Raw genomic sequence first — 121896 nt, forward strand, 5'->3', positions numbered from 1 at the left:
GTATATACCCCAAGGAATACAAATTGTTCTGCCATAAAGACACATGCACACATATGTTCACTGTAGCACTCTTCACATGTAGCAAAGATATGGAATCAACCTAAATGCCCATCAATGGTAGACTGAATAAAGAAAATGTGGTACATATACACCATAGAACACTCTGCAGCCATAAAAAGGAACAAGATCATGTCTTTTGCAGCAACATGGATGAGGCTGGGGGCCATTATCCTAAGCGAACTAATGCAGGAACAGAAAACCAAATACTGCATGTTCTCACTTAGAAATGGGAGCTTAACACTGAGTATACATGGACACAAAGAAAGAAACAAAAGACACTTGACCCTACTCTGGAGGGTGGAAGTGGGGAGGAGGGTGATCAAAAAACTACCTACTGGGTTATCTACTATGCTTATTAGCTGGGTAATGAAATAATCTATACACCACACCCCCGTGACATGCAATTTACCTATATAACGTGTGTACATGTGTAGCCCTGAAACTAAAATAAAAGCTAAAAAAGAAGAAATGCAGACGTGAATATGAGACATTTAAATTACGCATTCTCTGAGGTCACATCCTATGTCTCTCATGTAATCCTACCACAAGTCTAAGCACACAGTAAAGGCGTATTTTTTATTTATATATTTTTATTTATTTATTTTTTGAGACAGAGTGTCACTCTGTTGCCCAGGTTGGAGTGTAGTGGTGCAATCTTGGCTCACTGCAACCTCCATCTCCCGGGTTCCAGCAATTCTCCTGCCTCAGACTCCCAAGTAGCTGGGACTACAGGCACTGGCCACCATGCAGGCTAATTTTTTGTATTTTTAATAGAAACAGGGTTTCACTGTGTTAGCCAGGATGGTCTCTATCTCCTGACTTCATGATCCACCTGCCTTGGCCTCCCAAAGTGCTGGAATTACAGGCGTGAGCCACTGCACCCAGCCACAACTTTTTAAATGAGCAAAAACTTAATAAAAACCAACATTGAGTAATATTATATGATTCCACTAATATGAAGTACCTATAGTGGGCAAATTCATAATAACACAAAGTTACCAGGGCTAGCGGAGAGAACAAGGAGTTATCCTATGTGTACAAAGCTTCTATTTGGAATGATAGAAAATGTTCTGGAAATAGTTAGTGGTGATGGGTGCACAACATTGTGTATGTACTTAACACCTCTGAATTGTACCCCTAACAATGGCTAAGATGGTAAATTTTGTTACGTATATTTTACTACAATAAAAATTTAAATAAAAATGATAAATACTGAACTCTAGTTAATAATATGCATTCTGAAATATTTAAGGGGCTATGTACTGATATACATATGCAATTTAAAGTATATATAAAACAACTCAAGATGGATTGGTGGATGGATAAATGGATAGGTATGTGATAAATGAATTAAAGTATTAATGATAGAATCTGTACAAGTACTTATGATAAAAAATTTTTTAACTTTTTGTATGTCCAAAACTTTTTCTTGTAACATATTAGAAAGAAACTAAAATCATATTAGCAAACTTTAACAGAGAAATATTTTTAAAAGAATGAGTGGGAAGATAACTATATATCTAGTTGAAAAGATTGTATATTGCCAGGATTTTAATTAGTCCCATATTAATTCATACATTTTACACAGTTTGGAATTTTGATTTTAAAAGTGATTCTGAATTTCATTCGAGAAATCAAGCATTGCCCCCAACACAACAGAAGTATGCCATTATAATGTATTTGACATATATAGTACTATAGTTAAAACATTATGGCATTATGTAGCAATTAAAATATAATGGAATAGAAGACATAATCTTAATTTACATGCTAGAATACCTATGAGCTTAATAGAAGATAAAAGAAATGCTAATTCTTTGGGAAAGGATGGCTTTTTAAATGAATGTTAGAATAAAATCAAATAAGAACTTTACCTCAAATTAAATTATAAATGGGTTAAAGAGTTTATTTTTTAAAATAGAGGCCGTTACTGCTTTAGGCAGTTATGATATACACAGATATTACTTAACACAGCATTGTGAAAAGTTAAAAATGCCAGTATGAAAAACTAGAATAACGTATAATAAATAGTTAATTTATTTTCAGATGACGAAAACCATTCTACTAAGAGCAATCAAAGAAATCTAAAGGATAAGAATAGTATATTTGGCCACTGGAAAAAAAGCGAATTTCTATGTCTTCAAAAATGTTATGAACAACAGAAAAGAAAAATGTCAAAATTTGAAAAACACAATATATCTGGCAGAAGAGTCACTATCCTTAATAGAGGCAGAGATCTTTCAAATCAGAAAACCAAAGCAAAAGACCCTAAGACTTACACATATAAGTTGTCAAAGCATCAAAAGATAATAAACTCATAAAAATCTCTCTCTCATTACTATAGAAAACGTTACACTAAAAATGAGATGCGGCTGGGGGTGGTGGCTCACATCTATAATTCCAGCACTTGGAGAGACCAAGGTGGGCAGATCACTTGAGCCCAGGAGTTTGAGACCAGCCTGGGCAACATGGCGAAACCACATCACTACAAAAAATACAAAAACAGCAGGGCGTGGTGGCCTGCACCTGTGGTCCCAGCTACTCGGAAGCCTGAGGTGGGAGGCTCACTTGAACATGGGAGATCAAGGCTGCATTGAGCCATGATGGTGCCATTGTACTCCGACCTGGGCGATGGAATGAGATCCCATCTCAAAAGAAAAAAAAACTTACTTTTTTATACTTTTTTTGTTTATATTCACACAGATTTTTAAAAACACCTTTTCTGAGATAGTTTTGTTAAATATGTTTCTCTTGTTTTGCCATTAAGGGTGATGCTGTGGTGAGCATCCTCATACATCTTGCATATCCTCTGATTATTTTCTCAGGATAATTACTCACATTGACGGTATTTTCTTCTATTGATGATGTTTTATTCCTTACGTTGGTGGGTAAACGTGTAACAGTTTGCTACATAAATATCTTCTAAGATGTCAAAATCATATTGAAAACATTAAAAGTTTTCTGAATGCAAGAAAAAAAACAGAGAAAATGCATGAAAAATATACATAGTGACTATCAACAGCATGATATGATTATAGATGATGTCTCTTTTCTTCCTTATAGTTTTTCTTAATTTTCTAAGAGTTGAAGGATCATTTACAAAACAAGAGACACTAGGTTTACAGATTTGACCTGGATTTTATGTCAGCACCTGCTATAGTGTCCGGCATATATTTGATACTCATACACTTATTAAAACAACTTCATTGAGATATAATTCATACATCATACAATTCATGCATTTAAAATGTATAATTAAGTGGCTTTTAGTATATTCACAGATAAACTATGTTCACAATTGATTTTAGAACATATTCTTCACCTCATAAGGAAACTCTGTCCCCTTTGGCTATCACTCCCCTATCTCCCCATCTTCCCCAGCCCTAAGTAAACACTAATCTACTTTCTGTCTCTACAGATTTAACTATTCTGGTCATTACATTTAAATAGAATTATATAATATGTGATATTTTGTGGCTGGCTTCTTTCACTTACCTTAATGTTTTCAACATTCATCCATGTTGTAGCATATATCAATATTTCATTCTTTTTTGTGGCTGAATTTTATTCCATTGTATGAATATACCACATATTATCTATTTATCATCAGATGATTTATGTTTGAATCTTTTTTATCTTTTGTATACTATGAACAATTCTGCATAAACATTTGTGTAAAAGTTAAAAATAAAAATATATAAAAATAAAAGCTTATATTAAATCATTTCTTTCGCTGATGTTGTCATATAAGGAATTATATCTGTCATTTAAACCATGAAGTTAACATAGATTATTAGCCTGGTTGTTTAACTTTAGAAGTAGTAGTTGGAGCCCCAATGTATTAGTTAGACATAATATTATGATATAATAAAGTTATTTATTTCAATCACGTTATTATTAGAGACCATATTTTAGAGATTAGTTTCAGTTATTTTGAAAAAACAAAAATGATTGTGTACATCTTTCAAGAAGGGTGAAGGAATTAAATTACTTTTGCCTGGAAGGAAAAAACCTGAAAGGTGACCTGGATATGAATCTGTAAGGATAGAAGAGTTAACATAAAGAGGATAGTGGCCTCATTTTACCTATAGTCACATAACAAATCAGTAGAGGTTTTGGTGGACTCTGTATTGGCAGTTTTGAAAGAGCCAGGGTACTGCAGCTGCATTTGCTGCCAAACTGGAATTCAGACACACTCTACTTCTGCCAGACTACCAGAACAGAGACATCAGATAAGTCCTTCCAACTTCCACAGAAATGGAGATAGGACAGAATGAGCCAAAGAGAAGGGACTGGTATCCATCCTAATCTGATGCGAAAACTTCCATTTCTCAGCCCCTTAGAAGAGCCTTCTTATCCCCCAATTCCCTTTGGGAGGAGAAACCCTAGATTCCCCACACCTTGGAGTTATTCTCTCTCCAACCTAGTTCTCTCCCCATTTCTATCGGGGTAAAAGACTTACTTACACCATCGTTTTGAAAACGCAATTTTTATTTTTAGTCATCTGTCTTACTTTAAGCCTGGCAACACACATGCTATTTATTTCCCATATTCACTAAGAAAGCAGAGTGAAATTGCTCCAAGGAGAAATTTGAAATATATATAAATAAGAATGTCCTGACTTGTTGGATGTTAGAACAGTTTATTGAGATGAATTGTAGAACGTTCTTTCAGAACCAACCTCAGAAAAAACACAAACTCCCTATCAGAAGGCTCTGAATTTCCCTCATCACCCTCTGATGCATCAGAATTTCAAAAATTAGATAGAAAACTCAAGAGTTCTAATGCCTCAATCCCCAATGCCAGCTGATGGTGTTATTTTGTAGCCCTTTGTTTGTTCAAATGATTATTTTATTAACGTATCCTAAGGACATAGACACTTTAGACCTAGATTTTATTATCAGTATTAAACTGAGACCAACAGCAATGAATTCCTGTTAGGGTCTTCTGAGAAGACTGTCCACAACTCCTCATTTGCAAAAAAAAATCAGTAAACTTCCATTCATTTGTACATTGGACCAGTTCTTTCTTCTATCTGCTGACATTGTTTTTCTATCATTATGCCTTATTAAAGCAATGTCTATCTTTGCTTATCTACTGGTCCCTTCCTTTTTTTTTAAACATGTCCTTTTGCACACACCAATCAGAACCTGCCATTCTGTGGGTATCACTCTGTCTCCTTGCCCTTGTACTTGTGATCTCCAGCTGCTTCTTCCACTTTGCATCCTCATTGCTCACTTCTAATTTGGGTTTAGCTTCTTTTATTATTATAAATACACAACTTTCCACAATGACCTCTTCTTGGCAAAAGATATTTTTCTAAATCTTCTTCTCCTTGACAGCTCTGGGGCAAATACAGCTCACTCCTTGAAAGTGACTCTGCCCTTTGCTTCTGGGTCGCTGTATTCAGTGGATTCTTCCTGTCTTTCTCAGGCAGTCCCCTCTCCGTCTCCACTGACTCATTATGGCATTCCACGTTTTATCTGTTGAAATGCCTCAGGAACTAATCCTTACCCTCTGCCTTTTCTCCTCTCTGTACTACTCCTTTCTGAAAACACATTTATGCTCAAGACGTCATGGAACACTTTTTGTTTCTGACTTCACAATTTACGTCTCCAGACCCAACCTGTCAGCTAGTCTAATATTTTCAGTTGTCCAATTCTGTCAGGGAAAGATCCATTTTTATAATTTCTCAGATTAGGAAATTCAAATTCATCTTTTACTCTTTTATCTCATCCCTATTCTGTCTATATTTCCTAATTGGTGCAATTTATAAACCCACTCTTTCAGAGGTGGACTGCATCCACTCAAGGCTACTGATGTGAGTAGGAGTTTGAGAGTCATAGTGGGTGGGAGGGTAGCATATGAGTGTGGGGAGTAGGGTGAGGGGGATGAATGGAAGCATTACCAAGTGTAATTCCATAGAGATTCTCTGCAAAATCAAAATCAGAGAAAGCCTGTGAAGAGGAACTAGAAGGCTGAGCGATGAGAACATAGCATTGAAATAAAAAAAAAATCAAGTTGGACCAAATTCAAAAGCTTAATGATGTTAAACTGCTCTTTCAGCTGACCAGTATGTGGGGAAACAGGCACTTTCATAAACAGTCAGCATGAATGTAATTTGATACAACCATATTGGAAAGAAATTTCAGAATATCTCGTAAAAATGTAAATGCACATACTCTATGACCCAGCAATTTCACTTCTTTATATATACCTATGAAATATTGTATATACTCATATGAAGAAAAGATAATGCTTAAGTATTTCATTGCAGTCCTGTTAATAATATTAAAACATTGAAAATCTAAATTTCCCAACTGGGGAATGGTTTAGTAAGCTATGATACATCTATTATTCTAGAATATTATGCAGAAGTACAAGATTGAGGTAGCTGTCTATTAATATAGAAGCCTCTCCAAAGACTTAGTGTTAAGTAGAAAGAAACAATGTCCAGTGGCTGTGTGTCTGGGTCACACCTGTAATCCAGCACTTTGGGAGACTGAGGCAGGCAGATCTCTTGAGCTCAGGAGTTTGAGACCAGCTTGGGCAACATGGTGAAACCCCATCTCTACTAAAAATACAAAAAATTAGCCAAGCATGGTGGCAAGCACCATGGTCCCAGCTACTCAAAAGGCTGAGGTGGGAGAATCGCTTGAGCCCAGGAGATGAAGGTTGTGGTGAGCCATGATCATGCCACTGCATTCCAGCCTGGGTGACAGAGTGAGACTCTGTCTCAAAGGAAAAAAAAAAAAAAAAAAGCATATTGTAATATTGTAGAATGACATACAATGTATACTTTCTATAAAAAACATACACATAAATAAACAATACAAAAACACTACATGTTTTTTCAGGAAGATATTAAGTATACAATTATGTAACAGAAAATCTACACACAAAACCTTCCAGAAAGATTATTGTGGGGGAGCCAGGAGAGTACTGAGGCTGGAATCGTGCTCAGAAAGGACTTTATCCTTATCTGCAATTCAGTTGTTTTAAAATAAGGAAAATATATATATATATATGTATTAATTGTGTGGTTATTAGAGAGAGAGAGAGAGAGGAATCACAAAGAGGACTCAGATAATGAAGCAAAGGTAGAAAATGGAAGGCCAGAAATGAGCCAGGGCACAGATGGGTCAAAGGACAGTTAAGGAACTGGTTCTGCAGACACATCCTGTCCACTGCAGTGTTCCTTCAACGTGTGTTTCAGCATACTTGGCAGGCCCAGAAGTGTCCTTAAAGGAACCAAGTTTTATTGGAAGAGTAACCACTGCAGACAGAGTTGGTGAGGCCAGCAGAAACAAACAGGATAAGCAAAGCAGGGGCTGACTAGTGCCTGGATATAGTGTAGTACAGGTTAGATTTAGGCCAGAGCTGTGGTTGGCTAGAAAGAGGTCTACTCAAATGGGTAAGAGGTCTCAGTAGAATTCATAGACAAAGTAGGCTGGAGGGCTTGGCTAACAGGTGTATGTCCTGGGTACATATCAGGTAGGAAGGACTCAATAGAGTAAGGGCTAAATGCAAATTTCAGAGACAAGTGTCAATGAGTTTTGTTATTTCCATGGGAAATTAAAATACTTGTTGCCTTTTACCTTAGATAGTTCAGATTTTTTTTTCTAGTCAGTCCTGTGTTGAGGTAATGCTCTGACCCTAAAACCCTCTGAAATTTCTCCCTGGTTCTGACTCTCCTCCCAGCAGTCACATTCCTCTTCCACTCGAATTATTATAATAGCTCAGTAGATGGATTCACTCTCTCTTCATTCCAATGAATTCTATGTATCACTGCCAAATCAGTTTTCTTAAAACATCACATGCCTCATTAGTTCACTTAAGAAATGGCAGTGGTCCTCTTTTGCCAATGGTCTATCCCAAACCAGTATCAGAATCAAACTCCTCTGTTTTACTCTAAAGGCTCTAAGTAATGTTAACCATGCCATTCTTAGTTACCATTAACTTCCACCCTACCCATAACTTGCATCAACATTTTCTCAAAACACTGAAGTTCAGCCTCCAGGTTCAATTCTGCAAAGCTGTAGGAAGTCAATAGTAGACATGAGATAAGCCCCTTGGGTGTATCTATTCCCAATCAGCCACAAATTATGGACATTATTGTCATCCAAAGAAAATTGTTAGGTTTTCTCTGCTGCTAATGTACTGTCCTTCTGCCTTTCCTAAACCAAAACCAGATCATTTGTCCTGCTTTTGTGACCTCACCCACAACACTTTCACAAAGGCCTCTCCTCTTTATCTTCAATTGAGGTCCGACTCTTGATGTCCTCCATTCTTTACTCCCTTACTCCTGCTCTTAGTCAACCATTGAAAAGCTGTCCCACACTCCTTCATCTATCCCACACTCCTTCATCTATCCCACACTCCTTCATCTATCCCAATCCTGCGTACATACACATTAATACCTATTTCAGGTTCCATCTCTTTCATGTAGCCTTTTCTAGTAACCTCAGCATACAGAGATTGATCCCATCTCTAAATTCCTGCAGTATTTATATGTAGCAGAAAGTAACACTATTACATATTTTAATGTTATTAGTGGTTTCTTGTCTGTATATTTTATCTCCCAAGTGTAAGTGCCTTAAAAAGAAGAATTATATTTTTACTCTTATTATATCTTCTCTTGTCATTAATGTAGTATCTTGCTCATAGTAAACATTCATATACACCATGGAATACTATGCAGCCATAAAAAAGGATGAGTTTGCGTCCTTTGTAGGGACATGGATGCAGCTGGAAACCATCATTCTTAGCAAACTATCACAAGAACAGAAAATCAAACACCGCATGTTCTCACTTATAGGTGGGAACTGAACAATGAGATCACTTGGACTCGGGAAGAGGAACATCACACACCGGGGCCTATCATGGGGAGTGGGGAGAGGGGAGGGATTGCATTGGGAGTTATACCTGATATAAACGATGAATTGATGGGTGCTGACGAGTTGATGGGTGCAGCACACCAACATGGAAAAAATAAAATAAAATAAAAATAAAAATAAATAAATAAATAAAAAGAAAAAAAAGAAGGAAAAAAAATTCAATAAGTATTAGATGGATTGATTTGATGTATCCTAAACTTTTTCACAATTATTCTTCACATATTATATTAATCAGGACACTTTTGGTAGCAAGTGGTAGTAATCCAAATAAAACTGACTTAATTTGAAAGGAAATTTTTTGGTTCACCTAACTGAAATTGCAGGTATAGTTTGACTTAAGGCAGAGATGGATCTACAAACTCAAATAATATAATTAAGAATCAATATCTCTCCATCTCTCCATTCAGATCTTCTGGGTTAGATCTCAGGCAGTCTGTTGACCATGAATGACAAAAATGGCCACCAGAAATTCCAGCTTTCATCTTACCAGTTTACCAACCCAATGGAAGGAAAAAAAACTATATATTAGGTTGAAATATACAAAATTGCTATTAATATAGGTCAAAATGGTTGAATAATGGCAATTTCATATCTTTCAACCTAATAGTTCCAGAAAAATCCCAATGCTAAAGTTCATTGGTCCAACTTACATTTCATAACCATTATTAAACCAGTCATTGTGGCCACTGCGATGCAGTATTCGTATTGGTCAGTGCTGAATCATATGCCCACGCACAGAGCCATGTGGACAAAAAGTGAGAGAGCACTGACTTCTCATAGGAAATTTAAGGTGCTATCATCAGAAAAGGGAGAATAAAAATTGAGCAAGCAAAACACGAGATGTCCATTATGCATACAAGAAACACTCCAAGGTTGAAATTTACCGTGAATTTAATGAAGCCTAAACTTCAGGGAACCTCACTTGCATAAGCTCCTTCTAAAGCAATGTATTTCATCTTGTATTTAAATTTTTGAGTTCTTTTCCTTAAAGAGGGGCTCCCAAATTGTATAAGCTTCAAGACCAACAAAATCTGGATCTGCCCCATAAGAATACTCAAAACTATTTGTGAAATTAATAAATAAATGTTCCCAACATACTGCACCCACTTCTGCTTTTAGCAGAAAGAAACCATCTGTTAGATAGTTTATTCACTAAGTTCTTCACAATAAGTTAACTTATCTTTTGACACTAACAAAAAAATAACTTGATCATATCTTTCAGATCTCCCTAGTTTCTGGAATTCAGAATCTTAATGTATTTTTCTCTGCCCCATCACAGACCCACCCATATAAGCACCCCACCTCCCCCTTTTTTTTCACTTCTCTGAACTTTATTCCCAGATGAAACCTGCCTCCTACTATCACCTCTCATGAGAGGCCAATCCATTATGAAGTGTTCATTTCTGGGTCCCACTATGGTTCCCTTTGAACCAATTTGAAGAAACTCAGCAATTGCTCATATTCATTCTACACTGATGTTCTCTGATATTCTTTAAAATTTCAAACCAAAATGAATTCTCAAAACTATCACAGAGAGAACACAAAATGTAAGGTATATCTTATATTGAAGTGAATCTAGGATGTGACTCTTGTCAAAGTCACATACCTATAGGGGACCACTGATCAAAGATATGCCAAAATCAGGTCTGGGTAACCAAAAAATGTGCCTGTTGTTGAGATTTCCAACTACACTTTACCCTTCTACTTGGCAGTCAGACAGCCTCAGGAATGTAAATTCATGCAGTTTTGAATGTGGGGGAAGGTTAGGAAACTAAGCCTGCCTGCTGCTATTCTGATTACAGCATTTGTCGCTGGCTGGGAGAGACAGCTCTGAGATTGATGCTATTTTTCTCCCTTCTCAGGAAAATGGCTTGGGCTGTGTATCAGGGAAGGCCAAGGGGCACCTACGAATGAAATTTCTGCTTAATCCCTCAGCAGGTTCCCAAGTCAGTAGTCCTTCCGATGTGGCATTGCATTTGACCTATTTATTCCATCCCCCGCCCCTGCCCCCCAGCTCCTGCCAGAAATATGGCATAGAAACAGGGCAGTGCAATTATATTGCCTTTTTTTCTTTTAATTTGTTGAAATTGTCTCCAGGCAGAAGAAGGGAGGTGGGGGTTAGAAACCAGATGGTTGTAACTGGAGTAGAAACCTACTACTGAGTAGCTTTGAGATGCTTAAATCTGGTAGAAGTGGCTATTTCCTCATAGGAAAAGGGGAATGAAGCAACAGAGCCATGGAAAAAGATTTGCAGCAGACTGATCTCCAGTGTCCCATCCTCTCCAACCCATGTGCACACACATGTAAAAGGTATCCCATTTTCCCTTGGTTCTCCAAAGCACCACCAACAATGGGTTATAGCAGACTTTTCCTGAAAGTTGGGTGGAGGGTGCAGGGGTAAGCTAGTGACAGTGAAAGGGGTTTATAACACAGGACTTAAACCGTCTACAAATGAATATTATCCATCCTTCTTTAAAGCCCCTCAGTCTCTCTATTATCTTCCTCCTCATCATCATCCCCAGCATCCTCACCCCTCACAAAACCCCAGGCACCTGATGCATTTCTTTGCTTCTCTCTTTACACACGTGAAGTAGAAAGAAAATTGGGGCTGGGCACAGAGCCTCATGCCTGTAATCCCAGCACTTTGGGAAGCTGAAGCAGGCAGATCACCTGAGGTCAGGAGTTTGAGACCAGCCTGGCCAACATTGTGAAACTCTGTCTCTACTAAAAATACAAAAGTTAACTGGGCGTGGTGGCACATGCCTGTGGTCCACTCAGCTCAGATTTGGTAATTCACTAGAATGACACAGCACTCAGGAAAGAGCTTTTCTTACTATTACCAGTCTATTCTAAAGAATACAACTTAGGAGCAGCCAACTCAGGCATGACTGTGGAACTACTCAGAAGTCTGCACTCCAGCCTGGGAAACTGAGTGAGATGCCATAGAATGAACAAATGAGCAAAAGAATGAAAGAAAGAGAGAGAGAAGGAAGAGAGAGAGGGGAGGGAAGGAAGGAAGGAAGGAAGGAAGGAAGGAAGGAAGGAAGGAAGGAAGGAAGGAAGGAAGGAAGGAAGGAAGGAAGGAAGGAAGGGGAAGAAAGAGAGGGGAGGTAATTGAGACTGCAGGAAAGAGAAAGGGTCAGGGAGCTGACTAAGCATTAACCTGTTATCTTTTTATATTTGGGGAGATTCAGCCAGCAGAAGAGTCCTTTCTCTCAGTCTCTGGGCCGTCTAAACACCTGGAGGATAGCAGCACACCAAGGTCTGGGCATAAGGGCTAACGCCTCCTTCCTCTGGTCTTTGATAGGGAAAACCGACTCTCAAGCTTGTGTGAAGTTCTGGTCAGGCACAGTGGCTCACACCTGTAATCCCAGCGCTTTGGCAGGTGAAGGTGTGTGGATCACTTGAGCTCAGGAGTTCAAGACCAGCCTGGGCAACATGGCAAAACTCTGTCTTTACAAAATATTAGCTGGGTGTGGTGACATGTGCCTGTAGTCTCAACCACCTGTGAGGCCGAAGTGGGAGGATCACCTGAGCCTGGGAAGTTGAGGCTGCAGTGAGCTCTGATAGTGCCACTAAATTCCAACCTTGGTGATGGAGCGAGAACCTGACTCAGAAAAAAAAAAAAAATGCAGCCAAATATCCACCCAGTTATCCACCTGTTAGGTTTTGTTTTTCCTTCCCACCCAAATACATGATATCTTTTCCAACAGCACTTCTCCAACTCTCTGACCCCAATTAGGTGGCCTACAATTCATTTCTGGCACTAACTACCCAGGGTTAACATCAGATTTATAGGTTTAACGGCTCAGTCCCACAAGACTGCCCTCATCTCAGAGGCCAGTCACAAGTATGGGATCCACAGGTTACTAACTCTTCTGTCCATGTTGGCTACAAATTTAGGTGTTCCTACAACCTCCTTCTCAGATTTGGTAATTCACTAGAATGACTCACAGTGCTCAGGAAAGAGCTTTACTTACTAAAGGATACAACTCAGGAGCAGCCAACTGGAAGAGAAACATAGGGCAAGGTATGGGAAAGGGACATGGAATTTCCACGCTCCTTCCTGGTGTACCACCCTTCCAGCACCTAGATGTCTTCCACAACCCAGAAGCTCCCCAGACTCTATTGTTGTTTAGGGATTTTACAGAGGTTTCTTTATGTAGGCATGATTGATTAAGTAATTGGCCATAGGTGATGAACTCAGTCACTAGCTCCTCTTCTTTCCCTTGAGATTGGGGGATGAGGTTGAAAGTTGCAAGCATCTAATCAAGGCTTGGTCTTTCTGGTGACAAGATGCCTTATCATAATAACTCAGGCAATTTCCAAGCATTTTAGGAGTTCTGCACCAGGAACTGGGGACAAAGACCAAATAACTCTCTTATTATAGTACCTCATTATGTTTACTTGTCTTGTAAAAAAAAAATGTAAAGTCACCCTCCTTAGGATATTAACCTTCCTGGCTATTTCTGGCTTTCTCTTTCTATGTACTCTCCATATCCCTTTAACAGACTGACCAGGAACTTCTGATCTGTTCTCATTAGGATTACTACGACATAACTAGCTTTCCTGTGGCAGACCCCTTTATCTCTCTCTGCAAACAAATCATTCAAGAGAACAAGCATCCTTAGAGCCTTAGAGTTGAATGCCCACAACCCTAGCTCTTCCTCCCAGAAGAACCTTAGGAAGATGTCAGTGGGAAGGGTGAACTTAAATGGCTGAGGGCCTCACCCCCACTCCTTTTCACGCAGGCATCATCCCCACTTTTCTAGGCCACCTCTGTTGGCCTCTGGGTTACTGAGAAGGTCATTTTGAGTGTCCAGGGAGATCTTTTGGCTCTTATTTGTTCAAGTCTCCGGAAGGGAACTCTAGGAGCTGGGCCCTGAAACCCTGGAATGCAAGACCGAGAACTTTACTAGTTGAAATGGGATGGGGATGAGGCCCAATCTGAGCGAAGGCCTCTGTGCATTCTGCCTCACTAGCTCTCCTCCTTCCCCCTCCATTAACAAAAACAAAATAAAAACAAAACAACTCGGGGAAACAAAGCTTTCCTTTTAGGTTATCAAGAGGTCTTCCGTTTGGAGCAAAACCGCACTCCCTCCTGTGGCACCAGTCTCAGTCTCAGATGGTGAGGGCCTCAAGCCCACACTGGCTTATTTGAAATCCATGTTTAGGTCCCAGCATGTGGCATGTGCTCCACTCTGATGACACTTTTCGTTTCTAATAATAGAGCAGATGAAGTAATATTGCAATTGATGTTCCCGGGGATTTGATTGGATAAGTGCATAAAGTGTGGAGGGGGAAGGGGGTTGCATGGACAGATCACATTAGTATTCCCGTCCTATCAATGTGCGGGCCCGCGAACAACGTCAGCCGGACCGATTCTCTGCGTCTGCCAGTCCCGCCACAGATTCATCTGGGATCTTCAAACAGACGAGCCCTTAGAGACGAGGGATCAAGGCAGCCGATTAGAACCAATTGCTTGCCTTGGGGACGGCCAGTCCTTCCAGGCCTGGCGACAGTGGAGGGAGGGGAAAGACAACCGAGTGCCGCTGCGGGAAGACACTGAAGCAAGAGCGACACCCCTTTCCGCCCCCCACCTTGCAGCGCAGGCTTTGAAAGCTGCTCCCCCACCTGAATGGAAACTCGGAACCGCCGGGCGGCGCGTTCCTTCTCGCCCAGCCTTGCAATCCATGCCGAGAGGAAGGCAGTGCGAGCCCGCGCCAGCGCCCAGCTCCCGGGACAGGGTCGGCAATGCTGCTGAGCAGAACTTGATCGCGCCCCTTCCTCGCTGCTAGTGGAAGCGATGCTGCACGGCACAGCCAGCGCTTCCTCGGCTCTCCTTCAAGCTGAAGGTTACCGACCCGTGCAGCCAGCCCCAGCCCTGTGAGCTGCGCGCCTCAGGTTCAGGCTCCGGCTGCTTGGCTGCTGCGCCCAGGGCAACAACCCGGCCGCCCGCGCCGGGGCGCACTGCACCAGCGGCTTCGGCTTGGTGGATGTGTATGCATGAGTTCTGCACCGAATGGGCGCAAAAAGCGCCCCAGCCGGTCCACCCGCTCCTCGATCTTCCAGATCAGCAAGCCCCCGCTGCAGAGCGGAGATTGGGAGCGCAGGGGCAGCGGCTCCGAGAGCGCCCACAAAACCCAACGAGCCCTGGACGACTGCAAGATGGTGGGTGAAAACTGCGCCTTTTTTTTTTTTTTTTTTTAAATTGAGAGGGGGTGGGGGGAGTCATGTATGTTAATCATTTGCCTGAGTGCCAGCCACTCCCCCACCCTCAGCGCCTCAATGCCGATCACGTGGCGCATGCACTATTTTTAAATCTGCAGTCCCCCAAATTCAGGGTGACACCCCGGTCGTAATGGCCCTGCAGAGAGAAGTGTCACAGCAAGGGTCTTGTGGATCAGTGACTGTAGGTTGTGCCTCTACCCCCTCGAAGAATGGTGGATGCGAAAGACACAGTGAACTGGCTCGCTCACCGGGGAGGGAGAGATGAGGAGGTGGGGATGTTGCTTTCTGGGGAGAGAGTAGCAAACAAACCCAAATACAGCGCACGGGGCGCTGCCGAGGGGTCGAAGGTTCCAGCGCAGAGGCTGTAGCTGGTCTTCCCGTCAGGCCGTCAGGCCGAGAGGTTCAGTGGCCCAGCAAGAGGTGAACGGTTTGCCTATTACACCCTACCTGTGGCCTCCCCCGCCCCTCCCGCCATGCAACTTAAAAGCCATGTCCTAACAGTAGCAGAGGGGAGCGTCTGTGTAGGAGTCCCCAGCATCATTCTCTGTTGGCCTGGGAGTGGCATGGTAGCCCTCCAAATATGCTTTCTTGCTCTTCAGAAACTGAGTCTGAAAGGGTGAGGGGAAGTAGATCTGGAATTAGAGCTTCCATGGCCAGGCTTGCCTATGAAAATAAACACTTGCCTTGGACAAAGAGACTTACCATTTTGGTGCTTCTGCTTTAAACCATTCCTAGGTTCCTTAGCTGGAGATCTGGGGAGCTGACTCAGGGGTCAGTGAAGGCCCCTGTTTATGTACTCCAAAATAGGAAACTTTCTGATGAGAAATGTTTGGTAAAGAAAAACAAAACAAAACAAAACTCACTTCTTTTCCAGCTTGTCCAAGAGTTCAACACACAAGTGGCCCTGTACCGAGAGCTGGTCATTTCTATTGGGGATGTCTCGGTCAGCTGCCCCTCACTCCGGGCGGAAATGCACAAGACAAGAACCAAAGGCTGTGAAATGGCCCGTCAGGCACACCAAAAATTGGCTGCCATCTCAGGGTAGGAGACTCGGCATTATTTGGTCATTCATATACATGATGCATGGATGCTGACAGAATTTTATGGTAGCCAAGGCCTCAGAGATGATCTCCACATATTTGAGATTTTAATCTTGAGATCGAAATTCTCTTAGAGAGCTATACACAAACTATAGGCCAAACCATAATTTGAAGGCTATGTCATTCTTGTATATATGTATATATATTTAGAAGATTTGGATCAAGTGACTTTTTTAAAACTTAATTTTCAGTACTCTGGCCACATACTGGAATTTGGAGCATAAGATTTGGGGTGGATGGTTGGGCATCAAACTGAAGTTAAATCATCATGCCTCAAAATTATTTTGTCATCTGCTGCTGAACAAAAGGCCTGTGCTATAGAGAAAAATCTTTCCCAAATCCCAGATTTACTAAACTATTTATACCATGAGATAAATTCCTATGATACCGCCTAAAATAAAATCCCTAAAATAAGGTCTTAGATATAAATTACTCTTCACTGTGGTGATATGAAGGGGTGAGTTTTAGCATAAGAACAGTTTTTAAAGATTGGGGACATTCACAATCTCAGTAAAACGAAGATGACTTTGTCCCCCAAATTTTTATTTATTTTCATCAGATTTATGGTTTTTCAAGCCTGTATTAGGAGATAACTCGGTATGTGAAAACTTCTCTCTTTGGATCCTACCTACTCCTTCTTTCATCTCTTAATACTGGGAAAAAAGTTAGCCATGGATTTTGTTAACAGTTCCTATTTTCAAGATAAGTACTTAGAGCAAGGAAACATAGGAATCTTTATACAAATACATCGATACATTAATTTAAGTGCTTGGTTCAAACTGGATATAGCATTTATCTGTTTATCTATGTGAGTATATCTTTATCACAGCAGTTCAAATTGGTCAGACTCACCTGATAATGTTACAAATTGATCACTTGTAGGAATTATATCTAATTTACTTATTTGAAAGAATCACTGTTTGCCATCTTTAATTCCAATAATATATATAGTGACTAATACTAGTTTATAAAGACTGGAAAGCCATATATTGCCTCTCTTAATAATTAGTTTACATTTGACCACAGGCATTTTATATCATGAAAAATGATATGCTGTACTCATCTCCTTGAAGAGAGGAATAAACAAAATATGCTATAACCCTATTTTATTTAGTAAAAATATTGAGAAGCCTTATCCTTTTCTGTTTTACCTCTTATACTATTCTTAACAAGAAGTAAATCTAGGTAATGGAGGGGAATTAAGTGGTTCGGGAGTTTGGGGAAGAAATGCAGCTGTGATAAATCCCAGACAAGGAGAGAGAGAAAAAAAATCAGAAATGTGAAGGAGCACTGGTAAATTTAAAGGCACAGATAAACAATAATTCCAAAGGAAAAGCAGATTTAGGACAGGAAATTTTCTCTCAGAGCTAAGGAGTAGCAACTGTGTAAACTTTGTGTCCTAGATTACAGGATGGGATTGCATTTAGGATCCCTTTGAATTGGAACTCAAATTGAGAACATGCTCTAATCAGAGAAGGTGGGCTGGAGGAGTGAACAAGGAGTTTGACTCAATCTATTTTGCTACACACACGAAATTCAGGGTCTTCTAAATGTTCAGGAAAGAAAAGGTCTGAAACTATTGGCTAAAAGTTGAGTTTGGAGGATTTCAGATGGATTTTTTTTCTTTCAGAGGTATTCTAGTTACGTTACCCCGGCTGGTCTTAAACTCCTGCACTCAATCCTCCCGCCTTAGCCCCCAGAGTAGCTGGGACTATAAGAATGCACCATGGCACCTGGCATGAGGTGGATTTTATTTACTCTGGTGTTTTTAGCTCTTTGCTACTTGCTTGCATGTTATCTCAGTGTTGATGTTAATGGGCGCAGTTTTATAAGAATTCATAGTAAATTAAGGTTCTTAGAGCCTTGCCAAAGGAAAACTAACTCCATAAAATATTCTAGGATAGAATTTGACACATTTCCCCCCTTACAATAATAATTAAATGCAATTTGATGTTCGTTATAAAAAATGACAGCAATATAATTGAAGGAAATCCCTTTAGTTCCTCACCATCTGGGCTCCATTAATGAAGGATGTGATTCCCTTTGGCGGAATTCCGTTTCTGATATCACTTGTTATGTGGGTTCTTGTTTCAAGCTTGATGTGAAGGCTGGTAGGGAGGCTGTAGGAGTCACTTTAAAGTTTGAAGCAGGGATGAGAAAAGCTAAGGTTTTTGGTGAAATTTAGAGAGAAGAACTGGATTTCTTGAGCGCCCACTATTTGTCATCACAACCCAGCTATTTCCTTTCAGCTGAGGGAGGGATTATTATTCTTATTCTACAAATAGGTCTAGAGAGATTGAGGAACTTGCCCAAAGTTACACAGTTAAGAAGTGACACAGCTTTGATTCTGCCCCATGTTGCATGCTTCTGATATTCATGCTTTTTCCTCTATATAATGCTGCCATTCAAAAAGGTGCTATGTGTAAAGGATACATGATAAAACATAAATGAATCTTAAAAAGAGTATGCTAACTGAAAAAGCAAGTCACAAAATACCACATATCATATGATTCCATTCATGTGAAATGCCCAGGAAAAGCAAATCTATAGAGACAGAAAGGAGATTAGTGGTTACCTAGAACTGGAGGCGAGAGCAGGTAGAGACTACAGATGTGCTCGAGGAATCTTTTTGGGATGACGGAAATGTTCCAGAATTGGACTATGGAGATGGTTGTACAATACTGCATATTTACTAAAAGTCATTGAATTGTAACTAATAACGAGTGAATTTTATGGCATACAAAGTATACCTCAATAATTGTTTTTTAGAAAGATATTATCATCATCACCATCATTAACACTTGTTTTTTTTTTTTGTCAACTTTATTATTTTCTACATATGTAACTTTTAATGAAGGGGTATGAGCTATAGGGTGGAGGAAAAGTAACGCTTGGCTCCCCACGCATTTCTCAAGACACCTGCCCCATGGCTATTGTTTAAGCACCAATGCTTTGCTCTGTGTAGGAATACAAGTGTGGGAAAGGCAGGACTTGAAGGAGTAAGTGAATTTATTCATTTTCTACCAATACAGACCCCCACTTCCTGGTCTGCCAGCTGGCTTTGGGGCCACAGGAGGTAGACAGGATTGAAGGTGGACAGGGTAAAAAGAAGATGAGGCAAGATAGAGAGGAAGAGGGAAAACAAGGAGTTAGCGTTAAACAAGCCACTAATGCTACATACCTTTCATCCCTGACCAACTGAAACCCTCAAGGAATGGTCAAGCTCACAGGAGAAGAAAACTCAGACTCTGTTTTTTGTAACTGGCCCTGTATAAGAAGGCCATCTTCACAAATACAATCAACACAGTTTCTCAAATTGTGTTTAGATCAGCAGAGTTCAGACACAGCCTTTTCTTTCAAATGTGTCAGATACCTGCATTCTTGACAGACCTAGCCAGGTGAATACAAAGTCTCCTCTGACTGTCTTGATTTACTAAAGTTACGATATCTTTACAACTCTGACCCTTTCCCAGACATTAAAGCTAAGAGGGGCCTTAAAGATCAATTGCAAGAATGGGCCTCAAACTTTTTTAGCAGTAAATCCTCCCTTCAATCTAAATGTAGAAAGCCACATTTATAAAGACAGTCATAGCGGCATTACTCTGCACTGCTTGGGGTGTGTGTGTGTGTCCATGTGCATATCAGGAGTAGGCCAGGTCCTGCCTTTTGGACTTCCTACCCAAAGTGACTTCTAGACACTTCATAGAATCCCTAGGGCTCCATGGCACTTTATATTTGAGGAGTCTAAGATTCAGAGGATTTAAGTGACTTTTGAGGCAACTTGACAAAGAATACGTGAAGACTTTGAAGTCAGGCAGACCTGGACTGAGTATCATCTTTTATGACCTTGATGGAATGCTTAACTCTCTGAGTCACAATTCCTTCATCTGTAAACTAGTGTCATGCCCGCTCGTGGGGTACTTGAGAGAGTTAAGTGAGCTAGGTATGTGAAGCAGGGACCACATGTCCAGCCTGTCAATGGCACTGCCAGTCAGAGGCTGCTCTAAGACTGGGACCTGGATCTCCTGCTCCCTGGTCTAGTACCTATTGCATTAACCACACCTGAGAATGAGGAGAGATGAACACAGCATACAAGGTATGAGTGGCCCCAGGAGCCAACATCCTCCAGCACACCTCGGGAGTTACTGCTATGGCTGGGGCGCTGGTGGTCAGGATTCTCTTTGTGCTGCTGTGCTTCTGCAGTGTCTGTGTTGGACTAAATCTTTCTCACACTGCTGCTTTTGATTAATGGTTCTCAAGAGAATCTAAATGTAGAAGGATTTACTCCAGATCTTAAGTTTAAGTATGACAACATGAGAGACAGTAGAGTGTGATGGGAAAGAGCACTGATTCTAAATCAGATTAGACAAGGCTTTACCACTTGCTAAGGACATGTGTGAATTTGTATGCAGATTGATTCACAGAGTGGTTAGTGGTAGTCTGGTACCATGGTTAAGTACACAGACTTTGGGGCCAGACTCGCAGTCTGGCTGTGCTGCTATTCACACGTAGTATGAAGTCAGGCAAAGATATTGTCTCTCCCTCTCTGCTTCGGTTTCCTCAACAGCAAAATGGAGTTAATGAATAATGGGACCAGAGTATGTGGCATTGTGAAGATCAAGAAGTTAGGAGACTACAAGCATATAGTAAATGCTATTCAGTGCAAGTTAGTGGCAATATAATATGACATTTAAAAATTCAGATTGTCAAGATATATTTATATACAAAGTGTTAATCCATCAAATATTTTCCAAATGAATACTTTGGCTGGAATAAATCTTTGCTTACCTTGGTTTCTTATATTCTGAGACATTTTCTTGGTTGAAGTTTCCCAGATGGCTATCAAAAAGCCTGTTCTGGGATACCATAAAAATTATATGGAGATGTGAAGATTCATAAGTAGTTAAGTTTAGAAATTTTTTATATAAATCAGCCTAGATTCTTCATATATCAAATAATATTTACAAAATCTTTTGGACTAGTTCTAGTATAGGCTATATGACATTGGACAAGTCTGTTAAATTTCCTGCATGCCAAAATGAGAGTGTTACATTGAATGACTTCTGAATCTCCTGGCTTCCTCATCCCATTATTCTACGTTAATTCATAGAGAATCACATGGACCTTGTTTGTAGAACTGAGCTATGAAAAAATAAATATCATGCAAGAAGTTTGATGATTGAATTCCAGAAATAATTTGTTGAGATCCAAACATAGTACATTCACAAGAAGAATCTTAATTTCCTATTTCAGGTTTTTCCCTCCAGCAATGATTTTCCTGACCAACCAGACCTATGTTTCTCTCCTTTTCTCCTTCTCTTTCCTCATGTTCTTTCCTTCTCTTCCTTCTCCTCCTCCTGCCTTTTTTTGGGGGGTTGGGGTGGGCCGTTTTGGTTTTGATTTGCATTTAATTTTTTGCCCTGATTTTTTCAGCCCCACTTATAGTTAGTTTCCTGTTCCTACCCTTGTTCTGTTTGTTAGGAAGTTAGGAAATGAGAGAGTGAGATAAGGGTGAATAAAGTATTGCAGCTTAGCAATAGTCCTTTCAACACTTTGGCTGAGCCAGCAGCAATGATGTGTGGTGACAGAGTATGGAAGAAGAGCTTGGTGACCATGGAAGCAGTTCTCAGCCTTCTTTGATCCACACAGCGGAGGAGGCCTTATGTGGGCAGTGACAGCCTCTGCCGTTAGTAAAAGGGACCTGTGGTTGGCAGGCATGCCAGGCCACCCACTCTGTCTTTTTGTGAGATGCATCTAGACAAGTGTTCCCCCATTGCCTATTGAAGTTTAGCCGTTTTATGTTTTGAACAGATTTAATGACTTTCACCTTGTTAGAGTCTTCTTAATAGATGTTTCAATTAGAGAGAAAATTAAATCTAAAACTAACTTTGGAAAAATTCACCGTCACTTTATTATGTGTACTCTGAAGTGCAAGAGAGCAAGGCTGTTTCACTCATCTTTGCACCCTGAGTGGTAAGCTCAGTGATGATATATTTGTCTTCTCTGTTCATTAAGTTTACTTGGTATTTTAAAATCTATTCTTAAAAGAAGCCGGGTCTTGATACAGACTTCAGTAAGAATTGAGAGATTACATTAGTTTACATCTTATTACATTTAACTATTTTTTTATATAATTCTAAAACCAATATGTTGGTTTTTAAATAACAGAGGACTCGAAGAGCATACCTAAGAGCCATTTCTGAGGCATAGGTGTTCATTATTATCACAAATCAGCGGGCATTGTGTATTTTAGAATTACTCATAAAGTAATTACATTTAATTTATGTTATTTGATAAAATATTACCATAACATCTCTCTGCTTAGTGGACACTTTATATTGAATAGTTAATTAATCAGTTACCATTGAGATCACCTTTTTGAACTGTTCTTTAAAATTCTAGGCCCTGAGAGTTTAGCTGTGTCTTATCCCAGAACAACACCTATAGAAAGCACAGCTCCAGAGCAGTATTTATACTGCCTGTTTATTTCCTTTGCTTTACAAAACATGACTTTAAAAAAGGTAAAACTTCATGAAAAACATGTAATTACTTGCCTATATGCATACATACACACACACACAAACATATATATATATACACACACACACATACACATATATAATACACATACACAGAGTAAACTTATTTGTGAGATTGATTCTGGTTAGGATCAAGTATCTGAGCCTTTAAATAGAACTAATTTAGCGAATAATAATTATTATTATTATTTATTTTTAGAGATGGGGTCTCACTCTGTTGCCTAGGCTGATCTTGAACTCCTAGGCTCAAGCAATCCTTGTGCATCAGCCTCCTGAGTAGCTGGAACTACAGGCATGCACCACGAGACACAGCTAATTTTTTAAAAACTTATTACAGAGACTGGGGTCTTGCTATGTTGCCAAAGCTTGTCCTGAACTTCAGGCCTCAAGCAACACTCCCAGCTCAGCCTCCCAAAGTGCCAGGATTATAAGTGTGACTCACTACTCTCGACCTAAATATATGTTTTCAACCTAATAGAAGACTCTAGATACAATCAGGTTAACAAAAGTCAATTTAACATTTGCAGCTGCAGATATATAGAAAACTAATAAATTACACCAATCTAAGTTTGAGCACAAGGGGAAATATATACTAACCCGGAAGAAGCCAAAGCCCTCATGTATTCTTCAGTCACTGAGAATATCTTGAAGTGCCCCCACCCTTATCCCATAAGGTACCAAGTCCTGTAGTGTTTTATCTTTTTCAGTGTCTATTGTGTGCCTTCTTTTTTTTCCCCCATTTCTGTGGCCACCTCTTAGTTCACAAATGTATCCCCTCTGTCCATCAGCTGTTGTAGTACCTCCCAATTGGTCTCCTTGAGTTCAATCTCTCACCTCTTCTCTTCAATTTATTCACTAGATCCAGGCTAATCCTCCTCCTAAAATGCTCCTCTGATCTTGTCACTTCTTTGCTTTAAAACTTCTAAAGATTTTCTATTGCCTAAAGCAGTGTTTCTTCAAATTTGAAACTAGATTTCCTGTATCAGAATCACGTGGGTGGCATGTCCTCAGACCTGAAGAACCAAAACCTCTGGGTAGGTAAGGATAGGAAATCCAAATTTTTAATAAACACCACTGCATCTCCCAGGAGATTGTTGAACATGCAACATATGAGGCCTATCTGCCTAGAACAGCGATTATCAACCTGGGCTGCACATAGGAATCACCTGGGAAGCTTTAAAAATTTGCTCATGCTTTAGTGCCATCCCTAGAGTTTCTGATTTAATTGGTCTGGGATGCTGCCTGGGCATTGGGGTATTTTTAAAAGCTTCCCAAGTGTGCATCTGTATCAAAAAAGATTATACTTGGCTATATTTAACAGAAAATTCAAAGTAGCAATTGCTAAAGACACCAGGGTTTATTCTTGCCCCGAAAAAAAAAAAAAAGTCCTAGGTTGGGCAATTCGGAACTGGTACAGTGGTTCCATGAAACCAGATGGTTCTGCGCCCATTCTTTGTTTATGGTTTCTATCCTCAACCTTGCTTTATGAGGCAAGATGAGCACAGAAGTTCAGCCATTCGTCCATGTTCCAGCACAGAAGGAGGAAGGAAAGAGGAAGGGCAAAAGGCCACCATGTCCAGATGGGTCAGCACTCCCTAATCAGTTTCAAACAAAACTTCCAGAACTGTACCATATGGTCACACCTAATTGCAAGCAAGAATGGGGAATACAGTCTTTTTTCATTGCCACCTTAAATAAAAAGGATTTCATTACTAAGGAAAACGGAAAGAATGGGTATTGGGAAACAACTAACGACCTCTGTCACAGTACCCAACCTATATTCCTGGATGTTTTACCACTTAACTTTTAAACACTCCACTTCCTCATACTGGTCTAGTTTTTATTCCTTAAGTGTGTGTAACAGAGTGACCCTATTCTATTCATCTACATATATAGTTTCTGTACATAAATCCATACTCGTTAGCCAGTAAAAGAAAAACTTCACTCCCCTGCATGTCAAGGTCTTACCTGCACTCTCATGAGAGTCTGCCATGCTCCTCACACTGAAAAGCAGAACAGGGGAAAGGGTCCAGAAAGGACTGAAAAAAATATTTTGCTACTTTTAAATGAACTCATAGAAAAGATATGCAGTTTAGAAACCACTGGGAGGGCAGGAAGTTAGGCGAGTTGGCTTTGAAAGGACTTAAGTATAATTTTCACAAGACAGGATGTGAAATGGGATAGAGCCTGCAAGGAGTATAGGTAGTGACACTCAAGAAACCAATTTTTTTAAAACATCTACAAGAGATTGAGACTCTTTTAAAAAAATTTTTAAACCTCCATAAATAAATCAAAGAAAAAAATTTCATCAAGGAGTTAAAATCTGATAAACTGTTATGAATAAAAGGTGGGAAGCAGCTAGAAAACTCAAGGAAGCAGGAAGGGTTTTCTAGAGATGGGGATAAACTACAAGATGATCTATGGTCAAGATCATAATGAGCTCATTAAGGGAAATTGGACTTGGAACTCATTAGCCCATATAAACAATGTTATACATAGTACTTAGGTCATAAACAGTATTTAACCCATAATTTCCTAAATTATAACCCTTTTCATCATATATAACTGTATTTTCTATGGGAAAATAGATTCATGCCCAACTCCAGAAGTCATCTTTCTTTCTGGGAACCTATTCATAGTGCTCTTCTAGGTGCGGTAGATACAACAGCTTTGAACAAAATAAAGTCCTTGTATTCATGGTGTGTGTGGTGGTGGCGGTGGGGGTGGGGCTGGCGATTGAGAAGAAACAAACAAAAGAGAGCATTTCGGATAGTGATACATGCAATGAGGAAAAGAAAACAAGATGATATGGTGAAGGAATGATATATGCAGTGTGGGTAGTTATCTTCTGATAGGGTGGTCAAAAAGGTGCCTCTGAGAAGGTAACATTCAAACTGAATATCTGACTTTGAGAAGGGACCAGTCCTACGATAATTGTAGAGAAAAGCATTTGAGGCAGCAGCCAACAGCAAGGTAAAGGTCCTTGAAGGCTGCATTATCGGTTTGGAATTATCTTCAGCTGCTAGTAACATAGGCCAGACATCAATGACTTAAACATATAAAGGTGGCTTTTTCTCACATAATTAAACACATAAAGGGGTATGGATCGCAAACATTGGTTCATGATTGAAGAACATCATGACTGAGATTTCTGTAGTTCTCTGGGGCTTTTCCTTAAGGTCCCAAGATTGATGTTGCAGCTTCAGAAATTGTATCCATGTTCCAGGCAAGTAGAAAGGGCAGAGAGCACAGACATAAGTCTATTAAATGTGGCCCTTCTTAAAAGAGTTTCTCAGAAGCCTCACACAGCAACTTCCTGAATGTCCCAGCAGCCAGGGCGGTGTCATGTAATTTCCCTGACTGCGAGTTTCATGATCTGATTTGCATACATCTCTCTCCATACCAGCTGTCTGCTGAGAACACAAAGTTCCTAATCTATAAGCCAAAGTCATGCTTCCTGAGGCCTAGGGCAGGATCTCTAGCAAGACTGGGGAGACTGGAAGAGTATGGAGCTTGGATGTGAGGAGTGAGGAAAAGGGGTGCTGGAGTGGGAGCAAGAAGTAAAGGTAGATCCATCAGCATTAACCTCTCCTTCCTGCTCATTTTCCTCTTAGTGCATTTGTTCCTTTCATTAAACATTGAACACGTATTATGGGCCAGACATTGTGAGAGCCTCCAGAAGCATAAAGATGAATCAACATGGCCCTTGCCCCTGAGGAGCTTATCACCCAGCCTCTGTATAGAGATAGACATTAAACAAATCATTGCAGAACAATGGAATCAACTCTGCAACAGAAATAGGCAGAGGATACAGCAGAGGAAGAGTAATCAGCTCTGCCTGACTGGGTGTAGCCAGGGAAAACAACTTCATAAAGGGAATGATGTCACTTGGGCTGAACTTTGAAGAGCAAATAGCAATGTCCTCTCTCTTTTAGTTATGCAGTCATAGGCCTCCTGCAATAGGTAAGCCTCAGGAGACACTATTTGTCTGTTTTGAACCATGGGGAAACAGAACTAGGAGTTTAAATGTGCTAAGAGCCTACTATGTGCTGTTCCCTTTGCACATATAATTCATGATTAAATCATATTCATAATGAAATGAATATGATTCATCTGAAATAACGTTTACCTACAACCTGGGAAGATACTGTTTTTAAAGGCTGGTATGTTGATTGGGAAGCACATTTACCTGCAAATAACAGAGACCAACCTGTTCACAGATTGGCCTCATCATAGAGCCAGCAGTGTATTTGGGTGGGAGCTGAGATTATTTCACCAGCTCAAGAATGTCAGGACTGAGATCCTCATGATTCTTTTGCCTGTTCCCTATGGTTCCAAGATGTTGGTCCCGTCCAGAGCAAATAGATTCCAGAGCTGTCTCTGGATTTTAGGTGAAGCTCACTTGGAAACTTTCTAGAGAACTCAAAATGTTAGGTGTTTTTTAAATCTCCATTTTTTAGTGAACTGGGGTTCTGAAAAGTTGAGATATTTGGTCAAGATGTTTGGTGGAGCTGGAGTTTGAACACTGGTCTCTCTGGTGCCAGAGTCTTTATTCTTGCCACCATATTGTGCTGTTTCCTGACAGACCCTTCTTTCCTGGACTGGCCACAGGATTGCTTTCCTTCTTTTCTACTGCCGCAAACTATTATTTCCACTCAGAGCCTCTCTTCCCCCGGACACACTTCAGAACAAGGATCTCTTCAGCCAGCACACGGCCAATTTGAGGGTTTTTAAGATTTCCTCAGCTACTACGAGGAGGAAAACAGGCAGGAAGGAAAAAAATAACAAAATTATGGCCTTACTGAAGCCGCCATTGGAATGTTAATGGATCTTGGCTCTGCATTCTTGAGGCCTCAGCACTTTTCTCTGGACCCCTAATTTTTCAGTCTTTCTTTTCCTATACCATATTTACTCACATTGCTTCATTTGGGTGCACCTTCTTTTCTGGTTGTTTGACTATGCAAGTCCTAGACATGACCCTATGGGATCAGACTCTGACCCAGGTCTGGGTGGGCTGAATTCTGGGTGTTTCAAGAATCGACCTACTTTTTCCCAGGGGAGGACATGTTAGCAGGGGCAGGACTCCCCATCACAACAATGGCATTGGCCACCACCTCCACTCCAGGACATCACTGAGCATGGGGGGTGAGGGTGGGGCATGGTAGGAAGTGCTGGAAGGGTTTGAAGGAGAGACAGCCACCCCCTGGGGTGACAGGGACACTCCTAAGAAAGTAACACTGAGGCTGGGAGAAAAGATGGGAAGAAGTCATAGGAAATGAGATCTGGAAGAGATTATCAGACCAATCTCAAAAACACTACTTCTTAAAATACTGAAATCCCTTGTCAATAAATCCACAAGAGCTCCTATTCTCCCACAAATGGCGTTAAAATCATCACGGTAATTATCTAAATTGCCTCCCTCATGAGATTTCTAGTTTCCAGCCAAAATGACTGATTGTTAGGGCTTCAGGCTCTGTGTTTTAGACTCTTTTATTCCCTTAGTGGGTCTCATTTTGAAGTGTTCCATTTTGGCATGGAATTCTTATTTCCAGTCTTGCCATCCACTCATTAAGCTAAGGAAATCTGGGAACCTGATGGGGTTTTTAAATTCTTTTTTATTTATTTTTTGAGACAGAGTCTTGCTCTCTCACCCAGTCTGGAGTGCAGTGCCACAGCCTTGGCTCACTGCAACCTCTGTCTCCCAGGTTCAAGGATTCTCCTGCCTCAGCCTCCTGAATAGCTGGGACTACAGGCATGAGCCACCACGCTCAGCTAATTTTTGTATTCTTAGTAGAGATAGGGTTCCACCATGTTGGCCAGGCTGGTCTCAAATTCCTGACCTCGGGTGATCTTCCCACCTCGGCCTCCCAAAGTGCTGGGATTACAGGCGTGAGCCACTGCACCTGGCCTTTTGTCTCTTTTACATATTGTCAGTAAACAGACATTTTCTGAGTTTTTATCTTTTATATCATATTCCTATTTTTCATTACCATGAACAGTCCTATTTATCTTAGAATTAAAGAATAAATCATTTTCCCTTATCCTCACCAAAATATTGCTGAGGTAGGAAAAATTTAGGTAGCAATACAAATTTATTGCTAAAATGGTCCCTGATATATAATGAATCGTGCATCAGAAACATTTTGGGTTTGTGTAATTTTTTTTCTAATAAATGATTCTACTCCATTCTGTCCTATCCTGCTGTAACAAAATGTGGGTGGGAGGAAATGGATACATTTCCACAGAGTAAAAAGTAACTGGAAAGCAAGTCAAAGATCAATCACCTTCAGACTCTTGTTCCTGTTCTTGCAAGCACTTTATTAACTTTTACAAAAATCTATTTGGTGTTGTAATAATACTTAGCTGGGTCCTGCTCAAAAATAGTGGCCAGTGTAGAAAGATCTTCCCTGTGAGGACTACAACAGATTCTCTGTCCTCAAGTGAGCTAGGTGAGGCCAATATAAATGGTCAGAATCTTTTTGTGACCATAATTTGGTAATGTCCAGTTCCAATGAATACAGCTGTCCTCTGCCTGGAAGAGAGAAATACTCACCCTACTGAAGGCTGAATGGAAGGTCTCTCCCCAGCTGGGTCATTTCCCTTGACTATAGCAGATGGCCAAAGACCCCAGTTGTCATCATTTTGAAAGAGTGTAGCTGTGGGGTAGTCACCTGTGGACATTTGAGAAGCCTTATCTGTGTGCACAGAGAGATGACCCCTGCCAGTCAGCACACAGTCAGGAACCAGAACATGATTCAGCCCTCACTGAAGACTCTCTACATAGGGAAGAACACGATTTGAAGGAGATTGCTGTCTCTTCCAAACTGGGTGACTCCCATGCATGTCTTTCCACCATAAGTCACATTTTCTTACTATCTGAAGTTTGAGCTCGAATGGTTGCATCTGTTTGAGTACTGTACCATCATTGAATAATGAGGATTATTTTAGGCCACAGCATGCACCATAATGCAAAATCACTTGGCAAATGTTCCTTCCATAAAACAAGCCATATCAACTGTTTCTATATTCATAGATTCAATCTTTTGTTTTCTGAGGATGAAATATGTTTTAAGCTACCAAATCTGTTCAATCTCAGAGTGGTTTAAATTCTTCTCTAAATTTTAGTATTAGGTTATTACACAGCGCCATTGTAGATCTAATGAAAATGTGAAGCGAGTTCAGATATCTATTTAGGTGTAATCTTTCCAAAAGATATATGTGATCACACAGTTCATTCCGGGAAAGTCTTGCTTCACGTGTCAGCATTATAAAGGCATTCTCCATCTTCTGAGAAGGAAATTCTGTGGGATGTGAGGGGGAAAGAGGCAGGGAAGGAGAATGATTCAGCTGGAAAAGAAAAGAGAAAATGGGGAAGGAGGGCCGAACCAGTTCTTTGGGAACTATGCTGACTAAGGAGTAGGTACTGCCAGGAGATAAAGGAATGTAGTTGAAGGCAAATAAAAGGGACTCTCCAGTCACAGAGCTGGTGATTGGAGGGAGTGTGCAATTCAAGGTCTCCAAACCCAGGTCCAGCAGGACCCTGGGTAGGTGAAGAGAAAAAGTGGATACAGTGGGGCAGTGCTGTCGGGGCGAGCACATGCCCCTGGATCTGAAGCAGGCAGCTGCCACCCAGGCTTCACTGTTTGCTGAGTCCCATGGGGAAATATTGGCCAAATGTGCCATTTTGTGTGTGTGACTTTTTCTTAAGAGAACTGATGAATTCAAGTTTACGTGTGAAATATCACGATTTTTATATGTTGTTGGCACATAGAAAAAGTCTGCTGACTAAAAGTGGCTCTCAGCCATTAGTGTCTACCTCTGTTAATTATCACCTGCTTGTTTGTTCAGAATATTTGTGGATTGTTGGGTGTGAACAATTAAAGAAATGCCTGAGTGTTTTGTCACTTGGAGTTTATATTAGTAACTGTGACCTTTATCACCTTCTTTCTTTGCTGCTTTCAGAATGGCACATTGTTGAGTGTTAAAACTTGTCAATACCTGTTACATAATTAAAATAAAAATAATACGCCAAATATTGAGAAAAAAGGAAATATATTTGGCTTTGAATTATTAATGAAGACCAAATCTTTTTAATTAGCCTTAGGAACATGTTAAACCTTTCTGGAATTGAACATAAAGAAATTATCATATTTCTTAATTTGTTCTGAAGTCAAATTGCTTTAAAGACCCTCTCTTTTGCCGAGAAGACAAATGCAAATTATCATATGGCTCACATAGTACTCTCTTACATCAAACAGGAACCATCAATCTTATTATAATTAAGATCAAGACAAACAGCCTGTCAGGTATATAACAGAGTCTGAGGTCTGCATGCATGCTAAATATTCGGCATACATATTTAACTTTACCTAAATGAGACCCTAAAGGGAAAAAAACTTCTTTACCTACTTTCTTGTTATTTATATGATTTAGTAGCTGGTAGGATTTAACTCCAAGGGAACACTGTATGTGAAATATTGACAGATGTCAATCTACACAAAAGAATTATGGCCATTTCTAGACAACTATTTCTGAATTCCCAGCACAGTGTTCATTCTATGATCAGCATTTTTTGCTTACAAGTGTGGAACCTACATCAAACATTTCCTTTTCAAAACTTAATTTGTCCTTATTCTAAGACTTGAGATTTAATGTAGCCCATCCATTTTTCTCCTGCTCTTTCCTCTCCCTCCTCCAACAAAGTAGCCGAGTGAAAGGGAACTGAAGTGAAGGAGATTAGGCATCGAGAAACATAGGTATTACCTGCGGAGTGATGTCTAGGGAAGAAATTTGTACATTTGAAGGGAAACTGGATCATATGACTAACACAGAAGTTCATTAAAACTCTGAGATCTGGGATTTCTATAATTTAATTTTTTCCTCAATAATTTATTCTAATTAGATTCAACATCAACATTTTAAATATCACTATTATATTGCTAATGCAATTGCATTTTTCTGGGGCTTTTGAGGACAATTGAATCCCTAACTCCAAAACTTTCATGTTCTTTAAAAATTTTATACTAAAAATACAAAAAACTAGCCGGGCGACATGGCGGGCGCCTGTGGTCCCAGCTACTCGGGAGGCTGAGGCAGGAGAATGGCGTGAACCCGGGAGGCGGAGCTTGCAGTGAGCTGAGATCCGGCCACTGCACTCCAGCCTGGGCGGCAGAGTGAGACTCCGTCTCAAAAAAAAAAAAAATTTTATATTTTTGTATTAGTCCCCAAAGAGATAGTGCACATGAGCCCACCAATCAGTCTGCAACCACAGGCATCACACATCAGTTTCAACCCTCCTCTCCCTCTCCTGCTTCAGCTATCCCTTGTCCATGCCCACTGCCCACGAGGCCCCTTAGCACAACTTCCTTGCCATCACTCTGAAAAATCCAGGTAAGGAGGTTGTCTTGAGATGCTCTGAAAGCTTGCAGTCCCCAGAGTGAGTGGGTTATATACTGAAATGTGAGTTGGCCTCTCCACCAATTCTATGCCATAATCGGTGGCCTGGGGCTTGAGAAAGTGCCACTCATAAACTGTTCATGTATTTCTACCTCACTCCATCTCATCAAGGTTTGAGTTTATTCTAGGGTCCAAGTGGTAAACATACCACTCAACCCGCCATCAAGGTGGTAAATGTACCACTCAACCTGCCATCATCCTTTGCCTTTTTCTAGGTCTATTTCCCACCCATTTCAACTTCCACCCTCCTCTAGGGATAAAAGAGATGCCCCCAAGCAGATCAGCATATTCAAATACTGGTGATGGAGGTAGAGATGGGAACAGAGCAAGTGATAAGGGAGGTGTTCTTGATGTGGGAGCATCTCCACCCTAGCTCAGCAATCTAAGCCAAGGAGTAACAGAAAGAACAGCTATTGGGACTGTATTCCTTCCTAGGTGTCTTGTGAAGTCCCTTACAGGGCTTTTGTTGTTGTTGATGATGATGTTGTTGTTTTAGACTTCAACTTTAGAGCTAAAGGAGTGCTGCATCCTACTCCTTGATATCTTGACGCCTGAGAGGCTCCCAAGAGGCACACTTACCCTTTACTGAATGGGTGGACCCCACTCTGACTGTAGATATTCTAGTGATTTACAAGATGTAACGTGCTTCCACTACAATTATGACATTTAATCCTTTCTGCACCTCTATGTGCTGGGAATTATTTATCCCTGTTTTACATATGAGGAAACCGAAGCCCTGAGAGGTGAGGTGACTTGCCTCAGTCACACAGCATGTGAGCTACTGAGTTGGAATGAGCAGCCAGATCTCCTGACCTCTAGCCCACGATCTTGCCCACTACCCCACAGGTGCCCCTCTCCAGCCATCTTGTTATTTATTGTGAAGGAATTTCTGAGTAACCAGAGCTAGGATCAAGCAGCTTCTTCTATCACTTGTAAATGGACACCCATCTCCTCCATTTTTATTTCATCATTTATCTTCAATTGGTGTTCTGATGTATTAGACAGACCTGAAGCATGCAGATCACAGGAAGGGCAGCAGGAAGCCCCCAGGAGCAAATCCACCATAAGGGAGAAGGGAATCTAGCACTTTGCTGTAGTTTCTAATGTTCCTGAACACCAGGGTCCAGGCTAGGTCCTGTTGCTCACTGCACAAAAAGCCAATCACTGAGATGATGAGTATTGACACGGGAAGAAGACTTTATTATATTGCCGGTAACATCAGCCAGAGACACAAGAGCGAGATCTCAAATCCATTCCTTCTTCCTGACTAAAGTTACAGGTTTATATAGCCAGAAAGGAAAACAGGAGGGGCAAGGAAAAGGAGTTGGTCAGCAGGCAGCAGGTGTGTTTCATTGTACAAATGTAAATTTGCTTCAATTCTATTGGCATCTGGCTTGTTGGAAAATTGGGCCAGTTTCACTGAGAGAATGGTGCTCTGGGTATGGTATATCATGGCCCCATACTCCTCAGCTCAGGCCCTGGAGTGGGAACCTGTGGGTATGAATTGAACTGCTGAATCACTAAATCCCAGAGCTTTGTGGGCCAATTAACTTTCCCTCCAGACACTTGTCTAAATAACTGGAAAACACAGAAGGCAGTCTTCTCCTAATTTGCAGTCTCTGGTCTGAAAACATGGTGGGTGAGCACCATTTTCCCTAGCCTCAGCTTGCAAGCTATTTCCAACTTCCCTGCAACCAAAAAGGCACAATGAATGGTAGTGATGGACAAGTTCTAGTCTGATTGATACGTCTGTAGGACAGTTAGGGCCTGAGGCTGCAGATGCTCAGGCCAGCTTACCACGACAGTGAGCAACTAATGGAACCATTTAGACACCTACCACTATTTTACAGAAATTCAACCCTGGAGTTCCTGGAGATGCTTAAAGAGGCTGGCTGCAGCCAAGCAGGAGGGACTCAGAGCCACGGAGATCTGTGTGCTAGTAATGCTAACAGGCTCTGTGGCTGTGAGTACAAATGGGAAAAGCCTGAGATACTCAAGCTGCAGCTCCTCATTTGCTCTCCAGCCCTTCCCCTGTACCACCTGTAAAGTAGACGCTCAAAGCTCTCTTAAAACCTGAGCAGTTACATGAAGAAGCACTTCTCCTCCAATGTATTCTCCTGAATACACACTTGAAATTTCTCTTTCAAGACCAAAGACCCCACGAAAATGGACCAAGAAGTTACCAGAGTAACATACTCGGGTCCAGTTAGCTCGAGAAAGAATAATTATAGGATGTTTTGAGAGACTCTATTATACCATTCCCTGTTTAACTTGCAGAAGCTAATGCTGAGAGGGTTCCAGGACAGCTCTCGGTGAAGTCTTGATTCCAGCAGCTGCCTGGTATAGAGCAGTGGCTCCTAATCCTGCAGCACATTAGAGCCCCCAGGGGAGTTTTTTAAAAATACTGCTACCTGGGCTTCACCCCAGATAAATTTATTCAAAATGTCTGGAGGTGAAGCGAGGACATGATATATTTTTAAATCTCAGCAGGTGATTTGAGAATCTGCAGTAGGGATTGAGAACTACTGGTATGGAGGTAAGAGGCCAGGATTGATAATCAGAAGACCCCACTTAGTTTCTGCCAAGATTTCAGCTGGGTAATTTTGGTCAATTCCCTGACCACTCTTGGTTGTGGTTTTCATATCATTTCTAAGTTTCTTTTAGGCACAAAAAATTTTATGTACATTACAGCATTGCTTATAACAGTAAAAAAAAAAAAAAAAAAAAAAAAAAAAAAAGGAATGTTCTAAATATCCAATAGAGGATTAATTAAATAAATCACGCATACCCAGGGGCTAGAATACAGTGCAAACATATAAAACGACATTAAGTGAAACAGCAGATTATAAAATAGTTTTACTCTATGACCTCATTTTTGAAACCAAATGAAAAAATTATATAGATATGTATATGGTTGCAAGGATATACAGCAAAATCTTTAGTTTTTCCTTTCCTGATGAATGACTTCCATTTTGTTCTTTTTACATGTCTGTTTTCTAAATATTCTGTGGTAAATACTAAGAGAAAAAATCTATCCACACATGTCAAACCTTGAATATCAGTCAAATATAGTTGTAGAAAATCTCAAAAATAATTATATCTCTATAGGTAGTGCCTTAGCTTTTATATTTATTAGGAAGATATATGCAAAAACTGGCTGCTTTGCTCATCCTCTAGGTTACCTACAAAAATGTACTAACCTTAGACTTGTTCATCTTCCTGATTTGAAGACCGAAGATCTAGGGAGAAGATGGAGAAGGCATTTCTCCTGCAGTATTTGTTCTGGGTCCTGGCGGGGCTGCCCTCATTTCATTGGAGAGAATAATGAGAGAGGAAGCAGAAGTGAGAAAGTCAGGAGACCAGGGAGCCAGGAGAGAAGGCTCTTGATCTGTTTTTCTTCCCTAGAGCATCCTGTGATATTTTTTGCCTGGTGTATTGGTGGTTATGAAGATAAAATAAGAGACATCAGTGAAAAATATTAGGTCACATTTAAGCACACAATTGTTCAATAAATTTTCATTCACTCACACATGCCTTAACGGCTACTTAACAAACATGTAACTTCAGATAATTATCCCTTCTGAGCCTGAGTTTCCAACCCTAAAAAGGGGAGGATAGGCTGGGTGTGGTGGCTCAGGCCTGTAATCCCAGCACTTTGGGAGGCCGAGGTGGGCAGATCACCTGAGGTCAGGTGTTCGAGACCAGCCTGGCCAACATGGTGAAACCCCGTCTTAACTAAAAATACAAAAATTAGCTGGCTGTGGTGACGTGAGCCTGTAATCCCAGCTACTCAGGAGGCTGCAGCAGGAGAATTGCTTGAACCTGGGAGGCGGAAGTTGCAGTGAGCTGAGATCACACCATTGCACTCCAGCCTGGGCGACAGAACAAGACTATATCTCAAAAAAAAAAAAAAAAAGTGGGAGGGAGGATAATAATGGCACCAATTTCACTGGATTGCCATGAGAATTAAATGATGTGATATAGATAAAGCACAAAGCAAAACATAGAGCACATAAGAAGTATTTAATACAGGCCAGCTATTATTATTATCACAACATATTCCAGTATTCCTTAATGAAAAATACTTGCGGCATTGATAACACTGTTATTGTAATCCAGAGAAAGAGAATTATAAAAACTTAAGATTACAGCTTTAACATTCTGGCATGGAATGATAAAAATAGTTTGGGAGGTTATATTTTGATTAGAAAAATGTACTTTTTGCCATTTTAATACCAAAAAAAAAAAAAGAATTATTTCAAGTGTTTAAAAATAGTCCCTCTAAGGTCTGACACCAAAAATAGAATATTTCATTTCAGAAAGAATGCCTTAGAGAAATGATGTGCTGCCGATAAAGGAAATTACACTAGAAATGACTTTTGGTTTAAGGCAAGTATTTTTCTGTTATAAAAGTGATTAGGCCTTTAGAAATGTTTTCAAAATGATATAGTATACTCACCTCATATAATGAATGTATCTTGACTTTTTGTCAGGCTCAAGATTCAAGAGAACCAGGACTGGGTACAGGAATGGGGGAAAAGAAACTCTAAGATATTGTTGGTTTCAGATCACAGGCTTTACTGAATTAAATAGGCTATGAGAACAATATAAACCAGTGGTTACCAAGCTTGTGATGCCCATTGGAAACGCCTTGGGGAGCCTAAAAAAATGCCAGTGTCTGTGTCCCACCCTCAGAGATTCTGATTTACTTGGTCTGGAGCATGGCCTGGGTTCCAGAATTTTTAAAATACCTCCAGGTGTTTCTGATATGCAGACAAGTTTGAGAACCACAGGCATAGACAAGGGATCTATTTGAACAAGTATAGCCCCCAAGAAGGGCTGTCTCCCTTCCTCTTTCACCAAGGCAAGTGACCAGATTCTGGATCCTTGCTGTTCTAGCGTCATGTCATCTCCCATTCTCTGCATCTCTGCTTCAGTTTTCACAGCCTTCCTTTAGTTGTGTTTCTGTATCACATGGCCAGAAAACTTCCATTTATGGCTACTTAAGAACCTCCATGGGCAGGTCTTTTATACCAATTCTATACTTCTATACTTCAGGACTTCTATACCATTTCTATGCCAGGTGACATAAATAAACCAGGAAAATATGTTTCAACCACATTAATTTTTGGTAGAAGCCAAAGTGTTCAGATGGTGTCTTTGAAGGATCACCAGGCCAGGAGCTGCGGTCTGAACTGTTCTGTGTGCATGCACCTGTCATTAGGAGAGTGAGATAGTCGGGTCAGATGTAAACTTAGCTTTCAAATTGAGAAGAAAAAAAAAGTATCTACTCATCTTTACAATATACTTTTACTGTATTGCTCACATTGGAAGTGATATAGGGGGCCTTTTAAAAACTAGAATTTGAAGCCAGAAGTATTTCATCTCCCAGGTTTATCTGAAAAAGAAACTAGGAAATATGTAATGAATGTAGATTGCATTCAAAATGAGATTATATAGAAGGTATATTATTGGCCTAGAATGACAAAAATAGCTTCAAGATTTAAAAGTGCTTTCATGATAAAAATAATCTCACATTGTCCTTGGAACATACCTGTGCGATATTTTTATTCTTGTGTAATAGACTGAGGAAATGAAGGCTCACAAAGATTAAGTGTCTTGCTCAAGGTCACATAGGCAATAAATGCTAGTGTCAGTGCTTGAACTTACATCCCCCTGATTCAAAGGCCACTATACTTTTCACTGTGCCATGACTGGAAGTACAAATCGTGTCTAAATGTGGTTCAAATTTATGAGGTTATTTATAATTTTTGCTTTTCATTTCATTTTACTTATAACTGCCAAGAATAGACTTAGCTCTGTTATTAATCAGTAATTGAGGAGATGTGTCAATAGAGTTTTTTATTTTTTTGCAAGCAAGAGCAGGTGGCTTTAGATATATTTATTAGGTAGAATAATTTATTGGAATCATTATTACAAACAATGCAAAGGGAATCATTGCAATCATATGGGGAAATGAGAGAAAAGGGATTGGAAAATGGACACGAACCAAGGAGAATGCACAGGCTACATAGCTGAGACAAGCTGGCCAGGATGTTTTGCCCTAGCCAACACCACTGATGGATGCTGCTGCCCTAAATGAATCCTAACTATCCCTTCCTCTTGGGTCAAACACTCCAGCTTCAAAGCTCTGGTACAAACACCCAGTTGGTCATGTGCAGCATCCTGGTTGCAGGGAATAGGAGAGGAAAGACTGTCCCATGGAAGGAAACTTCTATAGTGGACATTGTACACCCTCAAACCATCAATAATGGGGAGTCCCTCAATAGGAAGAAGGATTGAATGTAAGACAACCAAAACAATGTCTCCTGCAGGACAGTAGTTCAAAACTATATGTCCATATCCTTCTATTTTTCTGCAGTATTAGAAAATCTTGTAAGAGAGGCTTCCAAGGAAAATTACAAGCTATTTTAAAAAGAATACTTTTTTCACTCTTAATTTTAAAAATCTGTGGTAGATAACAAAGTCATTGGAGACACAATCAATTTGCACACTGAGAAAAAGAAATACAAAACTTGAACCTGGGGAGTTTGTTATTCGACATCTTCCAAATTAGGAGGTCTGTGGGATTACACTCATTCATTTTCTAATCCAGCTCCAGTCTGTGAAGAAGTCACCCCATGCAATAAGGTCACAGCCATTCTAGGGCAGAGTGTGGAAACTTGTTCCTTATTCATTTATTCATTCATTCATTTGTTCAGCCTACATTTATTATGCACTTTTCTGTGTCCTAGGCACTGAGGTTTCCAGCACCTGCTTCTGAGAAAATGAAGATAAAAATTCATAGATCCTGAGAAAAAAATCTTGTTTGTGTATATGTATGGTAGGCTTGTTCTCACATGATTTGGAGTGTATGTTGCTATGCAAGAATTAGAGATAATTTAATTTTTCAAACAACATAGGGTATTTAGGTAATCTAGAGAACTCCTTTATTAATAACATTGGAGTAGCCTATTTACTAATATGTTTAAGTTTTTTTTTTTTTTTTTTTTTTTTTTGAGACGGAGTCTCGCTCAGTCGCCCAGGCTGGAGTGCAGTGGCCGGATCTCAGCTCACTGCAAGCTCCGCCTCCTGGGTTCACGCTATTCTCCTGCCTCAGCCTCCGGAGTAGCTGGGACTACAGGCGCCCACCACCTCGCCCGGCTAGTTTTTTTGTATTTTTTAGTAGAGACGGGGTTTCACCGTGTTAGCCAGGATGGTCTCGATCTCCTGACCTCGTGATTCGCCCGTCTCGGCCTCCCAAAGTGCTGGGATTACAGGCTTGAGCCACCGCACCCGGCCTGTTTAAGTATTGTTAAAATTTTTCATCATCTTGGAAATTCCCCTTCTGCTCTATCCTTTAGTTTCCTACCTGCTAGGGTTTTTTTCCCCCTCTCTCTCTTTTGCTATATGCATACAAGCACAAGTAAAGAATAAAAATTGTTCATTGCTTATTGGGAAGTGCTATTTTTAGACAGAATCTTAGGTCTTGAAAGATTTCATTTCATAAGCCTTTTTGGCATGCTTACTGTCTTTCAGAAAATGAAAAAGAAGGAGCTCACCAAAGACAGATTTATACTTAAAGTTGGACTAATTTGGATGATAAAAACTGAACTGGAGCTGTATATGGGAAGAGCTAAACAATGACTTGATGTTATCATTGTTTAAATATTTTTCTAAATAGTGCAAGCACCACCACAATTTGTTGTAATATCTTTTTTTTTTTTTTTTCCCCGGAGCCAAACCTGGGTTGTATCAGTCCAGTGTCTGTTTTCATAAACCCAAACAGAAGAGCCCCGTAGAACAATGAGGCTTAATCTGCAAAGCGTAGAGAGGTAGAATGGGCTTTAGAAAGAGCATTTATTCTTAGAAGAAATTGTGTAAATACCATTTCAAGTGTCAAAATAATAACCGTTTGTTTCTGAAAGTTGAAGGTACGAGCACCTATGTTTGCTTTTTTAGGTATTTGGAAAGCCATTTCCATTTAAAAACAATAAGTAAAAAGAATGATGTCTAGTTTTCTACTTCCCGGTGAAAGTAAGAGCATCAGCTGCTAAAAACCTCTATAAATAATGAAACAAAAGTTTTTCTAAATTCTTCAGTTCTCGGAAGCTACCCTTATATTTAGTACCCAAGTAAAATGACTTGAGCCCTCCTCTCATCTTATTTGTGAAGTCTGTTGCCCCCACACACTCCCAACCGCCTTTTCAGGCCATTCTTCTCTAGTGTATTTGGGTAACGGAGGGCCCGTCCCACATTCACTGCTGAGTCAGCCCATGCTGCAGCCTGAATCCCTAGTGTTACCACACTGCCCCTTCAATATTGTTTGCAGCTCTGTGTCTCTGGCCCACTTACCTCACAGCCTCATCAATATACACACACTGATTGGAATCTGGGCTGCCACTCTTGTGCCTTCATTTCCCAGGGCATTGCTCACACCAGGCTGTTGTTACCAGTCCATGTGCCTTTCTGCCAAACAGCTTCTGGATGCCATCCCTGAGAACTCTTTCCTCTTGCTATGGCCCAGGTGATGACCATACCAGCTTCTCAATTGCACCACTTAGGTAGTCCCTTCATTTCTTTCCTCTTGAATGGACCTTCATCCTCCACGTGCATTCAGAAATTCTCTTCTCATTGCTCCTGAAACATCTAGAGCTGAGAGAGACTGATGTGGTTGGTGATACTCAAACTCAGCCAGAATGAGTTAGGCCCTGTCAACCCGGTCTATATTAATGAATAAGAAGCTTTGGAAACTCTAATACTAGATTTTCAGGTAAATGGCTCTATTTCCCAGACTCCATGAGCTTTGGAAAGCATATTTCATGAGTTCCATAAATATCTTCTAGAACAGAAGTTCTTCAGTTGGGCTGCATATTAAAATCACCTGTAAAGCTTTAAAACGCCTAATGCTCAGGCCACCACCCACATCAATGGGGATCACCTGGGGGATGAGACCCAAGTCCTGCCCCTGAGGTGATCCCAATGGACAAAAAAAGTTGAGAACCCCTGCCCTAGAAAGTGTCAGGATGAGGAATTAAACATAAAGATCATCAACTCATATTTTTCTTCCATAAATAAAGTATGTGCAAGAGACCCAGATTTTAACAACAATTTCACATACATTCAAAGCTTTATGCCTCTTTGTATTTTGACACAGTGAAGTAAAACTCTGTTAGAAGTTTAAACGTTACACCAACCTTCTCCCTCCCCACCTCATGTCTATTTCTAAGCTACAACTATTTATTCTACAATTATTCATTCAACAAAGATGTATTGAGCACCTACTATGTACCAGGCACTGGGGATACCCCAGGAAATAAAGCAGACATGACTTACACTTGTGAAATTTATATCTGCCAGAGGGCACATATGATAAATAAGAAAGCAAATCAATAAACAAGATTATTACAAAAGTGGGATGTGGATAAGGACAGTAATAGAAAAAGGATAATATGAGAACAAGTGTGCTGCATCTGTGGGTGGAGGAAAAGAGTAGCTGATTCAGGTACCCAGGAAAGTCCTTTTTGGGAAGATGACATTTGAGGTGAGATCTGAATGGTAAAGGAGCCAGTCATGCGAAGATCTGGGGCAGAGCATGCCAGGCATAAGGAGGAGTGAATGTGAAGACCCTGAGGCAGGAACAAACTTGGCTAGTTCCAGAACCTGACAGACTGGAGTGTGGTGAGAGGCAGGAAAGCAGGACAAGACAAGGTCAGGAAGGAGTTAGCAACCAGCCTGGCAGGACCTCGCTAGGTCACAAGAAAGAGTGGATTTGATTTAAAATGCAGTGAAAAGCCACTGGAGGATGAGATTTATGTTTTTAAAATGTGTAAGAATAGACTGTGCAGGGCAACAGAGGAATTCGTCCCTCGGGTAATAGTTGCTTATTTTAGAGGTAAGCAACTGTTTAGAGGTAAGACCAGCAGAATTTGCAGAAGTGTTGCAGGTTGGAGGGGGAGTGATGAGAATGAGGGAAAGGGGAGAATCAGAAACAAGCGTTTGGTCTGAGTAATGGATTTGATGGTGGTGCTATGCCATGAAACAGGGAGGTCTAGGTGAGGTGCCCTTTGGCAGATGAGAGAGCAAAAAACCAAAAGCTGTGTTTGAAGATAATAACTTGGTGATTCCTTTCAGCATCCATTAATATCCATTAAAAGATAATGTCCATTAGGATAAATCTGGAGCTCAAAAGAAAGGTCAGGGTTGTAGATTTAAATTTGGAAGACACTGGCATGGAGGTGGTATTTAAAACTTTGGAACTGGATGAGTTCACGTAGTGAGATGATGTAGAAAGAAAACAAAGGAGAGCTAGGGGCTGGGCACTGAGGTACTCTTAAAGCCTAGGAAGAAAAGGAAGATCCAGCAAAGGCAACTGAGTAGGGTCCAGGTATTTAGGGTGATAGGGCCCTGGATGTCAAGAGAAAAACTGTCTCAGATGGAAGGTGTGACAGTTTTACCAATGCTGCTGAAATTTCCAATAAGATGAGGACAGAGGGACCAGTGGATTTTGTGAGAGAGGTTCTTGGTGTCCTTGACATGAGCAGCCAGAGGAGCACTGGGAACAGAAGTCTGGATTTGAGGGCTGAAGAGAAAGTGAGATGTGAGGAAATGGAGGCGGCGGCTATTGGCCCATCTACCAAGAAGTTCTGCTCTTCATGGAAACAAGTGCTTATTCCCTATCCTGATCTAGACCTCTGAATATACAGATCTATTAAAGTGTGCACATTTTTCTTGTTAAAGAACAAGTGTGTACACTAGATGCCTGATCTCAGCTTAAATATACTCAGTGCATCCCCTGTTTGACATAATGGCTACAAGAACTTGAAACTTGAATGAATGCTGAGGAGAGGATTAGCTCTGCTCTCACACCACGCAGGAATAACTTCTGGAAAGATGCTCCCTCCCAGCCCCACCGCTTCAACTAACCATCATAATCAAAGAGCAAAATATATGATCCCCTTAAAATGCCTAGAAAGAAAGAAAGAAAGGTTGATTATTAAATGACAGGAAAGGTTATCCAACATAGAGAGCTTCAATTTTAAATAGCACAAAGTAAGACTTTCTCACATTCCTATTCATTTCAACTTAAAACCTGAATAAATTCACATAGCTTTTAGCTGAACGAGATTTTCACTCTCCTTCCATAGCAGAGAGGAAGACATACATCCTCCTTTATGGAGATTAAATGGTCCTGCCAATATCTTTTAGATTATGACCTCAAGAAGCAACAGAATGTTTGGCCAGTTATTGTCAAAGGTGCAGCTTAATATCAGCTTTGAAAAAGGCAAAAATCTACTTTATTGGAAGAGAGTCTTGGGATTCAAAATGGGTAACACAAAAAGTCTTGAAAATACTTAGTTGTCTGGGGTGTCTATGTAGACAAGCCCTTGGGGGTACAATTGTGATGGAAATAAATTACTCTACAGGTGCCAATTTAAGTCTGTATTTTGCAGAGAAGGATAATTTGTAACTCTCAAAGTCAAAATACAGTAGTCTTACCCTGTGTAGCAGGGCTTTCAGAACTGAAGTCCAGAAGTGTCTTTGGGTAGGTAATATCCTCATTAAACATCAAGGAACAGCCAAAAAGTAGCTCATGATATTGGGACAGGGCTGAGTTTGAAGACAGAAGCCCATAGCCGTAGCAGTAAAGGGAAGATATTTCTGATTTCTGCAGACAAACTTCAATTGGGAGCAAGAGCTTGTGAGTACAGTGAGGAAGTGGAGAGCATATAGGAAATTCTGAGAGGGACTATGTGAGAAATCCAACGAGCATCAGATATCTCAGTTTGGGAAGCATGGGCAAAAAGAAATTATGTTAACTAGGGTGATTATGTTCCTTATGGTGTTTATTACCACAGACATTCACAATAAAAAAATCCAAATACCTTTATTAACAGTAGTAGTTGTTCTTATAGGATGAAAATCTTCATCCTATTTACATGTATCCTTGCAATTCAGTGCAAGTCACAGACTTTACTTTCAAAACAGAATGTATCAATAACATAGAATACCTACATTTCAGGTGCTATAGGTATTCTTTTAACTGACCTTCACTTACCTAAGTCACCAGATTAAGGGAAACTTTCTATTCCCTCTGTGAAACCTATTGACTAATGCCCTGGTTATCAAGCTACTTCTAGTACCAGATATGGACTTCTGACCCACCCATTGAGTTGTATGCTTATCAAGAGTCAGTTATGCTGGTTTCCAAACCTGTTTTTGCCATATTTTGATTAGGTGATTTGATGAAACAGGAGGGCAAAAAGAGCTGTTAACATAAAAATTAATTTGATGAGCTAGTAAGAAAAAAATGCTATCAAATTTGGTGTGGCCAAGATAACTATAAAAGACTGTAACAAATAATCATAACATTCCAGAAGGATTCTGCACTGGGTGTGCATCACAAGTATCTTCAAGTTTCTTCTAGACTTTAAAGAAATTGAAACTGGAAATTGGAGATGATGTTTTATGTGTCACTTCTCAGCCTTTTGGCTAAGATCAAGTGGAGATAATGTATAATGAGTATGGTTCTTGCCAGACTCCAATCAATGGATTCATACTCAAAAAGAAGACCTTAGTCCAGGGGTGTCCAATATTTTGGCTTCCCTGGTCTACGTTGGAAGAAGAATTGTCTTGGGCCACACACAAAATACTAACACTAACGATAGCTGATGAGCTCAAAATAAAAATCACAAAAATAAATCTCATAATGTTTTAAGAAAATTTACAAATTTGTGTTGGGCCACATTCAAAGCCATCCTGGGCCACATGTAGCCCTTGGGCCACGGGTTACAAGCTTGCTTTAGGCTGTCACCAGAAGACTGGTTGGTCAATGTACACTTATGCGTCTCAATCTAAAATAAGTTTAAGATATATAGTTAGAGTTGACTTTTTAACCACCCAATTACCAGTCTTGGTAAACTGGGTAGGAGAGTTTTTACTGTACCTGCTAGGGATGTTCATTTTGGGCTCTCCAAGCTTTACCTCTCCCCAGAAGCTTGGCTAAAATCATGATATTCGAGAGAAAGAGCCTAGGAATATGAGTTTCCCTAAGTTCTGTTCCTGGGTCAAGACAGAGCCCCAGAAAGCTACATCATGGACCATTTTGCTTTAGATTATGTTAGAAATTCCTTCACAAATACATGATTTTAGTGTTAGACTCTTGACTTTCACTGATGATCCAGGAAAGAGTCTGTCATATGAAGAATATCTTTGCCTGCTCTGCTATGCTGCTAAAAGCATTCCATTACGCTATTCAAAGCCTGATACTTGAAGATCCACATGACAAACTTCTCTCAGTGCTAAAAATCTGCAGGCAGCCATATGGGAACACTGGGAAGAGTGGAAAGACAGGAAAGAAAGAGGAGAGAACTCATAACCCTGGACAGAACTAATGTTTCAACCAAGTAAATAGAAAGCTCTTTTTTTAACCTCTTCTTTAACCTGTTTTCTTATGAATTTATGAATTTTAAAGTTGATAAACCTAATAAATATGCATTATTTTACCTACTTAGCTGAAACCATATATATAGCTAATTTTAATTAATATTATTATCAAAGATATCAATGTTTTTATAAAACTTAATTTTTAACTTTTTTCTGTCTAATTTTTTAAATCTTCTAAAATCGGCTTAACTTACACACAATAAAATTCATTTTTTGTTGTACATTTCTATGAGTTTTGACAAATGTGTAAAGTTGTGTAATCACTACCAACATCAAGATACAGAAGAGTTCCATCACCCCCAAAACACTCTCTCATCTTGCCCCTTCATAGTCAATCCCTTCCCCTTTGCACAGCCCCTGGCAAACTCTGATCTGTTTTTTGTTCCTACTATTTTGTCTTTGTTTTGCCTTTGTTTTGTCTTTGTCAAAATACCATCTAAGCTAAATCATACAGCATGTAGCTGGGTGTTGTTGTTGTTTTGTTTGTTGGTTGGTTGGTTGGTTGGTTTTGAGACAGACTCCTGCTCTGTCACCCAGGCTGGAGTGCAGTGGCACAATCTCAGCTCACTGCAACCTCTGCCTCCTGGGTTCAAGAGATTCTCCTATCTCAGCCTCCCGAGTAGCCAGAATTACAGGCACCCACACCACCCCCAGCTAATCTTTGCCTTCTTAGCAGAGATGAGGTTTCGCCATGTTGGCCAGGCTGGTCTTAAACTCCTGACCTCAAGTGATCCACCCACCTTTGTTGGCCTCCCAAAGTGCTGGAATTACAGGCAACGTGTAGCCTTTGAGTCTAGCTTCTTTCACTAGCCTAATTCATTTGAGATTCCACTTGATTCTACTTGAGATGCATCCACATTGTTGAATGCACATTCCTTTTTATTCGTTCTGTAGCATTCTCTTGTGCAGATGTGCCCCAGTTTGGTTATCCATTCACTGTCAGTTGTTTCCAGTTTTGATGACATCTTCAGTACTACATATTGTTAGCTTTTGTTTGCTTTGCCCATTTTAAAAGTGTAGAGAAGTATCTCTTGTTTTTAATTTGCATTCCCCTAATGACTCCAGATGTGAAGAGTCTGCTTATGTGCTATTTGCCATTCATACACCTTCCTTAGTGAAGTATCTGTTTAAGTCTTTGGCTTATTATTCGTTGGTTTGTTTGTTTTCTTACTATTGAGTTTTGAGAGTTCTTTATATATTCTGGATATGAGTCCTTTGTCAGATATATAATTTAATATTTTTTCCCAGTTTGAGGTTTGTATTTTCATTTTCTTAACAGTGTTTTTCACAGAGCAAATTTTTAAAAATTTTGGTAAACTAAAATTTACCAATTTTTGTCTATTATGAATTGTGCTTCTGGTATCTTTTTTTTTTTTTTTTTTTTTTTTTGAGACGGAGTCTTGCTCTGCCACCCAGGCTGGAGTGCAGTGGCCGGATCTCAGCTCACTGCAAGCTCCGCCTCCCGGGTTTACGCCATTCTCCTGCCTCAGCCTCCCGAGTAGCTGGGACTACAGGCGCCCGCCTCGTCGCCCGGCTAGTTTTTTGTATTTTTAAGTAGAGACAGGGTTTCACCGTATTAGCCAGGATGGTCTCGATCTCCTGACCTCGTGATCCGCCCGTCTCGGCCTCCCAAAGTGCTGGGATTACAGGCTTGAGCCACCGCGCCCGGCCGCTTCTGGTATCTTATTTAAGATCTCTTTGTCTAATCTAAGGCTACAAAGACTTTCTCTTATGTTTTCTTTTAGAAGTTTTATAGTTTTTCCAGGTGCAGTGGTGCTGGCCTATAGTTCCAGCTACCCAGGAGGCTGAGGCAGAAAGATTGCCTGAGCCCATTTCTGGGCTGCAGTTAACTATGCCTATCAGGTGTCTGTACTAAGTTTGACATCAATATGGTGACCTCCCGGGACCTGGGGACCACCAGATTGCTTAAGGAGGGGTGAAACAGCGTAGGTTGTAAATGGAGCAGGTCAGAACTCCTGCGCTGATCACTAATGGAATTGCACCTGTGAATAGCCACTGCATTCCACTCTGGGCAACACAGTGAAATCCTGTTTAAAAACAATTTAAAAGTTTACAGTTTTATACTTTACATTTGGGTTTGTGAACCATTTTGAGCTAATTTGTGAACTAAGTATGATGTATAGGTTAAGTTCATATTTTAAAATATGAATGCCCAATGTTTCAGTATTATTTGTTGTTGAGGTTATCTGTTCTTCATTCAACTGATTTGCATAATTTTATAAATCAGTAAAATCTAGTTTTAATGAAGATTCTTTTTGATTTTAGAAAATTTTTAAACTTAAAGAGAATAAAGCAGAAAAATATTACTTATAATATTATCTCCCAAAGAATAGCAATTGATTATATTTTGATGTTTTCTGTAGTTGATTTTTTAATTCCTTTATAGTTAAATAATACACATTTTTACTGTAAAAATAATGTATTTATTGCAGAAAGTTTATAAATTACAGGGAAAAGCACAAAGAAGAAAATTAAAATTACATCAAGTATGTAATTTGTTCTTTTGTCTACATACATATTTTACTAAGCTTGAATTCATATTGTATGTACCACTTATAATCTTTTTTCATTTAACAGTGTAATAAGTAATTTGCCATAACTTTATTTGTTTTGTTTTTTAACCAACCAAACAAGCAGCAGTGAACTTTCCATATCTTTAAACTTGATAGACCATGTGTAGTGTTTATGGACTATAATAAAATACCCAATCATTTATCATTAATTTTCACTTTTTTCAATTATAAATATGTGTCAAATAATCCTACATAAAACTTTATAAATATATCTGCTTTTTTCCTTAGTATAAATTTATAAAAGTAAAATACAAGTCAGAGAGTATTACTATATTGACCTCCAAAAAGATTATACCAATTTGTTTTCTTCAGTTCAAGTCCTCTGGGAACCAGACCCTGAGATGAAATTAGAAATGCAACATTATTCTTGGGGAAACTCTTGTGAATGATGAAGGCAAGAGAAAACAGTGGGAAGACAAGATGGCTTTCATCAGGACTGACACTTGTGAAAGAACAGGAGGAAGAAAGGAGGAAGGACTACGAAGAGCCATACAACATTAAAAAAAAACCTCAGCCAGGCCAAGGGGAAGACCCTAAGCAAAGAAGACCTGCTAGAGGCGTCCTGCATTGAACAGAGTGACCCAGTTCTAGTCATATCACCATGCTTAGTCAGTGGCTAGTGATTCTGGAAAGCTCGGCATTGGCATGAACACTTTGGTGGGTGTGTTAGTTCATCCTTGCATCGCTATAAAGAAATACCGGAGACTGGATAATTTTTAATTATCATTATTATTATACTTTAAGTTCTAGGGTACATGTGCATAAGCTTCAGTAACTGACTCGATCAACTGGAAGAAAGAGTATCAGCGATTGAGGATTAAATGAATGAAATGAAGCGAGAAGAGAAACCAAAAGAAAAAAGAAGAAAAAGAAATGAACAAAGCCTGCAAGAAGTATGGGATTATGTAAAAAGACCAAATCTACATCTGATTGGGGTGCCTGAAAGTGAGGGGGAAAATGGAACCAAGTTGGAAAACACTCTTCAGGATATCATCCAGGAGAACTTCCCCAACCTAGTAGGGCAGGCCAACATTCAAATTCAGGAAATACAGAGAACGCCACAAAGATACTCCTCCAGAAGAGCAACTCCAAGACACATAATTGCCAGATTCACCAAAGTTGAAATGAAGGAAAAAATCTTAAGGGCAGCCAGAGAGAAAGGTCGGGTTACCCACAAAGGGAAGCCCATCAGACTAACAGCAGATCTCTCGGCAGAAACTCTACAAGCCAGAAGAGAGTGGGGGCCAATATTCAACATTCTTAAAGAAAAGAATTTTAAACCCAGAATTTCATATCCAGCCAAATTAAGTTTCATAAGTGAAGGAGAAATAAAATCCTTTACAGATAAGCAAATGCTTAGAGATTTTGTCACCACCAGGCCTGCCTTACAAGAGACCCTGAAGGAAGCACTAAACATGGAAAGGAACAACCGGTACCAGCCATTGCAAAAACATGCCAAAATGTAAAGACCTTTGAGGCCAGGAAGAAACTGCATCAACTAACGAGCAAAATAACCAGTTAATATCATAATGGCAGGATCAAGTTCACACATAACAATATTAACCTTAAATGTTAATGGACTAAATGGTCCAATTAAAAGACACAGACTGGCAAACTGGATAAAGAGTCAGGACCCATCAGTCTGCTGTATTCAGGAGACCCATCTCACATGCAGAGACATACATAGGCTCAAAATAAAGGGATGGAGGAAGATCTACCAAGCAAATGGAGAACAAAAAAAAGCAGGGGTTGCAATCCTAGTCTCTGATAAAAGAGACTGGATAATTAATAAAGAAAAGAGGTTTAATTGGCTCATGGTTCTGGAAGTCATATATGAAGCATAGTGCCAGCCTCTGCTTCTGTTGGTGACAGCCTCAGAAAGCTTACAATCATGGCAGAAGGCAAAGGAGAGCCAGCATGCCACGTAAGAGTGGGAACAAGAGAGAGAGCAGGGGGAGGTCCTAGAAGCTCTTAAACAACAAGATCTCATGGGAACTAACTGAGGGAGAACTCACTCATTACCAAGGGGATGGTGCTAAACCATTCATGAGGGATCCACTCCCATGATCCAATTGCCTCCCACCAGATCCCACCTCCAATACTGGGAATCACATTTCAACATGAGATTTGGAGGGACTAACATCCAAGCCAAGCCATATCAATGGGTCCCCAAAATGCAGCAGCTGTAGGTGGTGAGCTCACGGACCCTGCACAGCAGGTTCTCTCCTCCATGTCTGCCACATTCACTTCCTACCAGCAGTGGAGATGAGAACAACTGCATTCCAGGATCCTGGTCATCATCATAGGGTACTCTCATCATCTCAAGTGTGGCTAATGTAATACACAGAAAATTGCATCTCATTTTTTCACATTTATTTTGAGTTTTCTCAGTTAGAATGTAGTCGTACTTATACTTATTTACACTTTGTATTTCTTCATTTGGCAATTACTCGTTTATCACCTTTGCCATTTTCCTACAATAGCGTTAATTTTTTTTTCAGTGACTTTTTACTCAATATACTAAATCTACCTCTGTCAAATGCATTGCAAATACATTGCCCCAGTTTGTTCTTTGTCTACTAATCCTCTCTCTCTGGTTCTTCTTTTGATGTTTTAAAATTAATTAATTTGCTTAGAACGAGCTTCCCTAAGTAAAAATCAGAAATCATTTCAGATATTTTCTATTCTAGTTTTTCTTTATGATTTTTCCATCTTATTTTTTGTTGTAGTATATAATCTGAGGTAGGAATTCATGTATTTCTAGATATTAACCAATTTTCACAGCATTATTTTTAAAAATAATCTATCCTCTCTTTCTCTGTTCTGACATGCTGCATTTGCCATCTTCTTATTCCTTATATATGCTTCGTGTTAACGAAAGAGTTGAAAGTTTAAAGTAGACTTGTCAGTATCATTCGTCTTACCCAACACCAGACTTTACTAATGATACAAAGGTACTGGCAAGAACCGACATGGATGAATTACTGAAGGTGCCTGAGTCTACCAGATGCAGCTCCCCAGAAATTCCCCTTCTCTTACATTAGGACATGTTTTGGTTCAGAGTAACAGCTGAGTTCTGAACAATATGTGAACATGTTTTTTTTTTTAAAATCCCATTTTTGTTTTGGGGTTCCCAGTTTTATATTCCTTTAGTTAGATTTAAAATACTTACAGGACTACCTCCCGATCTCTAGCCAGCCATACCCCATAAATCCATAAACTACCACTTTATTTATAATACGTAGTCTAGACAGATCAAGTCTATTCTGCCCAAAAGCATTATTTTAGATAGGGACTCTCTGGTATCTTTCCACTAGTTTAAAAGCCGTAACATGTTTATAAGGAGCCCTGGTTGAGGTCAACCATCCCCAAGTAGGGAGGAAGGAGTCTCAGGGCTGCTGTTAACCCTTTGTTTTCCACGTGGACATGGCTTGATTTACCAGTAAAAGGAAACATTTTACATCTCATCCAGCACCATGAATTGAATAATCTGAGCTCTATGTCTAGAATTCATCAGCATTTTATAGCACAGCATTTTCATCACAAGAAAGGGCAAATAAGTAAATACAAAGTTGTTAAGTACATGATGCTTGTCTCTTTTATATCCATTGTCTCCTTTTGGCCTCATATGATTCTGTGAAGTCAATGTTTGGGGAGAACTCCTTTACACTGTTGCAGATATTTTTTTCCATGTGGAAGTAGACTCATTAATGCCATATTTATGATCTTTTTGAACTATAAAAGGAGGCATATCTCCATCTTGAAAATGGCACAACATTGATAGTTCATATTTAAAAGTGCTGAGAGTATATGTGATATATGCAGGTATCTATCTAAAAAGAAAATGGTGGAGTAATCGCTCTGAGGACACTCATAGAAGACTTATGTTAAAAAAGACCTCTACTGGTAAAATACGACCATGTTATCTATATTTTGTGTACTGAGCCAGATTGTTGAATGCTGGGAGCTTACTTTTGTCAATGTCATCAAAGACAGAATCAAAAGTAGAACATTTCACTCTAAAGTAGACAAGATTCTTTTAGTTGCAAGTTGCAGAGACTAATGCTGAAGTGGCTTAGACCAAAAAGAGAATTAATTGGTGCAAAAACTCCATGAAAGTGTTTAAACTAAATGTGGGAAGGATAGACATATGGGTAACTCATAACTAACTGAATCCAGAACTTAAACACCATGATAATTCTTTGTTTCTCATTTCTGTGACAGTTCATTATCTCTCACTCAAAACAGCTCCCTCTACCTCGAGAAAAAAAGTTAAAAAAAAAAAAATCCCAGAAAAGAAATAGATTTGTGCCTATCTCTGAACTAATCTGTTAGGGGCAGGGGACAGGTATTATGATTTACACGGCTTAAGTCCAGTGTCCAGCTGTAACCAATCACCTGTGGATAGGGTGTCAGGGTCATGCAAGAAAATGACAGGTTGCGGGAGCTGCATAAGTGGAGCAGGGAGAGCCATGTTCCCAGGGGCTGCTGTGCCCCAACAAAAGTGAAGGTTGGGTAGGACAAGAGCAAGGGTGTCCACTCTATCTTCCCTGTAAAGAATGAAAAGAAAAGGGAAAGGCAGAGGCCATTAAACTATAGACTTTGATCACTAACTTTTGAGTCTGAGGTCTAGTTTCTGTGGCCAAAATAAAATCCCTGGCATCTCTGTACAATAGGTAGACTTTCAGTATTTTTTAAAAACTTTTGAATGGTTCCTTTTCCAGAAATGCCAAAAAGATAATGCTTTAGACACCTTTTGATTTACCGATCTCTGTTAATAGCAGAGTTACATGTATAAGTGCACTAGTGATATTTGATGTATTGTACTTTAGAAATGGTTAACTTACTCTTCATTCATTCAACAAATACTGAGCCAATGTGTCAGGCATTGTATTAAGCACTGGGGCACAAAAGTGAGCAAGACACGGTTCTTGCCTTCATAAAGCTTACACTGCAGTGGGAGAAAAGAAGCAAACAGGTGGCGAAAACACAGTATGATGCATATCATCCTAGGAGATGTACTGGGATCTCACAGGGATGGTACTTAATGCTGGTTAGGAATTTTAGGGAGGATTTCCCAAAGAAAGTGATGTAGATATCTAAGATGAGACTTGAAGATGTATAGAAGGCCAGGCATTGTTGCTCCTGTCTGTAATCCCAGCACGTTGGGAAGCTGAGGCAGGAGGATTACTTGAGGCCAGGAGTTTGAGACCAGCATGAGCAACATAGTGAGACCTTGTCTCTGAAAGAAAAAAAAAAAAAAAGCCAAGGGTGGTGGTGCATGCCTATAGTCCTAGCTACTTGGGAGGCTGAGGCAGGAGGGTCACTTGAGCCCAGGAGTTCAAGGTTGCAGTGAGCTTTGATCATGTAACTGCACTCCAGCCTGGACAACCAAGTGAGGCCCTATCTCTTAAGAAGAAGAATAAAGACCATATACGAGTTGGTAAGGAAAAAGGAGTTGAAAAAATTGTGATGACTAGAAGAAGAACATATACAAAGGCTCTGGGATGCAATAAATCATGGCACATTCTAGAACTTTAAGTAGTTTGAATCTAAGGCTGTAGTAATCAATGAGCAGAAGAAAATGACTGGACTGAAGAGGTAGGAACCATGTTGTAAGACACATTAAAGAGTTGGCTTTTGGCCGGGTGTGGTGGCTTATACCTCTAATCCCAGCACTTTGAGAGACCAAGGCAGGTGAATCACAAGGTCAAGAGATTGAGACCGTACTGGCCAACATGGTGAAAACTCCATCTCTACTAAAAATACAACAGTTAGCTGGGTGTAGTGGTGGGCACCTATAGTCCCAGCTACTCAAGAAGCTGAGGCAGGAGAATAGCTTGAACCCAGGAGGCGGAGGTTGCAATGAGCTGAGATCATGTCACTGCACTCCAGCCTGGGTGACAGAGCGAGACAATGTCTAAAAAAAAAAAAAGAGTTGGCTTTTATCCTGAGGGCAATAGAGAACCATTGAAGAGTTTTAAACAAAGCAATAATATAATTAAATTTGCATCTTAGAAAGTTTACTCTAGCTATACTGTAGAGAATAAGTGGAAAGGGGGCAAAACTCAGGAGGATCCCCACATAATTTATGTGGGCAGTGATGTGAACCTGAACTTTGTTAGCAAGAGTAGAAAGAAGCGGAGGAAATTAAGTATAATTCAAATGGTAGATTCAAAGTGGTTAACTGCATCTGAGAAGAGAAACAAGGGAATAAATTAAAGATAACAGGATAACTCATAAAATTCCAGCTTGGTCACCTGAGTAAATGGGAATGCCATTCACTGATCTAGGGCTTATGAAAGGAGATTTGGGGGTGAGATAATATTAGGGAATTTGGGGAACTTGTGAGAAATCAAAGTGGAAATGCCTAATAGGCTGCTGGATAAATGGATCTGGACCTTGGTAAAGTGCTCTGGGCTGGAAATAAATGTTACAAGTATTAATGAAATTCACGGGGTTTGAGACCAGCCTGACTAATATGGTGAGACCCCATCTCTACTAGAAATACAAAAATTAGCCAGACCTGGTGGTGTGCACCTGTAGTCCCAGCTACTCAGGAGCCTCAGACAGAAGAATTGCTTGAACTCTGAAGGACAAGGTTGTGGTAAGCTAAGATCACGCCACTGCACTCCAGCCTGGTGACAGAGCAAGACTCTGTCTCAAAAACAGACAGACAAACAAACAAACAACAACAAAAAAAACACCTGACCAACATGGTGAAACCCCGTCTCTACTAAAAATACAAAAATTAATTGGGAATGGATGAGGTGGTCAGGGAAAGTGTGTAATGTGTGATGAAGAGTGCTAGGGCAGAACCCTGCAGACCACCAAGATTAATGAACAGACAGAGATAAAACACTGGAGACCAAGAAGCAGCACCCTGAGAGGTAGGAGTAAAACCATGACAGACAGCGTCACAGAAGCAAGGAATAGAGACTTTCAAGGAGGAGCAAGAGAGGTCAACAGTGTGAAATGCTCCCAACAGGTGATAAAACAACTGAAAATAGTCCCCTAGATTTAATAACAAGGATATTAGGGACCCTGAAAACAACCATTTCAGGAAAGGAAAGAGGACAGTGGTAGAAACAAGGTTGGGAAGTGAGAAACAAAGAAGGTGAACTCAGACATCTTTGAAAGAACTTTGTAAAGGGAAGGAGAGATAGGCAGATACTGAGAAGGGACACAGATTAAGAATTTTTTTTACATGGGAGAAACTTGAATATATTTATTCTAACTTTCATGCAGTTAAAATCATCAGCAGTAGAATTTATTGTCTCTTGTGAAATTAACAGGATATATGTACAGTAAAGCAAGTCAATGAACTAATCTATGTATACAGTTCATTTATTTCCTACATATGTATACACCTGTGTAACCACCATTCAGACCAAAATGTAGGGTATTTCCAGCACTGCAGAAGGTTCCCTCATGCCTCTTCTCATCAACCTCAACCCCAAGAGGTAAATAATCGGAATTCTGATTTCCATCACCATAGTTTTGCCAGTTCTTAAACTTCATGTAAAAGAAATCTTTCAGCATATCTGTGAGATTCATCCATGTGTTGCAAGTAGCAGTTTTTTTCTGTATTACTATATTTCATTGGGTATATGTGTTACAATTTATTCGTTTTTCTATTGAATGACATTTCAGTTGTTTCCAGTTTGGAGCTGTTGTGAAATAAGCTGCTATGAATATTCTTGCATATATCTTCTGATGGACAAAGATTTTCAGTTCTCTTGGGTAAACATCTAGAAGCAAGATTCTGGAGCATAGGGTTGGGTATCTTTAACTTGAATAAATAAAGCTGAACAGTTTTTAAAGGGGTAGAATCAATTGCACTCCCTAAAGCAGTGTATGGAAATTCTTCTCACCAAAGCTTGGTGGTGTCTGTCTTTTGAATTTTAGCCTTCTGGTGAGCAGACATTTTGAAATTCAGGTTTTCTGACATTGTAAACCAGAGCTTTTCAGCTGGTACTTATAACAATTTCAAAGTTTCCTACCTTAAGTATTTCCCGTCATTGGCTATCACCTTTCCAGTAAAACAAATCTAATATTTAAAACATGTAAACATAATTCAGGATGTTTTATGAGAAATAAGTAATTTAATTATCCATTAAAGTTATCTAACTATAACATAACAATCAGAAAAATTCTGTCAGAAATAGTCTCACCCATAATTTGAATATGTAGGAAATATTATCATCTAATAGAAAGAAGCAAGTAGCTTCTATGATGATGGAAGTTTCTCATTGATGCATCTATTCCAATTTACATTTTATGTAAGTAGTAAGTTTAGAGGTAATGGTTCTGTTTCCTCTTCTCATTTTTAATGCTATATTTGAAGTCATCATTCAGTATAATCAGAAGTATAGACTTATTTTGAAGAATGCAAATAGGTGTTTTGGGGGAAAATAATAAAATAAACTATTGACATAAAACTGAATATTGATTCTTCTACATTTTGATTCATGGTCTTTTCCTCTTTGATGCAGTTTCTGTTTGATGCAATATCTAAAACCTGACAAAGAAAATTAATATATGACAATTCAGATAATATTATCCATAATTATTTACCGCAGCAATATAACTTATTATCTAATAATATAACTTATTGTTGCAGTAAATACATATTTGTGTTAATATTATATACAATATTGCTTGTCAATATCATCTAATAATTTATTCAATTCTCACAAGTATCATGGTAAATATATTTAGAAATCTGTTTAAACATTTCACCAAAATAAGATAGGTTACAGATTTAAGTACAAATTCTGAAGTAATAAAAGTGCTAGAAAATAATAGAGATACATATTTATACAATTGAGTCAGAAAGGCCTTTATAAAAGTGACACTGAAACCAGTGAACTTAACGAAAATGTGTGACACATTTGCCTGTATAATAATTTAAAATTTCTGTACACAAGTTAAATTATACCACATAGAAACATAAATTCAAGATTTGAAATATTTTACTGGACAACCGACCTGTTCTCTTTTTTTTTTTTAACGTTTTGAGATGGAGTCTCGCTCTGTTGCCCAGGCTAGAATGCAGTGATATGATCTCGGCTCACTGCAACCTCTGCCTCCTGGGTTCAAGTATTCTTCTGCCTCAGCCTCCCGAGCAGCTGGGATTACAGGCACCCACCACCACATCTGGCTAATTTTGTATTTTTAGTAGAGACGGGGTTTCACCATGTTGGCCAGGCTGGTCTCGAACTCCTGACCTCAAGTGATCTGCCCACCTTGGCCTCCCAAGGTTGTGGGATTATAAGCGTGAGCCACCACTCCTGACCTTGTTCTTGTTTTTCTAAAAAAAGGCAAAGTCAAAAGCCCTTTACTTTTTTTTTTTTTTTTTTTTTTAACTAAGTACCCTAATTACTTCCCAAAGACCTCATCACTAAATACCAGCACATTGTGGGTTAGGACTTCAACATACAAATTTTTCGGGGGACACAAGCTTTCGGTCACACACATTCCATTTTTGACCTTCCAAAATTTGTGTGCTTCTCTCACACAAAATACATTCCATCCCAATAGCTCTGAAAGTCTTAACTCATTCCAGCATCACCTCTAAATTTTAAAGTACAAGGTCTCATCTAAATAACATCTAAATCAGATATGAATGAGAGTTGAGGTATAATTCATCCCGAGGTAGAATTCCTCACCAGCTATGTATCTGTGAAAACAGACAAGTTATGTACTTCCAAATACAGTGATGGGGCAGACACAGGATAGACATTCCCATTGCAAAAGGAAGAGATAGATAGGAAGAAAGGAAGGGGTGACAGGTCCCAATCAAGTCCAAAGTTTAGCAAAACAAATTCCATTAGATGTTAAGACTTGGGAATAATCCTCTCTGGTTCAGTGCTCTGTCCTCCAGGTCAACTGGGTGGCAGAGTCAGCCTCATGGCTCCAGGTGGGGGTCCTGCCCCCATGGCTCTGCCAAGCAGTTCTGCCCTCGAGGCTTCAGGCACAGGCCATCTGGCCTGTTGATACTGAGGCAGTGGCCTTGAAATTTCTGAATCACCTTCAGGGTCATTTTTTTCTTCTTCTTGAAGAATATCACACATGGCTGAATAGCTTTATCATTCCTTCCTGTCAAGTCTGAAAAGTCTGACAGCTTTCCTTCATTTTGTCCTGTCTCCATCCCCTTCTGTTCAAACTGGCGGTGTTTCTGCTCATATAATCCCATAAGCTCTTTACTTTATCAAGTGATGGTCCAGCCACACTCTTGGTGTTCTCTTCAGAACAAGCTTTCTCATTTTTTTTTTTTTTTACAATATGGGCAGGGTGAGAATTTTCTGAATCTTCAAGTTCTGGTTTCTTTTTGCTAAACAATTCCTTCTTCAGTTCATCTCTCTTCTTTTACATTTTACTGTAAGCACTTGGAGGAGCCAAATCACTCCTTCAACACTTAGAAATCTTCTCAGCTAAATACCCAATGTCATCGGTTGGTAGTTCTACCTTCCACAAAACATGAGAACACAGTTCAGCCAACTTTTTTGTTACTTTATAACAAAGACCATCTTTCCTATGGTTTCCAAAATATGTTCCTCATTTCTGTCAGATACCTTACCAGAACCACTCTTAACCTCCATATTTCTGGCATGTACATTAAAACTCTTCCAGCCTCTACCCATTACCCAGTTCCAAAGCCACTTCTACATGTTTAGGTATTTGTTATAGCAGTCTGCTCTGACTGCCATAACAAAATACCACAGACCAGGTGGCTTAAACAACAGACACTGATTTTCTCACAGTTATGAAAGCTGAACATTCAAGATCAGGATGCCAGCATAGTTGAGAGCCAGGGCTCTTTTCCTGGCTTGCAGATGGCCACCTTCTCACTGTATTCTCACTTGGCAGAGCAAAAGAGAGAACAAGCTTTCTGGTGTCTCTTTTTCTAAAGGCTCTAACCCCTCAGACTAAGACCCCACCCATATGACCTCATCAAACCCTCATCTAAATTAAATACCCCATCTCCAAATACCATCATCACACTGAGGTTACAGCTTCAACATGTGAATTTGGTGAGGGGAGATACATTCAGGCCATAATGTAGAATATTTCTCACTTTGTAAAACAAATGCATTTTAAAATATATTAAAAATGAAGTGTTCAAAATTATATAAATATTCTTTTCTAAAGCCTTTAAACCACAATACAAGCATAGCAGCAATTATCCAGATTGAATGCTGGCTCAACTAAGGTTTCATTTCCTTGAAACACAAGTCATTTCTATCTACTCTCTGTATTGGGTTTTCTGCTTATTTGTCACCCATATTCAAGAATGTTCCCCCTTCTCCCAACACAGTATTAAAACAGACAAAGATTACTGTCTATAGAAGCATCCTGTGTCTTAAGGATTTTTTGTTGTTGTTGAGATGGAATTTCGCTCTTTCTCCCAGCCTGGAGTGCAGTGGTGCAATCTTGGCTCACTGCAACCTCTGCCTCCCAAATTCAAGCAATTCTCTTCCCTCAGCCTCCCAAGTAGCTGGGATTACAGGTGTGCACCATGATGCCTGGCTAATTTTTGTAGTTTTAGTAGAGACAAGGTTTCACCATGTTGGCGAGGCTGTTCTCAAACTCCTGACCTCAAACCATCTGCCTGCCTTAGCCTCCCAAAGTGTGTGTCTTAAGGGTTTTTACAGGAGTCAGCCTATATTAAGACTATAGAGTGTGCTTCAATTCATCTTTAGACATCAAGTATTTAGAAAAAATCTTTCAAATCAGCACTTGACTATTAAGACCAAAGGGATTATTCTAAATAGCTTCTGGTCGTTTTTAGGTCTGGAAAATACGGTATATTTTTCTGCATTTTGTTGAAATTTCTTTCTTTCCTTTTATTATGTGTTAAGCAGTTATTAATAATTACTTTGTCCATTATATGTTAGTATTCTATTCTTTATAGCTTATCTAAAATCTTTTACTTTTTAAATTTTAAGATCATTTTTCAATTGTTCCAATTACATATCATCTGATTCATATATAGTTTCCTCTAAAAATACATTTGTTCAGCTGACATCCTTACAGTAAGTTCATCCGTATACTAAAAATAGAACAAGGTTAGCTTAACAACTGCATGTCTGATACCTTACAAACTTGATTAGAATTTGTTTTAGAAGCTGGATATGTGCCTTTATCAAAATTTTTTTAAAAATAAGGCATCTCTTCACTTTTCATTTGCATAACTAATTTTCCTTATTTTCAAGGTATATTTTAAAGTGTATTCCCTTCAGCACTCAATAAAATATGTCTTTTGATTATCACAAATGGTGATAATGTGGTCTAATGTAAACAATCTAGAAAAATTTATCCCCTAAATAACATCTCCTAAAATAGTATTTTAAAATATATCTATTAGAAAAAAATTTTGTTCTTATTTTCAGAAATGGTTACTCTTTTTTCTTCTCCCAATTCTGATTATTTTTTCCAAAGTCAGTAATATTTTCTAAATAGCTTTCCAAAACTTAGTCAGTTTTTAGACTATCTTAACTACTTCTGACATTTTCTTAATTATTTAACTTATGAAGTAGAAGGTATCTTATTGAATTTGAGAGAAAACTCTTTTCTTTTTCTTGTTTTCTTTCATCTTTGTACTAATTTCTCAACAAAAGGAGAATTATAATTGACTTGACATACCTAACATATCTTCATTTTGAATTGCCTCTATACATGAAATAAGTGTTTGTCCTGATTTGACATAATCTGGAATGAGAATTTCCACTCTGCATCATCAACTTTTATCACCTGGGTCTGAATTTAGATTGTGGCTTTCTGGACTTGTAAATGTTGCTATTTTCTTTCCATGGTGTCTATTGACTATTTTGTCAGTTTAGAGGCTTTTGATTCTGTTTTGTTTTGTTTGAGACAGTGTCTTGCTATGTTGCCCAGGCTGGTCTCCAACCCCTGGGCTCGAGTGACCCTCCTGCCTCAGCCTCCCAAGTAGTTGATTCTGTTTTGAAGTAACATGGGCCAGTTGCAAAAGCCCAGATAATTGGAAATCAGGATGTTTTTGTTTCACAGTCTTGTGCTGACCAAAAGAAAATAAATTATCAGGACTTACTTTTCTTCCTCCCTTAATAATGGCTTCCATGGGAGACTCAATATCAGATTTGCACCCTGCAACCTATAATACTTAAATGTCAGTCCTTATTAATGAATCTCTAGTATTCTTGTTTTTAGTCTGTTTGTCCTTTATTTTTGGAGCTTTATAGTTAATCTTTCAGATGACTTAATATAACTTGAATCTGTAGGACTTCCTTCCTTTCTTTTTCTTTTTTTTTTTTCTTTTTGAAATGGAGTCTTGCTCTGTCACCCAGGCTGGAGTACAGTGGCATAATCTTGGCTCACTGCAACCTCCATCTCCCGAGTTCATACAATTCTCCTGCCTCAGCCTCCCAAGCTGGGATTACAAGCATGTGCCACTACACCCAGCTAATTTTTGTATTTTTGTAGAGATGGGGTTTCACCACATTGGCCAGGCTGGTCTTGAACACCTGACCTCAGGTGATCCACCCACCTCAGCCTCCCAAAGTGCTAGGATTACAGGTGTGAGCCACCACGCCTAGCCCCTTCCTTTCTTCCTTTATTCTTTTCTACCTTCTTTCTTTCTTTTCTTTCAAAATGACTTTTTTTTTCAAAATGTCAGCGACCATTCTGATAGCATGCTTGCACCCAATGTTTAGTGTAGTAGAAAGAGCCTAGGCTTTGGGATTAGAATACCAATCCTAGACTTCATAGTTCTATGACCCCTGAGAATTAACCCAGTCTCAGTTTCCTCATCTTTAAAATATTAATAATATCTACACATCATAAGGTCTGTGAAAGATTGAGTGAGATAATGTATCTATTTCTGGCAAGACACTGGTTAGATAACCCTAAAACAAACAAGATAGTTAAGTTGTATAACGTATACAAATACCCTTTTAAATGTATAACTAAGCTCACAGGAAAGTAAGAGAAATCTTTGGGGTCAAAAATGAACAGGGAATAAAAAGTGAGGTGAAAGGCAGCGTGGTCTGATACAATGGCTTCCCTGAGGGAGTTCATTGACTCCATTAACAAGGGGCTTGTAGTTGGAAGATCATGTGGGAGCAGGAATTAGAACTGAGATATACACGTAAAGTAATTTGCTGGATGTCTGCTCTTTGACCCTCCAGATCTGCTCTTTGCCCTCCTCCACCCTATATCATCCCACTCCCTTATTCTCTGGATTTCAGCTGGGCTTGGTCAATCAGAAACTCTGGCAGGACATTGGAAGGAAGGAGAAGAGTATTTATTCTCCCCTTTGCCTCTCTATAAGGTTATTTTTAACTGTCTCCCATAACTTCAGGTCACTGTTCTACACAAGGAAGCCTGCACTATATAACTCTTTCTCCTTTCAGGTGCCAAGAACCTCTTCCTCCTCTCATCCTTAGTGGTGACAGCACCATACAGCCAACCTCAAATTCCTTGGGGTTTCTGTTTGCCACCCATACCTTTGTAATTACTCCCTGTATAAAGAGATGCTCTTCAAATCATCCATTTGTTTCCTGTTACAATTCTGATTCAAGCCAGGATTTTCAAAGGGCTACATGCTTAGTGAAGAGGTAGGGAAAATGTACCACCAGCCCAAGAAGATAACTAGGATGTTTGCTTGACTAGGCATCCTAAGAATCATGACTATACTGTTGTTATAGTCCAAAAGCAATACATCTCAGGAATCTACAGATAAAGTCTGCTGAACACGAGATCACAAGTTAAATTGTAAAACACACAAGGAAAGAATCTAGCAAAGGTGAAAGTGAACATGCAAAGTAAACAGCAGGATTTAGTCCTTCAAGTTCTTTAGTTAATACCATTACCTGTTAATGACTTAGAATAAATATGTCAAATTATTAAAGACACAAGATAAGAATTGAAAACATGAGACAAAAGAGTATGTAAAAAGATCAAGCATACTTGGAAAATAACTCAAATAAATTCTAAAAATGAATATATATATAAAATATATGATTAATAAAATTAAAACCTAATGCATATATTATATACAACTAAAAAAGGTAAACTGGAAGATGAATCTGAAGGAAATGCAATAGAGAAATGTAAAGATATAGGAAACATAAAAAGGAATTAAGAAGACATGAAGACCAGCATGAGAAGATCCAACGTATTTCTAATGAGAGTTTCAGAAAGGGAAAATAGACAATGGAATGATACCACAAAATACCAAGGACAAAGGAAGTTCTTAAAAGCAACAGGAGAGAAAAGACATTACCTACAGAGGAACCACAACACAATTAAGCTTGAAGTGAGTCTCTCCACAACAAAAATAGAAGCCAGATGACAACAGAATAAAATGTTTGGCAGATTACAGGCAACGAACACCTTGCCACACTTCACAATTGACTGTTTCCTTATGAACTAAAGGAGCTCATCACATTTTAGACAAACATATTTGTCTGTTTTACTCAATGCATATTTGTTTAGTTGCAACAGTAGTTTATATTTTACATAGTTGAACGTGTTGATCTTAACTAAAGTTGTTTTAACCTTCAAACAAGAAACTTTAAGAAAAAAGGCAAAAATGTTTTAATGCTTACTGAAAAATACAATGGGGCAAACTGCACTGAAATTCTAGGGGATATAAATTATAAAGAAATTAAGGAGTGTATAAAATAAGTAGGAACTATTGCCAGAGAAAAAGAAAAAGATTACCTGGGATTTATAGCAAGGACTTGAGCTGAAAATGGACAAAGGGTATGAACAGACAATTGAAATAAACAAACACAAGGAAAAATATTCCACTGTGTTAATAGTTGAAAAAACTCATGGTAAAACAAGAAATTGAATTTCACACATTGTAAATTAACAAAATGTCAAAATTTAAAAACATTCAGTTCTGGTAATTCTGTGGTAAAATTGGTACACATATGCTACACAATGCTAGAAACATTGAAGTTTAAATTTACATAATTTAAATTTGAAATTCAGTTTCTTAGTCCACCAGCCCATTTTAAGTGTTCCTTAGCCACATGGAAGCTAGTAGCTACCATATTGCTCAGCACAGGAAAATATTTCCATCATCACAGGAAATTCTGTTGGATTGTGCTGCTCTACAGAATAGGTACAGGAGAAGAGTTGATGGATTGCTGCTATGCACAGCTTCCATTCTACTTGATACTTTAAATTGTTCCTCAATGGTTGTATCAATTTACCCTCCCATCAATCGGTACATTGCTTCACCTCCTCTTAAATACTTGCTATTTTTGTGTTTTTATTTTTCTAATCTAATGGGTATCAAATGGTATATCTCACTGAATTAAATTTGCACTTTCCTGATTACTAATGAGGCTGAGTATTTTTATGTCATTGTTAACCTTTCATATTTCCTTTACTGTGAGTTTTCTATTTATGTTTTTCCACAGTAGTTGAAATGATTTAAAGTGGAAAAATGTTTATGATATAGTGATAAGTTAAAAAAAAAAAAAAAACACACACACAATCTTCCCCACCCGCCACCCCCCACACACACACACAAAATTGGCCTTCAGTGATTTTAACAGAGTAAAAGAAAATGTCCAGATGGTTAAAGTTTGGAAAATTTGTTACAATTGTTAACTTAGATACCTTAAGATAGTGATATTTGGGGAAATTTACTTTTTATCTAAAAATGACATTAATGTCGCCATAATACTATTTTCTCATCTTCAAAGAGCAAAACAAATACAGTTTTGCTTGAGGTTTGGGAAAATTGCCCTACTACTTCCTAGTCTTTGTTTTTTAAGTCTTTCTCCTGGCTCCATGTAGACGGGGTGATTATTTTTCTTTATCCCTGCTATTATTTTTATTTGACATTATTCCTTTCTGGTAGAACACTGTGTGCTTGACCTAAAAAAAAAAATCTGTGTATGTGTGTGCCTCTATGTGTGTGTAGAAAGAATAGACTGCTGAGAGAAGAAAGGCATTTCGAGATTTGTATCTTTAATTAGACAACATGTTTAAATTGTAAAGGAGACTGCTTTTCATAATTCTTAGTAGAGAGAAATGAATTTGTGCACATCTCTTGGAGACTTCACTTATTCATATTTTGGAAGTGTAACTTAAGTCCACACTGATACTTGTATTTCTAAGCAGTCAACTTGGAAAATAAATGACATTCTTAAAAAGTGGAACTGCACTGCTTAAAACAACAAACAAAACAGAAACTGTCATGTAAAAACTAAAAGGAAAATACTTCCTGCTCACCTAAATTCTTGGGACAGAATGGGCTGTATTCTATAAGATGTTTCACTACAGCATTAGCAGCCAGCATGTGTAAACTTCCACTGGAGGAATGTGGTTACGCTCCCCCACATACCCGAGCAGATTTGTCCTGATGGGTCCTTTCCTTCTGTCATATTGTCAGCCAGTTTTCTTGGTATTACTCTTTCATTTTCTGCCTGAACCAACTTTCCTAATTTTCCTCCTACTCTCTAATGAATGATGTTTTCCATCCCGATACAAGTGCTCTTTGCAGCAGGTTCAGACAGCACAGCCAGGATAACCAAGACAGGAGCTGTCTTTCTACTTTTTTGCTGAGACTTCAGGCCCCAGCGGAGGCTGCAGTGTGACATCCTTCAAGCACTTTTTATCAGCTGTAGGCATATTGGATATCTGTTATGGATCTCTGGAATTTTAGTGGTGTGAGCAGGAAGGTGACTTTGTGTATCCCCTGCCTTTCCCAGTTGCTTTTAAATGAACACATCTATAAGTGATGTATTTAGGACAGGAGGCAGAAAGCCTCTGAGTTTATCGCTTTTGACTTTGCCCTTGTCCTTGCCTAGAACATTGCCCCTTGCTGGTAATCTCACCATTTGGGACTCTTTGTTAACTTATATGCTAATTTGTGAAGTGGGTGTTGCTGCCTTTCCTTTGATTCGTAATAAGATGTCATTTCATATTAAGACTGCTGTGACATGAGTTCAAGGACAAGAAATGAAAGAAGGCCAAAATGAAGCAAAACTTTTTAAACAAGACACTTTTAAAATTAGGATAAAACCTTGCACAGTAAAACCTGGAGTGCAAACCAAATAGGATTTGCAATCTGAATGCACACCCTCCAGGAGGCCTCCTGGAATAATCTGCCAAGCAATGCTTGGCTTCTCAGGGGTGCCTGTCATGTGGGATGCCGTATCACTGTGGGCCTGGAGCCTCCCATGGTCTTCCATCTGCTTAACTTTGAGCTAAGGTGTGTGTTTGGATCTACTTACTAAGATTTTTCTAGTGTGTATCCTGAATGGCATCTGAAAACATTTTTCTCTCCATGCGTTGTCTTGGAATGTGGTTGGATGTTTACTGACACTACTCTTCTGGTTCATGGAATTACCTCTATGGCTGTATGTTATATTTGGGGGAATGCTATCGGGTTGCCTGCTTTAAATGTCAACCTTACCACTGACATGTCAACATTATTACTCCTTTCCTTTGGATGTTGGGGTGCTAGGTACCTTCTCATCTTCAACATTTTCTTAAATGTAAATATCTCTGCTGGCATGTTGTATTTCAGCCTAACACCTTAGCCGATGTTATAGACAGAAAATAAAAGCAGAACAGGACCCAGGAATAATGGAAGGGATGAGAGGAAGGAGGAGGACTATAAGAAAATTAGGAAGAAAAGGGAAAGAGGAAGTTCTAGTGGAAGAAATGAAAAAAGGCAAAACAAGTTTTACTAATGCAGTACATTTGCCAGGTGCTGAGCATCCTTCCAATAGTTACATTTCATTCTAATACTGTGTTGTTCCATTGACATACATGTGCATTTATTTGGTATTTACAAAATCAATCATACATGTGGGATTTTAAAAAAATAACTTGTCCGCTAAAAATATAATGAAAGGCCCTCCTCAAACGAGTTGGGCAAAATCCTGGAAAAACACTCATTTTAGAGAAGCCCTGAATGGATAAAGGTCTACTGGAAGTAATTGTCATGTTTCAGAAATCATTATTTGGGATACCTGAATTCTAATCTGCCTAAATTAAGCCACGTTATATAACATGTTCATCATTCAATAAGGCCCTACATATGTCACACTGGCTGTTTCATGCAAATAACTCAAACCATGAAATGCCCACTTATAACATCAAAATTTAACCTTACAGTACTTTCTCTATATCTAGCATTTAAAAACAAATTTGTTTTAATGTGTTTACAGAGGTATGGCTGTAATAGGCTAACCCAGTGGTTTTCAAGGTATGGTTCCTGGATCAGCTGACAACTTAATATAAATCAAATAATCGGGTCCCACCCCTGACCCACTGACTTGGAAACTCTAGGGATAGAGCCCTGCATTCTGTGGTTTAAACCCTCCAAGTGATTCTGATGCACATTAAAGTTTGAGAACCTCCAAGCTGAGTCTGTGGACGTCAAAGTGAAGTTGTGCAAGATGACCTGAAAGAAAATATCATAACTTTCTTATTACATACTTCTTTCCTAATTTCTATTTTTTGTATTTAAAAATATGTCTAATAGTTAATATCATTGTATATATATATATATAATTTATCAACAAGTACATATTGCACACTAGAGGTACATGCTTAATTTTTTACTTATAGAAATGCATGATATACAAAGTTTGAAGACCACTTGTCTCAGCATAATATTTGAAAGCTCTTGTTTTATAAATCCAACTGAGCCATTAGTCTCTAACAATGTCATATATTTGCATTAATAATCTTCTCACTTCTAAAATGCTTTGCAAATAATTTTCAGTACTCATTTCCCCCCTTATGCGGAGAAGTCTCACATTCCCAGTAAAATGATAAGGAGCCGCTGCATTGCATCCTGCCTCTTGCCTCTCCTTGGGAAAAAGAGAGAATAATGACAGTCCATGAACAGCATTGATGCCGCCTTCCCATTTTTTCCTCAATGCATTCATTTTTGTGTGTGCAGAAAAGAGCACAAAAAGTTAGAGAGGATTCTATGCCCAGTTGTTGCCATATCCTTTTCCCATTCTCATTGCTCTGCTTAGATGCAGGGACCCTGGGGGGCAGGAGCACCCTGTTCTTGTTTGCAGTTTTCCCCATACCCCCACATACACTAACTTGCACTAGCCTGGTGGTCCTCCTGTGCTAGACATGTATGCCCACTTTGTGTTATGTGTTCCTCTGAGCTAGGCAGAAAATAACATTGTATACTTATTATAGGAAAAGTCGAAGAACTAGGAGGAGGGCCAACTTTAAGCCACAATAATTTAGGGGCTCAACAAAGAAAAAATAGAACAAAATGATTATTTCATTCCTAGCACAATATTTTACAAAATGTATTCTCTCAATAACTATGCCTGGGATGAATAAACAAACATATATAGTTCCGTTCCTGAGCACTCTCTCCTGGTGATGGTATGTACCAGCTAAAATCATAAATGTGGGTTTGAGTCCTATCACTATGTTTATTCTTTGGGTGACTTTCAGCAACTTTCACAACCTCTTTTAAGCCTCATTTCCCTCAATCTGTAAATTGAGGATAAGGATAGCAACTACCTCATAGACTCACTGTCAGAATTAAATGGGATGTAAGTGCTTAGCATGGTGTCTGGCACACAGTAAACTCCCAATAAACATTATTATATTTTGCTAATGCTGAATTGAATGCCAAGAAATAATAAAAGCATGTTCCTAACCTCAAGTTCTTTGTCAGTGAAGCTCACCAACCTTTTTTCCCTCACTAAATGATCTTACATAATTTATGCCACTTTGAAAATCAAAAGTAATGTCTCTATTGGAGAGACTGACCTAAACGTTTGCTAATCACTTTCTCCTCCTGCCCATATGTCTGTCTGCCTGAAGAGCTATTTCCGTTGTTGAGCTAACCATTGGCAGCGGTGCACAGTCCTTTCATTCTGTTTCATTTAATGGTGCATTATACTTCATCATTAAGAAAGAAAGAAAAAATTATATGTAGATCTCCACAGTGGAGCCATTTTGTTGAAAACTTGTTGGCAATAAAATGATACTACATCAAGGAAGGAAATAAAGGACTGCAAGTTTTCTATCACTATTCAGAAAAATCAATTTGTGTTAGAGGAGACTTTACAATAGGTTATCATCAAATAAAAACACCGTAGGATAATAATGGGAGTCTTCATGAACTCTTAGGAAAGGACTCCAGAAAATGTAATGCTTTTCTTTTTTTCCCCAATTTCATCCTTTTTTGAATAGCAGGGACTCAATAAATAATATTTGCATCAATAAGTAAGAAGAAAGCCTGTAACAAAGATATAAGGTTTTCTAGACATAATGTACAGAATTGCCTCCCTGGAACACATCCTCCATTCATTTCTGCTTGTTATGACCTTATATTTTCCATATATTATTTCACTTAAATCTTTTTCACAATGCTATGAAGTGTTATTATACTGATTTGAGGCACTGAGAGATTAAGAAACTTGCCTAAAGTCACACAGTTGTAAGTAATGAAATTAAAATAGAAACCCAGGCAGGACTTTCTGACTCTGGAGCATCTGTGCTTCATGTGGAGGCTAGAAGGTGGCCTTAATGTCAATATTCTTTCCTCTTTTTGAGGAAGTGTGAATTCCCACAGTCAAGTGGACTCCCCTCCCCCAGGACTGTCGCTTTCCTTCATCAACGTGAACACTCTGAAGTTACTAGCCTTGTCCCTTTGAAAACAGTATCTGTACCACGCGGACCCAAATCCATGGTCCATCCAGCACAACACCGTTTCCAGCAGTGAAACCAGGTGAGCTGGTGGGTGACCAGGACTGGGCATCTTCCACAACGTCAGCCTTGAAAGTTCAGTTTGATCCGTTTTAACAAACATGGATGGAGAGCCTTTAATGAGTCAGGCGGTAAGCTAGGTGCTGGGGAAACCCAGACAATGAGTAAAACTTCCTGGTCCTGGGGATATTGTAATCTAAGGATCTGTATCTGATAGAAAACACATTATCTAAGAATGTTGCCCCTCCCTCTCACACTCCCTTCCTGTCTCCCCAGCTGCTCCTTTTTCCTGCTTGCACCCTCTCCCTGGATCCTGATGAAAAGTCGCTTTGGAAGTCTATCTAGCACTGGCACACCTGTGATTTTAAATCTAGGGCAATACATTCCTTGATTACTTTAAAAGGTGGAAAAGGAAAGTAGGGTTAATTACTCAAAACCCTACTGTATTATAGATAAAGATCTCTCATTTATGAATTAATCCTTGTACCCATTTATACTTTGAGCCTGGACAATCTGGTAGGGTTTCTTAAATTCATCAACTGCTTTTTCAAATAGCAATGTTATGAATTGAATTGTATGTCCCCCAAATTCATATGTTGAAGTTTTAACCCTTATTTGGAATGTGACTTTATTTAGAAATAAGGTCATTGCTGATGTAATTTATTAAGAAGAAATCTTACTGGACTAGAGTGGGCCTCTAATCCATTATGACTGATATCCTTATCAAAAAGGGAAATGTGGACATGCACACACAGAGGAAGCTCTGTGTAGGTGAAAGCAGAGGTTACAGAGATGCTTTTATAAGCCAGAGAACTTCAGTGATTGCCAGAAAAGTAACAGATGCTAGGTAGGAGCATGGAGCAGTTTCTTCCTCACAGCCCTCAATAGGAGCCAACCCTGCCGTCACCTTCATCTTGAGCTTCCACCCTCCAGAGCTGTGAGACGGTATATTTCTGATTAAGCCACCTAGTTTGTGGTAATTTGTGGTGGCAGCCCTAGCAAGCTAATACACAATACCTTTACTTTCTTCTAAGTGTGTTTATTTTGAACCTAAAAGGAATTCTTGGAGTTTCAAAAATAAGTCTGTGGTGCTTCTTTGACATCCTTCAAGATAATATTAACTTGGATTATTAGGCTTCACAGCCTGTGTCTTTTTAGTCTAAACATTTCTGCACTTCTTTTATTTGTAATTGTGTGTTTTTCTCCCATTTTTTCCTTCACAGAGAAGTCTATCAATGCACTTCACCTGAAGGGTATTAAACATCAATTTCACTGTTGTGTTAGTGTTAGCATCACTCTGTAGTCAAGAGAGTTAACTCCCTATCTCTTAACAGTGAATAGGAGAATTAAGTTAGCCGAGATTGAAGTGGTTATTTTAAAGCGAATGACCTGGAAAAAACTTCAGTCATCTGGTCCACAGTGCTACCATACTCTTAATACAGTTCCATATACCACCCTTCCACTGGTCATGTTCTGCCTCAGTCTACCCACAAACACTGCAGTTAATTCAGTAACTGCCATTGGGGAAGTATTTCCAAAGTTCTATTTTTAGAGCAACTGAAGCCAACTATACAGTTTCAAGGCTCTTTTCTGGTTTTCTTTAATATACTTCTTGGTTAAGTGATAAACTGAATTTTTGCTTCTTGGAATAAGACCAGAAGGCTTATTTTGCTATATTTCAAATATGTGGCTTATTTAATAATAAAAAGTTCTTGTTTGTTCAAGAACTTTTGAAGCTTTTTAATAATTCTTTTCAGTTATAATTCATGATTTATGAGAAGGGTACAGATTGTGATGAACTTTTTATATGCCCTTAAGTAATTACCAACTTAATCTCCAATTTTATGTTTCATATCAAATAAAGCATTTTTATTGAGGAAATTCTACTCCACTGAAATTGATGCAAGCATTTGCTGTCTGCAGACTTCCCTCCTAAAATGTGGTTGTTTGGTAAGCTCACTCTGCAGACTGTTATATATCCTAATTCATTGCACTCTAAGCCAGCACTAACAAATGTAGATACAGCAGAAGCCACACTGATACAGTCAATATGTGAAGCAGTCTGGGCAGGGGTCTCTGGAGAAGGGAGTTTCTGCTTGTCTAAAAGGGTAGCTATTCCTCAGAAGCAGTTAAGTGCTGCCATTCCAGAGCAGGCCTGGTGGAATCATCTTCTGACATTAAGAAACACAGGAAATCTAGATTGTTGTGAGAATTCATGAACAAAAGGTTGACCACTGCAAGCCAAACTGCAAACAAGTTTGTGGCCACGTTTGGACCACATGCCACCAGTATGCAATCTCTGCATCAAACTATTACAAGTAAAGAAGAAACTTGAACAAGCATCTGAATGCATTCATCTTTTTCCATGCATAACCATACTGGAGGCTTTATTATGAATAGTTTCACTCATCACAACAACACTATCAGATAGGCACTGTCATCCTCCATTTATAGATAAGAAAACTAAGACTCAGAGAGGCTAATTCACTTAGAAAAGCTAAGCTAATGGGTGGTATGTGGTTAGGTAAAAAAGCGAACTCCAATGTAATATATATATTATATGCTGCTCACTTGCTCTCTATCTCTCTCTATATATATGCACATACATATATATTTGCCTGTGTATATATATATTTATATACTTATTTTTTAATCAAGGAAATATACAAAAATATTAGGATGTTTACTTCTGGCATAAGTCATCTTTTCCTCTTTCTACTTACCTTTCTGCATAAAAGTTCTGTTTATATGTATTATTTTTTATAAAATAGTTTTTAAAAAAAAAAAAAAAAGAAGAAGAAGAAGGCGGCTTCAGGAAAAGAAACCCTCAAGAAGCCAATCTCTAGTGATGAAATGGAACTGATGAGGTAGAACCAGTGCTGTAATCCCAGCCTTCCAACTTCTCACACCACATAGGCACTACTTTTTAAGCCACCCTGGAATTGTTTTATTTCGTATGTACCAGAGAACATGTTAAGGGTTGGGGATTACAGAGATATACAAGACAAACTTTTTTTTAACTCAAAGAGTTTACAGTCCAGTGAAGAAATTCATGGTGGAAGATGATATTTTCCATGTATATAGATGCTGGCCTCTTCTGTTTGCATAAAGCATGTGCCTTTCTGTAAAAAAAATAGCTCTTACATCTGTCTAGATATAAACATTTTCATATTGGCATGAAGTGTCATTTTTGACAATTATGCAAAAAAATGGAAATTATCATTGTATGCCAATGAAAAGACAATAACACTCCAGGATCCAATTAGATGTAATGTATACAGAACCTCTAGTGTTGGGTAGGAGTCTGAAGCTGAAAAAGACTGCAAAATGCTGGGGAAGAAAGCTCTAACTATCCTCTAAATTCATCATGTCAACTAAAGCATGAAACAGAGCGCTAAGCTGGCAGCCCTGGGCCTCTGGCACATAGTAGAAGCTGTCTGTTTTTGCTATTATTACTAGTTGTATGATAAACAGATGCCAACTTCCTACCCTATTCCTAAACCCTCCTCAAAGGGCTGTTGACAGCTGACGTGATGCCTTGGTTCTTGTTTTCTTAGTTTAAAATAATTTAAACAAGGGGCACGCAGCAAAGGAAATGCAGCATAGAGTAATTTATTGCAAAAGAAAAAGAATATCTTGTAAGTTAGGTACAGAATAGACGGTACACCCTGAGAGAGAGAGAGAATTCAGGGCAGGCTGCTTGTTAAAGCGAGACAGCAAAGACTGGCACTAGGGAGACTGCTTGACAGGAGTCTTACATGATTATTCATTAGGAGGTGGGACGAGATGTTACTAGTAAGCATGTTCTGGGTGGTCCTCTGGGTGCACATGTGCAGTAGCTGTACATGCTTGTTCATACATTGCATGTCTCATTAGCATCTTAAATCTCCACCCAGGGGAGGTTTTCTTTACTATGAAAATGAGCAAAAGGTCAGTTTGAGGACAGGTAAAATTGAAGTGCACATGCTCTCAGTAGGGAAAATTCCCTACTCAAGATAGCTTTGCTTGAATGAGCTCAATTACAGTGGGAATGCTGGGGTTTATTGTGTAGACTGTATGGTCACCACGGTCGCTGGGTTCTGAGAGCATGGTGACTTCCTTTACTACCTTTCAAGTTTAATCCTTTTGTGAGTCTAAAAAATGGGATTTCAGGCCTGTGTGGCCCATGTTTGGGGGCCCTTATGGTCTTTCTGTCACCCTGTGGCCCATCGCTTTAGATAAACTGTCTCAAGCAAAGCTATCTTGAGTAGGGAATTTCCCCTACTGAGAGCAGGTACACTTGAATTTTACCAGTCCTCGAACGGATCTTTTGCTCATTTTCATAGTAAAATAAACCTCCCCTGGGTGGAGATTTAAGATGCCAATGAGACATGCAACATATGAACAAGCATGTACAGCTACTGTGCATGTGCACCCAGAGGACCACGCAGAACATGCTTACTAGTATGTAGTGTGGACCACTAGTATGGTCCATGTTTGGGGCCCCTTATGGTCTTTCTGTCACCTTGTGGGCCATCACTTTAGATAAACAGTCTCTCGCATGGAAGAGGAGACCATTTGGAACTGGCAAACACAATGGATTCAACAATTGGGTATTCTATACAACTTATTTGTCATAATTATTAAAGTATTGATCAACATTTTGTGCTATTACAGTTAAATGAGATGATAGAATAATGTCTTCTTTAAATTAAAATCTCTGTTTTGTAAATTCTCAGTCACCAAGCAAATACCCACTCCCTAGATTCTACAATTAACATTTTACGATACTTGCTTTATTACCTATCTACCTGTCTGCTTATCCCTCTGTCCAACCAGCAATCCATATTATTTTTCTGAAGTTGCAGACATCAGGATTAATTGAATAATTTAAACATAGCCCAGTTACCTCGGGATGTTTTAAAGCTGTGTCATTGTTTTTGGCAATACTGATTCCATAAAACCTGTAGCTTTACTGAAGAAAAACACAGCATCACTAACTTAATGATATAATTAAGAAGAAAAAGCTAAATACTATTTAAATAAGCCAACAGTTTAATGTATTGACCTCTACAATTCCAGTGGATAAACACAGAAATTAACTGCATGCTGCAATGAATGACCCATACTTTGGATATAATGAAAATTAAGTTGATTTCTTTGCAGTATAACACATGATAATTGAATGATAATTGACCTTTGAAGATCATTGATATCAGGTGAAAATAGTAAGCACCAGAGGTTGAAAATCTTGATTTTAGATGCAAAAATATTTTTCAGATTAAAATGTGGAAACTTGTATGTATCTTTAATTCAAGTATATGTAGCTATCTTTTAAAATAATATATAGATATAAATATTTTTAAAATATATATTTATGTCTATAAATATATTTTATAACATATATTTATGACATATATTTATGTCATAAATATATATTTATAGCATATATTTATGTCATAAATATATATTTATGACATATATTTATATTTTATATTTATAAACATATATATTTACATATAAACACACTTAAATAAATACCTTTAAGAATAAACTAATCCTAGCTATATTCAGTGGGAAAGGGCTGTGTTCTAGCCATGTAATCCACGGTACTGATTTTCATCCCAGCAGAGACTGAAGAATTAAGCACTTGGACTCTATCAGTCGCAGGCCTGTCTCTGCTAGCTCTGAGAATCACAAGACCTTATAAGACCAAGACCTAAAGAGCTGTATGCCCAACTAGAAACCATAAAGAGGACGACGTTAAGAGAATAAAAGGGAAAAATGGAGAGGTCAAGAGACCCTCAAGCCAAAAAGGGTAGGAAGGTGGAAGACGAGGCCAAGACAGAATAATAAAGACATTTTATTTTAAAGATTTAAGAAATGGTGCCTTGTACATGTTAGTTTTCTCCTTGCCAATAAGCATGAGTTTTAGGAGTGATACTCCTGTCACGAAAACACGAAGTCATGATGTTATCGACCATTAACTCTTTCAACCACCAATGCTCTGAGAAATGCCTACACCACCCATTCAGAATTGCCCCAAATGTCACCGCTTATTCCCAACTTTCTCCAGTATTGCATTAAACAGTTACATTTAAGATTAATAAAAGATGACTTACAATTTAATAGTAATATTTTTAGTCTTATTTCATTATAAGCATCGAAGGTCAGGGAACTGATGGTTATTGCTTTTTTTTTTTTTTTTTTTTTTTTTTTAGTGTTTAAACGTTTAAATATGGTTTTTACTTTTTAAATGAAAAAAAAGTGAATAAAGTGCTTAGTAATGCTACCCATTATTTATCAACTCTCCCAACCGGGTCATGGGGAAATGGCAAAGGTACTGGCCGAGGGCAAGCAAGGGACAACAGGGAGACGGTCACCAGAATATTGCTAGAAACTGTAAAAGGTGCTGGCCCCTCTGAGGCCTGTTGCTTTACATACACGTCCCCCAAGTAGCCACCAAAAGAAAATTCCATTGCACTTCAGATTCCCCTTTCCTGTTAAAAGTCAAGTTTTATTTCTGACTGAACTTGAATAGCTTCAGGGCAGAGTTTGATCTCAGCTCATGTTCAATGGTGAGGAAGTCACAGAGCCAGCCATATGTTCCCATGAAACAACATGCTGTGAAGAGCGGGGAATTACTGCAATTATTCTTCAAAGGCTCCTGGTAGAATCACACTTGCTAAGGCTCTGTATGAGCAAAAAACAACACACATTTCCACCTAAAGCACAAGTTTCATCAAAACTCACTAGAGCAAGATTATGAGAAAAATGGAGACAAGACTCAACTATAATATGTATAGATGCCTTGAAAAATGTCTTATTTCTATTCTTCTAATTAACTGGGCTTCTTTTTTTTTAATTGTAGTACTTATTTTGGTATGAAATAGTGTAGTTGTTCAGTAGGGATCTGGCACCTGTTCTGTATCTATGAGAGTCTGTAATTACCTTTAAGAATTTGAAACCAAAATTAATAACTGGGTTTACACACACATTTGTATCTTCCCTGCCCCCAACTATCCAATGATTACGTAGATATATGGGACCACCTGGAGGAAGCTCCCTCACTGAAGCCATATGAAGACTAAGCTCTGAAGCTGTCACTGAAGTTGGCACTGAATTAGGGTGTATCCTTGTAAATGGAATCCATTTGAGAGGAACCAGTGGGGATATTTGAAGAGAGATCAAATGATACTGTCCCTTCCCTCATCCTGTTTTGGCTTCCTCGGTCTTTCCTTGCCACTTGGCATAATAGCCAGCAACAGAATTGATTCCGAAAAGAGAAACTTAGATATATTTGTTGTGACGGGAGTTCTGTTTCCATTTCTGCTAGCTGACAAACCCTGAGTGTTTATCTGTCATCACTAAATTCTGTAAAATGCTGAGTGATTGTCAGTGAGGTCACACTTTTTTTTCCTCAGCCTAATGGCATATTTTTTAAGCAAAGTCCATATTAGGGAACTGTAAAGAAATAAAGACTTTTATAGAATAGCAGATAATTTTCATAAGTAAAGACTATATTCAAGCAGAAGGCTAACTAAACAAAAGTTTGATATGCTAAAAGGAATTGCAGCCAACTTCTTACCATCCTTTGCCTTTTATACTTGTTTTCCCACACATGATTTCATTTGATCCTTGCAGCAACCTTGAGATACTTCATATAGGTGTTATTCCAATTTTACAGCTGAGGAAACTGAGTTTCAGAGAAGTTAAAGTAGTTTTCCTAAGATCGCAATTCTAAGGGGCAAACCTATATTTAAATCTAAGTTTTCTGACTCCAGGATTCAATTTTCCTTTCATTATGTCTTACTCCCTTCAACTAAATACATAAATCATTACATTAGGGACAGACCATTAAAATAACAAACATTTTGCTATTTTTTTAAAAAGCTATTAGCAGCTACACAGGCCTCCAAAGTCTGGCAACCTCAGCAAAAGAGCAGACAGATACAGGGCCAAAACATTTCGTAACTAAAATCCCCAGTGTGTTAACTCCTAAACTTGACCCTACCAATTATAAAGCCTCCCAGTAGTTTTGATTAATTTATCCCATGTAATTATTTAGGGAAATGTAAATCCTCGGTCATCAAATAAATGCCCACTCCCTAGATTCTACAATTAACATTTTATGATACTTGCTTTATTACATATCTACCTGTTTATCCCTCTGTCCAACCAGCAATCGATTTTATTTTTCTGAACCTGCAGATATCAGTAAACTTTACTCGTAAACAATTCAGCATACATAGCATTAACTTAGTTCAATATTTGCTTTTGTTTTTTTTTAAGTAAAATTTGCATGTAATCAAATGCAAATCTTAAGTGTGCCATTCAATACATTTTGCCAAATGTATACACTCGTGTAACTAAACCTCCATCTAGACACAGACTATCACCCTCACCCCAGAAAGTTCACTTATGCTCCTTCTCAGTCAATTCCCCACCTCTGTTCTAATATTTAGCATCAGTTTTAGCTGTTCTAGAGCCTCATATGAATGAAATCATACAGTATTTGTTCTTTTGTGTAAGGATTTTCTCATTCAAGGTAAGGCTTTTGTGATTTATCTATGTTGTTTTGAGGATCAGGAGTTAGCTTCTTTTAATTGTTGAGTATTATTCTATTGTAGAAGTGTACTAATTTCTTTAACCATTTTTCTCTTGACAGACACCTGGGCTGTTTCCAGTTTGGGGTTAATCTAAATAAAATACCATGAATATTCTTGTAGAACTCTGTTTGTGAATATGTTTTTATTTCTCTTGGCCAAATACCTAGAAATGGAATCCAGGTCATAGGAGGGTGTATGTTTAGCTTTATAAGAAACTTCCAGAACTTTTTAGAAAGGAGTTGTAGATCACTTAATTCCCATGAACAACGTATGAGCATTTCTGTTGCTCCACATCATCACCAACATTGGGCATTATGAGTCTTTTTACAGTTAGCCATTCTGTCAAGCCTTTGTCAGATTACTTTTTGAACTACAAAATAAGAATACTCACAATAGAGAGAGTTTCCATTGTCAAGAGGCAACTTTGTCAAAATCTGTATTCATGTCATCCTCCTCCTACAGCAGTTCAGGTTTCCTAAGCTATATGATTTGGTCATTAAATCCTGATCTGCAAGGAGTTAGTTGAGAGCAGATTTATAATTTGGTCATTATTTTAAATGTTTTTGGATTCAGCTTGAGCTCTAAAGCACTGAAATTTTGTTGAAGTTAATTCTTAGGGTTTTTTTCTATCAATACTAAGGCTTTGAAATTAATCAAAATGGTTAAGCTCTTGACTTACACTCAATAGAAAAAATAAATAATCATAATCTAGTCACTAACTCATAAAACATATTTGACTGAATTAAATGAATCACCCTCAGGGGTGACTCTCATAGACCTAAACTCTGATTAATTAGAGTGAATCGTGTTAGACTAAACATAAGTAACATGTGGCAAAGTTACCTCTAAATTAAGTTCCTTCCAGTTCCCGTAGGAATTACACAGGTCCAATTTCATTTTAATGTAAATGTTTCCTTAGGTCATGTAATTTATCCCTAGAAAGTTTCAAGCTTTTAAATTGCTGTTTTCTTAGCTCTTCTTTCATTCTCCGTGTTTCAGCTCTTACTCATTTGTTATGAAAATAACGCAAATGTTCTTAATGTTTCCCAAAAATGTATTTCAGTTCACTGCTTATAACATCAGACATATTATAACTCATTTGACAACTTGCATTTCAATGAACTTTCAGTAATCACTAAAGGTAATAAATCTTAAAGCTCTAAAGAGGGAGAAATAAATTGTACAAGGCCTGAAGTTAGTGTAACTTAGTCTAGGCATCATGAAACTCTAACATAAAAGATACCTTAGCTTTCCCACTTTTCTTTAAATAGTTCCTTTCTTTCTCTATATTTCAATATCCCAAGACATTAAAGGGCAACATATGAGTGTATATGTGACTTTGTTAACCAGAAAATTTATGATGCAACCTTAGCATCAATTACTTTTTGTTAGGCAGATTGAATTTCTGGTGGCACCTATTCAGTTCTTCTTGTAACAAGTTGGAGAATCTCTGTGGGTTACAGAGGCATTTGGGAGATGGCACCCAAAGAAATGTTTTGAATTAGGCATTTTAATCTGTTTTGACGTGCCTTTTCTCAGAAGCACCTAATACATTGCTTTGCCTCTCTTTTTCTAGCTGTAAAATAATACTAAATATACTGGTTCTTAAAATATGTTAATATGATAGTCATTTGTTTAAATTACATAAAATGTCATCCGTATATGAAGTTTGCATATTTTTGGAGCTAAGCCCCACTAGGCACATATTTTGCACTTCTGAAAATAAGAATGTTCCATGGCCCGGATGCTACTGTCCTGGCTAATTGTCCCACTTATAAAATATACAATACATACAACAGATTTTTAAAAGGTTTTAAAGTTTTTTTTAAAAAAATCTGCATATGAGGGTTCAGCATCACATATACTAAAATTGAAATATACAGAAAGGATTAGCATGGCTCCTAAGCAAGGATGACATGCAAATTTGTGAAGCATTTTATATTGTTCAAAGTTACAGTTAGATAGAAGGAATAAGTTCTGGTGTTCTATTGCACAGTAAGTAGCATGACTATAGTTAACCATAATGTATTTTATATTTCAAAATAGCTAGAAGAGAGTATTCTGAATGTTCTCACCACAAAGAAATGATAAATATCTGAAGTAATAGATCTGCCAACTACTCTGATTTAATCATTATACAATATATACATGTATCAAAACATCACACTATATACCATAGTATATACAATTACTATGTGTCCATTAAAAACTAAATTTTTAAAAATATCTGCCTATGAGCCACCGGGCCAATGTTATATATAGGTGAAAATAGGCAGCTGATGTTGGGATGACGAACCAGCATAGAAAAGACCTGTCTGCCTTAAAATACTTTCCCTTTACCCTCCTTTTAGATTAAGATATTATCTTCAGATTTTGCTCTGAAAAGTAAATGTATCAGTAGATAACATACAAGGATCAATTTTTATTACATGAACCATTAATGCCCATTATCTGTTCAGAATCTAGCAGGTCCAGGACACAGTCAGAAACTGTGAAGGCTGAAGATGATATGAAATAATCAGAGGGGGGTGTGTATGTGTGTCTGTGTGTGTGTGTGTGTGTCTGGGTGTGTGTATGTCTGGGTATATCTGAGTGGGGTGAGATGGGAGAATCGGAGGACAGCTTGACAGTGGAAGGCACCTATGGGCGGATGCTCTGAAAAACAAACCCAATATTTTCCCCAGAGATACACTTGCTTCCTATGTTGGCCTAGGGCGGCACCCATGAGACACCAATGAGAAAATAACATCTTTTAATTTTCAGATAAAGCCAAATTTTGCATGAAAGATCTTTTGAGGTACTTTATTCTGTCTGACACAGTAAAGACATGTGCAGGCATCACTGATGCTGAGGCTAAGAATTTTGCATTTCCTTGTGTTACATAAGCCATATGGTTAAATCAACTCTTGCTCATCGACTAAATAAGTATTGAAAATGAAAACTATCATTGTAAAGCGCTGTATACATACAAATTCTCTTTACTGTGATTCCAGAACTTGAAGTCATTATTTTTATCTGATAATTACCTCCTGATATTTTGCCACTGACCCACATTACAAAGAAATCAAATTCAAATACTATATTTAAAAGTCAGATTTCATTGCATTTTAAATTAATAGGGATGGAAATAAAGTTAACTCATTAAGACATTTGATAGAGTTCACTTTTAGGCTTTCTTTTATTTCTAATCTATCTCTAAGCTGTATCACTTTTATTTGATTTGTTTTATGCAATACGTGCTATTTTAGTCGCATATAAAATAGAGTATTGTTTTATCAACTAGTTTTTCTCCCCTTAAAAACAAAAGTGATCGCTCCATATTTTATCATTTATATAAGTTTTATCAAATTTAATAAAGACAGACACAAGACTTTAGAATAAACTTTAGAGCATAAGTTCAGCATTTACTTAGCTTTAGATTGTTAAGCATAATTAGTAGAATTTTATTACTTTTTTCATGACATTTTAATTTTTTCGTTAAAAACATTTGGTCTCTCATAAATTAGCAGTAGCAAACAATAAAGGAAGAACCTTTAGACTGAGACAAAAAACCTTGATAAAAATAATTTGTAAATTGCTCTCTAATCATATTATATTAGGGCCCTAATATTAAAGAGCTGTCTTACAACTGGTAATTGAATTGCTCTTGTCAGTTTCTCTAAAAACAAGGGTTTTTAATCTCTTCTTGCAAGCTAGGAGATTCTTATGGTTTAAATATATTTTGGAAATTTGTTCCAACAGCTCAATTGAAGATGTCTGATATTTTCAATTATGTAAAGCATTTATGATTTTAAGCTCCCGGCAGAACTCTGCTGCTGAAGGGGGAAAAAATTAAGAACTGTTAGTCAGAAAGAGACTTACATAAGAACTGTCACATTGGTCATTGGTTTCAAAGCAGGAAGTCCTATATTTTAGAATCAAGGCTTTAAGGAATCTTTATTGAGCATTTTTCCCTCTCGGAGCTGAGACAAATGGCTGATGAGTGAAATCTTGAGAATGTTCACAGCTTTTCTCTTTCATTCTGTTGCAGCCCGGAAGATGGTGAGATCCATCCAGAAATCTGTCGGCTTTACATCCAGCTGCAGTGCTGCTTAGAAATGTATACCACAGAGATGCTAAAATCCATATGTCTGCTGGGGTCTCTTCAGTTTCATCGAAAAGGTATCTACGTTTAATCTTGCCGGAAACACTGAGGAATGTTGAACAAAAGCTAATCTTTGGTAAAGTGTCCATATATACCATATGCCTATCTATATGCAATTAGAATGAATTTAAATGTTCAGGAAATGCTTGCTATATAAATTGGTAAGAAGTCTATATCAGTACCATTAAGTGTATACTAACACTGATTGTTTTGAACAGAAATTAGCGCAGCAACAGTTCTCAAATTTATTATTTTAGCTGTTGTGAACATGACTTTTGTTAGATTCAGCATAAACAGCAAGGTATATACTGATTTTACTAGGGGAGTAAATGCTATCCAAGAGTGCTATTTTCCTAAATGAATTAAGTTGCAAGAAGACAAATTACATAGTGTCCCAAAGATTTAAAAATAGAGGGAACTCCATAAATAACAGGGAGGTTAGTAATAGATAACCTCATTTTCTGGCTTAAACCATAAAGGAAATAAGGACTGTACCCTCCAGAGGTTAGTCATGGCTTCAGCATGATTTCATCAGACTTCCAGCTTCCATTCTGAATGATGCTCTGCCTTCTGGGTATTGGCTTTACCCTCAAGCTGGCTTCTCTCACATTAGCAAACTGCAACAGTTGCAGTCATCACATCTGGCACTGTCCACTAAGAGAGAGAACTTCTCCCAACTACAGAGAAAAAGTTCTGAGCTTCATTCTGCTTGGACCAGGTTTATGCCTAAACCAATCACTGTAGACAGTGGGGAGGAATCCACTGACTGGTTAAGGCAATCAAGGCCCATTCCTGGAGCTAGGGGGTGGAGTCAGCCCCACCCAACCAGTGGATATTCTGTGATGGGAGACAGTGGAATCGCAAGGATGCCACAGAGGAAGTCAAAAGTATCCATCACCAGAAGATTCAACCTGTATTTTCTTCATCAATTCATTGAACAATAATTTATTGGGAACTTCTAGAATACAGTGTTTTTGTGCTTGAGCTCAGGAGAATGGTAGAGGGTGGGCTGTGCATAGAAGGTAATCCTTGCCTATGATTTAATTTCAGAGATAGAAAAGGCCAGAGAACTTAGAAATACTTAGGGAAAATCTTAGGATTCTGAAGTTAGGGTTCAGTTAGGGAAGGAAACAGAAAGATATTTCATATGAAGAAGCAATTAAAGGAAAGATTTGAAATCAAATAAGCGTTGCAATTTGGAGGAAACTAAAGGACATGATGAAATACTTGTAAAAACCAAATCTTGACAGGGCGCAGTGGCTCACACCTGTGATCCCAGCACTTTGGGAGGCCGAGGCAGGCGGATCACGAGTTCAGGAGATCAAGACCATCCTGGCTAACATGGTGAAACTCCGTGTCTACTAAAACTACAAAAACAAAATTAGCCAAGTGTGGTGGCCGGCACCTGTAATCCCAGCTACTCGGGAGGCTGAGGCAGGAGAATAGCGTGAACTCGGGAGGCGGAGCTTGCAGTGAGCCGCGATCCCACCACGGCACTCCACCCTAGGTGACAGAGCGACACTCAAAAAATAATAATAATAATAATCTTGTGTACACATATACATATGCACACAGGTGAACTAAAAACAAGATCCTACTACATTGCTCCAGAGACAGGAGAACATTTTTCCCAATATGTGAATATTATGTCTTTCTCCTTTTGCCTTCTGAAGGCTGATTTTGCAAGGGTTTCCATCTTTACTGCTGTTATTAATATATGAGAGATTAGCTCCTTGATACTCCTAATGCCTGTTCAGGAAATTGAATACTCAGACACACTCATGACATCCAAACTGATGTCACTGACCTGATGTCTTTCTCTCTCTGTCTCTCTCTGACACACACACACACAAACATGTACATGCATTCACACATAAACACACATACAGAGTAGTATTTTCGTTCTCTCTAATGACTGAGTAGACACGGGATAGGTAGTTTTATTCCCAGGTCTGCACTGGCTGCACCTGCAGGATTTCATGCCTTGTTGCCACTGGGATCTTCCTTGCTGACGGCATGTCCTTAACACCCGGTGATCTCTACTCCCACTCCTGCTGTAGCTCCTCAATTTGCCACCTGGTCTCCTTCTGCCATACACTCCTACTTTTTGTCTTTTCACAACTGATTTTTGAAAAGGCAATAACAACTCTTCTCTGCTAGCTCTCTGTTTATGAGTAAAGGGGATTTCCCCATCCAGACTGCTTTCTTGTTGCATTTGGTCATTTCATGCAAATGAAATGCAGTCACCTCTTAACTGAGCAGCTCCTTCCGTCTTCACTGCCTCTTGTCTTCGCTGTCAGTTTCTGCTCTGCTTCTTTCTCTGCCTATTTTTTAAAAATAATCAGATAAACTGCTGCCCCCTGCTCTAGTGCCTAAACTTCCGTGTACAACTCATAAAAAGAAAATACCTGATAGTATCTTTGATTTCTCCCCCATGTAGGATTAACTGTCCACTTGGATTTCTATCTTCTAAAATCATTATTAGTTAAAGTGTAATCCTTAGAAAACATGCTTCAAAATTATCCAGGATGCTGAATAAACATGCAGATGCCTGGATCCTATCCAAGGACCTACTGAATTGAAGTCTCTGAGGGCACTCCAGGTGATTCTGAAACACACAGAGGATTAAGGACTGCTCCTCTACCCTTTGAGACCAAAAAAATGTAAATCACACCCCACCCTCCATAAGAATAAAAGGAAAAACTTCCAAGCCCTTACCATGCCATTCTGCTTTGCTACTGTCTACTCCCCGAAGTGTGCACTTTCAATGTGGCTTTATGTGTTCTTCTTTCTCCCCCATGCTGATGAAAAGCAAATACAAAAGGGGTAGGTGCCCCTGATGAGTGTGATCTGTGTGATGGCTCATACAGTGCGTTGTCTCCAGGAACTGGGGATGTGACCATTGAAATAGGCAGTGGCTCTCAAAGTGCAGCCCCTGAACTAACAGCATTAGTGTCCAAATCATTTGTTAGAATTGCAAATTCTTAGTCCTCACCCCAGACATACCAAATCAGAAACACCTCTAAAGTTACTTTTTTTACTGCTGGAAAAAACTAAAACAAGTCATTGAGATAGTTCTCCAACTGAATATGTGTATAGCCCTCGATCACCATCTGTAGCCAGCAAACCATAATTCTTTACTCTTTTTGGAAGTATGCATATACCCTACACTCCTGGCAAATCTCTTGTATTTCCAGAAGGCAAGTCCAAGAACTAGCTGTCCTATAGACCGTTACCTTTCTCTTGGTACCAGTTGAGTTAAGGCAATGAGGAGGAGGAGACTGCTTTATTGGTGACAAATTATCAATTAATACAGGAGTAAAGAAAATAGTAACATGTAGGCTTAAGAAATATATTGAAGGCTGGGTGCAGTGGCTCACGTATGTAATCCCAGTACTACGGGAGGCCGAGGCAGGCGGATCACAAGGTCAGGTGCTCGAGACCAGCCTGACCAACATGGTGAAACCCCATCTCTACTAAAAACACAAAAATTAGCTGGGCGTGGAGGCGTGTGCCTGTAATCCCAACTACTCAGGAGGCTGAGGCAGGAGAATCACTTGAACCCAGGAGGTGGAGGTTGCAGTGAGCTGAGACCATGCCACTGCACTCCAGCCTGGGCAACAGAGCAAGACTCCATCTCAAAAAAAGAAAAGAAAACAAAACAAAACAAAACAAAAATATTGAAGGTGGAGATAAGTCACTAGCAATAAGCATGAAAGAAAATATCATTAAACCAGAGAAAATAAAGTGCTAGCAAACATATGCATGAAAATATACACTAGACAAATTTCCTGAAAATTTCTGGAAGGACAAATAAAATATTAGCTTTGGGGGAGGGATGATTACATTAAAGAAATCATTTCTTAATTTTTTAGTTACAATTTGTATGATACATCCTTTCGATTTCTTCTCACCATTAATCTCTTTATTACACCTAAGGGATTAATACTATCTTAATACTTTGGACTCCTGGCTTGTTTGTATTGTGTGCTAATTCATATTCTCACCATCAAGATGGCACAGAAAATGTCAGCTGGTGCCACTAGGTTTTGTTCATTCTTTGATATCATTGGAAACTGTAGAGCAACCTGTCTGCCCAGGAACCTCTAGTTAATACACAAGTATATGACTCTTTGGGAGGCCGTGGTTAAAAGAATAAGAATACTTGGTTCCAGTGACCACGAATAGCCAGAAATGAGTTGAGGTAGAGATACGTCCATAGACCACAACCCAAGAGTATTAAACTATAACAGAAGCGTCAGACAAATTAAGAGACATAACATGTATCTTGGAACCCTTGAAGCTTGGAGCACCTACTCATAAAAGTAGACAGAAAGGAGTCAGGTAGCCTTACTACCAATAAGAAGTGAGAAAACTTACTACCACTGGAGAGAAAGGCAGACAAATGCTTCATCTTCATAAAAACAAGAAATGGGGAAGGAATGGGAAGGAAGGCTATGCTAATATGACTTAAGGTCCTGAGTCAAGATGCGTGATTAAGGAAAAATATGCATAGTCTCAAAATGAGCAGTGCATTAAGAATTGAGATGTAGGTGATTCCAAATTTCAGACAAGGTGGTGGAGGTAGCAGGAGAAAGCATGGATCAAGAAATTAGTCTCCTTCCCCCAGTACTGATATAAATCCATATAAATAGGTATATAAAATATAAATATACATATATTTATTTAATTTTATATGTCATATCTTAGCAAAAATGACCATTTTCCCAATGGAAAGAAGACTTTTTACTGAGATTTAAGATGCCAGACTAGTTTTTACAAGATAATATACTCATAACCAAACAGTGGTACCTCTGGTGTGGCCTCAGGCTAGGGATTGAGTCTGTCTGGCTGACCTCACTAAATGCCTTCCTTTGAGAAATAAAAGTTCCCTGAGTTTTAGGGGAATTATGGCTCACATTCTAATCTGTAACACTTGAAATCTCTTTCTGCATAGAATCTCTATCTGGTTTGTTTCTTGTAATGCTATAGTAGAAACTGGAGGCCAGGTGTGGTGGATCATACCTGCAATCCTAGCACTTTGGGAGGCTGAGGCAGGAGGATCACTTGAGCCCAGGAATTTGAGACCAGCCTGGGCAACATGGTGAGACGCTGTCTCTACAAAAAATACAAAAATTAGCCAGGTGTGGTGGTACGTACCTGTAATCCCAGCTACTTGGGAGGCTGAGGTGGGAGGATTGCTTGAGGTGGGACACAGAGACTGTAGCAAGCCAAGATCACACCACTGCACACCAGCCTAGGTGACACAGCAAGACCCCATCTCAAAATATAAACAAAATAAAAACTGGTTAATCCCTTATGCAAGCTACACTATTTTCCCTCTGTGTGAGTACTAAAAGTTTGCCATTCCCCTCTTCTTCAGCATTTCTTTTCCATCAAGAAAAAAAAAGGGGGGATTGCAACTGAGTCACTAAATGTGGCTCTATATGAGAGTCTCTAGTCAATTTTTGATTAGAATGAGATACTGAAACCAAACTGTTTCACATTTATCTATACATTTAATTTGTTTTTATGTCTATCCACCTCCCTGGCTGCCACCAGAAGTTCAGATAGAATTGTGTATCTCACTTAGTTGTACTACTGTATTGAGTAGTCATGACATGAGTTTACTCTTTGGAGAGAAGGGGCACACAAGGCCACTGCAGGGGTTAAGAATATAGTTTCTTTCTGGGAAAAACGAGCCTCAAATAACTTTAAAGCTCCTGCAGTGAGCCTGAATTTAGTAATGAAGATTTTCCTTCTCTCCCAATTAAGCAACTTATAACTATCTTTCTAGTCCTTAGCAAAATCGTCAATGGATTTTCATGTTTATTTCATGCACCATGCTTCTGAATTTTTGCTGTCTCATAAGTCTGATTGGTACAATCTACTTGGAAATCTTTTTTACTTTGCAAGATGATCCTGTTGCCAAAGAAATGAAGAAAAACATTACTAAAGTGATTTTCTTTTTTTATGGCCAACAAAATGAAAGTACATTACAGTAATGTTAGGTAAAATCTACATATAATAAACGCTACTGAGTTATATCAGGTAGAGAGTGGTTCTGAAAAACTTTGTTTTAAGAAGGTGACAGATGGGAATAATTTTAGTCATCTTGTAGTTTCATATTCTAACACTTTAAGTTGTAGATTGAAGCATTACTTGACAAAGTCTAATTTCTATGTTTATGGTGAAAAATAGTTGTTCTCACTTCTTCACAGTTAGTTAGGTAGGAAATCTTTTCCCATTACTGAGTCCATGTATCACATTGACTATTAATGCCTGTTTTCTGCCACCAGATGAAAAGAGATTGCAGGTTTCATTCACTTCATTGGCAGAAAGTGGAGCCAGGTTTCTAAGGGAATTGAATGATCCTGCCATTTTGACCATGGCTTTCCTCTCTCTTGCTTTCTTTTCCCCGTTCAATCAGTTGTGGCAACAGCCCCATTCTGAAAAGAGCAGAAATGACAGAACACTCCAGTCCAGCTTCCCTCCACATGTGAACCTGCCCTTTGAACACTCCAGTCCAGCTTCCCTCCACGTGTAAACCTGCCCTTTCTATCTTTGTTCTCATTTTACCTTGCTCTGTTAGTGGTCCCCTTTGACTCTGCTTGTTCTCTCTGCCATAGCTTACTGCAAAATTGTCCCCAGGCCGTTTGAGGGTATACCATCCTCCCTTCCTCTCCCAAAGATAAGATGGGTTCTTTCCCCTAAAATGTGCTACCATGGTAAATACAGAGATAAAAATATGCAGAAGAGATGTAATCACAAAAGGGAAATAATAGAGAAATGTTAAAAGTTGAAAAATCTCAATTCAGAATCTGCTGGGAGCTAAGAGCTAAAGATGCACGAATGAGAAATTAATGAGCCATCTTCCAGCAAAATACAGGATGAACTCAAGACAAGAATAAAATATGAGCAGTAAAAACTCCAATGTATTCAGCATCATATTAAGAAATGTAAAGGAGACGATCCACACTTCAACAAAAGAAGCCAGGAACATAAAGACAGAAATAGAATATATCTGCCTTATTTCCTAATGGAATGAGGCAATTGATACTAAAATAGAACAGTGGATTAGAAGAAATAAAGCTGAATAAATCTTAGACATGATTCAAATTCTAAGTGGAAACATGTGTTCATTATTTGAAGAAATATTTATTATCTATCATATGTAAGGCACTGTTCTGAGTGGTAAGAGACTGCAATGATTAAGACTGAAGAGGTAGGCCAGGCGCAGTGGCTCACTCCTGTAATCACAGTACTTTAGGAGGCCGAGGCAGGCAGATCCCTTGAGGTCAGGAGTTCCAGACCAGCCTGTCCAACGTGGTGAAACCCCCGTCTCTAGTAAAAATACAAAAATTAGCCAGGTGTGGTGGCGGGTGCCTGTAATCCCACCTACTCAGGATGCTGAGGCAGGAGAACTTCTTGAGCCCAGGAGGCAGAGGTTGCAGTGAGCCACGATGATGCCACTGCACTCCAGCATGGGTGAAAGACTGAAGAGGTTTCTGTTTCTTATGAAATATATATTCTAAGGCAAAGGGAGAGAGGAGAAAGAGAGACAGACAGAGCAGAGGTGGGGGTGGGGGGAGAAGAAAGAGAGGAGTGGGAAAGAAAGAACAGAAATAAACAACTTTTCTAAAAGTTCCAAATACTAATAAGTGCAATGAAAATAATTGAAATAGAATGGATGATGATGTAATAGAAAGTGACTGGGTAGCTACTTTGGAAGGGGTGATCAAAGTTCTCTAAGGAGATAAAATTTAACCTGAGACCTGAAGGACAAGAAGGAAACAATTTCATGAACATTCGTGTTACAAATGACCAGAACAGGCATGTCGTGTTTGAAGAATATAAACATAACTTACTTCTGAAACCCAAGGGTAATCTAAAGCCTTCTTCTACTCTCTCTCCAGGTCTTCACATACCAGTGAGTAGGACATTATTTGTCACCTTTAGTCAATGTAGATGTTGGCTGAAGAATAGGATAATAGCAATGATCATAGCTTCCACTTACTGTGTACCTTCTACTCGCCAGGTGCATTATACATATCATCTCATTTTATCCTCAAGTATATTTTCCCCATTTTACACATGAGGAACTCAAAGCTCAATGAGGTAAGTTGCCTGAGGCCACATAGCACATTTGTCTCACTACAAAGTTTGTGGTTGTTCCACTGCACTAGACCATTCTTACTAAGCTACATTGGAGAAGGGCAGGAGGACATATCAAGTGGAGAAATAAAGGAGAGTAGCACAGTTAGCTGAATTTTGTCTTATTTAATGATTAGTGAGCCTATTTCAAAACCATGCTTAATAGCTAAAATACATTGTGTATTTAGTTTCTTACCAAAATAACACTTAGTTCGGAGAGGTACTTTCAAGACTGGAGAGAATTTTAACTCCATATATCATCTTATTTACAAAATATATTACCATGGGTGAAAAAGTTTAATTCTAAGAAACTATTATGTACAGTAAAAGTAAATAAATAAAATGAAACATTTATGTGATCCAAAAGGCATACAAGTTAGCCATGACACCCAGTATGGAAAAGTCTGAATTAATTAACTATAGTGTGAATACATCTTAGACACTGTGCTGCTCTCACTGTGTTAGGGGCTGGAAAGGGAGCAGTCAGAGCCCCATAAGGATATCCTTTGAATGTATCTTCTATTGTTTGCTCTCCTCCTGTGTTCCAAGGGGGCTCTGTGCTTCTTACACAGCTACTTGGCACTACCATGAAGGCTGCTACTCTGGGGGCCATGATGGGACAGCAGTGCCACAAGGAGCGCAGAGGAGGCCAAAGGGCAGGAGGAGAAGGGGATAGTTTTGTATCTCTTCTGAATTGGAAAATGTTTATCTCCCAGTGCATGGGAAGCATGGAGCTCCGGGTATGGTATAATTATTATTTTTTGCCATGTGTTTTACGACCCTAAGAATATCTTCTTACCATAGTGTGGAAAAACCTTTGAAACTACTTTTTCATATGGGTAAATGACTAACTGAATTAATATAATTTATTTCTATTTAAGTTCCATGCTTTTTAGAAACACAAGAGAGTAAAAGTGGATTATTTAAAAAACAGCCTACATTTCCCCAGTCCTTTTCACAGTGCATGGTGTTAACAAGCACCTAGCAGTTATGAAAATGCATGAGAGTTAGTATAACTATTTGGATTCATAAGCATTCATGAATCTGATATAAGCCATGTTCATTTTGTTGTTCACATTCAGTCAGTATGAAAACTGCCCTGCAAGCCTGTTCTGTGCATAGTGTGCAGGAATGTGTCAGGAGCACAAAGGATGTAGGAAATTTACTCCTGCCACCAAGGAAGTGATAGGGCACTGATACAGTATTATCCCAGAGAAGACTGGTTTATTTTGTTTTGATTCCTGGAGACATTTACTCAAATGGATAAATTTACTTTACTGGACAATAGAGACCAAACTAAGGACATCCAAAAAGATACTATGGCAGTGCCTCCCATTGTCACTGGCAAACTGAAGACAGGCAGGAAAGCAAGAAGGAATGGAAGGGGGAAAGAAAAGAGGAATGGGGAAAACACAAGTGGAGGAGAAAAGATGAGAGAAATAAGAGATGAGAAGGAAAGAGGTCTCTAGAGTGGGTGTGATAAAGGACTCCCAGCCCACTCCTCTGGTGCCTGTGCCAAGGACTCCTAAAGCTGAGAGTGCTCTATTGCACCCTTGACACTGCCCCACAGTCAGATGTGTTTTTGTTTCTCGTGAATGACCGGCAATTTCTCACGAATATAAGAATAACCAGCCTTTCAATTTGTTATGTGCTTCATGGGTGGTTTCCCTTAAATTTTCCTCAAACATGCCTATTATATTATCCATAAACAAGCTAAAAATACATAGAAATCCCCAAGGAGCTGAAGGCTAAAAGCTTTTCAAGACTCTAAGGAAAGTGGCCAAGTTTTTCATGTCCTAGTTCTAAACAGTGATGTAACCAGCATGTACGATTTTAAGGTACTCTAAGGGTTATCTTCCTCCCCTACCCCATCCCCTCCTGAGCAAATATTTGTTCACTGAGGCCTGAAATTGATTTTTCAGGGGACAGAGTTTTTCATTTCATAATAAGAAATGATTTTAAATGTACAACAACTCCCTTGGGCAAAGCAAAACTTTGACTTGAAGTCACCATTTGGAAACACATGTTGACCTCTTTTCCAGGAAGAGGGCAAGGAGCCCACCTGATATGTGAAAACAAGTACTGAATTCTGAGGATAACCTGTCAAAGGGGGTGATGCTGGGGATGAAGAACTCAAATTGGCCACTTTCCAGGTTTGGATGGCTCTGCTGACTCCGTAATGTGGCTCAGAAGAATATCTGTGAACTGACCCTGAAAACCTCTCCAGTCTCATATCTCACCAGTAATCCCCACCTCACCTGCCCTTATACCCTGCCCTATCCACTTGAATCATCTTGAACTACTTTGAGGAACATCAACTTGCAAGTTCCTTCCAGTTTTGTCCTCTGCCTTGGACATATGACCCATCCTACCTCACCCTACCCCTGTCCCTTTCACTTGGCCCATCCCTATACTTTCTTTGGGTCACAACTTAGATAACATATGAAGGCCATAACTTTCTTCAGAAAGATTTTCCTGACCCTCCAAGCCTGACCAATGCCCACTCAATGTGTCCCTCAAGCATTTCCATGACTCTAATAATGGCACACATTACATTGCGAGTTGATTGCCTGGTTTCTTTCCTATTGTCCTCTCTAGACTTTGATCACCATGAGTATGTTCACTTTTGTATCCCTAGCACTTAGCAGAGTGCCTCAAGCAGAGTAAAGTTTCAATTAATGGTTATTGAATAAATGAATGAATTGCTTTAATTCTGTGTCTATTGTCAAAAGAAGGAGAGTATAATTAGAGGAAAAGTTTATCCAGAGATGTTGGGCTGAACTTATGCATATGTTTTCCTTCCTGGTGAAAATCCACTGAAATAATGGAAAAACATGTAATGAAAGGAATAAATCCATATTAGTTCCTGTATTTGTCAGGGCAGGGTAACTATTGTATGAGATAACACCAAATCTCAATGGATTAGAGCAAATCTCATTATTCACCAATGGCATAGTCCAATGCCAGAGCTGGGTAGAGTGAGCAGTGTTGCTGTTTCCATTCTCTGCATTCATCAAATGGTCAAGGGGAAAACAAGGAAAACCTGGGGGATCCTATAGGAGGACTTTCAGGGGCCAGTCTGGAAGAGGCATACATCACGCCTGATCAGAGTCCATTGGCCATAGCTCTAATAGTAAGAGGAAAAGAAAATAGAGGATGACAAACACAAAACAGTCTCCCACAACCTTGAAAAACAAGGAAGGATGACTTCAACAAACTAGAAATTTTGAGGAATCTGTCAAAGCTAGAAAGCAATTGGGATTAGATTGATGAAAATAAAACAGAGGAAACCCCCTAGCAGATAAGAAACTCAAGAAGAAATTCAAGCAGGAGAAATTTTCTGTGAAAATGAGATCAATTCCAGAGATTCTTCAAACTCAGAGTCAACAAATACAAATCATGGGAAAGATTGCTGGAACTGCTGTCAGGAAATTTCATGTTCAAAATCGCATTATGGAAAAGCTGGGCTACCCCACACTGAGCAGCACAGACCATCAGTGCTTGCCCCAGGAGGACATCTTGTGTGAGGGTCAGGACTGGGCAGCAAAGCAGAAAAGAGTATAAAATAAATCTGAGCCTCCACAAGGACAGCTGCAGAAGAAAAAGACAGTGAGCACATGACTGCAGTGCTTTTTCCAGACTAAATTGCTCAGTATATCTCACCGGAATAGGAGTGGTAAACAGGAAACTTAGAGCAGGCACAGGGCCAAAAACAGGCAGGGTACCCAGGTATCCACTGGAGATGGGAAACCCTCACACCCATAAGAAATGCTTTTGACACATATTGTCCAGCCACACACCCTGCCCCTTCTCCATCATCACCAGAAGGAGGACACTGTTATTAACAGACAGACAGAGGTCCTGAAAAACAAATTTGAATAGACATTCAGGAATGACAAGGTTTTTAAGAAAAACAAACACTGTAAAAAGGAGATACCAAATACAATAAATGACTAACACTTGAAGAACACATTTTAAAAGTGATAAAAAATTTAAAATATATGTGATCAATATATGCAAAGAGATTTATGAGTCTGCATATTCTTAAAACAATTTTTGTCTGCAACATAAAGGAAGCAGCCAGATTTGTTGGAAGTAAAAATGTGATCAATCAAATAAAAATAGATGGGTTAATTAGTGTTGGGAGACAGTTCTCCACTCGTCTCTCACATTCTGCACCACTTGCAAACTGGGGCACTGACTGCCCTTTGTTTTACCCTATCTTCTCAAGGATGTTTATTTAGGAAATGCCTTGGAAAACAGAGACAGTGTTTCTTCCAGAGCAAGGCATACTTACTATTCAGTACAGTGAAAATGTTTCCCTCTTCAGCAAAGGGCAGACACGCTTATAAAAGACACAGAATCCCTGAGCTCAGGGTTCTGCCCTCCTGTCACGCAGCCCACTGTGTGTGCAGGTACTGTTTGGCCCTTTTGCTCCTCACTGTGGGAATTAGGACTCAAAAAACCAGCACAAATGCTAATCCTCTGGCTACTGCTTTCTGTGAGTAATAAACTACCTTTGTATCTGACCGAGAAATCTCATGTCTTCTTCCAGTATCCATGAAACTACAATAGGCTAATTTGCAAGTAAGGTAAAATCTCAGACCTTTCACAGTTCTTAACATTATTATAATGGAAATACTGAGAGCCTAAAATGGTGAACTGAAAGATGAAGTCAAGGTATTCTCCCAGAATTCAGCCCAAAAGATCATTTGAGTATGGAGAATATTTAAAAAATGGGAAAGATTGAGCCAGAGACTCCAATATAAAATAGCAGTTCTGAAAGAACAGAGAGAATTGAGAGAAATCAGTAATCAAGAAAAATAGAAAACAATTCCCCAACCCTAAAAAAAACAAAGAAATATCTAAAGTTAAAATATTAGACTATCTCAATGAATCATTTGGTAGATTACTTAATAGTTACTGAGGGATAGGTGGGTACGGTGGCTCATACCTATAATCCCAGCACTTTGGAAGGCCAAGGTGGGCGGATCACTTAGGGCCAGGAGTTCAGACCAGCATAGCCAACATGGCCAAATCATGTTTCTCCCACAAATACAAAAAATTTTCCAGGCATGGTGCCACACACCTGTAATCCCAGCTACTTGGGTGGGTGAGACACAAGAATTGCTTGAACCTGGGACACAGAGGTTGCAGTGAGCTGAGATCACAACATTGCACTTCAGACTGGGCAACAGAGACAGACTCTGTCTCAAAAAAAAAAAAAAAAAGTTACAGAGGGAAAAAGGGGTGCATCTACTGTGCACCTTGTACAAGCTGACAGAAACCACATTAAACAAACAATTGATAATAATTAGCATCATGAATAAGACAAACTGACTCACGTTCTTTCTGGTGTGATGCACTAAGGACACAGTATCACCCTTATAATATTCTTGCCAAAAAATGTTTATTCTGAATCTAGGCATGTGGGACCCATCAGACAAATCCAAGTGGAAGGACACTATGTAAAACAATTGACCTGAACTCTTCATTCAAAAATATTCATGACAGTAAAAATGAAAAAGGCAAGGATGCTGTTCTAGATTAAAAGAAAATAAAGAAACATGACAGGCCATGCACAGTGGCTATGCCTGTAATTCCAGCACTTTGGGAGGTTGAGGTGGGAGAAGTGCTTGAGGTCAGGATCAGTTTGGGCAACATAGTAAGACCCCATCTCTACAAAAAATAAAAACAAATTAGCCAGGCATGGTGTTGTATTCCTATAGTCCCAGCTATTGGGAGGCTAAGGAGAGAGGATCACATAAGCCCAGGAGTTCAAGGCTGCAGTGAGCTGTTATCATCACTGCACTCTAGCCTGGGCAACAGAATGAGACCCTGTCTCAAAAAAAAGAAAAATAAAAAAACACAACAAGTAAATGCAGTGCATAGTCCTTAAATGTATCCCTCAATTTAAAGAGAAATGATAAAGTATTTATTGACACCATTGGGGAAATTTAAATATAGACAATACATTAAATAATAGTATAGAATCAAATTATATTGAATCATATTTAATCAAAGTTTAAAAACATTGGTGCATCCCTAGGTACAGATAAAAGAGAAGAGAACAGAGTCATACCAGTTATTAGAAAAACTTAGTTTGAACATGAATTTATATAGCCAGCCAACTAGAATCTAAGTGTAAGCACCAAGAGGGAGAGAGAGAGAGAGAGAGAAGAAAATGTATTTGTGGTCATGTAAAAACTAATGAATTTAGCATTCCACAGATCTCCTCTGAAACAATTAGTCAAGGATATGCTCCCAAAAATGAAAACTGAATTCAAAAAAGAGGAAGACATGTTTGAAATCCAAGAAAAAGTGGTATTCAAAGAAATCAGGAGTCATAAATAAATAGCATTAGGGTATGAAACTGTTCCAAGAGAAAACTGCATTCAACTTTATACTATTAAAAATGTATTCAGTGGATTATTTTCTAGGACAAATGAATTATCAAAATTAACATAAAAAGAAATAATTTTAAATAAACCATTAAACCTAGACAACACTTAAAAAGTAATCAATGATTCATGCTTTAATAAAGGTCAAAGTCTTACATGATAGTAATTTATAGTTTCATTTGCAGTGGATTCAAAAATTTCAAAATTCAAAAATGTCAGTGGGAAAAGTACAATGAAGGAGAACTTTCTGTACTGAATACTAAAAACATAATAATTAAAATATCATGGAACTGCCACAGGATAAACAAATAAATATAAAATAAAATAGTATATCCAGAAATAAATCCACATTTATATGGGAACTTAATATATTAGAAAGAGCAAAGTCAATAGAAAAGTCACTAGATGCTATTGGGGCAATTGGCTCTTCATTTGAGGTAAAAATTTAGATTATTATATCATACCATATATAAAAGTAAATTATAGAACTGAATATTTCAAAACTGTGCGAGTATTAGAAGAAAATATAGTCAAGGCATAATACCAAAAGACATAAAAGATGAACAGCTTTGACTATACAAATTTAACTTTTCACAAAATACATTATAAACAAAATTCAAAGACGTAATAGAGTAAAAGATATAAGCAGTATATATAGCAAATGTTCAATGTCCGTTCTATGAAGAGAACCCCTACAAATCAATAAGAAACTCAACCCATTGTTTAAATGGGCAAATGATACAAATAGAAAATGTAAGGAAGAAACACAAGTAGTCAATTAAAATAGGAAAATAAATGCTTACCTGCGTAACAAACCTGCACCTATACCCCTGAACTTAAAAGTTTTTTTAAAAAGAAAGTAGAAAACAAAAAAAAGAAAAGAAGTTTAACCTCAGTAGTAATAAAGGAAATGAAAACTAAAAACAAAAGGGCAATGAGATTCTATTTCTCCCCATTAAATTAGCAAACATTAAATGTTGATAATATGAAGTGCTAGGAAAGGGGTGGGGAAATGGGCCCCCTGGATTACCACTGGTGGATGTAAAGTATAAATTAGCATAGCCTTTTCAGAGGCCAATTTGGCAATATATATTAAATTTTAAAAGGTGCATACATATACTTTGTCTCAATATTCTGCCTCAAAGTATCTGTTTTACATAAATATTGACATATTGTGGAAAAAGAGAACAATTACAACCTAGCTTCCTTATTATGGAATACTGCCCATCCATTAGAAAGCATTCCATAAATTAAAATGCACTAACAGGAAAACATCTCTAAGCCTGACTACAGTAGCAAAGTAAGTTGTATAACAACATATATAGTATAATTACATTTTTTAATGCTGTGTATCTATTGAGATACTACTATGCGTAAGCCTTGGTCTTCGGTAGTAGGCTTATAGAATTGAAGAAAACAGATAAAATTATTGGCCTTACAGAGTTTACCTATGAAGTTTGGAGATGAGAGATGAGTGTGGGACTGGGGATGGCAAACAATAAACTAGTAAGCAAATACATAAGCAAGATCATTTCTGATAGTGGACTTTTCTAAGAAGGCAACATGTCACGTCATGGAGAAGAATCCTAGCATAAAGTCGGTACTATAGGTAAATGAGAGCAATTATAATTCACTTGCAGAGTAAACTTGACATCACATACATTCTGGAATTGAAAACCCCTTAAATTCATATTGATATTTTCTGTCTTTTAAGACATGTTAGCTAAAGAAGATACTATATCAAACTTCTGCAGGGATTTTGTAAGCTGACAGAAAGCCCTAAAGTGAAGGCCAACATTCATGGTTTCCATTCTGGTTCAGCTACATCAGCAGAGTTAGACCTAAACGTCACCAAAAATAGGTAAAGTCGGTTATTACCTGCCTTTACAAGCGCTGTTTCAAGATCTTTGAAATCTTTAAAATGATGTTTTAGTTTGAAAAAGTTATGGAAGGGCATTTGTCTTGTAAGTAGCAGAATAATCACAGGTATTAAGTAGAATCAAAGGTGTTGTCAACCAAATTCCATTTACGGCTTTGCATGTAAAAGGTGTAATATGAGGGAGGTGGAGAGAGGACTCCAACAAGGAACATCACATTTCCTGGTGTCCTCCCTTTTCCTCATTGGAATAAAAGCTTCAGGATCTATAGTCTGGACCTCAGGACAGGGAATAATATGGCCCCAAAGCTAGACAAAGCCCATAAGCCAGAGAATTCTGATGAATCTTCTTCCCCTCCCCCTCTCTGATGCTCAAACCATACTCCATTCACCAAGACATTTCCAATACACAGGAGTGTAATAGAAGCCTTCAGGTTTTGAAAAGCAGAGACCTGTTTTTGGGGGAGCCCTCATTTTGCCGCTTCCCCTCATCTCACCTACCCCTGCTCAGACTCACATCCTAAGGCTGACCCTGCCTAGAGATACATGGCTGGTAGACTGACTGCACTTGCTGCACTCTGCCAAGAGGCAAAATGCAAATGCTTTTAAGAGGTCAATACCCTCCAACTGTGAAATGGTAATGTGCTAAATTATGTGCTTAATTAATTTCCCCCCAAGAGCATACCATAAAATTGGAGAAACAATTCCTCAGGCAAGTCCCATCACCCAGGATCAATGTGCATAAAGTACACAGGAAAAGATCAAAGTTTCTCATCAGTAAATGTGTGCATGTGCTCTGGCTGAATGTTCAGAGGTCGATTTCTACTGTAGGTTGGTGAAAGGCATACAACCAATTAAATTGCTTCGCTCTTTCTCCTTGTATTGTTACCACATGGGTTAGAAACTTCAGGGATGAGATTTTTGCTACTTCCCTCCAGCAGAAATCCAAGGAAAAAACTTCCTGTTAGATTTTACCATGACCAGGCATCCTCTTCACAAGTTTGTAGGTTTTGTTTTTTATTAGTTTTCTTGTTAATGCAAAGCAATCACAGTAGGATTAGGGAAACTGAGCTAAAAGATAAGGTGATGTAGCCACTACCTTATGAATATTCAATGATAAAGGCTGTAACAATCACTTAACTAGTCTGGAGTTATATCTACATGTTAAAAGTAAAACTGGATAAAGGAGGCAAAAACACTATATATAATAGCTATCCTGTTTTCCAGACTACATAATGTTATACAACAGCTTTGTAATTATTTGTATAATGTTTTCATTGTTTAACTCCAGCACTGTAAGCTCCATGAGACTTACAATGCTGGAGTTTTCTTTCACCTTCATATCTCTAGCAGCAATCCCTTTGCTTGTAGCTGACACTCAAGATATATTTGTAAATAAATGAATGAATGAGTGAGTGAATGAATGAACACATGACTAAGCCAGGTTTAAAACCCAGTTCCAGGCCTCATTGATCATTTCCATGGTACCAGGATACCCCTCTGTGGAGGCACAAATTTTCAAGAAAGAATAAAAGACATTAAGAGATTATGCCTAGGCCATACACCATAACCTCCCATTTAATTTCATATAAATTTATGGCTGAACCAGTTTGGAGATTTGTTTCCAGAAAGTACTGATTTATTCACTTGAGATCAATCATGGTAAAGACAAGTCTTCGTGGGTAGGCAGTGCATTGCTGTGGACGGCTACCTAGTACATGGTGTTCACATTTGAGTTGATGGTGCTTTATGGTCTTAGTGGTGTAAGTCTGGATCAAGGTCGGGCTCTCTCCTCATAGAAGGATGTGTTGGAGGAGGCTGGAGAGCCAAGGAATTGGAAGGCAGCTGCATGATCCCTGCTGCATGCTGAGAGGGCTGGTGTCTAGAATCAGAGAAAACAGCAGGAGCTCTCATTCTTTCTGCTGGGTGTCACCTGCTCCCGGCCCTTTTACCTGCACCAAAAGCCAGTAGGTTTCACAAGCTAAATCCCTCCTCCTGAGCTAACTTAATCTAATTTACTAAGAATGCGTTATAAAACACCAATACTCTATCAAAGACAGGGGCTTTAATTTTATCTTGATCTTAAGGTTCCATTGACCTCAAGCTGTCTTTCCCGGAACATTGTGAAAACATGCTATACACACAAACACACACACTCATACATGCATATATCTAATTATTTTATTACTCAGAAAGCTATTAGGGTTAATGGAACATTTGACTCAAAGCATAACCAACCTTTGCACTGACATCCTGCATATAGAGCCTGCATTTATGATTTCTTATTTCTCTTATCTTTACCAACACCCTCCCTCCCTTAGGAAAGGAACCTGGTGGGGGAACCAAGAGTTTGGATTGCAAAATTGAGGAGAGTGCTGAAACACCTGCCCTAGAAGACTCCTCATCATCCCCCATAGATAGTCAGCAACATTCCTGGCAGGTTTCCACAGACATTGAGAACACTGAAAGGTAAGTGGTAAGTTACCCTGAATAGACTGCCAATCCTCCTCCCGTTAATGTTCTTAGGGGCCACAGAGAGATGAGGTTTTCTAGTTCAGATTCAGAAACAGAGCTTTCTTTGGTCTGCCAGAGGAGCATAGTGCTGGCAGGGACCCTGGAGACTGCCTAATCTGCAGACAAGAAAACTAAGACAAGAGAGGGTAAGCAGTCCAAATGCTGCAGAAGAACACTAGCAGCACCCACAGTAGGCACAGGCTCCCAGGCCTCTGCTTCTCCCACTCTAACACATTGCATCTCCGTGGAAAATGAGAACAGTGTGCTGCCTTGGAGGGGAGAAAGTCTACATGCTGTCATAGTTCACCTACTGGGCTGGTGCCCAAAATTCTCATTTGTTTAAGGGAGAAAATCCAAAATTACACAAAGATGCCTCCAGTAAAGTCTCGGGTTTCAGGTATATGGAACAGCCTGCTTAGCTGCCATTTGGGGGCTGAGCATTCTGTCCAGTTCCCAAAGGGCTTCTCCCAGGGCCCCCTTCTCTTTCTCTCCATAAGGTGGCTGATGGCCCCTCAGTGGTCAAAGCAAGTTAATGCATTTTCTTAACTTCAGTAGCTCACTTCTAGAGAGGCAGTTTCTTTCTTGACAAGAAGAGACTCTACAGTGATTTTATTTTATTTAGGAAAAAGGAGTAATAATAATGTTATTATAATAAATACCATGTCCCATCTAGATGCTAAAAATGACATTCTGTGAGGCAGAAAGATAAGCCTCTTGTTTATTTGCCTTTACACTGATATCTGTGCCCTTTGCTACTAATGTCCCCAGAGCTGGCACCAAGTAGCTGAATGAATACTGGGCAATTCCACTGAGTGTTCTGTGTGTATGAGGTTGAGTCACTGACAACATAATGAACATTTTATTTTTTTTTTATTTTTAGAAATGTAACACACAATGGCATTTATAGCCATTGTGGTTCTACTTTCAGATTGTAACATAATTCTAAAGCTAATTACCGAATTTCTGTGTTTATAGAAAATTGGAGCATGTGGTAATTATGCGCTATTAATAAAACTTGGATTTTGTATAAGCTTGGAAATGCAACAATTCAAACAATAAAGCTGTTTGGCACAGTTTGATAGCACTATAGACAAATGATGAGGGAGTGATTTATCTTAATTTATAAAATAGAAAATTCTTAGCTCTGTTCCCAGGGAAAAAAATATCTGCTGAAATGCCATATCAGGGCATAAACCATCAGTGAAGCCATTTCCTTTGCAAACCTTAGACAGCAGCTATATTCAAGCCTTATAAGCTTATAAGAAGGAATGGCAGTTAACAGTAGGATAGTTATGGCCCACAACGTTGGCAATGTTTCCGTTTAGCCTGAAAGCCCAGATTCTGGTCAAAGGAGATGGGGGTAGACACAGTGGACCTGGTCCAGGATGTGGCTAACTCCGTTCTCCCCAGCTGCCTGCCTTGAGAGATCATGGGTCTCAAACTAGGTTGCACAGTTAAGTCATCAGGAGGGAATTTTTTAAATACTGATGGCTGGGCCCCACTATAAGCCAGCTGAATCAGGCTCTCTTGGGCTGAGACCTGGGCTTAAGGTGATTCTCCTCTGCAGCCACCAAGGTTGAGAACTGGTGCTTTATTAGAGGAGACCTTGCCTCAATCCCCATGTTGCATTCCTAGCCCTTTCTCACCCATTCCATCTGTCCTTGAGATCTTACATGAAAACAGACTGTGCCTTGCACTTGTGGAGATGGGGCCCCGCTTCCTTTCTCCCGCCCTCCTCTCTCACTTGATCAGCATGCAGACCACAGACACTTCCTCACACCTCACACCCATGGGAGTGGATTTGGAATGTTTTTACAGGCATATTTCTGCAGATCCTCAAGGTTGCTTTCCTTTCCTTTTCCAATCAATTATTACAGAGACTTGAGTTCCTCTTCACCTATCAGTCAATACTTGAAAAGGAGCTCCCATGAGGTCTTCAGAATTACCCTAAGAAAATGGTCCTCAAACCATGCTCAACAGAACAGGGGTGTTTTGTGAAGTGGACTGAGAGGTTTCATACCTAAAATTAAATGGTGACTGTCTTTCCTCAGATAACAGAAGAAAAATAAGTGGATAGAATTTCTTCAACTTTAGGATGATCTTCCCCCACAAAACTTTCCTAAACCCATGGTGCCTACCAGTGCTTGCCTATCCTCAGTTCATTAAAAGATACATCTGCTTTTTGTACCAAATTATGTTCCTGGCTATTTTAAATGAAAGCTGCCACTATGTCCTGGGGTTTCAAGAGCACTTTCTCCAATACACAACTACCTAGACGTGTATAGAGACCATTGTCCCAAGGGTTTCAAAAGATCGGTTCTCCCCTACCTTAGACTAGAAGCCTCCTAAGATGGCTTCCTGCTTTACAGTTCTGGGGTTTTATGACCATGTGTGCTCTGAGATGAGGGAAGATATTTGATGTATGCAGTGGCATTGCATGCTGTGTGCTGAAGTCAGGAAGTGTGGAAGGATGGTCAGTGCTAGAGGAAGGTCCAGCTGTCCCCAGGTAGGGCTATTTTCCCTCTTGTTCCCATACTGCGCCCCTTTCTGTTTCATCCATTGTAAGGAGTTCTTCTCTGGAAGTTTTAGAATTTGTTACTCTCTCATTATTCCAAGTCAATATAATAAGTGTTAGCCCTGGTGAATGCTTAATACCTGAGTTATACTGAATTCCAATCATGGTAACAAGAGACTATTAAAACCAAGCAGAAGATGGAATTGGAGGCCATTGTCTTCGTGAAACAACTTAGAAAACCAAATAGCGCATGTTCTCACTTACAAGTGGGAGCTAAATGGTGGGTACACATGGACATGGGATGTGGAATGATAGACATCAGAGACTCAGAAGGGTGGGAAGGTGTAGGGGATGAGAAAATACTCAGTGGGTAAAATGTACATTATTGGGGTGATGGATGCCCTAAAGGCATAGACTTTACCACTATGCAATATGTCAAAGTAACAAAACTACACCTGTACTCCTTAAATTTATACAAATTTTAACAAATAAGCAAATAACAGCAAGTGAACGTACACAGCCACTATAGTCCTCTGACCATAAAGTCTTGATAGCACCATCACCCAGCCTCAAGTTTGCTCTGGGTAACCCTGTTGTTCCGGTTGTACATACTTGGCCTCTCTGTAAATCTAAAGCACTGTCCTCATGACCAATGGCTCTTTTCTGATCTTAGCCAGGTTCTACTGGAGGCAGAGACAAGGGCTTCTGCAGGAGAATGCCCTGTAGAAATGTTTGGCAGAGTAGCTCTCATTTTTTCCTGAGCCAACCTATCTCAGATTTTTTTTCTTGTAAAAGCAAAATAAATTCAATATTTGCCTACTGGAAACTAGAGCTAGTGCAATTAGACACAGACTCTCATCCTTCAGTTGTCTCATAGAACAGATTGTTTGAGATTTCCTTTTGAAAATTTACAGCTGATTATTCTGTCTTTTTATCAATTTTACAGAGACATGCGAGAAATGAAAAACCTTTTAAGCAAACTCAGGGAAACTATGCCTTTACCACTGAAAAATCAAGGTGAGTCTTGTCACTTCTCTTTGAGGCAAAGGATGTTTTTAATGGGATAACCTTGGGAATTGTTTCTTGGAAATTAAAGCATATGTCTCACACAAACAGTAGAAGGCATTGAGCATTCATTTGTCTTTCCTCAAGAAGATACCAAAATGAGACTAGAGACTCTCTGGTGAACACAGTAGGCTCTGAGGGGGCCTGAGATACATTCTGACCTTAAAACAAACTCTTCCTCCACTGGTCCTGTTACTCACTGTGGAAAGCACCATGCCAGGCACAGCAAGAGACTTAAGAACACCTTCAAAGGAAGATCTCTGCCATCCACTTGCGTAATTATCTTTAAAAAGTAATCCAAAAAATTAACATATATTGAGAACTTACAGCATGCCACTATTCAAAATACTTTGCATGTGTTAACCATATTCACTTATTTAATTCTAAATAACTTTGAGGGAAATGCTATTAGTGTTTCCCAATTTACTAGAAACTGGCACACAGAGATGTTAGCTAACTTGGCCAAGGTCACACAGACTGCAAGTAGGAAAACGGGGTTGTGAATTCAGGCAATCTGTCTCCAGGTCTATCCTATACACCCTAATGCAGAAATGAGAGGGAGATGTTCACTAGAATGCGGGAAAGTCCTCTGCATGCCTTTTAAACTATTGTATCCTCAGTATCTGGAGCCTGGGACATAGTAGAATAACACCAGTCACAATCGATGTTGGTTAAATCTGCACCTACCTTTGCAGCCCCAGAGACTGACAATGTGTACAAAGGACCAATAATAAGGGCTTACATTAAGTATACATGGCTGGAGCAGCCATAGTTGAAGTATCAACTTCAGAGGGTTGTACATAGAGGTGGAGAAAGGCTTCTAGGAGGCAAGAAAGAAACTCCTCTTGTTTTCACTGAGCAAAGCCTGATGGGAGGGAAGACAGGGTGCTGCTTGCCTTGAAGCGAGGAGGAGGAGGAGGAGGAGGAGGAGGATTTGGCAGTGGAGCTGGAGGCTCCTCTTGGCTCCAGGAGCAGCTCAGCAGAAGGTGGAGGGGTGGAAGTGAGAACACCAGATGAAGAGGCTGAAGAGTAGCGTGGCCTGAGCTGCACAGGGGCGGAGGTCAGAAAATAAGAAGCAGGGGCTCCAGCACATCAGATAACTCGGAACAGACCCTGAAGGGCCTGGTCGCCAAGGCCAACTGGCTTGAGTCACAGGTGTAGTGTTTTGAGAAAGTAGAAAACATGCTGTAGTGATGAGAGACTGCTCTGACCACTACATGGAAGATTGTTGCCAGAAACAAGCACAGTGTTTAGAACAAGGGCTTTGAATTAAGGATAGCCTTGGGTTCAAATGCTGGCTCTGCCACCTACCAGCTTTGCACCCTGGGAACAAATTGTTTAACTTCTGCAAATGTATTTCCTCAGCCCTGCAAAGGGGATAATAGTATCACCTCCTTTAGAAGTCTGTTGTGGGGATTAATTGAAGCAATGTGTCATAGGCCTACTACCAAACTTAGAGAGCAAACACTTGACAAACACTTTGTTATTATTATTATTGTTGTCACTGTTAATATTATTTACAAGCTGGTCAACCCAGCTTTGCTCAAGAGAACCCCAAATCACCATCAAATAGAGGAATCCCTGCTACCACTCACTCTGCAACAGATCATGTGTAGTGTACATGTGAGGCTGGTCTTAAGCCTGCAATTCAAAACACTGGCCCCAGGACTTTAGATCCGCAGCTCATGTCTGAAGCTGTCCTCAGTGTCTTAATAGGTTTGGCAAGCCTCCTTCATCAGTAGCACCCTGGCCTCTCGCCCTCCCTCACATTCAGCTTTCCAAGAGGATGGCTGCCCAGGGTCCCCCAGTCTGAATTTCATGGGTGCCATGTAACCTATATTTTAAATCACATCATCCTAAACATTCTCTCCCCATTTAGTGATCATTCACACAGCAGTTTTTGACTGTGTGTTAATAGAAAGACAGTAATTTTGTTTTATTTAGTCATTTATAATCATAAAGAATATCATATAAATATTTTATGTGACTTTGTATCATCTTCATACACAAAAATAATTAATTTTAATTACATTTTTCAATGCAATAATAATAATCAAAGGTTGATACTGTGAGTGAAAACATGAGTGAAAAGGGAATAGTCATCAAAATAAATTATACTTAGGACTTGAACCTTGGGTCTATCTGGGGAACAAAAAGGAAAAAGCTAGAAAGGAGATACAAGGACTTATTGAGAAGGAGGTGGTGCAGTAGGATTTTAATAATCAAAAATAACTAATGTAAAAGATTGTGAGAAATTTGAGTTTCTTCACTGAGGGAAGAAATGGGAATCCTTAGCATGAAACAATACATCTCTGTTCTCTATGTGTTTAACATGACCTCACAGCCTACTGAGCTGACCAGTGGAGGATCCAGAGGGGACCTGAAGAGTCTCTCTGGGAACATTTTGACAGATGCATTTGGCACCATTTTAATGAACAAATCATATAGATTCTTCTTGCTACATAGACTGAGATAGACCACACAGGTTTCCCCAATTCTTTTCTGGAATTCTTTTCAGGTGGTTTATTTATTATACAGGACTAATAAGTACAGGAAATGGTGCAGGGTAAAATGTGGAAAAAAGTATTCCAGTTCTTTTCTGTAGGACCTTATTGTCAAAACATGATTCTAACAGGATGAAAACCATTATAGAAAGCCATCTGTTTTCTTTCTGCCTTCTTATTTCCTTTCTCTCTTCATTCCATTTACATGGGTCTTTAAATCAGAAAGAAAAGGGAAAAGATACCACTCCTGGTCCCCATCTTTCCTATCTCAACCCCTGAGCACATGAAAATGCTGCTGACTGAGTCCACTATTCTTTAGGCTCTAACTCAGCCCTCAACTCCAAAACTGTTCCATGTTTATTTCAGCATTTAAAGATTTAATCATATCTTCTCCCCTTTCTACTACAGTCAAAACTCGGCTCCACAACAGTTTAAGTTTACTTTAAATCAACTTTCAGTGGAGAAGAAAGGAAGGTGGCCAAGGGCAGGAATTTTCATGGTTAGTGATTATGCCTTCATTTTTAGACAGCCTTTTCTTTCCTATCCATCCAGTTTCAGACTGGAGGCAAAGAGATGCACAAAAGAAGAGCAAGCCACCCTTGCACTGCTGAGTTGCACCGTGGGCTGCAGACAAGGGCCAGGTCTCCTGGCCCTCAGCCCGCTGTTCTTTCCACTGCTTTAGCACCCCTCCTGTCCTACATTCTAGGTCACTGGCAGTGCTGTAGGGAGCTTCATTAATTATGATAGTCTCGCTGTGTCAAATGGATTACAAATGGAACCACCTGTGGGGAGCCTGCAAGGTTACTGACAGAGGCTTAAAGGAGATTGGAAAGTGAAGGACAAGCATCTTCTAAATGCATGCTGTTATCAAACAAAACAAATCAGCAGAAATAAATTAAGCCTGAAAGACAGTTTCACCTCTTCCAAAATTCTGATTTAGTGAATGCTGTAGGAGGTGTCGGTATGTTCATTCTTGCATAGAATTCGGTCGTTGATGCCATGCACGAGAATCAGTCTGGAAGTAGGTAAGTCAGGAATTGACCTGGGCTAGAATGAGTCCCCTCCTGTGAACAATACTACTCCAGACTAACGTGGGCCTAGAGATAGTTCTCCCAAACTCATGGCATCCTCCTCCAATCAGGACCCCCACATCCAGAACCGAACCTGGCTGTGTGAGGCAGAAGAGTTCTCAGATATCTGGCTGAAGAACACTGGGCAGTTATGCCACCATCTAGCGTAGAGATGACCTTTTAGGTCCTTCCCCCAAGAGCCTCATAAAGACTTTCTATGTTTCTAGCTGCTGTCTGAAAGTTATTCTGGGCAGTTTTACCAGTAGCCCCATATCCTTTGCAATTTCTGCAATCTCTTGTCCAAGATTCAGTGTGACATATGTAAACCAATCTGATTTCTTAATGCATTACTCTATTACATTGAGCTATGTCTACTCACTATCTACTGAAGGAAGAACAGACCTCTCACCCCAGCAGCCTTTGTCCCCATCGTCATCCAACATATAATGGTCACCAATGATGTGTCAAATTCTGTGCTAGGTGCTGAGGATGTCTCTCCTCCACTAAAACCTGTCCCTTTCAACAGGCAAAACTTGGATGGGAATCACCTAGGAAACTTTTCCAAATGCCATATGCCTCCTCTCGCACAGATTCTGGTAGAGCCTTCAGGGTTGGGCTGAAAACAACTATTACATATGCAGATAGACAGACACACACACACACACACACACACACACAATTGGAAAGACACAGAAATTAGTGCTCACAATATAATAATGCCGTAACAGTTAGACATGGGTTGCTACAAGGTATATTAGATTCTCACCTAGCCCAGGCTTGAATTCAAAATGGGGGATTATTAGAGATTGCTTTTTAGAAGGTGTCTGTGCTGAGAATTTTTAGGATGAGTAGCACTTAGCCAAAGAAATAGAAAAAACATAGTCTAGGCCGAAGATTCTGGATGTGTGAAGGCATATGGGGAGATGAAAGAGGAGGGGATTTTGATAACTACAAGGACTTAAGTAGTTGGGAAAGTCTCTAGACAAGAGGCTTAAGAGAGAGACAAGAGCTGTATCATTAAGGCCCCCTTAGGCCATGTTAAGAGGTTTGGAACCACTGGAAGGATTCCATGAGGAGGCAGGTATGGTCATCCAGGTGAGAAATGCTTAAGATCTCACCTAAAGTCAGGAGGTTGGAAAGGAGGACAGGGACAATTGGATGTGGTGCATAAGGAGAAGCAGAATCAAGGAAGAAACCCAAGTTCAGACTTGGAAAATGAAGTAAATGACAATGTTGGTCACCAAGTTAGAGCAGAGGAGCAGTAGTAAAGCCAGAGAACAACAACTTTTGGACATGGGGGGAACCTCTGGAGCAGTGCTCAGTGAGACATGTGACCTGAGAGGACTGAAACACAGATCTGAGCATCATCAGCGTAGTGGGAATTGAAGCCCTACCAATAGTGTGCACCGACAAGAGTCCTGGAATACCAAAAGGGAAGGTTTGAGAGGAAACAAGATCAGTCTACAAAGGGGACTGAGAGGAAAATTACAAGAGCATGATTAAATAAATCAAAGAAGGTTGCAAAGAAGGAATGGCCAGTGAATATGTAATTGGAAGTGTCCACAGGATTTAATGACAAGGTGGTCACTTGTGGTGTTGGCACAAGCAGCTTTCTTGGAATTTTGGGCATGGAAGCCTGGCTAAGGAGGAGGGGAAGTGAATGGCAGATGATGAGCTGGGGCAGCCAGGGTAAATTCATTAAGACTTTATTACAGAGCGGTGGGAAGATGGGATTGGATGCAGATGATGTGCCAAGAGCTGCAGCAATTGTTTATAGAAGCAATGGGAATGTGAAGGAATGCAGAAGCCTGGAGCAGTCAGAAAAGACTGCAGGAAAAAAAAAATGTTTAAGCTAATCTTTGAAGGAGGGCTTGCCAATTGTCTAAGGAGGGAGGACTTTTCTGAAACGAGAGGTGGCAAGTGCAAAGGCAGCAGGCAAAAGAAAGTTACAAGCATCGTTAGGGAATTCTAAGTAGCTCTGTTTTGGACTGTCTCCTCCTTCATAAGCCCTTCATTCCAGCCAGACTGGACTGTTCACTCTCTTTTAGGGCATTTTTCATGAAGCCTCATTGTTATTCAAGGAAAGGTCCTTGAGGCCAGGGACTATCTTTCTATTAGGACCCATCTTGGTATTATCCTCAGTACCCAATGTAGAGCCTTGAACTTAGCAGGCTTTCTGTTAATCCAGTGGTTCTCAAAGTGTGCTCTTATGAACAGCAGCAATATCTGGGAACTTGTAAGAAATGCTGATTCTCTGGCCCCACCCCAGAGCTACTGACAGAGAAACTCTGGAGTTGGAGTCAGCAATTTGTGCTTTAACAAGCCCTAAGATGATGCTGATGCAGCTAATGTTTGAGAACCACTGGCTTAGCTGAGGGTCTCTCTCTTTTTTTCCCTGGAATAGAAATTTGTAACTGCAGTTTAGTAGAAGCATTTCTCATCACCTATATAAGAAATCTTTTATTAGCAAAATAAATTTGAGCAATAGAGAAGTGGTTTGGGGGAATTGCAGTGTCCCTGGCTTCAGCAGCATTCAAGAACTAAACATTGAGGCTGGGCATGGTGGCTCATTCCTATAATCCCAGCACTTTGGGAGGCTGAGGTGGGAGTATTGCTTGAGGCCAAGAGTTTGAGACCAGTCTGGGCAACATAATGAAACCCTGTCTCTCCAAAAATAAATAAAAATTTTTAATAAATCTAAAATAATTAAACATTGAATGACTGAGGTTTGAACTTAATGGTGGCCAAATTTCCTACTCTCCCTCTTTTTTTTTCACTTTCTCCTATGCTTTACTTACTCTGCTTCCCTTTCCACCTTTCATTTTCACATTTAAAACTGTCTTAGGTTATAGTTTTCTGAGAGTGAGTACTTTGGAGAAAAAATGCTATAAAAGTCTTAATTATAAGCCACATCTAAATAAAAATTTGCAATAAAAATCAAAGATTTTCCAACAAGTTCAAGTGCATTATTCCAGAAAATTTAGAATGACTGGGGAAACATTCCCTTTTGCTTACATTCTTGCAGCCCTCCTGTTTATTCAGTGATTCTCAAAGGGTGGTTTTAGGACTAGCAGCAATGTCTGGGAACTTGTGAGAAATGCTGATTCTCTGGCCCCACCCCAGAGCTACTGAGATAGGCCTTCAGAGACAGGATTTCAATCAATGTGGAGAGACACATTTCCTTGGAGCTGAATTCACTTCAAACCATCCCAGGAATACTTACTGCTTGGTAAATTTCAGCATTTACTGCAGGTGTCAGCTCCCCATGGTGTAGAAAGCTGCTCTGAATTTCTGCCAATAATTTTTTAGCTATTCTATTACCTCAGCCTTAGGTGATGGTCAGACAAGCGCTAAGCAAGGCAAAGGTCTCACAAATGTGCAGCAAAGATGACCCAAACCAGCAGTTGTCCTTAATAGGCAGCCTCCCCTTTGCTTAATGTCTGAGCACTTTCTCATCAATCCTAACAATTTATTCCCTTGTGAGAGAGAGCTATAGTACACATACATATATATGTATATGTGTGTATGTATGTGTACATAATATGTGTATATTTGCTATATATATGTATATCTTGATATAGATAGATAGATGATAGATAGATAGATAGATAGATAGATAGATAGATAGATAGATAGATGATAGATAGACGGCTGAGTGAGAAGAATTTCAATAGCACAAAAAGCTGTGCTATTGAAAGGTTTTTGGGGTTTTTTAATCCATTATAGTGAATGCATCACAGATGTAAGTATCAATCTTGATACAAATTTCATAATATCTGTGTATATTACCTACTTGCTTTTAATATATACAAAAACAAGACAGTGGAACTAAATATATGACCACAACATACACGTACACATTTTCCTTTGTAAATACAGCATTGTGGTAGACATTTCCTCATGTAAGAGGAGCAAAACACGTCAGAGTTGCATACTGTAACATATAAAGACCATTTCAGTCCCTCCCCAAATTGGGTAAGTATTTGGGGAAAGGGAAGGAGATACCAGAATTTAGAAAACAGATCTTCCAACTCTTAAATAAACAGCACTATGAAGATCTTTCTTTCCCATAAATATCTTTATACTTTTGGTGACTCTGTTTTAGGGAAGCATTGAATTCCAGGTGAATTTGAGTTTCAGAAAGTGGAGTTAGAGTCCAAAGAGGTACTGAAAGGTAAAATTCTTTACCCCTCAGAATTTGCTATGTCTTTGCCATATCCAACTAGGTTAAGTACCTTGATCAATTCATGGTTAAAGAAGTAAGAGTCCTAAAAATGACGAGAAAATTAGTTATTTCTTTCTGCTCCAAATATTTCATGGTTTATCTCTGAGATGTTCTCCTGAAAACTGAGGCTAATGTTTAGTATCTAACATTGTTTTCAGTTTCTTAACTATTTGGGAGAAAGTTAACTTTAAAAGAAAGATATCCTCTTTTTAACTCTCATAATGTTGACATTCAGATTACAGTAAATTATTTTTCACTATGGAAAGGACAATTTAGTCCTGTTTTTCTCCATGTTAACAGAATATGAGCTTTAAGAGAGGATTTTAATCTCTGGAGACTGGGAGGGTGGACTATGTTTGATTCATTTGATATGCCCAGCGGGGGCGCCTGTTTTCTTCTCTGGCTTGGACTTGCTACTCTAGCTCTATCTAAATATATAACGTAGTGCAACATTCCAAGGAACACTGTCAACCTTGGTGGGTGATACTAATTTACAAATAAGTGTGACACATTAGAGCCTTTGGGAAGGAGAGGAGAAGCCCAGGCACTCAGATGACACTTTATGTAAGAGGACTGGAAAGCCAGGATCTATTTTTGCTCTCAACAGTTTCCTGAGCATTGTAAACCAAAAAGTATCTGAGACAAGTCTCAGTCAATTTAGAGATTAAATTTGCCAAGAAATAGTACATGCCTATGACACAGCCTCAAGAGATCCTCAGAACATGTGCCCAAGGTGGTCAGCCTACAACTTGGTTTTATAGGTTTAGGAAGACATAAGACATTAATCGATACACATAAGATGGATATCAGTTTGGTCTGGAAACGCAGGACAGCTGGAAGCAGGGCTTCTAAGTCATAGGCAGATTCAAAGATTTTCTGATTGGCAGTTGCTTGAGTTATTATCTGAAGACCTGGAATCAATAGAAAGAAATGTCTCAGTTATTATGATAGGGGGTTGTGGAGACCAAGGTTTTATCATGTAGATGAAGCCTCCAGGTAGCAGGTTTCAGTGAAAATAGATTATAAATGTTTCTTATCAGAACAAAAGAGTCTGTTCTATCAGTCTTAAGGTCTCTGTGTTGATGTTAACTCTAGTCAGCTTTGTTTGAATTCCAAAAGGGAGGATGATATAATGAAGAATGTTCAACTCTTCCCAACATGGCCTGAACTAGTTTTTCAAGTTAACTTTGGAATGCAGTTGGCTGAGAGGAGGGGTCCATTCAGGTGGTTGTGGGGCTTACAATTTTATTTTGGTTTACAGCACCTGGGCTCAGTAATCAGGAAAAACAAGCCCCCTTCTATGAATCAGTTCGATTGAGGTGGGGCACATTTTCACTTTAGCTCTCTCTTCATCTAACTTCTGCTTCTGTGCCCTTTGCCAAGCTTCCATCCCCTTTAAGGTTAGGACAGGGAAAGGAGGGAACTCCTTAGCCCCACTCTGGAAGGAAAGTGCAACTAGCCTTGGCAGAGCTTAGGTACATATCAGTCACCAACGTCAATCAACCATTTTGTTGTTCTTAGCTCCAGTCTGAACATGTCTTAGCACTGCCCTAGTTGGAAAATTCTAGATTATCCCCTCATAGTCCTTTGCCTCTGGGACCCACCTTGGGCAGTTCTGCTTCAACAGGGTATCTCTACCCACCTTCTCTTTTGGTTTGCACTTTTTTAAAAAACGCAACTCTTTAAACCAGATTAGGTTTACTGGTTTATTTCTTCCTCTACTTGTCATCATCCTAAAACTTTCAAACCAAAACTTATTAATTCAACAGCTGGCAGTCTTCTCTGAATGCCCTTGTGTACAGAAATCTACAGAGAGTGCTGAGAAAAGACTCAATAGGAAATAGTTGAAACATGAAAAGACATGAAGTTGATGAATGAAGGCATGATAATGATCCAATGGAAAGGAAAATAGTTAATAATAGCTATTTTAACTAAATGCTTTCTCTATGCTAGACAGTCAGCTACTCATCATAGCTAAATCTTTTTCATAGATTATTTCATGTAATCTTCACCTGGGCTAAGTTTTATTAAACTCTATTTTACAGACAGCTTAGCAAGCTTCAGTTACGTGTTCAAAGTCACAGAACTGGCAAATACCCGAGGCAGGTTTAGAAAAGAAGTCAACCTTACTCATAAGCATGGGTTCTTTCAAATAAGGTGTATACATTTCCCAGCTGAAAGACTGCCTCTAAGTAGTTTCAATTCAATTTTAAGCAGTGGTTCTCAGCCTTGAACTATTTTACCTCCCCCCCCACCAAGGAACATTTGGTCATAGTTGGGGATATTTTTGGTTGTCACAAATTGTCATACAGTGCTACTGGCATCTGATGAAGTGAGGGATGCTACTAACCATCCCACAGTGCTCAGGACAGTACCCCACAACCAAGAATTATCTGGTCCAAAATGCCAACAGTGCTGAGGTTGAGAAATCCTGATTAGGAAGATGGTGGATTTTTAAAGCCACTTCCTAAAAAGCAGGTTGTTGTGTCTACACCTCACTCATGTGCACATTATGTCCCATCACAGATGACAGCAGCCTTCTGAATCTAACTCCCTACCCCCTGGTGAGAAGACGGAAGAGAAGGTTCTTTGGGCTGTGTTGTCTCGTCTCAAGCTAGGTGGCTCCTCCTGGAAACCCACTGAGAACATCTGAAAAAAAAAATCACAAAACCTGAGGACCTCCAGACAGTGGAACCACACAGTTACTGGTTTTTGACTATGTTTTCTATGCTTCCTTATTACTTTTATCTGCCTCCCCTTGCCCTTTTAAATGATTTTACACTTGAAAGCAGCTGCCGTCGAGAAAAAAAAGAACAGATTCAAAAAGCAAGCTGTTTTTAAAAGGAAATTTTAAAGCTGACATTGTGCATGTCTGCTCCAAACCATGCCATGACAGATGCAAGAATTATGATTTTTAAATTATTTAAAGATTTTTTTAAATGTATTCTACAGAGGAAAAATATTTCACATATAATAGTATATCTATAGCTCTTGCTGATCTCATGTTAAAATGTATCATATATGAAAGAAGTCTTTAAACATAGAAATCTATTTAAAACTGAAAAACTGTGTTCAAAAATCCAAGCTATCAATATCATTAGAAATAATATTATAAGCAAACATATACCACCTCACCTATTGCTTTCTCAGCACTCATTTACATTTAGTCTTCCATTCTGTCGGCATTTAAGAGCTTCAACATGAAAGTATCTTAATTTATAATGCAAGAAAAACCACATACGAAAAGTACTAAAATTTTGTAAATACACAATAATCCTAATACCTTCGTACAAATGCATATGGGCAACTAATTTCCTTTTGATCCAATGATTTTTTTTTTTTTAGCTTCTTGGAGAATGAAGTAATCCAGTTCGGAAATGGCGTAGTAACATATACAATTACCCTCAAATGTAAAATCAAATATTATTACATTTTGTTCTAATTGAAATCTGAAGCATGGTGTCTGCACATCAGCATAGTGTTAAATCTTATAGGGCATGCTGGAATTAGCTCAGATCATAAAAATATTTAACATTTTACATTGTTAATAAAGTTTTTTAGTTAAGCTAAGCTTGTCTCATTTTAGATGACTATGCAGATAAGACTTTTCCAATGTGTAGTTGGTGTCTTGTCTTATGCTTAGACTCTTGAAAGCAGGACACATTAAGCAATACTATATTTTAGAAAGGAGGAAGCCACATGCTTTGTTTTTCTGCTCACAGCTTTGTTGTGATCTTCCTTCACTAAACTTGTAACATGGTACAAATTTTGTTATACCGTCCCCTGTTCTTCCTTTGGCCCATTTCCCAGACAGAATTTCCCATGGGCTGAGAGATCAAGTCTTTGCATTTCTTTTCTTGTTTTCCATAGTCTGAAAAACCTTCAAGTCAGACAGGAGGCACCAGTGTCTAGTACAATAGGAGGATGAGCTAGATGTCGATAAGTGGTTTATTAAAGACACAACTTTAATCCCAACCCTGTTCTTTCCCAATACTTATGTGCACAGGCGTTTATATGTATACCAATATTTTTACCTAAAAACTAAATATATTAAGGCCTTTCGCTTTAGTGAATGTGAAGAGAGGTACAGATGAACTACTGTAATAATAACTGTATTAGGTTGAATTATATGAAATTTCCTATATTTGACTGTTTTGACCTACAAAATGGCAATTTCATATAGTTCACCCTAATATCCAATGTGGAAATTATACTTGGAATTGTCTTCTAGCTCTTTTGATTGAAAGTGAAAGAATTAAAGGGTTGGAAGAGAACGTTATACAGGTCTCTATTTAGATCATACCAGCTGGTTTTTGGCCTTATTCTTTGAATCTAGAGTCGTGTTCCAACGAACCAGTAATTAATGCATAGTTATAGGTATACCTGGCTTCAAACAAGAAGTAGCCACGGAAAGCTATACGAGAAAATCACAATTTTCTGAATCAAATATTTGTAAAACAATTCAGCTATTTAAAGACTCTTAGGGTGAATACTCCCTGGGAAAACAAGCAACCCAGACTTACCTGGTCTGCAAACCTTGATTTAAGCTTAATATCCCTTCCTGAATGTAATTCATTTTCACCCCCTAAGGTCATTTCACTTAAGATCCATTGTTTTTGAAAAGTTGAAGTAGCTCGGTTTGGCAGCTCTCAGCACCTGCCTATCCCCTCTCCTATACTTCAACTATATTGAACTCTAGCTTCAGTCTAGTTCCTACTAATCCATGCAAAGTTATTAACTGATAAGCCCAATCTTGTTGTTCAGCACGTTCTTCTAAATGCCTGACCTGAATAACTTCTGCTTGGTTAACTTGTGTTCATTCTCGCCTTAGTCTCAGTGCGAAAGTAACACTTACCTTCTGTGCAATTGTCCTTTGTACAACTGAAGACTGTTAATAAATTCAGGTCTCACCTCCATGTCTAAAAAGACTGTAGTAGCTATTCATGGAGATGGGAATTTGTCTAATTACCTAGCCAGACTTTGCATATTTAAGGTAATATATTCAACTACCGTATATTTTATTCATAGTGCCTGTTTTCCAGCCTTTGATCAGTTTTGTAGTTCCCGCAGATAAACTCCAAGATCTAAAGACCCTCTTTCAGTAACATATCCTAAAATTAAGTTTAGTGCTCAAAATCCTGGTAACCTACACTGGCCCATGGTTACAGTAGGTAATTCACTGTCTCCCATTAGACAGGCCAATGCATCCCTTAGGAGCTGCCCCCCTCTCCTCTCACCTACCAAAGGATTTTCTCAGGTGTGGTTCCAAGCGATAAAGTTCTACTGTCTTGGCGTCCTGCTGGTAATTTGCTTTCAGATTAGCAATAACACTGAGCCGATCTTTAGGGTTAAGAAGAGAACATTGAACTCATTTTGTCACACATACCCACTTGCTTGAAACAGAAAAGGATGTAAACTTTTGTGGCATACATTCACCCATTTTCCCACCATATCTTTAATATCCTGTGTTGATTTTTTTTTTCAGATTACAAAGACAATACATGTTCTTTGTGGAAAATCTGAAAAATACTACCAAATAGAAAATAAAAATCACCTGAATTCCACCACGAGCACATTGTTTAAAACCACATTTCTGGGTTTTAAATCAGTCAGTGGCTGGGCCCAAAGGCACTTTTGGGTAAGATAAGAAATGCCCACAAAACCAAGGTGTCACTTAAAAACACAAAACAAAACAAAAACAGCAACAACAACAACAAAAATTCTGTCCACTAATGTTTTGCACGCATCTAGGAGCAGATTCACTGCAAACCGCTGGTTATGCCATTACTCAGGGGTACAAAGAGTGTTTTAGAAGTAGCATAGTCCTGATGCCTCCTCTAATGAATTAAAGCTCTTGGGGGAAATTCTAAAATTGCCAGACCATTTTGTTTCTCTGCGCTTCTACGAAACCAGCTGGGATACTGAGTGTTTGGCAATACTGCCACCTACTGAAAGCTACGCTTCAGAGTGAGGGGAAATAAAGACAGAGAATGTAAAAGCATCTACTTCGTTTTAAACAGCAAACAAATGGACCAGATTCACAATGATCCCATCTGGAATTTAAAACTCTGAAAGTGTCAACATTGAAAGGATTATGGATATCATCCAGCCAAACTTCCCACCTTACCCACACATACCCAAGCAATATCTATCATTTCTTTGTCTTAGGAATGTCACCAAATACAAAATGCTCAACTTTCAGGTAACCATAGGTAGGGTGAGAAAAAGCTGTGATACTATTGGCCTCAGGATAAATTATTACAATTAAATATATAGACCATAATAGACTTAAGAATATAAAAGAATTGAGTATATTATAAAAATGACATTTCAGATCAATCAGAAAAGTTTGGATTATTAATTTATATTGGGATAACTGGTTTTAGCCATTTCTTGAGAGAAATATTAGATCTATACCTCATAATTTTTATCAAAATAAATTGCAGATGAAATAAAAGTTGACATATTCAAGCACATAAATAAACATACAACAAGACTAGCAGGCAACATGAGTGGATATTTATATAATTTGAGTGTGAAAGAAGTCTTTCTTTGAGTGACACTAAAGGAAAAAAACAGAAAGAAAGGATGAATGGAATTTGACTTATTAAAACTGCTAAACTCCTATATAGTGAAAAATAACAAACCAAATTGAGAAAACAATATATGCAACAAAAAATATAGATCTCAAATACATATTAAAAGCTTAAACATCACTACTTTGGGGACATTTCCATGATCAACAACTCCCTTCTCAACCAAATGTTTCCATTTCATTCTTTCCTTATTGAATGTTTTCATTATTGCTTGTTTAATTGCCTGTTTACCCCTATTAAATTGGAAGTATAAGAAGGCAGCAACCATGTCTATTTTGCTTATTGTTGCATCCATAACACATAACACAGTGCCAGACACAAAGCAAATGCTGAAAACATACTTACTGAATGAGTGAATAATGAATGAATGAATGAATGAATGAATGAATGAATGAATGAATGTTATTTTCTCATTCAAGGAGAATCAAACTTTCCACCAGAAAATTAGACCAAGAACACAAACTGGCAATGCACAATAAACTAAAATAACCTACTAATAATAAATATGAAAGTGTTAAACTGTTTTAATACACTAGTAATAAAAAATGCAAGTTAATATTATATACTCCTTTTTATATGTCAGAAAGGCAAAGGGTATAAAGAATTAAAGTTCCCAGGGACAAAAAGGAAGTATAGAAATAAACATTATCTTACAGAGTCAACAGGAATGTAAATTGATTCCACCTTTCTGAAAAAATATTTTGGTAATGTATTTTTCCTGCATGCCTAGTAATTCCACTTTAGGGAAATTCTCCTTTAAATGGGTCAGAAAATAAAATGAGCTAAGATGCATTTATTCATTATTCAAAAAGTATATGCAAGAAAGGATGTTTATAGCAGCATTATTTGGATAAGTAGAAAAATGTAAATAAGCCTACTTTATAGGGTTGGTTAAATATGGTACATCCTTTCAATGGAATACTGCGTACCAATTAAGAATAAGCACCATATGTGTATTTATTGAAATGTACAAGATATATTGTTAGATGAAAAAGGAAGTTATAGAGGAATATTTATAGTACGATCCCTTTTTAAAAATATATGCATGCATGTGTGCATTAAAGAGTCTGAAAGGATACTTGCCAAAGTGTAACAGCATTTATCTCTGGGAGGTGAGATTTGGAGCAATTATATTTATTTTCTTTTTGCATATCTGTAACTTCTAATTTTTCCACAATGAGCATGTAGTATCTGTATAATTTTTCAGGGAATAAACAATGATGTTCACAATATATATTAAATGAAAAACACATGTTATAAAACAGTATGTATAGTATGACACAATATTTGTAAAAAAGAAAATTATATATAAATATATCTATGTATGTATATATATGCATAAGAAAGCTAGGAGGACATAAACTAAAATGTTAATAGTAGCTATGGGTAGTGGGATTATGGGTGATTATTTTTTCTTTTTGCTTTTCTGTGTTTTCTAATTTTTCTACAATGAACATGTATTACTTGTGTAATAAAAACTAATAATAAAAGTTTTAAAAAATGAATATGTGAAAGGGACATTTTTGACTCACTAATTGTCTTCATCCTCTTCCCCACCCTATTTCCATCCCCTCCTTGGCTTATTCTTTGCCAAAATATGGGCAGTGGGGATATGGAGAGGAAACAACAGGGCACCAGAGCTTTTGAGAATGGAAGAGACAGAGAGGCACAAAGAGGGATGAGAAGGAAAGAGAGAGGAAGGAAGCAAGGGTCTGGAAAAGAAGGTAAGAGAGAAAGAAAGAAACTGCTAAGTGAAGTCAGTGGAGGAAGGAGTAAAACAGGTTTAGAAACTTTTTCACTAACAAGAGCAATGTCTTTAAATTTAGCTCAGGGTTTCTGATAGCTACAGCAAGAAAAAGAAATACACTAAGTTATTTTGTTTTCGAATGAAAGGAGACACACACACAAACACATGCACCCCTACATTCCTGGAGAGATATCTAGAAATGAAATTCTGACAGGAATGTATCCCAAGAATGTTTTCAAGGGGCAAACTGTTGTGGTCCAGCTGGGTGCCAAGGGCTGTACAGTACAGCTTGGAGTTCATAGACTTTTGTTTGAATCTCAGATGTGCTGCAACCAAGTACATGCCTGTGGCTAGCAGTTCCAGCATCCATTCTCTCCTTTTTTTCTTTAGTAATAGAGAACCCAAAGACACCACTAGTCACCTAAAGTAAAGACTCCCATTTCCCAGGCTCCTCTGGATGTGAGTGTGG

General features: G+C 38.9%; 1 protein-coding gene and 1 non-coding gene across 3 annotated transcripts; both read left to right on the forward strand.

Annotated features, from left to right (window-relative positions):
- Positions 1 to 14354: 14354 nt before the first annotated feature.
- On the forward strand, positions 14355 to 120281 carry RGS7BP (regulator of G protein signaling 7 binding protein). Of its 2 annotated transcripts, XM_010368212.2 has the most exons (6): positions 14355 to 15128; positions 16063 to 16229; positions 82647 to 82777; positions 101513 to 101660; positions 105167 to 105237; positions 115611 to 120281. In XM_010368212.2, exons 1-6 carry the CDS (start codon positions 14964 to 14966, stop codon positions 115700 to 115702), a joined length of 774 nt encoding a protein of 257 aa, XP_010366514.1. In that variant the 5' UTR covers positions 14355 to 14963; the 3' UTR covers positions 115703 to 120281. The 2 variants fall into 2 exon arrangements, with proteins under 2 accessions (XP_010366514.1, XP_010366522.2); XM_010368220.2 differs by lacking the exon at positions 115611 to 120281 and having other exon boundaries at positions 14391 to 15128; positions 105169 to 105241.
- LOC115896628 lies at positions 80460 to 80562 on the forward strand. Its single transcript, XR_004056543.1, has one exon. It is a non-coding gene; the product is annotated as a U6 spliceosomal RNA (small nuclear RNA).
- Positions 120282 to 121896: the final 1615 nt, after the last annotated feature.

This window comes from Rhinopithecus roxellana, chromosome 3 (assembly GCF_007565055.1).
Source record: "Rhinopithecus roxellana isolate Shanxi Qingling chromosome 3, ASM756505v1, whole genome shotgun sequence".
In the NCBI taxonomy this organism is placed as follows: domain Eukaryota; kingdom Metazoa; phylum Chordata; class Mammalia; order Primates; family Cercopithecidae; genus Rhinopithecus; species Rhinopithecus roxellana.

Bases quoted from the DNA above. Each gene is read 5' to 3' on its own strand.
- RGS7BP (XM_010368212.2), top strand. From the start codon at position 14,964: ATGAGTTCTGCACCGAATGGGCGCAAAAAGCGCCCCAGCCGGTCCACC. The intron at 15,129-16,062 runs GTGGGTGAAAAC...CTTCTTTTCCAG, and splicing joins CCCTGGACGACTGCAAGATG to CTTGTCCAAGAGTTCAACAC. The intron at 82,778-101,512 runs GTATCTACGTTT...TCCCTCCCTTAG, and splicing joins TCTTCAGTTTCATCGAAAAG to GAAAGGAACCTGGTGGGGGA.